Source organism: Choloepus didactylus, chromosome 3, assembly GCF_015220235.1.
Source record: "Choloepus didactylus isolate mChoDid1 chromosome 3, mChoDid1.pri, whole genome shotgun sequence".
NCBI classification, from domain to species: Eukaryota; Metazoa; Chordata; class Mammalia; order Pilosa; family Megalonychidae; genus Choloepus; species Choloepus didactylus.
This window is the reverse complement of record NC_051309.1, coordinates 74,203,591-74,347,769: the sequence shown is the minus strand read 5'-3', so window position 1 is coordinate 74,347,769 and position 144,179 is coordinate 74,203,591. Positions and strand designations below refer to the sequence as shown.

At 36.3% G+C, this 144,179-nt stretch overlaps 1 protein-coding gene and 2 pseudogenes across 3 annotated transcripts; all 3 read left to right on the top strand.

Moving 5' to 3' along the window:
* The first annotated feature begins 34,271 nt into the window (after positions 1-34,271).
* LOC119528655 lies at positions 34,272-35,065 on the top strand (annotated as a pseudogene).
* Positions 35,066-53,025: 17,960 nt separating this feature from the next.
* Positions 53,026-89,291, top strand: LOC119529490 (annotated as a pseudogene).
* A 17,335-nt stretch (positions 89,292-106,626) lies between these two features.
* Positions 106,627-141,978, top strand: LOC119529489 (sulfotransferase 1E1-like). Of its 3 annotated transcripts, none has more exons than XM_037829929.1 (8): positions 106,627-106,784; positions 110,894-111,055; positions 116,239-116,361; positions 119,919-120,016; positions 127,314-127,440; positions 129,769-129,863; positions 136,250-136,393; positions 141,059-141,978. In XM_037829929.1, the coding sequence occupies exons 2-8, from the start codon at positions 110,908-110,910 to the stop codon at positions 141,092-141,094; spliced, it is 771 nt and encodes a 256-aa protein (XP_037685857.1). In that variant the 5' UTR covers positions 106,627-106,784; positions 110,894-110,907; the 3' UTR covers positions 141,095-141,978. The 3 variants fall into 3 exon arrangements, with proteins under 3 accessions (XP_037685857.1, XP_037685856.1, XP_037685858.1); XM_037829928.1 differs by having other exon boundaries at positions 106,628-106,784; positions 136,250-136,430; XM_037829930.1 differs by lacking the exon at positions 116,239-116,361 and having other exon boundaries at positions 106,628-106,784; positions 136,250-136,430.
* The last annotated feature ends 2,201 nt before the right edge of the window (positions 141,979-144,179 follow it).

Here is a 144,179-nt window from a genome sequence, read left to right as displayed (position 1 = left end):
AAATTCCAAAGACATAGAGGTTACCCCCAGGAACCAGGGACAAAGACCAAATTCTTCATTATACTACAGGCCATGATGGCCTTCAGCCACAGTTCCCTTATCCATTCAGTCATTAATAGTCCATCATCACATCAAATGTCCAAAATGTCTCTCAGGGTGAGGACACTCAGGTTTGCAGACTTCTATTCTGAATGTATGGCTTCACTATTTTGTGCATCTGGTGTACAATGGTGCTAAGCGACAATATTATTCTCCTGCTATGAGCTCTCCAGGTGTTAATATAATTTTGGATTTCCCTTGTTGCATAGCTCGTTTATTAATTTCTTTACCTCAGGTATTACTTTTGCTCTCTGCACTGGTTTGAATCTATTATGTACCCCACAAAAGCCATACTATTCTTTTAGTCCAATCTTCTGGGGGCAGGCTTATTGTGGGCAGGAACTTTTGATTAGATTATTTCCATGGAGATGTGACCCTGCCCATTCAAGGTGGGTCTTAATTAGTTCACTGGAGTCCTTAAGAGAGCTGACACAAACCCAGATGCTTGGAGACACATAGACAGAAAATGCCCAGAGACATTTTGGAGATAGCCATTGAAACTAGAACCAGGAGAGAACCTAAGAGATAAAATCCAGAGTTTGCCCTGAAGAAACTAAGAGAGGAACCCCAGATGCTTAGAGAGAAATGCCCTGAGAAAAACAAGTAAGGATACACAGGTGCTGAGAGAGATTAGCTAAGGAAGAAGCCCAGAGACATTTTGGAGAAAACAATGGAAACCAGGAGCTAATCCTGGGAGAGGCCCAGCAGACTCTGACCATGTGCCTTCCCACGTGACACAGGAACCCCAGATGCCATCAGCCTTTCTTCAGTGAAGGTATCTTATTGCTGATGCCTTAGTTTGGACAGTTTTATTGCCTTAGAACTATAAATTTGTGAACTAATAAATCCCCATTTTAAAAGCCAATCCATTTCTGGTAGTTTGCATTCCGGCAGCTTTAGCAAACTGGAACACTCTCCATTTGTCATTTATTTTTAACCAAACTTTTCTGCCTTTGTAAGGGACTTTAGGTTCAGCCTCTGTACTGGTTCAGATTGCATGCTACAATACTGGTCTAGCAAGTGCCTACCCCTAAGTTCACCCTTTCATATAGGGTAGGGTTATACATGCACAGAACTAATAGACTCTCTACCACTAGGCAGTGCAGCAGCATTTAATGTCAACTCCAATTTTGCCAGATTTGGTGAGAGCACAATTCCCCCATCAGGCCCCTAATTGCCATTTCTTGCTTGGAAATCATCCCCACTTACAGCACTTGTAGTTGCATTCCTGGTCATGGGAACATAGCATCAAGTAGGAAAAAGAAAGGTTGAATTGATGTAGGGAAAGAAAAAACATGAGGTGATGTGAGAAAGAATTGCATGTCAGACCAGCATCCTCCTTCATTATTTCTTTTCCAGATCACACAGAAAAGAAGAAGAACCTCTCCAATGGAGGAGACCCTCCCTTGGCTTCCCTCATGTTGAATGTGAGCACACACTTTGGAGCTGTGATAGCCAGCCTTTTATACCTATATCTCCCCCCATTTTAGACAACCGATATTTCAATTGCCCATTCCAATTATCTAGCAAACCATTACACCGAGGATAAATGTGTGTTCCTTTCTCCAAAGGGTTATGACTTGGAAGTCCAGATTGGTGTTGTATCCTCTGTTCCAGTTCTTTCATGGTATATAGTACTCTGAACAGTTGCATCTACCATCTGGTCAGCAATGCAGAGTCTGGAATAACTGTCTATTCTTGTTAGGACCCATTTGTAGCCTCCCATGGATACCAGCATCTTTCTGACTTGCCAACTATGTGCAAGGCCTTCCCCACAAGGAAACTGCCCATAGCCATACATAGACTCTTTCTCTCTCTGGTTGACAGAAAAGCAGTTTTTATTTGGCATTTTGTGTCTCAAAGTGTACAAGAGGAATATGTCTAGATTTAGCCCATCTCTGTATTGCTGCAGCATCCCAGTGTCCATTCATTTCATGGACCCAGGTGGCCACTTCAAGCATGTCACTCACAAGTTCAAAGGACCTTCTGGTCCTGGAAAAGGGCTCTTCTTCATGTCCACTTTAATGCATCCCTTCAGTTCCAGAGCATCACAATAAAAGGCAAATTTTCCACTACCCTTCTGCCTGACCATTGGGTCACTGACAATGAATCAATAAAAACCCAAACATTAGGGCGCATAACATTCAATTCAGCCCTCCAAGCTGAATTGTTTTTACCTTCTTCTATCAGAGTCTTTCCGTCTGCCAGTCTTAAGAAGCTGCCTTCCAAACAGGATACAGTCCCTTTATCTAGGAACTGCCATCCATGTGCCAGTCAGCTCCCAGCTCCGTGGATGGTTGGTTCCAAAACTGGTCCTAGAGGAAAAGGGACTACCTGCTCAAGGATAAGGTGAGTGCTTCTTTGCATTCCCACAGTAGCATGCTCCTGTATAAACCATTTCAGTTTTACTATGGAACACATCTGGGCACTGTCTTCCTTATTAGAATATTTCTCTGGTATCACTTTATGGATATTTCAGGTTTCAGAATTATTTTATATCCTTCAGTCATAGGGATAGTTTCAATTAACCCTGAATAGCAAGCTAGTAATTATCTCTCAAATGGTGTATATCATGCTGTAGCATCTGGGCATTTTTTGGTCCCAATTCCCAGCAGTTGTCTCTGGGTGACACTCACAGACTTTTGCCACAAGCCCTATCTACACTCCACATAGCACTGTTGTACAGAAAATTTGCCCACACCATAACACCAGCTTCTATTTTACACTGTTTAAAATTAATGACTTGTGTGGGCTCAGGCAATCTTATTGGTTCCTGTTCCAACCCAGCTCTTGAAGGGCTTAGGTCAGCACACCCCTAAGACCAAAGATCACACCAGGCATAGAGTGAGACATGAGTTCTTTCCATCAGTGGCCAGCTGAGGAAAATGGAATTAGTGCTTCTCAAGGGTCGGGGGTGCAAAGACATTCCATAGGGTAAGAGAACAGAGTTTCAGCAGAGTCTCCTGACATAGGGGTCTGGAGGTTTGTTGTAGGGGAGTTTCAATGCTTTGTTTATGATACCATCTGTGCATATTTCTTCCTTGAGGAGGACTGATGACCTTAAATTTCTGTCCTGGTCACACAGGCTGCTATGTGCTGTGGGGCCTCATTCCCCATCTGGGAGGGGGAGCCTGAGCTGTGGGTCCCCACACTTCCCATTTAGCATGTCCAATTAATCATATTCCCCTAAGGGTGGATTTGTATGTCTTTTGTTTTACAGTGCAAGGTAGAGGAATGTTCCCCAGTCAGGCATAATATCCATCCTCATGGTACATTCAAGTAAGGGAGATACAACCACATCAGTAAAGTCTATCCAAACATTAATCCTTAATTGTGGATCCGTAATTACCTTAATCTCACCAATCTCTGCATTTCTCTATCTTCCCCATCTAATTGTAGACCCCTATTAGGACTTTATCAACAGGTTTTGGTTTTACAATAGTAGATAGGGGAAGTGTTTTTCAGTCAGTCATAATATTTACATAGTAAGGAATCTGGCCTCCAAATAGAGGTCTGGCCTTTTTCCTGGTTCATGGGGAGGTAATCTCTAATTCTGGGTCTTCTCCAGTGATAGGACTGTTATTTGTTATGGTGGGCCCAGGAATGCACCTGCTAGTTCATATGCTAATGAGATGACTACCAGCCATATGTGTAGGCATCTGGCCTAACTCTGGATAAAGTCAGAACTGCAATGGTGATTGAAGTTACTGCAAGCTTTGTAGTTGGTGTCAGAAGTTGTTGAAGTTATTGAGTTTATATACTGTTCAATCCCATAAAATATGCAGGTAAAGGAAACACAACCACTTCACATAAAGCCTGTTCAAACATACCAGTTTTCATAATTCCGGGTGTCTTAATTCCATATCCTCTCAGTAGAGCAATAGCCCCTATTAGGACTTAACCAGCAAACTTTATAAACACAATATATGGGGCTCACTTGTCCAGGAGTCCCATAAACTTCTCTTTTCCATCCCCTGACCACTTTTGGCCTCTGCTGTGCATACAGCCTAGGGTCACCAGCTAGGAGATGGGCCAAGTGACCCTGGTAACTCCTTCAATTTTTACCTTGAATAATAAGGCCTCCTACTGCCCCAGGTCGAGCTTCTCATGATCATCTTTGCCTTCTGACTTTTTAAAATTTTCCAAATTTGGTAAACAGAGTGAACTCTTTAATATTGGGTGAGCAGCAAGGGCTGCCATTAGTCTCCCCAACCTATGATAATGCTGAATTAAGACCTTCCTTTCAACCCCATCGATGTCCACTGTATTTATTCTATTTTTTTTACAAATATCTAAAGATTTCCACCTGTTGGGGTGAGCCCTTTGACTCGCCCCTAACTTTCCCCATTTTTCTTGTGAATTACTCTAATCTTTTTTGGTGTTGGTAGGACCCATCAGGGGACACAGAACCAATTTGATAAGCCTTCTTGGACTATTGTTCGATGTTTTTTAAAACTTAAATTTTTTAACTTTATTTTTTTAGAGCAATTGTAGGTTTATAGAGTTCCCATGTTACCCCCCCCCAATACACACAATTTTCTCTATTATTAACATTTTGCGTTAGTATGGTACATTTGTTAAAATTGAACCAATATTATTATAATTATATTGTTAACTAAAGTCCATAGTTTATATTAGGGTTCACTTTTTGAGTTCTATGGTTTTTTCTTTTAAATTTTTATTGTGGTAACATACATACAACATAAAATTTCCCATTTTAACCATTTTTGTGTATAAAATTCAGTGGTGTTAACTACATCGACAATATTGTGCTACCATCAACATCATCTTATTACCAAAACTTTTCTATCACCCCAAACTTTTTAAAATTTTGCAGCAGTGAAGTTGCAAAGGATGCCCATGCAAAAGAGGCCCCCTTAATTACAACATTTATTATGACCTGGGTAAGTTTGGGTGTTCAGTGGATGAATCCTGATCATCATGAAGCCAATCCAGCATGACTTGCATATGAAGCATATCAGCTGCTTCATCTGGGGCCTTCCACGTGGCATGTATAGGAAGAGCAGGACAATCTTTCTTCTCAGGGAAAGAAAAAACAAAACAAAACAAAACTTCTTAGAGAGTTTTAACAAGTCCACCAGGCTAGCTGATCCCTTGGGAATGACCTGTCATGAGCCTGCATCATATATAGCCATCTGTGATTGGTCAGTAGTGAGCTGTGAGTTCAGCATCAACCCAAACATGCCCTTCCACTCTGCAGCATTCAACCTCTAAGTTAGTCACTCTCACAATCTATTTTAATAGTGATTCTCCAGGAAACTGACGATATCAACCTACAAAACGAGACTATTCCTTCACACTAGACCCTGTAGTTTCAATAGATTCTTGGTTTTGCCCTTTCCCCACCTAACTACCTTCTTGGTGATTAGAAGTTGCAGAGGTATTATCTATTGTTCCAGAAAAAATTTTCTCTTTGTGATTGGCCTTCAGTCTAGTGGTTTGAGCTCTAATTGGCCAAAGTCTTAGCTTGGCCAAGCATCGGGACCTGCCCCAGCACTCTTTTTTACTTTCGTTTTAGCTATTACAAATAGGAATAATCAAGGGATTATATATTTTGCTTTTTTCTTGTTATTTTCATATCCTTATGGATCTAGTGAGCCAACTCTTTGGGAGACAGGTTTATTTCCATTTCTAAAATCCATTAGTAACTTTTAATTTAGTAACTGATTGCAACTCAGCTGCTATTCAATGCTATGTGTGACTCTGTGGCCATGCAGGAATCAAGGGTTCCTCATTCCTGGCCCTTTCATGCTTTATCTTCCCCAAACCACATGTTCTGGTGAGTCAGGGTCATTCCAGCAAATCCCTCCTTTTCTGACACCAGCCTTACTGACTACAAAAACTTTTGACACCAACTGCAAATGACTGCAGTAACTTTAATCACCAGCTACAATGCAATTCAATTCTGACTCTACCAAGAGTTAGGACAGACTCCTCTGCTGTTAAGCATAGTCCCAATATGGCCTGTCACCTTTCCCTGGAACCCATAAATACATACTGTGCTCAGGACCAGATGAGTTGGTGTGGTCAGATAAAACACCCCATTATCAGGGGATTGAACACACATTCCTTCCCCTATTGTCCCGAGAATATGTAAATACTCACTGGAAACAGTCTGATTCAGGTGGGCATGTTTTATGACATTCAGTTCATATCCCCAGGGAGGAAGGAGTGGGGTTCCCCTGCTATAGCACACAAACACAAGAGAGGGGTGCTGCACCTAGAACATCCCTCTGCATCGGCATCAGATTGAGACTCGCTGGCTATGGAGAACCAATGCCCACTAATGAATCTGACCTCATTCTGTTTCTTCTCTATGTAAGTAAATTATCTTTATATCAGAGCCTGTGAGAGTCATACTTTTGCTGATGTCCCTGACACCTGTATTGGAGTAGATTGACATCTCTTTGGGTGTGTCTCCTTCTGCCCAACCCCACAGATGAAAGGCAGTTCTCTCTAAGGCTGCCTTCACTCAGAAACCAGCTACGAGTTTGGGGACCCAGGCCACCTGCACTTTTGAGCAACTGGCTAAAAATTCAGGGTTCCCACCCCCTGGGTTCAATAACTTGCTGGAATGATGCCCAGAACTCAGTGAAAGCAATATACTTATGATTATAGTTTTATGATAGTGAAAAGGACACAAATATGGAGAAGCCACCAGAAGAGACACACAAGGTAAGACCTGGGAGAGTCTCTAAGGAAATCTGCTTCTGACTTGCCAATGCACTGTTTTAATAATTGATAAATGTTCCTTGTTTTAATCACAGATATGCTTTTTAACAATGATAGAAGGATATGATTCATTTAACAGATATTATTAGCTACCAGAAGTGTAGTTAGTTTACATATTGATTAATAAGCCATCCATTCCCAGAATGGAATACATTCCTTTATTAATAAATTTATATTATGCTTTATAATTTTTAATATTCTTGCAATCATTATTCCATATCTTTTCACAAGAACCATGTAATGTAGGGAAGTCAGGCATTATTTTCTCTTTTACAAATGAGGAAACCAAACCTTCTATGGGTAAAGTAAATTAAAGGTAATGGGAGGTTATGCATCAGTTCACAATTAAATGGCAACTAGGGTTTTCTAACATCAGAGCCTACATTTTCTAATACACCAAGCTACTCCTTATTTCACTTGAGGGTAATTACTGTGTAAAGCCATTTGGCTTTGGATACATGATGGAGGAGGTAAGTCTTAGGGAATGGAGGATGCCTAAGATGTATGAAGGATGGACTGACTTAAGTCCTAAAGGGGTGGTATAAGAGTTAATAAGAATAACTAGAGTAAAAAGTGCCACATAGTTGCTACTGACAAACTTCACTGTATTTCTGCAGAAGGTCTGCAGAGTACTTTCAGATATATAGCTTCCTAAATCCAGCATTATCCAATCACAGTATTTTGAGCCATTTCTTCTTTGAGTAACTACTAACAATATCAATAACAATAATGTTTCTTCTTTGATTAACTGAACTTTAATAGCCAGTCAGAATATTTGCAGTCATATGGAAGTACTGCAGTGCATAAAAGTAAATATTTGAGCAGTACAGGAGATTTTAGAAGGTTTTGGAAATGCAGTGAGGCTAACTAGTGAAATGAAGTGAAGGTCATTGAAGTAAAAGTTTGATTGGGGCATGTGAGTGGGCACCGATATGAACTGGGGTCACAACAAGTTTGGAGGTAGGGTGGAGAAGAAAGCCTCTAAACCCAGATCCCATTAGGGACCCTAATGCACAACAGAGAGCATCACGAGCCTGGGAAGAGGGCAGATTGTGGAATGACAGGGATTTCAGGGCAGGGAGGCCAGTTGAATAAAGTTAGTCGCAAAAAGTAATCTGAGAGTGGAAGTGGGAGTAGAATGCCAATACATTCCCTCTTCCTCCAACTACAGGTAGCAACAGAGAATCACCTTCCCTCATTTGAGAGGGTTAAATAGGAGTAAGTGGGCAATAGCTTTCTATAGGGAAATTCAGGTTCAAATTTGACTTTTCAAGGAAGTAAGGGAAATGAAAAGGTTTACTATCAATATAACTGAATTTTTATAGACACAGTGTGGAAAGGGACTCTAAAGGAGTGGTGGGACTGGAATGTTTCAGAGAAAGGATAGCACTGAAGACAGTGGAGAAGAGGAGTGTCCTAGTTTGCTAATGCTGCAGAATGCAAAACACCAGAGATGGATTGGCTTTTATAAAACGGGGATTTATTTCACTAAACAATTACAGTCTTAAGGCCACAAAGCATCCAAGGCAACACATCAGCAATCGGGTACCCTCACCGGAGGATAGCCAATGGCCTCCGGAAAACCTCTGTTAGCTAGGAAGGCAGCTGGCATCTGCTCCAAAGCTCCGGCCTCAAAACGGCTTTCTCCCAGGACGTTCCTCTCTAGCAAGCTTGCTCCTCTTCAAAACATCACTCCCAGCTGCACTCTCTTTCCTCTTTGAGTCAGCTCATTTATATAGCTCCACCGATCAAGGCCCACCCCGAATGGGTGGGGCCACACCTCCATGGGAACATCTCATCAAAATTATCTCCCACAACTGGGTGGGGCACACTCCAAGCAAATCCAACCAGCACCAAAACTTCTGCCCCACACAAGACCACAAAGATAATGGCATTTGGGGGACACAGTACACTCAAACCGGCACATTCCACCCCCTGGAACCCAAAATGACATTATCTTTCCAAATACAAAATACACTCATTTCATCACAATATCACAAAAACTTAAATCATTTCAGTAACAAAAGTTAAGTACAAGATCCCATCAAAATCAATTATAGGCATGGCCAGTCCTAAGGCATAATTTTCCTTTAGCTGTGTATCTGTGAACCTAGAACAAGTTATGTGCTTCCAATATACAAAGGAGAGACATTCATAGGATGAACATTTCCATTGCCATAAGGAGAAACAGTAAGGAAAACAGGGTTAACAGGAGCAAAACAGTTCCTAAAACCCGCAGGACAAACTCCATTAGATTTCAAAGTCTGAGAGTCACTAACAAAACAACGTTGCATCCTTGGGGCTTGAGAGAGTGGGAGCCTAACCCTTCCCAAGGGCCTTTTTGGCAGCTGTTTCTTCTCCAAATGCTTGGGTGAGTGCTCCAACATTTCCACACATTGGGGAGACCACCTTCTCGGCTCCACCCTCCTAAAACCTCGGGGCAGCTCCCGGATTCCCTTCCATCTCCGGGGCACACGCTCAACCCCTTCAGAACAGTGTGGTGGCAGCCAGGCTCTCCTCAATTCCCTGGAAATGTGCTCCACCCTCTTTGGGACCTGAGGTGGCAAAACTCTTCCAGAGCATCGAGGCGGAAGGCCCGCCCTCGACCTCCAGGGCAAACTCACCCTTTCCATGCATGTGGGCTGCTCCGCTCTCCCAGCCCGAGACCTCTTGACTCCAGACCTCAACCTCCATGGCTCTGTCTTTGAAGAAATTTTTCCTTCAGTTTGTTCCTTGTCTGTCTCCTCCAGTCCAGACCGGCAATGGCTCCGTCTATAAAGATCTCGCAAAAATTCTGTTGGCTTTGCATGAAGCATGCAGGGGTCAAAGCCATCAGACGATAGGAGTTTCCACAAATCCTTTCTGCTTAACTCCTTATCCAATCTTGGCTTGTCCTCAGGTTGGGCTGTAGCTTCTGGGATTCTACCCACTGGAAGCCCGTAATTTTCCAAGCCATCAACTTCTGGTTTCTTTGAACCCAAGAGTTCAGTTCTAAGTTTATCTCTCTCTGCTCGCATTTTACTATAAGCTGCAAGGAGAAGCCAGGATACATCCTCCACACGTAGTCTGGAGATCTCCTCAGCTAAGTATTCCAAGTTGTTGCTTCCAGATTCTTCCTTCCATCTGACACCAGGACTCAATTTTGCCAAATTCTCTGCCACTTTAAAACAAGGATCGCCTTTCTTCCAGTTTACAACACATTCATCATTTCGGCTCAAGTCCTCATCAGAAGTATCTTTAGAGTCCATATTTCCACAAACAGTCTCTTTAAAGCAGTTTTGGCCTTTTCTATCAAGCTCCTCACAATTCTTCCAGAGTCTTCCCCTTATCCATTTGAAAAGCCGTTCCAACATGTTTGGTATTTGCAAACACAGCAGCAAAAGCACCCCACTTCTCTGGTACCAAAATCTGTCCTAGTTTGCTAATGCTGCAGAATGCAAAACACCAGAGATGGATTGGCTTTTATAAAACGGGGATTTATTTCACTAAACAATTACAGTCTTAAGGCCACAAAGCGTCCAAGGCAACACATCAGCAATCGGGTACCCTCACCGGAGGATAGCCAATGGCCTCCGGAAAACCTCTGTTAGCTAGGAAGGCAGCTGGCATCTGCTCCAAAGCTCCGGCCTCAAAACGGCTTTCTCCCAGGACGTTCCTCTCTAGCAAGCTTGCTCCTCTTCAAAACATCACTCCCAGCTGCACTCTCTTTCCTCTTTGAGTCAGCTCATTTATATAGCTCCACCGATCAAGGCCCACCCTGAATGGGTGGGGCCACACCTCCATGGGAACATCTTATCAAAATTATCTCCCACAACTGGGTGGGGCACACTCCAAGCAAATCCAACCAGCACCAAAACTTCTGCCCCACACAAGACCACAAAGATAATGGCATTTGGGGGACACAATACATTCAAACCGGCACAAGGAGTTAGCATGCTGAAATTCCTTTTAATGTGGCTGATGATTAATAGTTACAAGAATGAAGGATGTAGTATAGGAGAAAAGATATCACAGAGACATTAGAAAAGTTATATAAATATTTAACAAACAGAAATCATTTCAGGATTTAATTTCTAAATGACTTATATAATCAGTGCAGTAGGAGTCCAGAGGACACAGGCTACAATGGATGAGGTAGCTGGGGTTTGAAGTGAGCATTAAAATTTGGATAAGATTTGTAAATGTTGAGACTTGAGAGGAGGGGCTTACAGATGAGGGGCGACCTAATGGCAAATGTGGGTAGGCACTACATTAAAACTCTAAAATAACTTCTTTGGGAGAAACAAACCTATAAATTAATAAATTTTACATTTGAAAGGGGCTATAGTTGTTTTGGAATATGAAAACTTGGAGCATTCACAGGAGAAAGTGTTAATCTGTTCATGAAAAGACTGGAAAAGGAATCATTAAGGATGAGTAGGAGGACTGTGTGAGCTGAGGAGATGAGGAAAGAGAGGAGGAGATTACATGTGCAGGTAACAAGATGTATTAATGGCAGTGGTTTGAGGTAACTGTGCCATAGTACTAATAAGGAGGGTGGTGAGTGATGTAGTTTGAAGGGAAGGCAGGAAGCAGCATTTTGGAAGGCCACTGACAATGATAAATATTGCCTGAACCCTGTGATCCCAGAAATTAGTATAGGTTAAGAAGTCCCTCACCTTCTGTTATGGACCAAGTTAGCCTTAACTTTTCCTTAGCTTGACTAAACCTTAGGCAGTCTCCAAGGTTCTAACGACTTTGACTCTAGACTCCAGGAGCCTCTTCACCTTGGTCCTTACAGAATCCAGGTAGAACATGTTCCATCTGGTTTCAGCATAAACTCAGGAGATAACTCCATGTAATTAACTCACCTTATTGCTTGACCTCCCCATCCAGAATTTCCCCACTAGCTCACCCCTGTCCTTTAAAACTCCTGCCCTCTGCTTCCTGGGAATTGAGCCTTATCTCTTTCTCCCCTATTGTGATAGCCTTCTGGTCTACCTCTCTTCCCTGTTGCATATAGCTTTGAACAAAGTCAACTTTGCCTATTTAACATTGTCTTGTGCAATGTTTCCTTTGACACAAGACAGTATAAAGAAAAATTTGTACTTGGTCATAAGAATGGTAAATTCTCCTTCCTTATGAGGAAGGCAGAAGACTGAAATGTTGGCAATCCCTCTCTTTGCACCCTCGGGTGAAATCTGCAATGTTCTTCACTTCTGACCAAATCAACACTTCCCACTCCCCAGCTCTTCCAGGATGTCATAACTTCTTATTGTTTCAGATCAGGATGGTCAAGGGTTGTTCCAGCTCAATTACCTCCAGGACCTTCCTGTTCCTCTGCCTTGAGGCTTTCTGAGAAGGATAATAGGTGTTAGTCCCTCAATAATTCACTCCAGTGAATTATTTCCAAGCACTCACAGGAGGACATAAGACGGGCATTCACTACAATGTACTCTTGCTCTTTTATTTATTTATTTTTCAAGAGCAGTTGTAGGTTTATGGAAAAATCATGCAGGAAATACAGACTTCCCGTATAACCTCCCCCTCACATACACATCCCTACTAATTGATGAACCAATATTAATACAATTATATTTAACTGAAGTCCATAGTTTACATTAGGGTTCATTGTTTGTGGTGAACAGTTCTGTTTTCTTGTGTATTGCAACATAAAATTTCCCATTTTAACCACTTTCAAATATACACTTCAGTGGTGTTAATAACACTGACAATGCTGTGCTACCATCACCATCATCTATTACCAAAACATAACTTTTCCATCACCTCAAGCAGAAATTCTATACCTGTTAAGCATTAACTCCACATTCCCCACCTCCACTCCTGCCCCTGGAAACCTACATTCTAATTTCTAACTCTAATTTATGCATATGCTAATTATTTCATATCAGCAAGATCATACAGTATTTGTACTTTTGTGTATCTGGCTTACTTCGCTCAACGTGATTCTTCCAGGTTCATCCATGTTGTAGCAAATGAAAGTATCAAAACTTCATTCCTTTTTACTGCTGAAGAATATTCCATTGTATGTGTATTACATTTTGTCTGTTCTTTCATCTGTTGATGGACACTTGGGTTGCTTCCACCTTTTGGCTTTTAAGAACAGTGCTGCTATGAACATTGGTATGAAAATATCTGTTTGACTCCCTGATTTCAATTCTTTGCGATATAAACCTAGAAGTGGGATTTCTGTGCCATATGGTAGTTCTACGTTTAACTTTTTGAGGAGCCACCAAACTGATTTCCATGGCAGCTGAGACAGTTTATATTCCACCAACAATGCACAAGGTTGTTATTTCTCATATCCTGAACAATTGTTATTTTGCAGTGTACTCTTTATTGTATTATCAATCCTCTAATACAGTTAAATTCTTCCAAAATAGTATGAACTGCATTCATTGAGTACCTAAAATGAACCAAGCACTCAAACACTGAGTTAACATTTTGTAAGGCTTTTTCATTATAAGGATATTCTCATGACAACTCAAGAAATTAAATATTATTATTTCAACTTAAGAGATGAAGAAACTTTGGCTTATGTAAACAATTTTTCTAGGCTAACACTTAAATGATTAAGCTGGAATTGGAACCAGGCTGTTTTATTTTAGAGCCTCCACTTTGAAGCACTGTGCTTTTTTTCTTTTCTTTTCTTTCTTTTTTTTTTTTTTTTTATTATTATATCCCAAAAGACTTTCTCTGCTCAAGACAAAGATGTGGGCAGTGAGGATAATCTGACAAATATCATTACCATATTCCTGTGTTTCACTATTTAAATTTAGGTAATCAAATAAATTCATGAAATATTGAGGCAAGTTGATAAGATTTTGAACGTTTAACTTAAAAATGATGCAAAAGGTTTGAGTAACAAACTTTCACTTATTGTAGAAACAGTTGTAGTTTTGGGTTTAGTTGTTATTTAAATATTTAAGAATTTTAAAAATTCAGTTAGAGAAAAGATGAAAAAATAATTCATTAAACCACCACCCAAATATAAAGTAATTTTGATAAAATGTATAGTTTCTAGTTCTGTGTGTTTATGTATGTCAGAGTTTGTGTATTAAACATTAAATGTTTTGGTAAACTGCTTTTTTTTTTTTCACTTGTCATAGTATCATCATTTTCTTATGTGTTGTTTTTGTAGATTTATATTCAACTAATTTTAAGTTTATCCCATACATCAAAACTCAAAGGTTAAGTTAAATAGAGACAGTTTTAGTTGGAATATTTCCCCTCCTAATGAAACATTTTCTTTTAATTCTCTGGGACTCTAATAAGGTTCTATGGACCAAAGACGTAAAAACCACAATTCTATAAAATCTTATTTAATGGCTCCAAAACACTCCATCCTGTGTATGTGTCACTACTAAGGTAAACACCCTTAAAGGGGCATTTACATTATTTTCAGAGATTTGGCTTTTTGTTTTCTTTTGTTTTCTGTTGTTATAAAAATTTCTGTGATATGCACTCATGTACATGAATTTTAATGTACCATAGTGAAATGGTTTCTGCATACATCTTTAGAAGAGGAATTGGAAATTGCTGAATTAAAAAATAAAATTTTTCTGTCACTTAAGTCATATTTCTAAACACCATCATGGAATATTGTTTTCAATTTATAAAAGCAGAATTAATGTTTAAAAGTGCCTATTCAGTCACAAATTCTATATTGATTTTTTAATCTGATTTTGTGTTTTTTCTATTTACTTCATGGGTCATAATTTGATGGCTAAAAATTTTTATTTTATTATTATTAAGTTGCATTTCTCTAGATATAATCAAGGTTAACTATTTTCTAAATATAGCTTGGCCATTTCTCCTTTTTTGAACTATTTGATATCCTCCGTCTTTTCTCTTGTAGAATGTATTTATAGTTTTGTATTTAAAAAAATTAGTGGTAAATATAATGCCGGTCAATTTTGTGCGCATGCTTTACAAATGTCATTTGCTTTTTAATTTTGTGGTAATTTTGATGTTGAGAAGTTTCATTATTTAGATATTCAAATAACTCTTTGTGTGTATTTATTATAGTGTTTTTATTTTTTGTATTTAATGTTTCTAAAACTTAAAAATTATTTATTATTTATAGTTTTTTCTGAATTTATTTGCTGAATTGAGATAATAAATGGAAGTAATATAATGGGGTTAAGAAAACTTTTTTGCAATAAAGTTATTTTTTCCAGAATCCAAGAAGAAAAAAATCTTAAGTCACCCAAACCTTCAGAGGGTGTGTCTTTTATTCTTCCACTCTGCTTTGATCCTAGCTTTCCTATTTTTTTCTTTCTAAAATTTTAATTTGTATTTATCTATAGAAAACACAACACATTTCTCATTCAGTTAGCCAATTAATCCAAAGAAAAAAGTGAAATCTTATAAGCATGTTAATAAAAGAAACTTTTGAGAAGACGTACAAAAATGATGTTTTCAGCAACTTTGAAAGAAGCTGTTATAAAACAAAGGTAAATGAAACATTTCAGAAATGACAACATCAGTTTACCTAACTTGCATTTCTTCATCCTGACTTAAAAATAAAACAGACAAACAAAACCTTGGATTACTCTCTTTCATCCAACTAGCTTTGCTATTTTTAAATTTCTGATTGTAGTAACTATTTCTTTTTCCTGGTTTCATTCTTTGCATTTAGCTCTGAGTTCTAATTTTTGAGACAAAACAAGTCAAAATACTCAACTCTATCTTTGTTTAAGGCAACATCAAAACTTTTCATTTGCCCCAAACTAGCTGCATCATCTCAGATAATAGTAAGATAGATTACTCAAGATGAAGGAAACCATCCACCATCTATAAGACAATGGCTATTATGTCTTAAAATGCCATTATCTCAATGGCTCTTAAAATGCCATTATTTCAGTGAGGGAAATTGCACAGTTTATCAGGGTCCTTTGAAACAATGAAATCTTTAAAGGCTAGAGTTTGTGCTTTATGATATAAAATTAGAAAAGTGTTGTGCTTTTGAAACTCAGAAGAGGGATAACCAGCAAATTACCATATCACAGTATTTAAATTTGATAAAAACATCAAATAATTTTGGGGCAATTTTTATCAAAATTATAATTCATGTAATAAAGTTTTAAAATTACATTATGATTGTACATATTTTTTTAAACTTATAAGAATCAATTAATTCTAAGTAAAAGATTTGCTCACCAGGGCTTATTTTAATGCCAGGTTCACATTTGGGGAAGGATAAATGTAGGATTTAATCTTTACCTATAATTCAGATACAAGGTCAATGATTCCATGCTTCCATTTCACTTCTTTTAAAAATCACAACAAAATAAAATAAAAACAAACATCATCACCTTTGTAGAGGTTTTTCTTTCTTGTACTTTTTTTAAATTGTAGGAGAAAAGTTGAGAACTTTTTCTATTTGCCTAGCAAGCAACTAAACATGTCCTACCATGTATTACATGTATTACAATCTAAATTTCATTTTGGTAGAGAAGGTATAAAAATCAGGACTCATTAAAAATGAAAAATCAGAAATGTTTGGTGTAGAGGCTGTTTTACATGAAACATTCAGACAACCCCTTGGGCCTTCAATGAATGTTGAGAGATAGTTTGCCATCGGGTCTCATGTTTTCTGTTCACCTATGAGCAGAGGCACTGACTGCCCTTGTTCCAGACTATCTTTGCAAGGATGTTTTTATAGCAAAGGTACTTGGAAGACAGAGATAGAGTCTCCCTCTGGAATAAAGGGCTAGTTTACTGTCTAGTAAAATAGAGATTATGCCTCCCTCTGGGACAAAGGGTCAGGAAAAGTTACTGCTCATTATGAAAGATTTGAGTTCAGGGTTCCTCCCCTGTAACGCAACGCACTACCTATGCAGATATCACTTGGCCCTTTTCACGTTGCGGTGGGAATTTGGCTTGGGGAACTAGCACAAATACTGATATTCTGTCTACTGCTATTGTAATAAAGTCTGTTGTGTCATGTCCAGGAATCTTAACATCTTCTGTCAGTATCTTGAAATTGTGGCAGGCTCTCTTGTTAGCTTGCATGTAGGGTAAAATTGCAGTCACTGCAAAGTTTTTGATTCTGAGTTACCAAAATATTTCAGAGTATTTCAGAGTCCATTCAACAGGAATGTTTTCAAGTGAACTAATATTGTAGTTGTCATTTTAGGCACTTGATTTTGAGAAAGAAGAAAGTAAGGAAGGGCAACCGCCAGATGTGGAGTCAAGTCTTTCTCTGATGAATGATTCTGGAAATAAATAAATAAGAGGAAAGCAATGAGGAAAAAGCAAAACAAAGATTCAAGGCATCATTTAAATGGAATGCCGAAGCTCTTTACACTGGCTAATATGAGTTTACCTTGGAGAATGATAGTTGTTACAGAAATAATTTACTACAAATGTTTCTGGAATATTATGGACATAACAGCACCATGCTGTGTCAAAGCATGAAGAACTAGAATCTGGTTCTTTTGGCTTCCACCATGGGAAACTGGGTATGTGCATGTGCCCTCACTCTGAGACCAAACACAAAAGAGGAAAAGAATGCCTCCAAAAGAAATTCAGAAAGCTATTTATAAGTGGGAGTTTGAGGATTTGCACACTATAAACCCCACATAAACATAGGAATTCTCTCAATTACCTTTACTAATAAATCAATCAGTAGTTTGAATAATCTGTAAGTCATTTAAATTTGATACATTTTAGCAAATATGTGTGATTTACAATTAAAGTAAACCAAGTATAGCATCTTCAAGATGCAAAGGCTATGGCTAGAATTGCATGTATCGGTAAAGGGGGTAACTAACATAAGCAAGTTTTACTGTAGATAACACACATCTAAATGTTATGCATAATTTGGTAATCATAGTACACATTTATTTGTTTACTAGTTCATTGTCTGAATTTTCCATTAGAATGGAAATTCCATATTGAGCAGGAACCTTTGATATCTTGATCTAAATGACCAGTATAGTGCTTGGAAATGTGTTCTGGATACATAGAAAAATGCTACTTCTCTCCTTCTCCAGAGATAGAATAATAGAGTCTCTGACATTCATTTTCTGAGTTCCGCTTCTGTTTGTACAATAATCCTTCACATTATAATTAACTTAGCCTAAGACTTGGGAGCCCTGGAATAATAGCTATACATACATATATATTTTTTTTTTTCTGTCTTTTGAGTTTATAACAAACATTGCTTAAGAAGTGCTTTCATTTGAAAAAAAAATTCAGCTTCTTCTAAAATCTATGAAAAACAACCATTAAAGCAGTATTTTACTTTGCATGGAAGGTGTTCTCATCTATTTAACTGTGAGAGTGATTAGTGTATGATGGTGTTTTCTCCTTAATTCCATGGAAACTGAATGAGAAGCAGTAATCCTTGAGAGACTTACATGCTTTGACACAAGGACTTGCTTTCCTTTTGGTCAGGATTATTCCTGCATAAAAGAAAAAAAAATTGTGTAGTAATCAGTGGTTTTCCAGCAATCTCAAGGAAGTTACTTGTATTGTTCTTTGCAACACTCAATTGATAAATCCAAAGTAGCATTTTGCAAACAAAAGATACACTCTGCAATGTTGCCGGTAAGGGGGAAAAGTTCTATGGTCAAATACTTTTGGCAGATATTGGTTAAATACTAGCAAAGTTCTCTTTTTTATTTTTTTAGCTGCAAGGGTTTTCGGAGCTTTTAATTCACTACTTTGTTTTACCAATTTCAAGGAGAAAGATTATTGAGTATAGTATTTCCCAAACATATCTGACAAAGGATGTGTTCTTTTTTGAGCTATCAATTACAGCTCCTTGAAAATTTTGGGTAATGCCAGTACAATTAGGAAGAGCCCTTGCTGTCATATCTCAGAATTTTGTGTACTTTATCACATGTTCTCACCTTCTGATGCTACAGATTTCTTTTTCTATACTGATATTCAGGTGCAGAATTTTCCACTGCTCACTTTGGAACAAGACAATGAATTCCAATTTAAATGTTATACCAGGCATACTTTGTTTTATTGTGTTTTGCTTTATTGTGCTTTGTAGATTTGCATTTTTTAGAAATTAAAGGTTTGTGGCAACCTTACGTAGAGTAATATTATAATAGCAATTGAATTTTATGAAAGTGGACCTGTACCTCATACCATATATTCAAATAATAACTGACAATGGATCAAATGCCTAAATTCAAGAACTAAAGCTATAAAGCTCTTAGAAAAAACAGGGAAATATATTCAGGACCTTGTATTAGGCAATGGATTTTTAGATGTTACACCGAAAATATGAGCAACTAAAGAAAAAAATAGATACATTTGTCCTTATCAAAATTCAAAAATTTTGTGCATCAGAGGATACCATCAAAAATTGAAAAGAAAATCAACAAAATGGGAAGAAATATTTGGATACCACATATCTGATAGGGCTCAACATCCAGAATATATAAAGAACCCTTACAACTCAAAAACAGAAAGACAACACAGTTAAAAAAATGGACCAAGGACTTGAACAGACATTACTCCAACGAAGATATACAAATGACCAATAAGTACATAAACAGGTAATCAACATCATTACCCATTAGTGAAATGTAAATCAAAACTAAAAGGCAAAATTCTGAGATGCTGTGCTCTTTGTATATAACCTGGTAGCTCCCTGGAACTTTAGGTATCTGTGTGACACCTGCACAGAGTTCTGCAGCTCTGAAAAATCAGCATTACTTCATTTAGCAACTGTTAAAGAAGTTGAAAAAAGATCAAATTTCAATTACAGAAATGAATGAAGCAGATCTGTTTAGGACTAAGGTAAATCAGAATACAGGGTAAAGGATGATACTGTCTGTGTTTTAAAAATCCAACTTCTATTTGAGACCAAAGGAAGACATGTTAATTTTGCCCAAAATTTAAACTTTCTGTAGCACACTATCTAATTTAACCTCTCTGTTCAGGGTATTTAAACAACCTATTTACATGGAACCTAAAATAGGAGTTAGGTCTTGTTACTCTACAGCATGCATGAAAAAAAAAAAAAAAATAGGTCAGGAATAGGGGGAAAAATACCCCTATATAAACTATGGACAATAGTTATGGCATTACTTTAATAAAATTTCATCAATTGTAATAAATATAACTATTGTTAAAAATATAATTACCAAAAAAAAAAAGTGTTATCATCATTTGTAACAAATTTTCCACACCAATGCAAGTGTTGGTGTATGGGGATCCTGTATTTTATGCATGATTGCTCTGTAAACCCACAACTTCTCTAATAAAACATTTTTTTATGGAAAAAAAAACAATACTACAAGACAATTCCAACTCATACCCATTAGAATGGCTATTATTGAATAAAAGAGAAATAAATATTGGTGAGGATGTAGAGAAATAGGAACTTGAGTACATTTTTGGTTGGAATCTAAATTGGTAAAGCCACTGTGGAAAACAGTTTGGCAATTTCTCAGAAAGTTAGTATAGAATTATCATGCGGCTCAGCAATCCCACTTCTACGTATACACCCAAAAGGATTGAAAGTAGGGACTTGGATAGAAATTTTTACACCAATGTTCATAGTAGCATGAACAATAGCTAAAAGCACAATAGCTAAAAGGTGGAAACAACCCAAATGTCCATTGGGAGATGAATGAATAAGCAAAATGTACTGTGTAGGTGTAAGTGTGTGTGTATATATATATACACACACAGCCTTGAAAAGGAATGACATTCTGACATGTTACTACATGCTTGATACTTGAAGACTTCATGTTGAGTGAAATAAGTCAGACACAAAGGCACAAAGGTCAGCCTGGTCAGGCTGGGATGACATGGCTCAAAGCCCTAATCCCCTAATTGCAGGGTTGATCTTTTTGTTGTGGCCAGTCCCTTTACCCCTCTGAGACTACTGGTGAGGCCAGTTCAACCCTGAGTCAACTGGTTAGTATATGAACTGCCAAAGATTGTTATGGGCCCACTATGGATAACAAAAGACAAAAGGAAGAACACAATTCCAAGGATGTAGAGGTTGTCTCCCAGAAATTGGGTTATTTCCCAGAAATTGCCAAGTTGTTTACACACGAATTGATTCTTATAATACTCTCTTTTACATACGCTGTGCTTAGGTCAACTAGTCAATTGCTAGTTCTCAAACTTACCTTTTCTTCCTCACCCCACTGGCTTTGCTCCACCCTTTCTCAAACTACTGAAATGGATTTATCATTAGATTAAAAAAAGTAACACATAATCAAAAAAGAATGAGCTCTGGAATAAAATAGACTTCATTTCAGCATCAATCTCAAATGTATTAGTAGACTTGGGCAAGAGAAAAAAGATGTTTTTAAAATAAAATAAAATGTAGTAGACATAATGAAAACATTTCTTCATTCTTTTGTCACTTATACAAATTCATTCGGTTTTGTTTAATTTTGAAAAGAGTAAAATCTTAACTATTAAAGTTCAGGATAAAAAAAATGTTGAACTGTTCTGCAAAATGAAATAAGAGTATCAGTTATAGAAGAAGCTGTATATATACTCATTGATTTTTCAATTCCATTGGCCAAACAAGGACATGAAGGCCTTGAAAATAGGAGTGGATATGAGTAACCAATTTTAAAAGACATATGACATTAAGATGAGGCCAAGGAGAAAGATGTCTTTAGTGAGACTCTTTTTTGGAGTTTAGCTGATGGACTTTAGTGACATTTATATAATAATTTTGTTTCAGTGTTTTTATTGTTGTTTCTGCATTTTAATCCTCCTTATGATTAAGAAATATCATCATCTTTTTGTCAGGAAACTCTGACATGCTCAATAGTTTTTTAAAGTGATATCTTCAGTAGTGGAGGAAGATATGGGTTTATGCTTAGAAGAAAAGAAAGCAGGGAATTCAAATTAAAAAAAAATTGATACATTTTCCAAAGGGGAAGCCAGGACTTCACTTCAGAATGAAGACTGATAAATGTTTAGAAACCATCAGCAATATTACAGAGGGTTCTCAATTTCCTATGATCACATAGGATGTAAGTTTAAGAGGTCTCACTAGTATATTCATGAAAAGAATAGTCTCTGAAAAATAGAAAGCTCTAGAACTGGTAGGTTAGACCTCTGTGTGTCATTGGGGAGTTAGACTTTATGAATTTCATTTACTTTACATGAAGAGTGGGGATGAGGATGTTGATACCGTAACTAAGAAATTAAAAATTAACAAATGATTATAATTACTGAATCATTATATAAATGTTTTTCCTTTCTTGTAGATTAGGCAGAAATTAATATCTGAAATTACTGAAACTCAACCAGTCTCAGCCCTGTGTATACTTGATTTGTAGTGGGAACAATTTCATCTCCCCTTGTTTGAATTCATAAAAACCCTGAATTATTTAGACCTGGGGAGACAGACTTTTTTGGGCCAATAGGCCATCTGATGTCCTCCTTCTCACATAGTAGTAAACTCTTTCTCTCTTTGAAATCCCGGTGTCTCAGGACTTAGTCATTTGAACACATCAGAGAGAGAGCCCACCGCTTTTGATAAGTATGAATACCTCCTACATTTGTTACGTAGGTAAAGGGAAATAAAGTCTGTGAAAATTTTCACAATATATCTGGACTGAAGGAAATACACAATAATATTTAATTAATTGTTACTTACTCTTCTTTCCCTTTTGAAGATTGTTACATCCTCTCACCAACAAAATACTCCCTGTTTGTTTCTGTTGGAAATAATTTATGCTCACTAAACTTTTATATTACATTGGACCTCTGTTAAGATATTATCGGATTATAATGTCAATGATAATACATTTTGTGTAGCATATCTCTTTGTACTCAGTTTCCTCCCTCCCTCCTTCCTTCCTTTTCTCTTTCTTTCCTTCCTTCTTTCTTTTGTTCCTTCTTTCTTTCACAGATTAGAAATTATTATTAACTCCTGTAATTCTCGTGATGTGTTGTATGTAATATGTAATTTAATATTTTGAACAGCTAGGAGAATAAATAAATTAAAATGCATGACTTACTGCACTTCTTGGGTTTAGACAATACCATGATTTTGTACCTCAGAGAGAGTAAACATCATTCAATGATTAGCAACCTGAAGTTTGGTAGGTGTGCTAGCCAATGAAGGAAAGCCAGGAAACAACGATGGGAAGAAGTGTTAAGAGTAATAGGAAGAAATGGGAAATAATACATATCAAAAAAATTTTCTAGACAGCTTCATATGATTATCATTTAACTGGTATGTTATAAAAAGCTGAACTGCACAGATGAACACAGCTGGTGACATCATAACTGAAATTTCAATTCAGCTCTGGGCAAAATTGAGACCAGGCATTATAATGTGTTAGGATGGTATATACACAGGTCTTATCTGAAACCAAACATAAATTATTTCAAATGTAAGTACTTCATTCTGGAACTTGGAAATAACAAAATACAGGTGATAAGTTTTGAAGTAAAAGTCTATGCTATAAATCTATTCCTTTAGAAAACATTTCTTATAGAGGTGCAAGACAGATAATTTTACTGAAATGCTTTGTTGACTGAAATGATAAATAAATTGCTAGCATGGATAATTAATTACATCTACTATTTGAAAATGCCTACCATGTGACACACAATTTACGCTCATTACTTGCTCCACAATGAGGCCTTCATAACCTTATCTTTCCTGGCTGTCATACCATACCTGTCCATCTTACCTACTTTTACCATTCTTTACTTCTTTTCTTTCTTTTTTATTTTTCTTTTTCTGACTTCTCCACTGATTTATAATTAGTATTATGTATTAGTATTTATACTATTTATATTATTTTCTGACTTCTCCACTGATTTACAATTAGTATTATGTGAGTCTTATGAAAAGAGTTAAAACATATTAGGAAATAGTGGTGGAAACAGCTTATGTCTTTGGAATATAATCATTCATAGATTTACAGTAGAAGAAAGTGATAAAAATAATGCATTGCAAAATTAAGATGTTACAGATAAACTGCTTGGAAAATAAATGTGACGGACTTTGTGGAAATTTTCTGAACTCATTGGCAATTATTTAAAGGTAATCTTAGGCCCAAGAATTTCTTTGCTAAGCGTATTTCAGCAACATGACATCAATAGTGTAAATTTTCTCTTTCAACCGAATAAAATGTGCACATGTGAAAAAGAAACAAGTACTATTTTAATCTGTAAAGATTATTGGCAGACCTACATTTGCTTGAGTATAGGTGGACGATAACTCCTTCACATGTGCTCTTTAAATTTGAATTCTCAAAATATTGCAGAATAAAAGATCAGACATTTATCTAATTAAATTTTATAGTCTAACCAAACTCTACTCCACTACTGATTTACTTATTGAAATACCATTTTTTTTTTACAGTTAAAAGGTCATTTGGCAAACTGTTACAGGACTTATTCTAAGGATTTGAGGCTAAGCAGAGTTCAGAGAGAAAAAAAAAAAAAAAAGCCGGGGCTGAGCGGTGAGCGGTGAGCGGTGTATAAAATCCCCCGCAGCCCGGCGAACGGGGCTCTGGGCCACACGCACTGCAGCACCTGCCCTATGCGGGTGTCCCTCCACTCAGCACCTGCCACCCCTGCGGGCACCGTGCGCTGGTTTTCTCTACCCTGTTTTCCCTCTCTGTGGCTCCCCTCACCCCAAACCCCAGATTTCCTTCCTGGTAAGTTGCCAACAACCTCCAGCTTTCAGGGCAAAGCCACTGAGGCCGCGGAGCCCGTCCCTGAAGGGTCTCTGCAGAATCCAAAGGAGTTTGATTTCTTTTTTGGTTTGGAGGCAATCACCTTTGAGGCTGAAAGCCCTGATGCTAGAGCAAATGCCACTCTTCTTTCTTCTGAATATTCTGCAGAGCCCTTGACTGAAGTACCAGACCAGACCAGCAGCATGTCCAAGGAAAGCTGCAAGGCTATCTTTGTGAAGGAAGAGAGCAAACGTTCTCTTAGCTGTGGCCGCCATCACTCTGCTACCTGCCGCTTTTAAAGAAGATTCTAAGCTTCAGAGAAAACCTACCACTGTAATATAATGGGTTGCATAATCGTAGGAAACCAGTGAAACATAAAATGGGTTCCCAGCCTAAGAGAAACATAGCATGGCATCAATTCTGGGTTAGGAGGAGGGAACTGAATACATAAACGTGGGGAGGAACATTTCTTAACCATTATACATTTCATGTCAGCTCAATAAATCTTCCTTTGAATTGAAATTAAAATTTTTAGAGCTGCTATAGATTTACAGAAAAATCATGCAGAAAGTACGGTTCTCATATGTCCACCCCCTGCCACACCCCCAAAGTTTTCTCTTGGTATTAATGAAGTTTTAATTTATTAAAATTAAAGTAAGTTAAATTTTAATTTATTAAAATTGATGAACCGATACTATTGTAATTATATTAGGGTTCAACCTGTTGTACGATTCTATAGTTTTTTTTTCTTTTGTTGTACCATACATGTACCATAAAATTTCCCATTTTATCTACTTCCAAGTATATATCTCAGTGGTAAAAATTACATTTATGATGTTATACTGCCATCTTTGTTATCCATTATCAAAATTTATCCATCACAGCAAAAGAAACTGTACCTTTTAAGCACTGACTCACATTTCTTCTCCACCCATAGCCCCTTGTAACCTGTAATCTACTTTCTATCTATGAATTTGCATATTCTAGTTATTTCATATAAGTGAAGTCATGCAAAATCTGTCCTTTTGTGTCAGGCTTATTTCATTCACCATGACGTCTTCAAGGTTCATGGTGCAGCATGTGGAGGCACTTCATTTCTTCTATGGCTGAATAATCCGTTATATATACCACATTTGCTTATCCATTCCTCTGTTGATGGATATTTGGGTTGCTGCCATCTTTTGAATATTGGTTTATAAGCCTATTTGAATCCCTGTTTTCAGTTCTTTTGGGTATATACCTAGAAGTGGGATTTCAGGATCATATGGTAGCTCTTTGTTTAACTCTTTGAGGAACCACCAAACTATTTTCCATAACAGCTATGCCATTTTAAATTCCCACTGACAATGTACAAGGAGGGATCCTATTTCTCTGCATCCTGGCCAGCACTTGTTATTTTCCATTTTTAAAAAAGATAATAGCTATTCTGTTGTGTGTGAGGTAGCACCTTATTCTGGTCTTGATTTGCATTTACCTAATGGCTAAAGATGTAGACCATCTTTATATGTGCTCATTATCCATTTGTTTTTTCTCAGAGAAATATCTATAAATGTGCTCATACCTTTTTTTTTTTTGGTCTTTTTGTTGCTGAGTTGTAGGAGTTCTTTATATATTCTGAATTAAAAAATCCCTTTTCAGATATATAGTTTCTAAATATTTTCTCCCATTCTGTAGGTTGTTTTTTGTTTCATTTTCTTTATAATGCCCTTTGATGCACAAAAATTTTTAATTTGGAAGTTCTGAATATTTTTTCTTTTGTTTCCATAATTTCAGAGAATAGTCTAAGAATCCATTGTCTAAGATGAGGTCCTGAAGAGATTTCCTATGTTTTCCTCTAAGAGTTTTAGCAGTTATATTTGGGTTGTTGATGAGTTAATATATTTGTATATGGTGTGAGGTAGGGCTACACTTTCATTCTTTTGCATGTGACTATCCAGTTTTCCCAGCACCATTTGTTGAAGAGATTGTTCTTTCCCCTGAGTGGAGTTGGCACCCTTGTCAAAAATCAATTTGCCATATATATGTGGGTTTATTCTATTGACTCTATTCCATTGGCCTATCCATCTGTTCTTATGCTAGGACCACAGTGTTTAATTACTGTCGCTTTGTAATAAATTTTGTAATCTGCAAAAACGAAAGACTTTGACTTTGTGTTTGACTCTCTAATATTTGGAAAAGAAATAGAGACACAGAACAATGATAAATGATAATAAATAATGCTATTATATTCCATTACATGAATATAGGCACAGATCAATTGTTTCAGAAAGTGAGAAAAAAAGAAACTTCCATTTCAAATCTGTATGTCTAAAAGTAATTTTTAAATTTAATATTCATAAATCTACAAGGTTTTAAAAATATGGTTGAAATTTCCAGGTAGCAACTATAGATCACATCTAATCAGTGGAAGGTTGACAACCACTGCAGCTATTCATGATTCTAGCCATCTCAATCAGGAATCAGTATTACCATGTTTGCACTTTTGGACTTAGTTCTTCCATCTTATGATGTATTTTTCTCCTGATCTCATCTTGCAGCCTGCATGGTTCAAATCTATTCTTTCCCTTTGCTAAACCCTCTAGACTTTTCTCCCTGATAAAACTGTTGATCCAAAATCTTCATTGATTCCTTGAGCCTTCATCCTCAAATTCCTCTCCTGAAACCACCTACCAGTAGAAGTATCTGGTATCCTAAGTAGCTAAAGGATGATGAAATGCTTAAATAAGTCAACTCTGCCTATTGGCCCAAACCTAAATAAGGGGATTGAGGATAGAAGGTAATTCATTATGTGAGAGCATATAGGAATTTAGTAAAAAGAGCACTGAAAGTAGGAGACAGCTACACATAGGGAAAAATGGGGAGGAGGGGAAATAGAGAATTATAAACTTTTGAGCATCTGGCTTACTCAGAACTCTTTACAGCTTTACAGTGTCAGATGCAGCCAACTGGTGTCCTGAGGGCTGAGTATTTTGTCTGGCCTGAAACATTCAAATGTTTGCAACATTCAACAATCAGGAGATTGCTTACGTAATTTAGTAATTCAGGTGTTTCTTGAAAAATTAGATAATCTGGTGTGCCGGTTTGAGTGTATTGTGTCCCCCAAATGCCATTATCTTTGTGGTCTTGTGTGGGGCAGAAGTTCTGGTGCTGGTTGGATTTGCTTGGAGTGTGCTCCACCCAGCTGTCAGTGATGATTTTGATGAGATGTTCCCATGGAGGCGTGGCCCCGCCCATTCAGGGTGGGCCTTGATCGGTGGAGCTATATAAATGACCTGACTCAAAGAGAGGAAATGGAGTGCAGCTGGGAGTGATGTTTTGAAGAGGAGCAAGCTTGCTAGAGAGGAACGTCCTGGGAGAAAGCCGTTTTGAGGCCAGAGCTTTGGAGCAGACGCCAGCTGCCTTCCCAGCTAGCAGAGGTTTTCCCGACGCCATTGGCCATCCTCCGGTGAAGGTACCCGATTGCTGAGGTGTTACCTTGGACGCTTTGTGGCCTTAAGACTTTAACTGTGTAGCGAAATAAACCCCCGTTTTATAAAAGCCTATCCATCTCTGGTGTTTTACATTCTGCAGCATTAGCAAACTAGAACAAGGAGCAAGCTTGCTGGAGAGGAACGTCCTGGGAGAAAGCCGTTTTGAAACTAGAGCAGATTTTGGTACCAGAGAAGTGGGGTGCTTTTGCTGCTGAGTTTGCAAATGCCAAACATGTTGGAATGGCTTTTCAGATGGATAAAAGGCCAAAACTGCTTTAAAGAGACTGTTTGTGGAAATACGGACTCTAAAGATACTTCTGACGAGGCCTTGAACAGAGATGATGAATGTATTGTTGTGAATTGGAAGAAAGGCAATCCTTGTTTTAAAGTGGCACAGAATTTGGCAAAATTGAGTCCTGGTGTCAGATGGAAGGAAGAATTTGAAAGCGACAACCTGGAATACTTAGCTGAGGAGATCTACAGACTATGTGTGGAGGACGTAACCTGGCTTCTCCTTGCAGCTTATAGTAAAATGCGAGTGGAAAGAGATAAACTTAGAACTGAACTCTTGGGTTCAAAGAAACCAGAAGCTGATGGCTTGGAAAATTACAAGCTTCCAGTGGGTGGAATCCCAGAAGCTACAGCCCAACGTGAGGATGGAACCAAACATGGAACCCAGACACTATTTCAGCACAAGCCAAGATTGGAAAAGGAGTTAAGCAGAAAGGATTTGTGGAAAGTCCTATTGTCTGATGGCTTTGACCCCTGCTTGCTTCATGCAAAGCCAACAGAATTTTTGCGAGATCTTTATAGACAGAGCCATTGCCGGTCTGGACTGGAGGAGACAGACAAGGAAAAAATTAAAGGAAAAATCTCTTCAAAGACAGAGCCATGGAGGTTGAGGTCTGGAGTCAGGAGGTCTAGGGCTGGAAGAGTGGAGCAGCCCACATGCAGGGAAAGGGTGAGTTTGCCCTGGAGGTTGAGGGAGGGCCTTCCGCCTCATTGCTCAGGAAATGTCCTGCCACCCAAGCCCCAAAGAGGGTGGAGCACATTCCCAGGGAATTGGGGAGAGCCTGGCTGCCACCACACTGTTCTGAAGGGGTTCAGCATGTGCCCCAGAGATGGAAGGGAATCCAGGAGCTGCCCCAATGTTTGAGGAGGGTGGGGCCGGGAAGGTGGTCTCCCCAATGTGTGGATATGTTGGAGCACTCACCCAAGCATTTGGAGAGGAAACAGCTGCCAAAAAGGCCCTTGGGAAGGGTTAGGCTCCCGCTCTCTCAAGCCCCAAGGATGCAACATTGTTCTGTAAATGACTCTCAGACTTTGAAATCTAATGGAGTTTGTCCTGCGGGTTTTAGGAACTGTTTTGCTCCTGTTAACCCTGTTTTCCTTACTGTTTTTCCTTATGGCAATGGGAATGTTTATCCTATGAATGTCTCTCCTTTGTCTGTTGGGAGCACATAACTTGTTCTAATTGCCTATAATTGATTTTGATGGGATTTTGTGCTTGACTTTTGTTACTGAAATGATTTAAGTTTTTGTGATATTGTGATGGAATGAATGTATTTTGTATTTGGAAAGATAGTGTTATTTTGGGGTCCAGGGGGTGGAATGTGCCGGTTTGAGTGTATTGTGTCCCCCAAATGCCATTATCTTTGTGGTCTTGTGTGGGGCAGAAGTTTTGGTGCTGGTTGGATTTGCTTGGAGTGTGCCCCACCCAGCTGTCAGTGATGATTTTGATGAGCTGTTCCCATGGAGGGGTGGCCCTGCCCATTCAGGGTGGGCCTTGATCAGTGGAGCTATATAAATGAGCTGACTCAAAGAGAGGAAATGGAGTGCAGCTGTGAGTGATGTTTTGAAGAGGAGCAAGCTTGTTAGAGAGGAACGTCCTGGGAGAAAGCCGTTTTGAGGCCGGAGCTTTGGAGCAGACGCCAGCTGCCTTCCCAGCTAGCAGAGGTTTTCCGGACACCATTGGCCATCCTCCGGTGAAGGTACCCGATTGCTGAGGTGTTACCTTGGACACTTTGTGGCCTTAAGACTGTAACTGTGTAGCGAAATAAACCCCCGTTTTATAAAAGCCTATCCATCTCTGGTGTTTTGCATTCTGCAGCATTAGCAAACTAGGATATCTGGCAATACTGGGCTTGCATACTGTTCTAGTTTGCTAATACTGCCAGAATGCAAAACACCAGAAATGGATTGGCTTTTATAAAAGGGGGTTTATTTGGTTACACAGTTACAGTCTTAAGGTCATAAAGTGTCCAAGGTAACACATCAGCCATCGGGTACCTTCACTGGAGGATGGCCAATGGTGTCCGGAAAACCTCTGTTGGCTGGGAAGGCATGTGGCTGGCGTCTGCTCCAAAGTTCTGGTTTCAAAATGGCTTTCTCCCAGGACATTCCTCTCTAGGCTGCAGTTCCTCAAAAATGTCACTCTTAGTTGCTCTTGGGGCATTTTTCCTCTCACTGCTTCTCCAGAGCAAAAGTCTGCTTTCAATGGCTGTCTTCAAACTGTCCTATCATCTGCAGCTCCTCTCTCAGTTTCTGTGCATTCTTCCAAGTGTCCCTCTTGGCTGTAGCTCCTCTTCAAAATGTCACTCACAGCTGCACTGAGTTCCCTCTGCCTGTCAGCTCATTTATATGGCTCCACTGATCAAGGCCCACCCTGAATGGGTGGGTCCATGCCTCCATGGAAATATCTCATCAGAGTTATCACTTCCAGTTGGGTGGGGCACATTTCCATGCAAAAAACCTAATCAAAACATTCCAACTTAATCCCCACTAATATGTCTGCCCCACAAGATTGCATCAAAGAATATGGCTTTTTCTGGGGGACATAATACATTCAAATCAGCACACATACCTACAAGGATGTATTTGGCAGTTGTTGAGTTGTGAGTTTTTGCTTTAAACAGGGTATGTGTTTTCCATTTAACATGCTTCTCACAATCCCTTTTAATTTTAATTTATACCTTACCTGCTTTGTACAATTTCTTTACCATTAACTGACCCTATAAATCTGTTTCCTCCATTCCCCATCCCCTTCTCAGCCTCTGGCAACCTTTATCCTAGTTTCTGACTATAAATTTTCTTATTCTAATTATTTCATATCAGTAAGATCATAAAATATTTGTCCTTTTGTGTCTTGCTTACTTTATCCAAAATGATATCTTCAAGGTTCATCCATGTTGTCACATGTATCAGAGATTCATTCTTTTTCATGGCCACATGATATCCATTGTATGTCTATATCAGATTTTGTTTATCTAACCATCTGTTGATGGACACTTGTGTTGCTTCCATCTTTTGGCAATTGTGAATAATGCTGTTATGAACATTGGTGTGCAAAGATCTGTTCAAGTCCCTGCTTTCAATTTTTTTGAGTATATCATATGACCTGGCAATCCCATTTCTGGGTATATACTCAAAAGAGTTGAAGGTCCCATAGCCATTTGGGACTTGCACAAAACCCAAACACTGAAGTATTGTTTATTCATCTATTCAACTGATATTTCTTAATTATCAGAGTATACAAACTATTGTACTAGATTATACAGATTGTACCAGGATACTTTAAGGTATAGATTTTCTCTCTAGAAGAGACTAGAATGTGGAAAGAGTGATAAATGAGCACAAAATTAACTGTTACAAAGATTAAAGATTGGTATCCTAAGAAAGGTTATCACTATATAGAGGAGAGAGACAGAATACATTTCTCATTAGAATGTCAAGAAAAGTGGATGGAGAGAGTAGAATCAGAACAGGAACTTGGTAGGTAGATATTTACTTGTGGAGTTATGTTAAGAAGGTTTTCTCATTTTTTCCCTATAAAACTGTCAGTTAGGCATGAGGTTAAAGTTATTAGGTTTTATTATATATATTCATATAAATATATATGTATGTTATTTTTATATGGTATTTGTATGGTCATAGAGACAGAGCACAGAGACTATATTGATATTACATGTTCTTGTGAAACGTAAATTCCTTCAGAATTTTTATTGGCAAAATCTTCAAGATTTTTAATAATGATATTGTGCCCTCTCCAATGTATTTAAAAATCATTACGTTGCTTTAATAATAGCTCAATAATAATGCTTATGAATGATTACAAAGTTCCAGGTAATTTACATACATCACATCCTTTAATCCTTACATATTATCTGCAAGAGAGTTATTATTACTATCTACAATTTACAGATGTGGACCTGAGGTGTAAGAGAGGGTAAACAATTTGCCTACAGTAAGATATTAAATGGCAGAGGCAGGTCTTTAATCCAGATAGGCAGCCTCAGAGATAATACTACTATGATAGATCGTGACTGTATTTGTAATAGCAATCTCCATTTAGGGGGACTCAAAAGGTTTACCAACCTTCAACTCTAAGTTAAGTAGCATTCCTTCAATTCTACACATCATTTCCAATGAATTTCAACTCCACGTCACTTCTGCAGCCTAATCTCAAGGCAGGTTGTCCTCAACTTTGACTCAATAAATACTAATTCTGCAGAATTGCTCCACTTCAGATAGGCTAAAATTTGGACATGTGTCTTCAAGCTTGATTTTTCTGAGCTATTAGCTCTCTTATGTAGCTATTTCTATAACTATATTTGTACTAGTTCCTCAACACCAATATTTCTCCTTACTTCTATTACTACTTCCTATTTCATGTAGGATCTGTGGTCCACTAGTTCAGCCTTTCCACTATTCTGAGCTGTCTATCTCCACTGTCCTTTTGAGCTCAAAGGCAAAATCCCAATTCTGAATCTGTAGTGTGTAATGTATTGTCCATTAATCACATGTGGCTATTTAAATAAAAAAATAATTAATTAAAATGAATTTATATTAAAAATGTCATCACACTGGCCACATTTCAACTTATTTAAGTTCCAAGAATGCATGAGGCTCTTAACTTCTCCAGCCCTGTGCACATACTAGTCCCTTTACCAAAAATATTCCCATTTTATATTCCTCTACTCCATTGTTGCTCTTCTGGCCTGGCCTTCACCTGCTTTGTCACCACTTCCTCTTCGGTGGCTGGTTAAGTGACTCTTCTCTGAGGTCTCATGGACATCCTTAAATTTCCGTGTGCATCATTGTATTTACTAGCATCATGTTATAATTGCCTGTTTTCATTTTTGTCTTCCCCTCTTAATTGTATGTTCTTTGGGGGCAAGGATAGACACCACTGCATGAGCATCTTGAGTATTACTTGAAATATGCTTGACCATAAGTTGATACTTTTTAACTGAATTGAAATTGAATTAGCTATTCATCCCTAAACCCATGGTCTTGACATAAATTCAAAGGAACAAATACTGACAAGCATTTAGGTAGCAAATTTAGTGGATTTTGATGTCCAGTGTCTAATGAATTTAGATGTGCAGTACCTGATACATTGATAATGGAAATGTCTGGGAAAATGAAATTAGTAATGAGCATCATTCAGCAAAGATACAACAATTCATATGATTAAGTCGTATATTTAATTGTAGAATTTATTGCAAGATTTCATTATGATTTTTGATGATTGAAAGGTTATCTTTCAGCAAAACTAAAAAATGTGTTCAACAGTTTTATAGTCCAGATACAGAGTCTATGCCTGCCTAATCAAAAAGAGGTGATTTATTTCAGTACATATTTTAATTTTCCCTTTTACTTTGTGTTTATTCATCCAAGCATATTATGTTGCACTTTAATGCCACCTAACGATCAACAATAATACTTTCTTCATGAAAAGAAATCAATAAATATTGAAATAGAATTTTTGTCCCAAATGTCTTCTCAAATCTGTAAGCTGGGGGAGGGATTATTAGTCGCATGTATGTGTGTGTGAGAGAGAAAGAGAGAGAAGGAGAGAAAGATGTTACTTTGCAGTGTCACTTAGTACATTCATTTCATTGTGCTTGGCTGCCACAACTCTTTCCCAGACACAAAATTTGAATATTTTCGTTTGGAATGTTCAGGCACAAAATTAGAATATTGTAATTTGGAATGAAGCTAGAGACCAAAGGCATGCAGTTTCTTAAAACTTGGAGCATGTGTTACATCAACACAGAAGGTTGTTTGCAGTTAAAAGGGATTTTTCTTCACTATCAATATTTCTTCTTCCCTGCCTTTTTAAAACTCTTTAGCTTTATCTCCCCCTAGTGGAACTAAGTAGAATATAATTTTCAACCCCATGAGAGATTAAAAACATCCAACAGGATTCTCTTCCTCAGCATCCCCAGTCCACACGTGATCCAGAAGCTCTGCGGGCTGCTGGGCCCATGCTTCGCAGAACACGTAGTGACACCGAAGATCAGCCCCAATGAACATGTCAGTGTTGACTCTACAAGAATATGAATTTGAAAAGCAGTTCAATGAGAATGAAGCCATTCAATGGATGAAGGAAAACTGGAAGAAATCGTTCCTGTTTTCTGCCCCATATGCCACCTTTATATTTGGTGGTTGGCACCTAATGAACAAATGCTCAAAATTTGAACTGAGGAAACTGTTAGTGCTCTGGTCTCTGACCCTTGTAGTCTTCAGTATGTTCGGTGCTCTTTGAATTGGTGCTTATATGTTCATTTTGATGACGAAAGGCCTGAAGCAGTCAGTTTGTGACCAGAGTTTTTACAACGGACCTGTCAGCAAATTCTGGGCTTACGCATTTGTGCTAAGCAAAGCACCTGAACTAGGAGACATGATATTCATTATTCTGAAGAAGCAGAACCTGATTTTCCTGCGCTGGTACCACCACATCACTGTGCTCCTGTACTCTGGGTACTCCTACAAAGACATGGTTGCCGGGGGTGGTTGGTTCATGACTATAAACTATATCGTGCACGCCGTGCCATGATGTACTCTTACTCTGACTTGCGGGCAGCCGGGTTCCGAGTCTCCTGGAAATTTGTCATCACCTTGTCTCAGATCACCCAGATGGTGATGGGCTGTGTAATTAACTACCTGGTCTTTTCCTGGATGCAGCAGGACCAGTGTCACTCTCATTTTCAGAATATCTTCTGGTCTTCACTCATGTACCTCAGCTACTTGGTGCTCTTCTGCCGTTTCTTCTTTGAGGCCTACGTCAGGAAAATGAGGAAAATGAGAAAGGCTCAATAGTGTTGGAACCAAGGAGGAAGCTGTAGCTCAGGGTCATCAAGAAAAATAATAGACAAATGAAAATGGCACAAGGAATCACATATGGTGCAGCTGAAACAAAACATAATGAGCAAACACAAAACCCAAGGCAGCTTAGGGATAAATAGGTTGACTTAATCCAGTAAGTTTATGATCCTTTTTGGTGAAGACTCACTGAGTTCACCTCTGTCTTAAAGGGCTGCTGCTGGAAGACCCTATTCTCTCTTCATCTGTCAACTCCAGGAGAAATGAGAACAAAAGTGAACCTAAGGTAGAGAAAGAGAAATAAAGGCAAACAAGGCTATTAAGATTGTATGAAAAAATGCATTTACTGAGTATTATAATTCTCTAAAGCTGAAAGAATTTAACTTAAAAAACTGTGAGAGCACACATACACAATCCTCTTTAATGTTTGCAGACACTCAACAGGAGCCAATAGAAAAGATAAAAATGAGAGAGACACAGGGTATGCATCTAGAAAAATTATGCTTTTGCAAACATTAAAGCCTTTTTTAAGAAAGGTTGGTAGATGCAGCCCCCATGAGAACAGATGTCTCTATCACCTCTTATGAAAATGGATGTAAACAACTGTATTTCAACTAAGAGAAACACTGGTATTTTTCCCCTCAGGGTACCACCTCAGGCTAGTGAGTTTGCCAAAACCAAAGGGGTACAATACTTTTCAAAGGTTCTTCCTGGGCAGATTGAAACACTGATAGTTAAACTGCAATTTCTACTCTTAAATGAGAAAGGAAGCTTTATCTTTTGTTCAGTTGTCCAGGCTTTGAACAGAAGAGTAAAGACAGAATAGAAGAGATAGAAACTCAACCAAATGATCTGCAAATGAATTCAGTACTGTCTGTAAAAATGTTCTGTTCCATAACCATTTCTGAGCTGGGAGAGGGGAATGACAGCAGGAAAACGATGTAAGCCGAAGATCAATTCAGTAGACAAACAATACGTATACCCCTCCCATCTGACGTCACGCATACTCGTAACTTTCCTAAACGAAACCACACGGTACAGTCCTTATTTTCTATATTTTTTGTGAATTTCAAAAAGAGATCTGCAGAGCTCTTTCTGATTTTGGGTGAACACTGTGTTTCTGCGTCATCTGCATTTGCTTCCCAAGCAATGTAGCAGTGTTTAAAGTGCCCTCTGCTGGTCAAGTGGAGCTACTTCAGCAAACACACTTCATTCCCAGTCTGGCTGAGAACACTTGACAGCAAAGGGCTCCTCACATGTAGACTTTACCCCTCAAGTTTTAAATGATATACAATAGGGATCATATTTTTTACCAAATCAGAAGACATCCTGTTTCAAGTCAGCTTCAAACATTTTTTAAAAAAGACTTTTGCTCTGGAACTCAGAAAATCAATTTATTAACAGCCATATTCTTTAAAAAAAAAAAAAGTCAGATTATCTGTAGTATTTCAGTCGTTTACAAGCCAAATAAATGTGTAAACGTTTCTAGTATTTTAAAGAAGCGATTATGTAAAATTTTTCAATGTGATATAATAGTACTCTAATCGGTCAAGTAGTTTAATTAGACAAACTAGATGAAAAGATTAGGGGCTCCCCACACTGCATAGATTATAGATACACAACCACACACGCACACAGATGTGGGATACACTGAACTTCAAAGCCCAAATGAATAGAAACACATTTTCTGGCTAGCAGAAAAAGAAACTGTTATCTTATTTGCTTTACTTGATAGTGTACAGTAAAAGGGATTTTTCAGATTATTTTTATATTATTTTAGCTTTAATTGTGGTGTCATTCATGAAAGAGAACTATTCTGCTTTTCTGTCGGAGATGACAAGAGGTTTTCAGCATCTATGTGTGGAATTCTAAAAGAATAAAGTTTTATTCCATTCTGTGTGAATGGTTTGGACAATGAACAGAGAATCCACGCAAACCAGGTCATGGCTAATAGACATGGGGGTTGTGGGAAGAAGATGAAGAGGAGGGAAGCAAAACTGTTGCATCTGTGCTAAATTATTGTGAACAGCTTATAATGTCTTGACATTGATTCATAGATGAAGAACATTGACAGAGGAATGTACTATTACTAGGGCAAAAACTGACATGAGCTGAAAAGATAGGTCCTGCTAAAAGAACCAACTAGTAGATTCTTGGGATGCAAGTAATGTTGTTTTTGAGCTTTGAGAATACACAATACTGTGCAATAAGACTTTTTTCCCTTATAACAGAAAATGAGTAGAGTAATTAAAATGAGGAAAAAGCAAAATAATAAAAAGTAAAAAAAAATCCAACAATTATTTTTTCTTTGAGTATTTGATAGATCTCTCTGGTAAAATCATCTTAAGATGATATTTACTTTCTGTGATGTGTGAAATTACTTAACTATCTTTCTTTACTGGCTATAATATTAGTTAATTGATTATTAAATTTCTTGATTGTAGCATTACAATATTCAATAATCATTAAAGAATTTAGTAAAACATAGTTTAAAAATATTTTTCTTATATTTATCATTAAGGTTATATTTTATCAGGACGCTTTCCATTTCATGCATTTTTAAAAAAGTTATTGGTAGAAATCATTTGTATGCATTTCTAATCCTTTTCATTGTATAAGTTCCTCATTCTCACTTCCAATTTTGTTTGAATGCATTGTCTTTTTTCCCCTTGGTTGTTTTGCCTGAATTTTATCAATTTTAATTTTTTATTTGAAAGGTTGAAATACCCTCTCTAAAAGTTCTTTCAATTATTTTCTGCTCTAGGCTTTATTATTGGGTATATGTTGAGTTTATTCTTGTGTATTATTATTTTTCTAAATTTTAGGTTGGATTGTTAGCTCCTCGTTTATATATTTGAATAGAGTTTTTATTTCAGAACACTTTTATATTTACAGAAAAATGGCAACAACAGTACAGAGAGTTTCCACGCGTCCCAGTTTGCTAAAGCTGCCATTATACAAAATACAGAAATGCATTGGCTTTTATAAAGGGGATTTTTATTAGGTTACAAATTTATAGTTTTAGGCCATAAAAGTGTCCTAACTAAGGCATTGACAAGAGAATACCTTCACTGAAGAAAGGTCAATGGCATCCGGAACACTTCTGGCAGCTGGGAAGGCATGTGGCTCACATCTGCTAGTCCTTTGCTCCTGGGTTTTGGTTTCAAAATGGCTTTCTCCAAAATGTCTTTGGACTACTGCCTCTCTTAGCTTCTCTCTCTCAGCTTCTGTTCATCCTTGCTTGTTCTCCCAGGGCATTTATCTCTAAGCATCTGGGGGTCCTCTCTTAGCTTCTCCAGGGCAAACTCTGGACTTCATCTCTTAGGTTGTTAGCATCTCCAAATGTCTTTCTGTCTGCATCTCCAAGCTTCTGGGTCTGTGTCGGCTCTTAGCTTCTCCGGGGGGCAAACTCTGGATTATGTATCTTAGCTTCTCTCCAAAATGTCTCTCAGCTTCTCTGAGTTCCTTCTCTCTGTGAGGTCTCTCAAAAGACTCCAGTAAACTCCAGTAAACAAGACCATTTCTGAATGGGCAGGTTCACACCTCCATGGAAATAATTTACTCAGAGTTCTCACCTACAGTTGGGTGGGTCACATCTCCGTGGAAACAATCTAATCAAGAGGTTCAACCCTCATCAAAAGACTAACAAGACTGTGTTAAAGAACATGCCTCAACAAGATTGCATTAAAGAACATGGCTTTTGTGGGAGACATAATTTTCAAACCGACACATCATATAATGGACAACCAGTTCCTTCTTCTATCAATATTTTATGTTAGTATGATACGCTTGTTATAATTAATGAATCACTATTTATATTTATTATTAACAAAAGTCCATGCTTTATTCAGGTTTCCTTAATTTTTATCTATTGTCCTTTTTTTATCCTTGAATCTCATCCAGGATTCCACATTACATTTGGCAGTCATGTCCTCCTTCTTGCTTGTTTTTTATGTCCTTGATAATTTTGAGGAGTACTGATCAGGTATTTTGTAGAAAGTCCCTCAATTGGTATTAGTCAGATGCTTTTCTCATGCTTAGACTGGGGTTATGTGGTTTGGGGAGGAAAACCACAAGGGCAAAGTGCATATCAAGGGCACATATTATCAAAATGATTTATCACTGTTGATAATAATTTTGATCACCTGATTGAGGTAGTTTTGTCAGGTTTCTCCACTGTAAAGTTATTCTCTTTCTCCCCTTTCTATACTGTTCCTTTTGGAGGGAAGTCACTGTTCCAGTTTGCTAATGCTGCCAGAATGCAAAATACCAGAAATGGATCAGTTTTTATAAAAGGGGGTTTATTTGGTTACACAGTTACAGTCTTAAGGCCATAAAGTGTCCAAGGTAAGGCATCAACAATCGGGTACCTTCCCTGGAGGATGGCCTATGGTGTCCGGAAAACATCTGTTAGCTGGGAGGGCACGTGGCTGGCATCTGCCCCAATGTTCTGGTTTCAAAATGGCTTTCTCCCAAGACATTCCTCTCTAGGCTACAGTTCCTCAAAAATGTCACTCTTAGTTGCACTTGGAGTATTTGTCCTCTCTTAGCTTCTCTGGAGAGAGATTCTACTTTCAATGGCTGTCTTCAAATGTCTCTCATCTGCAGCTCCTGTGCTTTCTTTGAAGTGTCCCTCTTGGCTGTAGCAGCTTGCTCCTTCTGTCTGATCTTATGTAGTGCTATAGTAATTTAATTCAGACCCACCCTGAATGGGCGGACCAACACCTCCATGGAAATTATCCAATCAGAATCATCACCCACAGTTGGGTGGGGCACATCTCCATGGAAACACTCAAAGAATTACAATCTAATTAACACTGATAGGTCTGCCCACAAAAGATGACATCAAAGATAATGGAGTTTTGGGAGACATAATACATTCAAATCAGCACAGTCACTATGTGTAGTGCACACTTAAAGAGTGAAGATTTATGCTCCACTATCTTGAGTGAGAAGTATAGACATAAACTATTTGGAATTCTTCTGCTCCTCTTCTATTTCTTCCCTTCATTTATTTATTAAATCATTTATTTATATGAGCATAGCAACATGTATTTGTCATTTAGCTGATAATCCTATACTACTTTACTTATTTTATTGCACCAAACTGATCTAGCTTTGGCCATTGGAAGCTCTTTCAGTTGACTCCTATGTCCTTTTGACACATCCCTATTATTGTGGGTTTTTTGTTTTTAAGCACTTCCTTACTTTCTGGCACTGAGATTGCTCTAGGCATGTCTTGGATACTTTCTGCCTCAGAACTAGAATCAGTCATTTCTCCAAAGGTTAGCTCCTTACTTTTAGCCTTTTCTTTTTTGGTAAATGAACTTATGACTAAAATATTCTCTTTGAGTATTATTTTTAACCGAAGCCTGCAATTTTGTATAGATAGAATTGTTTTTTAAATTCCTTGTGTTTTTAAATTTTCATTATAATTTCTTCTTGTCCCATGAGTTATTTAGAAAAGAATGTGTTCTTGTGTGTATGTATTTAAATTCCAAACTTTAAGCATTTATTTGAATTTTCTTTCTTTTATGTATTTCTCATGTAATTTCCTTGTGGCTAGAAAACGTGGTCAGAATGACACTGATTCTTAGAAATTTGCTAAAATTTACTTTATGACTTAATACTCATCTTACATCCATAAATGTTCCATGAGTATTAAGAGAATTTATATTCTGTAATAACTGATAAAAAAGAAAGCTTCTTAATTGGGTTACCAAAATTGTCCATATACTTAATAGTTTTTTCTACCTGGTCTGTTACATTTTGTGAGAATGAATAAATGCAGAATAACAACATTTTGCTTCAATTTTAAGGAGAGAATTCATAAAATGATATGAAACATCTGTGTTAAGTCATCTTTGATCTAGACATAGTAAATAATTGCAGATCAACAAGAAAAGAAGAGTTAGACAAAAATTATAGATACTCAAAACATTTTGATCTCACTAGTCAAATAAAAAAACAGATTTTACAGCAATCCATTGAAATAGAATTTAATAGCTTTGAGTCTCTGGAGGCTAAAACTTTGAAAAATCTTATCTATATTACTGCTATAAAGATTGAATTTTACTGAAGGTAGATTGAAAATAAATAGAAATTTTTTAAAAATGATTGTCATAGACAACCAACATTTTTAAGCAGTTGAAGAAAAAGGGTTTGAGATTTTTTCCAAACTACAAATACTAGATTCAAAATTACTTCAAATACTTACATTATCAAAACTTTTTCTCCCCAAGTTATGTGTTGATATTTAGGTGAAAACAAATAAAGTAATATAGCTGCTGAGTGTGTACAGGTTAAATAGTGATTAGTAAAATTTAAAAATGAATTATGGGAGCTTCCAGAAGATGGTGGTTAGGAGGGACAGGGCAAAAAAAATCACTGTGAAAAATACTAGATAAAAGCCAGAAAATGACCCAGAACACCAGTTCCAGCAATGCACCAACTGGACAAGGTCTGCTAAATCCATAGGGATTGTGCACTTGGTGAAACTGGGAGTCTGCATTCTGAAACAAGTGAGTGAGTCTGCTGGATAACCAGCAGTCATGCCGCAGTCAGGAAACCGGGGATTGGCGTTTGGAGTTGGACTAGTTTTAAAAACCCAAAAGCAGTTGTGGATGTGGCAGCGAGAACTGCAAAAGGAAGTGGAGCAGGAACTGCATCCCCACAGCCTGTGGGCTAGCCTTAATATCTGGCATGGACAATAGCCTTTCGTGCACCTGCTGCTAATTGTCTCGGAGGTAGGAAGACAGAGGTTAGTGAAAAGGGGAAAATAACCATGCCCCATACAGCCATCTTCCCAGCAGGCTGGGAATGCTCCTGCCCGGTGCCAGCATCGCAGCACAGAACTATGCTGAACAACCCAGTGCAACAGGAAGTATTTCCAGCAACATGAGCACATGCCACAGTATCTGGCAAAGACTACAGCCTTTCACATACACATAGCTAATTGTCCTGGAGCTAGGAAGGCTGAGGCATAAGAAAAGGGGGAAATTAACATGCCCCATACAGCCATCCTTTTAGCAGGCTGGGAACACCCCTACGTGGCCCTGTGGCCCAGAACTTCCCTTTGGGGATGGCATGCACTTGTGATGTAGCACAGTCTTCCCTCAGCAGATGCCCTGGGAAGGCAAGGCTTGGAAGAGGGACCCACTCAGAAGTCCAGGGACCATACACCAAAACCAAGGACTTGTGGGTCAACAGTAGAGACAAACTGTAGTGACACTGAACTGAAGGATTAAACTTTTGCAACAGCTTTGAGTCTCCAGGAACACATGGGAGGTTTGATTATTAAAGCTGCCGTCCCTCCCTAACCACTCAGACACATGCCCCACATTCAGAGCAGGCAATACCAACTAAAGATGCAAACTTGGTACACCAATTGTGCACCCACAAAATTCATAGCCCCACTCACCACAAAGACAAAGTTGGGGAGAACTGGCTTGAGAGGACTAGGTGGCTCACAGATGCCCATGCTGGTTACTTAGAGATACTGCATGCCACCAAGTGGTAGATCTGACAAATTAGAGATAAGTGTTTAAATAAGTCTTCATGTCCTAAAAGAACCCTATCAAAAAAATGCAAAGAGGCCCAAAACAACAGAAACTTTTAAAGCATTTGAAGAAACCAGATGATATGGATAACCCAAACTGAAACACCCAAATCAAAAGATCAGAGGAGATGCAGTACTTGGAGAAATTAATCAAAGAACTAAAGACAAACAATGGGAATACAGCACAGGATATAAAGGACATGAAGTAGACTGTAGAAGAGCATTAAGAAGAAATTGCAAGAGCAGATAAAAAGATGATCTTATGGAAATAAAAGGAACTGTTGACCAAATTAAAAAGATTCTGGATACTCACAGTACAAGACTAGAGGAAGCTGAACAGTGAATCAGTGAAATCGAAGAAGACAGAATGGAAAATGAAAGAACAACAGAAAGAATGAGAAAAATTAAAAAAAAAATGGACTTCAGGGATATGATAGATAAAATAAAATATCCAAATATGAGTCATTGGTGTTCTGGAAGGGGAAGAGAAGGGTAAAGGTCTAGGAAGAGTATTCAAAGAAATTGTTGAAGAAAACTTCCCAAACCTTCTAAACAACATAAATACACAAATCATAAATGCCCAGTGAACTCCAAATAGAATAAATCCAAATAAACCCACTCTGAGACATATTCTGATCAGATTGTCAAATACTGAAGAGAAGGAGAAAGAAAGTTGTGAAAGCAGCAAGAGAAAAGCAATTCATCACTTACAAAGGAAACAGGATAAGGCTAAATAGTGAGTACTCAGTGGCCACTGTGGAGGTGAGAAAGCAGTGGCATGACACATTTCAAAGTCTGAAAGAGAAAAATTTCCAACCAAGAATTCTTAATCCAGCAAACATGCCCTTCAAATTTGAGGGAGAGCTTAAATTTGTCACAGAGAAACAAATGCTGAGAGAATTGGCTAACAAGAGACCTGCCCTACTTCAGGTACTAAAGGAAGCCCTACCAACAGAGGAACAAAGAAGGGAAAGAGAGAGATGGGGAAAGGTTCAGTACTAAAGAGATTCAGTATGGGTACATTAAAGGACATTAAGAGAGAGAGGAGAAAAATTTACCTGACAAACATAAACCAAAGGATTGGATGGCTGACTCAAGAAATGCACTCACAGTAATAATGTTGAATGTAAATGGATTAAAATCCCCAATTAAAAGATATAGTTTGGCAGAATTGATCAAAAAATATGAACAATCAATACGTTGCATGCAAGAGACTCATCATAGACACAGGGACACAAAGAAAATGAAAGTGAAAGGATGGGAAAAAAAACATTTCATGCAAGCTACAGCCAAAAGAAAGCAGGAGTAGCAATATTAATCTCAGATAAAATAGACTTTAAATGCAAGGATGTTATGAGAGACAAAGAAGGTCACTACATACTAATAAAAGGGGCAATTCAAGAAGAATAAATAACAATCAAATGTTTATGCACCCAATCAAGGAGCCGCAAAATACATGAGACAAACATTGGCAAAACTAAGGGAAGCAGTAGATGTTTCCACAATAATTGTGGGAGACTTCAACACATCACTCTCTCTTATAGATAGATCAACCAGACAAAAGACCAATAAGGAAATTGAAAACCTAAACAATCTGATAAATAAACTGGATTTAACAGACATATTTAGAACATTACATCCATAATCACCAGGATACACATTCTTCTCTAGTGCTCACAGAACTTTCTCCAGAATAGAACATATGCTGGGACATAAAAAATGCCTCAATAAATTTAAAAAAATTGAAATTATTTAAACCACATTCTCTGACCACAATGGAATACAGTTAGAAGTCAATAGCCATCAGAGACTTAGAAAATTCACAAATATCTGGAGGTTAAACAACACACTCCTAAACAATCAGTGGGTTAAAGAAGAAATAGCAAGAGAAATTGCTAAATATAGAGAGATGAATGAAAATGAGAACACAACATATCAAAGCCTATGGGATGCAGCAAAAGCAGTACTTAGGGGGAAATTTATAGTGCTAAATGCATACATCAAAAAGGAAGAAAGAGGGAGGAGCTAAGATGGCAACATAGAGAAGAATGGAAGCAAGTTAGCCCCCTGAACAACTGACAAACAATGGGAACAACTAGTAAATAACCTGGAATAACTGTGGGGAGACAAACATGATTGTCCACTCATCATATGCCGACCTGAATTGGGAGGAATGCCCAAGATTGCAGCATAAAATCTGTAAGTAAAAACTGTAGACCCAAGCCAAGAGCCACTCCATCACAGAAGCCTCACAGAGCTAGAGAGCAGCACTCTCTAAACAAGTGAATATACCTCAGCCCAGCTCCACCTGGGGAGTTAACTGCTCAGTACAGACTGTGAATCCCCAACAAGCAGACAGAGGCTTTTGGTGATGACTGACCTTAGAGAATCAGGGGATGTATGTTTCTCAGGATGGGGAGCCCAAAGGATCAGGTGTTATCTCTGGCTGGCAGGTGAATCTGGGGGCCATAGACCAACCCTGAAGTGGGCTTTCTGTCCCTTTCTCTCTCTCTCTCAACCTAGGTCACTCAATGGAGAAAACCTCAACCATTTTTGGCTGGCAGTGCTCTACAGGAGAGAAAGCCTCAGCCATTTTAAACTCACAGCACTCTGACCCAGACAAGGGTGGAGATAGCAGAGTCAGAGAAACAATCTATTTATATGCAAATGACCTCTCTCTAGGAGGCATATCTTCCCAAAAGGAAAGAGGTGGGGCACAGCTCTACTACTCACCTTCCATTCATAACAAGACCCCAGAACTTAGGGGAAAATAGTCCCTGGCCACACCTCTTTCACCAGCCTGGAGTGACAGGCTGACAGGCACCACCTGTTAGGCAGAAAAGTGCAGGGTGTGTCAATCCTCTAAGACATACAATCAGGGAAACCAGATGCTGAATATTTCCTCCTTCTGGGACCTGAGCTGGTTCTCATCTGGGAAAACCTGATTGGGATGACCAAGGAGGTCAGATGCCTAGACAACAGAAAACTACAATCTACACTAAGAAAAACAAAGTTATGGCCCAGTCAAAGGAACAAACTTACACTTCAACTGAGATACAGGAATTTAAACAACTAATGCTAAATCAATTCAACAAGTTTAGAGAAGACATGGCAAAAGAGATAAAGGCTATAAAGAAAACACAGGGCATACATAACGTGGAAATTGAAAGTTCAAAAAAACAATTTGCAGAATCTATGGAAATGAAAGGCAAAACACAAAAGATGAAAGCCACAATGGAAACATATAATAGCAGATTTCAAGAGGTAGAAGAAAATACTCAGGAACTGGAAAACAAGACACCTGAAAGCCTACACACAAAAGAACAGATGAAGAAAAGAATGGAAATATATGAGCAATGTCTCTGGGAACTTAAGGACAAAATGAAATGCAGGAATGTATGTGTCATTGGTGTCCCAGAAGGAGAGAAGGGAAAAGGGGCAGAAGTAATAACAGAGGAAATAATCAATGAAAATTTTCCATCTCTTATGAAAACATAAAATTACAGATCCAAGGAGTGCAGCATACCCCAAACAGAACAGATCTGAATAGGCCTACACCAAGGCACTTAATAATCAGATTATCAAACATCAAATACAAAAAGAATCCTGAAAGCAGCAAGAGAAAAGCGATTCATCACATACAAAGGAAGCTTGATAAGACTATGTGCAGTTTTCTTAGCAGGAACCATGAAGGCAAGAAGGAAGTGGTGTGATATATTTAAGATACTGAAAGAGAAAAACCATCAACCAAGAATCCTCTATCCAGCAAAACTGTGCTTCAAATATGAGGGAGAGTTCAAAATATTCTTTGACAAACAGATGAGAGAGTTTGTGAACAAGATACCTGCCCTACAGGAAATACTAAAGGGAGCACTACAGAGTGATAGGAAAAGACAGGAGTGAGAGGTTTGGAACACAATTTTGGGTGATGATGGTAGCACAACAAAGTAAGTACACTGAACAAAGGTAACTATGAATCTGGTTGAAAGAGGAAGGTTAGGATTATGTGGAACACCAGAAAAAAAGAGGAAAGATAAAGACATACTATATAACTCAGTGAAACATAGAGTGTTCAACAAATTTGATAAAATGTACAAGTATGTTTTTCACGAGGGAGAACAAATGAATGTCAACCTTGCAAGGTGTTAAAAATAGGGAGGTGGAGAAGAAACTAAGATGGCAACTAGGAGATACAGGGCAAAAAACACCTCCATGAAAAATATTAGACAAAATCCAGAAAGTGACCCAGAAAACCAGTTCCAGCAATGCACCAGCTGGACAAGTTCTGCTAAATCCACAGGGACTGTGCAATTGGTGAAACCAGGAGTCTGCCTTCTGAAATGAGTGAGAAAACCTGCTGAGTGTCCAGCAGCCACACTGTGGTGTGGGGAAACCAGGGATTGGCATTTGGAGGCAGACTAGTTCTTTTTAAAAAACCCAAAAGTGGCTGCAGATATGACAGCAAGAACCGCACAGTGAAGCATGGCAGGAACGGGCTGTGTGAATGCCTCAATATCTGGCATGGAAGATAGCCTTTCGCACACCCACTGCTAATTGTCTCAGAGTGAGGAAGGCAGAGGTTAGCCCAAAGGGGAAAATAACCATGCCCCTTGCAGCCATCTTCCTGGCAGGCTGGGAACGCTCCTGCGTGGTGCTGGAGCCACAGCCCAGAGCCATGCCAAAAAACCCAGTGTGACAGGAAGTGTTTCCAGCAACATGCACACACACCAAAATATTGGGCTTGGATAATAGCCTTTCATGCACCCACAGCTAATTGTCCCAGAGCTGGGAAGGCAGAGCTGTGCAAAAAGGGGGAAAATAACACTCCCCATTCAGCCATCCTTACAGCAGGCTGGGAATGCCCCTCCATGGCCCGGCAGCCCAGAACTTCCCTTGAGGGATGGTGTGCACTCAGAACATAGCACAGCCCTCCCTCAGCAGAGGGCTTGAAGGGTACGTCTTGGAAGAGGGACCCACTTGGAAATCCCAGGGACCATATGCCAATACCGAGGACTCATGGGTCAGTGGCAGAGACAATCTGTGGCAAGACTGAAATGAAGGTTTAGACTCTTACAACAGCCTTAAATCTCCAGAAACACCTGGGAGGTTTGATTATTAAAGCTGCCCTCCCTTCCTAACCACTCAGACACATGCCCCACATTCTGGGAGACAGCACCGACAACACACCCAAACTTGGTGTACCAATTGGACCCCACAAGAATCAGACCCCCACAAACCACAAAGACAAAGTTGGGGAGAACTGACTTGAGGGGAATAGGTGACTTGCAGATGCCATCTGCTGGTTAGAGAAAGTGTACGCCACTAATCTGTAGATCTAACAAATTAGAGATGTCTGTGAATAGTCCTATATATCATAAAAGAACCCTATCAAATAAAGCAAATGCCAAGAGTCCAAAAACAGCAGAAAATTTTAAAGCATATGAAAAAACCAGACAATATGGATAACCCAAACCCAAACACCCAAATCAAAAGATCAGAGAAAACACAGTACTTGGAGCAATTAATCAAAGAACTAAAGAAAAACAATGAAAGCATGGCACAGGATATAAAGGACATGAAGAAGACCCTAGAAGAGCATAAAGGGAAATTGCAATAGTAAATTAAAAAACAGATGATCTTATGGAAATAAAAGAAACTGTTGACCAAATTAAAAAGATTCTGGATACTCACAGCACAAGACTAGAGGAAGCTGAACAACGAGTCAGCAACTTCAAGACCACAGAATGGAAAATGAAAGAACAAAAGAAAGAATGGGGAAAAAATTGAAAAAATCAAAACAGACCTCAGGGATATGATAGATAAAGTAAAACATCCAAATATAAGACTCATTGGTGTTCCAGAAGGGGAAGAGAAGGATAAAGGTCTAGAAAGTGTATTGAAAGAAATTGTTGGGGAAAACTTCCCAAATCTTCTACACAATATAAATACACAAAGCATAAATGCCGAGTGAACATCAAATAAAATAAATCCAAATAAACCCACTCCAAGACATTTTCTGATCAGACTGGCAAATGCTGAAGAGAAGGAGCAAGTTCTGAAAGCAGCAAGAGAAAAGCAATTCACCACATACAAAGGAAACAGGATAAGACCAAGTAGAGACTACTCAGCAGCCACCATGGAGGCGAGAAGGCAGTGGCATAACATATTCAAAATTCTGATAGAGAAAAATTTACAATCAAGAATACTTTACCCAGCAAAGCTCCCCTTCAAATTTGAGGGAGAGCTTAAATTTTTCACAGACAAGCAAACACTAAAAGATTTTGCTAATAAAAGACCTGCCCTACTTCAGATATTATAGGGAGCCCTACTGACAGGCAAACAAAGAAGGGACAGAGAGATATAGAGAAAGTTTTAGTACTAAAGAGATTCAATGTTGGTTCATTAAAGGACAATAAGAAAGTGAGGGGAAAAAATATATCTGACAAACATAAACCAAAGGATAGGATTGCTGATTCAAGAAATGCCTTCACAGTAATAATGTTGCATGTAAATGGATTAAACTCCACAATTAAAAGATATAGATTGGCAGAATTGATGAAAAAATATGAACAATCAATATGTTGCATGCAAGAGACTCATTGTAGACACAGGGACACAAAGAATTGAAAGTGAAAGGATGGAGAAAATATTTCATGCAAGCCACAGCCAAAAGAAAGCAGGAGTAGCAATATTAATCTCAGATAAAATACACTTTAAATGCAAGGATGTTATGAGTGACAAATAAGGCCACTACATACTAATAAAAGGGGCAATTCAACAAGAAGAAATAACAATCATAAATCTTTCTGCACCCAATCACAGTGCCACAAAATACATGAGACAAACATTGGCAAAACTAAAGGAAGCAGTAGATGTTTCCACAATAATTGTGGAAGACTTCAACACATCACTCTCTCTTATAGATAGATCAACCAGGCAGAAGACCAATAAGGAAAGTGAAAACCTAAACAATCTGATAAATGAATTTGATTTAACAGACATATATAGAACATCACATTCCAAATCACCAGGATATACATTCTCTTCTAGTGATCATGGAACTTTCTCCAGAATAGACCATATACTGGAACATAAAACAAGCCTCAATAAATTAAAAAAAATTGAAATTATTCAAAGCATGTTCTCTGACCACAATGGAATACAGTTAGAAGTCAATAACCATCAGAGACTTAGAAAATTTACAAACAACTGGAGGTTAAAAATGAGGGGGAGATGAAAACATTCCTGGATAATCAAAAGCTGAGGGACTTCATCACCAGTAGATCAGTCCTATAAGAAATGTTAAAGGGAACTGTGCAGGTTGAAAGGAAGGGACACTAAACAATTGACTGAAACCACATAAAGAAATAAAGATTTCCAGTAAAGATTACATGGTAAATATAAATACCAATACTACTGTATTTTTGATTTGTAACTCCACTACTTACTTCCTACAGGATCTAAAATACATAAAGTGTAATGATAAATCAGTGGTTTTGGACTCAGAGTAAAATGTGTAATTTTGACAAGAACTACATAAAGGTGGGGGAATGGAGGAGTACAGGAACATAGTTTATATGTCCTGTTGAAGTTAAGTTGGTATCAAAGAAAACAAGATTGTTATAGATTTAAGATGTTGAATTTAAGCCCCATGGTAAACACACACAAAAAAATCAGAGAATATGGTCATAGAGATGAAGAGTATGGGTTATGAGAAGTGGGGGAAGGAGCAATGGGAAGTTAATAAGAAATGAGTGTAAGGTTTCTGTTTGGGGTGAAGGGAAATTTCTAGTAATGGATGGTGGAAAGGTGATGGCATTGCAACATTGTGAATGTGATTAATTCCACTAAATGGAATGCTTGGGAGGGGTTGGAATGGGAAGATTTATGCTGTATATATGTTTCCACAATTGAAAAAAAAAAAAGACAGTCTAAATAGATAATGGCAATTAAATGCCACAGATGATCCTGGATGAGATCTAAGAATAGAGGAGAAAAGGTTCAAAAAGACACAATTGGGACATAAGAAAAAAATGAAATACAGAATGCAAGCTTTGTATCAATGTTAAATTTCCAGAACTTCTTAACTACACTTAATGTGATTACATAAATGAATATTCTGGTTCATAGGAAATGTATATGTGAATTATATTATTTGTTCCAGGATGTGTGCAACTTGCTCTCATATGTTCAGAAGATAGAGCAATAGATGATGGATAAGATAGGGAGGGAGGGAGGGAAAGAAATGGTAAAGTGACAAAATATTAAAGTTGGTAGATCTGGGTATCAGTGGAGGGGTTTGGAGTATGCTGGAGTTCTGTGTATGGGGTTTGTATTATTTTTGCAACTGTCCTGTAAATATGAATTTATTTCAAAATAAAAAGTGAAAAAAAAGAGAATTCATGGAGAGATCGGTCAGGAAAAAGCAGGCTTAAATCTAAGGTCAAGATGCTTCATCCCCCATAAGTGGAAAATGACTCCCAGGGGTATAAATCTCCCTGGCAATGCAGGACATGACTCCTGAGGATGAGCCTCGACCTGGCATCGTGGGATTGAGAAAGTCTTCTTTACCAAAAAAGGGGAAGCAAAATGAAACAAAATAGAGTTTCAGTGGCTGACAGATTTCAGATGGAGTCAAGGTCACTCTAGAGGGCATTCTTATGCACTATAAACATATCCCTTTTTTAGTTTTTAGTGTATTGGAATAGCTAGAAGGAGATGCCTGAAACTGTCAAACTGCAACCCAGTAGCCTTGATTCTTGAAGATGATTGCACAACTGTGTAGCTTACGTGGTGTGACTGTGTAGCTGTGAAAACCTTGTGGCTCACATTCCCTTTATCCAATGTGTATGGACAGATGAGTAGAAAAATGGGGACAAAAACTAAATGAAAAATGGAGTGAGATGGGGGGATGGAATGTTTCACGTGTTCTTTTTCACTTTTATTTTTATTCTTATTTTCATTCTTTTTGGATTCAGGAAAGTGTTCAAAAATTGAATGGGGTGATGAACGCACAACTATATCATGGTATTGTGAACAGTTGATGGTGCACCATGGATGACTGCATGGTATGTGAATATATCTCAAGAAAACCAAATTTTTTTAAAAAAAGAGATGAAAAAATAGGGTGGTATTAGGGAAAAATAAAATCAATGTAAACTAGAGACTATAATTAACAGAATCATTGTATTATGCTTCCTTTAATGTAACAAGGGCAATATAATAAGGTAAATGCAGATAAAAGGGAGGTATAGGGGAGGGTTGTGAGACTCTTGGCATTGGTGGTGTTGTCTGACTCTTTATTCTACTTTGATCTAAGGTCATCTTTCCTTTCGCTGCTTCCTAGCTGTCATGTTTTTTTTTTTCTCTTTCTTTTTTCTTTTTCATTTGCCTGTCTACCTTCTTTGACTCTTCCTCCTGCTTTGTGAAAGAAATGTACATGTCCTTATATAGATAGTAGTGAGGGTGGTGACACATATATATGTGACTATACAGGGAACCACTGATTGTTTACTTAGGATGGAATGTATGGTGTGTGAACAAAACCATCTTAAAAAAAATGGGTTGATGATGAAATCTTGAGGGCAATATACTGAGTGAAATAAGCCAGACACATAAGGACAAATATTGCAGGGTTTCACTGATAGGAACTACTTATAGTATGTAAACTCATAGACATGAAATATAAGTTACCAAGATATAGAACTAGGCTAAAGAATGGGGAGCAGTTACTTAGTATGAGCAGAATCTTCAACTAAGATGAATTTAAATGTGTGGAAATGAACAGAGGTGATGGTAGCATGTTGTGAAAATAACTAACAGTGCTGAATGGTGCATGAATGTGGTGGAAAGAGGCAGCTCAGAGTCATGTATGTCACCAGAAGGAAAGTGGGACGTTAAAAGATGAGAATGTATAAAACAGTAAACCTTGTGGTGGGCAATGTCCTAGATTAACTGTACAAATATTAGAAATCTCTTTCATGAACCAGAACAAATGTATGGCACTACAACTAGAAGTTAATAATAGAGGGGCATATAGGGAAAAAATAAATATATACCAATTGCAAACTATATACTACAGTTAGTAGTATTTCAGCATTCTTTCCTAAACAGTAACAAATGTACTATACCAGTACTATGAGTCAACAATGAAGGGGGTTGGTTAGGGATATGGGGGTATTTGAGTTTCCTTTTTTTTTTTCTTTGTCTGTATTTCTTTTCTGAAGTAATGAAAATGTTCTAAAAATTGAACAAAAATTAATTGTGGTGATGGATGTACAGCTGTATGATGGTACCGGGGGCAACTGATTGTACATTTTGGATCTTTGTATAATTGTATGGTATGTGAACAATCTCAATTAAAAAAAAAAAAGAAGAATGAGCTAAAATCAAAGAACTAATGGAGCAACTGAAGGAACTAGAAAATGAACAGCAAACTAATCCTAAACCAAGTAGAAAAAAAGAAATAAAAAGGATTAAAGCAGAAATAAATGACATAGAGAACAACAACAACAAAAACAATAGAGAGAATAAATAACACTAAAAGTTGATTCTTTGAGAAGATCAACAAGATTGACAAGCCCTTAGCTAGACTGAAAAATCAAAAAGAGATAAGACCCAAATAAACAAAATAATGAATGAGAAAGGAGACATTACTGTGGATCCCAAAGAAATTAAAAAATATAAGAAGATACTATGAACAACTGTATGCCAACAAACTGGATAATGTAAAGGAAATGGACAATTTCCTGGAAACATGAACAATGTAGACTGACCAGAGAAGAAACAGAAGACCTCAACCAACCAATCACAAGCAAAGAGATCCAATCAGTCCTCAAAAAACTTCCTATAAATAAATGTCCAGGACCAGATGGCTTCTCAGAGGAATTCTACCAAAGTTTCCAAAAAGAACTGACACCAGTCTTACTTAAACTCTTTCAAAACATTGAAGAAAATGGAACATTACCTAACACATTTTATGAAGCTAACATCAATCTCATACCAAAACCAGGCAAAGATGCTACAAAAAAGGAAAACTACTGGCCAATCTCATACCAAAACCAGGCAAAGATGCTACAAAAAAGGAAAACTACTGGCCAATCTCCCTAATGAATATAGATGCAAAACTTCTCAACAAAATACTTGCAAATTGAAGCCAAAGACACATTAAAAAAATCATACACCATGACTAAGTGGGGTTCATTCCAGGCATGCAAGGATGGTTCAACATAAGAAAATCAATCAATGTATTATAATACATTAACAAATCAAAAGGGAAAAATCAAATGATAATTTCAATAGATGCTAAAAAGCATTTGACAAAATCCAACATCTGTTTTTGATAAAAGCACTTCAAAAAGTAGGAATTGAAGGAAACTTTCTCAATATAATAAAGAGCATATATGAAAAACCCATAGCCAGCATAGTACTCAATGATGAGAGACTGAAAGCCTTCCCTCTAAGATCAGGAATGAGACAAGGATGCCCACTGTCACCACATTGTGCTAGAAGTGCTAGCCAGGGCAATCTGGCTAGACAAACAAATAAAAGCCATCCAAATCGGAAAGGAAGAAGTAAAACTGGCATTGTTTGCATATGATATGATCTTATATCTGGAAAACCCTGAGAAATCAACAATGCAGCTACTAGAGCTAATAAATTTAGCAAAGTAGCAGGATATAAGATTAATGCACATAAGTCAGTAATAATTCTATAGGCTATAAATGAATGAAGTGAAGAGACACTCAAGAAAAAGATACCATTTTCAATAACAACTAAAGAAATCAAGTATCTAGGAATAAACTTAACCAAAGACATAAAAGACCTATACAAAGAAAACTACATAACTCTACTGAAAGAAGTATTACATATTACACTAACATGAACATTGAAAAATGTAAAATAAATGGTTTATAATGTAGAATGTAGGGGACCTAGCTAGAGAGCAATTAGTGAAGGGGGAATGATAACCTAATAACAGATAAGTTATCGTGGGTAAATTTAACCTTCTGAGAATGCCTAGGAATGACTATGGTTTGTTAATTTCTGGTGGGTATGGTAGGAACAAGTTCACAGAAATGTTGCTATCTTAGGTTATCTGTCTTTCTTATTCCTTTGATGGGTTATAGTCTGTACATTTTCTTTGGGTAGAGTAGGAACATGTTGGAAGTAAAGTAGTTATTTTAGGTTAGTTAGTCTTTTTCTTATTCCCTTTTTTGGTTTGTTTGAAATTTTTTTTATTGTATGTTTTAAAAAATTTTTTTTTGATATAGTTAATAGTTAATTAAAAAAAAACAATGAAAAAATATGCAGAGCCCTCCTGAGGAGCTGTGGGAGAATGTAGGGGTGTTGGGCTTCCCCACCTTGATGGTTGCTGATGTGCTCGCAGACATTGGGGACTGGTGGTTTGATGTGCCGACCCCTCTATCACGGGATTTGCCCTTGGGAAGACTGTTACTGCAAAGGAGAGGCTAGGCCTGCTTATAATTGTGTCTAAGAGTCTCCTCCTGAGTGCTTCTTTATTGCTTAGATGTGGCCCTTTCTCTCTAGCTAAGCCAACTTGGCAGGTGAAATCACTGCCCTTCCCCCTGCATGGGGTCTGACACCCAGGGGTGTAAATCTCCCTGGCAATGTGGAATATGACCCCTGGGGAGGAATCTAGATCTGGCATCATGGAATGAAGAACATCTTCTTGACCAAAAGGGGGTATGTGAAATGAAATAAGTTTCAGTGGCTGAGAGATTCCAAAAGGGGCCAAGAGGTCACTCTGGTGGGCAGTCTTATGCACAATATAGATAACACTTTTTGGGTTTTAATGAATTGTAATAGCTAGCAGTAAATACCTGAAACTTTCAAATTACAACCTAGAACTGTTGAGTCTTGAAGACGATTGTATAACAATGTAGCTTATGAGGGGTGGCAATGTGATTGGGAAAGCCATGTGGATCCCCTTTGTCCATCCCTTTTTGGATGGATAATAGAAAAATGGGGGCAAAACAAACAAACAAACAAAAACTAAAGACGAATGGGGGGTACAATTTGGCATTCTGTTTCTACTCTTGTTTTTTTGATTCTTGCTTTCACTTTTTCTGGTACAAGGAAAATGTTAAAAAATAGATTGGGGTGAAGGAGAGTCTAAAGTTGTATGTAATGGTGCCTAAGAGTCTCCCCCTGAGTACCTCTTTGTTGCTCAGATGTGGCCCTCTCTCTCTCTAACTGAGCCATCTCGACAGGTGAACTCGCTGCCCTCCCCCCTACATGGGACCCGACTCCCAGGGGTGTAAATCTCCCTGGCAATGCAGAGTATGACTCCGGGGGATGAATGTGGACCTGGCATCGTGGGACTGAGAGTATCTTCTTGACCAAAAGGGGGATGCAAAATGAGACGAAATAGTTTCAGTGGCTGAGAGATTCCAAATAGAGTCGAGAGGTCACTCTGGTGGACATTCTTATGCAGTATATAGATAACACCTCTTAGGCTTTAATGTATTGGAATAGCTAGAAGTAAATACCTGAAACTACCAAACTCCAACCCAGCAGTCTGGACTCCTGAAGACAATTATATAATAATGTAGATTACAAGGGGTGACAGTGTGATTGTGAAGACCTTGTGGGTCACACCCCCTTTATCTAGTGTATGGATGAGTAGAAAAATGGGAATTAAAAACTAAAGGACAAATGGGGTGGGATGGGGGAATGATTTGGGTGTTCTTTTTTCACTTTTATTTTTTATTCTTGTTCTGGTTCTTTCTGATGTAAGGAAAATGTTCAGAGATAGATTGTGGTGATGAACGCAGAACTATGTTATCATACTGTGGACAGTGGATTGTGTATCATGGATGATTGTATGGTGTGTGAATGTATTTCAATAAAACTGAATTTAATTAAAAAAAATAAAAAAATAAAAAAATTAAAAAAATAGATTGGGGTGATGAATGAACTATATGATAGTAATGTGATCAATGGATTATACAGTTTGGATGATTGTATGGTCTGTGAATAAATATTAATAAAAATTAAAAAATGAATTATTATAACTTTTGATTTCACATTTATTTTTGTATTCTAGAACTTATTTCTATTATGATGATATTTAGTCTCAAGTTTAATTTTCATGAAATAGTAACTTTAACAATTAGCCGTTTGGCCTTCAGGAGAAAATGTGTACCAGCAATGATTACTAATGCATTTAGATTTATTTCAAATATTCATTTTGTACATCCAGTTTGCCTGATTTTCTTGTTTTCATTTGATCTTTCTTGTTCTCTTTGGGCTGATTATTTTCCTTTCCAGTGTAGAAGAATTTATGTACGTATTTTGTTAGATTTATTCTAGATACATTATAAATGGCATCTCTTTTTATATTTTCTTTTTAAAATTGCTTACTTTTGGTATATCACAATACAACTGCATTTTATATTGAAGTTAAATTAAAATTAAATTTTCTAGTAATGTAATAATTTCTTTGTAATTTTTTTGGATTTCCTATATAGGCAATACTATGGAAAAGAAAATCTTTTCACTAGGAATATACCTTTGTCAAGCCTCCTACTAATCTTTCAAGTTCCTGTCCTTGTCCCAGTCTTCCTTTTTTTGGAATCCTCAACTGTTTACTACAGTTTCACTGAAATCTTTCATGATTCTGATATGAGATTTTATTTTTTCTCTTTTATTTTAAAGAATAACATTTTTATTTGCCTCACATTTCTTCTGATGAAAGCAACACTACATTTTTTTCTGTATTCTTCCATAATACCTAAAATCAGAGTAAATTCTGCATCAATAGTGATGGTGAGCTGTATGCCACAAAGATGATATCTGCAAATCTAGTCATTTACCTTCCCAGCTTAAATCTTTCACAGGAAACCCATTGTATGTAGCATTAATTTTCAAACTGCTCTCTGATGACAAACACAGCAGTAGGAAGCAGGGAAATGGACAGGACTCTACCCACTACAGCAGTCTGAAATTCTCCCTCTTTTCCATGCACAACTACTGGCCATGCTCACCAGTTCTGTTGTTAGTTGTTTTGTGTGTTGATGTTTCCTCTTAAAGTATCAATTAAACCCAATGTGCTGTGACTATAAAAAGAGGGGTTGAAAACCACTGATGAAAGATAAAGCCTAAACTCCTTATGATAGCTTCTGAGTCCTAAGGTGAAATAGTCCTGCTTCCTACAGCCCCTCATCAGGACCAGTACAAATAGGAGAAGAATTGGAGCACTGCACAAAAACCCTTTCCAAGAGTGTCTCACCAGGTTTGTGCCAGGCACAGGTCCAGGTCTGCTGGAGGAAGGGGTGCTATTTCTTCACATTATCTTTTTGCCAAACTGTGTGTGTGCCATTCAGTTGGAGGAGGTACTTTTTTACTTCTCACAAAGCACTGAATAGCTAATTTGCAGCCCAGTTTCTATTACACATTCCATCCCAGAATTACTGAGATGCTTGCTGCTTCTGCATACACCCACAACGCTTCATGCCTCCATACTTTGCTTACACTGCAAGCTCACCCTACTATTCCCTTTTGTCCTTTTATTACCTGTTGTTAATGTCCAACTTTAGACTCACATGAGAAGTAATCTCTTCTCTGCCCCACTGTTTGTACATTAATAGCCTTAATGTTTTATTGCCCACAATAGTTCACATGCATTCTTAAAGACTTGATCAAGTTCCCGCTTTATTCTTCCAGCAGTTTAGGTATGTCAGTAAGACAAAGGGACTTATTTTTGAAAGGCATAATCTTGTGTTCCGGTATGTATCAAAGATAGGCAGTAAGCCCTCAAATTTTCATCTTGTTTTAAGAGTAGTCATATATGGACTTATGATTCATTAATTTATTGAAATGATCTCCATTACCAATTGATTTTTCCAATCTGGTATTATTCATATAAAGGTCATAGCTGAACACGTTAACTATTAGCTAGCTTTCAAAATTGCTTTAACTTCTGCTTTATAAATTTTGACCTTTCCAATTAAACTTTCTTAGCTTGATATTTCTTTATTTTCTGGAATGTCCAAAATGACCTCAACCATTACTACATTGGGAAAAGTTTCTGACAAGTCAAGTTTTATGTGACTCACAAATTCTTCTGCTATGTTGAATTTTCAAAACAAATGATCCTTTAGATTAGAAAACGGCACACATGCTGGGGAGACACTTTTGAGTAAGAAATGTTTTTCTTAAAATCATAATAGGATTTGGACATCTATACTTGCCCTTTTAGCTTTGTGTTTGCTTCTGACTTAGTGGTTTCTCTGGCCTTAGATTTGGGAACAAGAAGATAGGAAGCCCTGGAATTTTAATCAGTCTTTACTTAGGGCATCACTTGCCAACCAGGCAAGAGCAAAAAAACCAGCATGAATTCCAGGTGATGGACAATGGTTTTCTTCATAGAAAGGAATATAAAAGAAGGACTAAATGTTCTTTTCCAAACGTTAAAAACCATCACTCTTTCCAATGATCCCAGAAATTTTTAGTTTTTAGGGAAAATCCAACCGTGGCATTTTTTTCTTACCTCATTTTCTCATCATTTATACCTCCTAAACTTCTATGTAAAATAGACATTCTATTGAATATATGTCAGGTTAACTTGCTTTAACAGCATTTAGAATTTTATAAAAACTGTTCTATGCATTGGTGATACATCATGTTTGGAAGGAGACAGAGAAAAATATCTCTGGGTTTATGAAGCTTGCATTCTGGTTGTAGGAGATAGAAAATAAAAAAATAATAAGGTCTAAAGTATATTAGACGATTATGAGTGCAAAGGAGCTAGCTATCATGGAGGAGATACAGTTGCAGTTTTAAACTTGCTCATGAATGACCAGCAGACGCCAGCCACGTGCCTTCCTAGCTGACAGAGTTGTTCTGGATGCCATCGGCCTTTCTTCAGTGAAGGTATCCTCTTAATGATGGCCTAGTTTGGAAACTTTTATGGCCTTAGAACTGTAAAGTTATAACCTAATAAATCCCCATTATAAATGCCAATCCATTTCTGGCATTTTGCATAATGGCAGCTTTATCAAATTGGAACAGAACTCATTCAGGCCAGAGGTTTTAACAAAAGAGCAAAGGTCCCTTGAGAAAATCTGCTGGAATTAATATTGATTAATTAGTCACATTGGCTAATTCTTGAATATAAAAATTTCTAAATTATAAGTATTCTAAAAGGCATGAGTCTTGAGCTTGCAGATTTTAAACTTGAAGTTGTAGTAGGACATTTGCAATTGACATCTTCCATCAGATATTTGCTTCTTTCTCCTGGGGAAAGAATAGGAAGGATTAAAACCTAAAGAGCAAAGAAAAGGCTTGTAAATGAAACTGACATTTAAAACAGAAACAACAATAAAATAATATTATAGCGATTCCCAGAATAAAGTCCAGAAGATAACTCCAAGCACATATTACTCTGCTATTGAGTAAGAGCAAATTAAAGACAATGTAAGGTTATATAAGAATGGCTTAAGGGGTGAACGAGTAGGTGTGGTGAACCAGACAAGAATTTTCCACATATATTTGGTTGGCTTGGAAGCAGCAAACAGTGCATAAAAATACATTTTTAAAATATTTTACAGAAGCAGAAGGCAACAGAAAATAAGCTCTTGTTTGCTTTAAGTCAACCATCTGGAAGTCTTCAAAATCAATTACAATGGAGATAAACAAAATATTTTTTGTGTTTACGATTTTATGTATAGTGAAAGAATATTCCCTTTATGTTCTTTGGTTTTTCTATTTCCTTTAGAAAAAGTTCTAAAGGTGATTGTGACTAAAAACTAAATATTAGAAATACCATAGACACATCTTATGGAATGGGAGGACTTGAAATTCTTTTCTTCTTCCTCCCCCCTCTTAGAGCTGTAACATTGAACACTTACAACGGCAAGAATCTGTGGAAGTCTGTGGTATCCTTGTCTTCAAGGGCATGGATGAAGCATGGGACAAAGTAGAAAATTTCCAGGCAAGACCCAGTGACATTGTGATTGCTACTTACCCCAAGTCTGGTGAGTTACTTCAGGAAATCTGAAGAAAGTCAGGTTGTGGCTTTCAAAATTGTAAGGCTTGGAGGATTTTATATTCGGGGTTTGCTTATCAATCCATATCACCTGAAAGAGTAGTAATCAGTAAATATGAAACTATTACCTTCTTCATGGGACTCTAAGAGGACTGACTTAGAAAATGTTCATAAAATCTACCATGGAGTTTTATTTGAGCTCCCTGAGGGTACGGGGTTCAGAAGAGTTATATAATGGTTAGCAGAACATCTACATCACAGTATGTCAAATTGTTAATTTTCATTTTCATTCATAAAATTATCTGGAAAATATCATTTATGAATTACCAAAGGATGGCCACTATATATCTATCTGCCAGGTAAAGCATGACTCTAGGCTGAGTATGGATGAATAGACATAAGCAGACATTTTTAATAGATGGCTAGTATCTAAATGATTTATTTCTATTGGAGTTATTCCCATTTGACTTTAATTAATTTAAAGTATTCTTATTATCCATCATCATTGTTATCCATGGACTTTTAATGAGGTTTAACCACTAAAAGTGTATTTCTAAGTGTCAGTATAATTTTGGTATAACGTATAATAACATAAGGTAACATATACTGTCCATTGCAATGCACATCTTCCCTACATAATTTTGTATCTTCCTTTTTACAAGAGCAGATTTTATGCAATTTAGAAATTCAACTGATACTTTAATGCCTTTAAACCTCTATATTTTTACCAATTATCTTTTGCATTTTTATTGCTTGCTGATTTATTTTTTTATTCCTCTGATATTTTGACAGACCTATTAAGGAATATATCTGAAATAGAATTACTGACACAAAATTGATGGTTTAATAGCTCTTGTTTTTGTGTTGTAAAATAGCATTGTCAGAAAGATTATAAATGAATTTACAATATCACCAGGAATGGTAATGTTTCCTATTTCCCTATAATTCTGACAATATTGATTTTTATCATTTTATATTTTACACAGATATGAGATTATTTTAGAGTTGTTTGAATTGGTATTTATACACTTTGTATATGATTAGCTATAGTCTGCCACTTTATGCCTTTTAAATTTAGCATAATTATATCATCTAAAAATTATTTTGAATTTGAAGTTTTAGCAGACATATTTGACATAATTCATTCAATGATATTAATTTTCTTACACCAGACTGATATAAAATAACTTTAAAAGTTATAAGGGATACAGTGAATGAGTGGAAAAATGAAAATGTGAGAAGTGAGATGACGTTTAACCAAGTTCAAAGTCCATTATATTTTTTTCAAGGTTCAATCTACATTATATCATTGTCCCCAGCTACTTAGAGCACTTCTGGCTCATCTTCATATTCCTCTTACGTGCTTATGTAATTCCAGTGGGATGACACTATATCCTCCAAGCTTTTCAAAGGCCTCTTATTTTGACACACCTTGAAATATATCACCATTGATTCTGAATTCCAAATAGAAAGTTACACAATAAATAATAGCAAATGTTAATTAAATGTCTGCAAAAGTAATATAATCATATTTACTGAGGCTATCAGTGTCTTTAACTGCTAATACTAAATTTATTATTTATAAATATGTCATAAGATTTAAAAACAATTTGTGGATCAGTGTTTCTCATTTTTCAAGAATTCTTCAGTATACATAAAAATTGATCATAAATTATGGCCAATGGCAACTTAGAAATTGCAACCAATGATATAAAGAGATTACTCATAGCAAATATAATTCAAGAACTAAATTATAAAAATTACTTTAATTTTTTAAATTATATTAAAATGAATATGGTATCTTTTATTATATTTGATATGGTAAAGCTAGTGTCTCCAAAAGTAAAAGAGCCTGAGAAGAATCAAAAATCTTAAAATAGTGTTGACTAGTCCCAACAGTACAAACTGGTGGCCAAAAGACACTTTCTACAGTTTTTGAAAAGCAAAATTAGTACCTTGTACTCTAGGAAATTTGACAACTTAGCAAATTTTATGACTATTTTTTACTATTTATTCTGTGTACTTGATTTAGTATATTATTCCTATATACTATATAGTTGTTCAATAACCCATGTGCCACAAGGACAAAACTTCCAGTTTACCTTTTAATGTTTAAGCCCCACTGAAAAAAACCAAAGAAAATCTGAGACTGATGTTGTTCCTCTCAATATAATTAGTTGCATTAATTCATACAACAAAGGTGGGTATTCAAAGTGTTCATTGGGTTTAGCAAAGATCTAAGTTCCCTTAGAAGTCAGGAGGGAATGGAGTCCAAAGCCCATGACACAGGACTGGCCTTCGAAAGGAGATGGAATACTTCCTCCATTTAACAGAAAGGAACAATGGGATTTGTGCAGATGAAAAGGAAGTTTGTAATTTTGTAGGTAGGATAATGGAGTTCCCCAATTTATGGCTTCTGTTTTGTATTGTTTTGTTTTGTTTTTCCTGTCAATATAATTCTGAAAACTTTTTCACTGCTTGAGGAAGCAGTTAGCAGTTTGGAATGAGTGATGAAGGTACACTGGCAGCAAGATACCAAAATGAAATTTTATCAATGAAAACCAAACTATTCATCCAATAATTAATTTGATGAATATTTAAATACTTGCTAAGTTCAGGGAACTATGGTAGGCATTGTGGGTTATAAATATATGTTGTACAATCATTGGACTCCAGCAGTTTGATAGTGCAGTAAATTATACACTTATAGAAATGTCTTGTGGAATGAATAAATGTTATAAAACAAGCAAATCAAAATATTAGAAAAAATATTGAGAAATCTTTAAATTTCTTCTTCCCAAAGTCAATTGCTCTAGAAAGATACAACTTGGATTCAAATCTCACTTGCTATCTGTGTAACCAGGAGCAATTTGTTTAAACTCACTAAACCTCAATTTCCTCATCTGGAAAATGAGAGTAATAATAATCCCTATCTCAGAATCATAGTGAATATTTTGAGGAAAGTACATTGAACAGTATCTGATGCTTAATAAGGGTTCAATAAAAGAAGATGGTGGTGATGATGGTGATGATGATGATGACGACGATTTCAATTGCTCTAAGGTCCTACCATAACATCTCCTTATGGGTTAGTAACTTAATCTACAATATGTAAATATCATAGCGGGCTGGCTTTTTATACATTTCTCTTGTTTAAACTCTCCCCACATTTGTTTTCACCTTAAGAGATGAACTAACATGTCCAATTAAGTTTGGACAAAGATGCAATAAAGTTATCAGATTATTTTATGCTCTACTTGATGCTTTTGGATTGAGATATCCCTAGATGGGAGTTTTAGTAATTAATTCTTTCAGTAAATTTGATTTTGTTATCATAAATCTAAAATAAGGGGCTCTTCCTCTTGAAACTTATCCATCTGACTGCAACTTCATGACCCCTGGGTTTGGTGTCTGCACACAAACCTTGGAGCCCAGAGGAACATGTGTGAATAGAGACCATTCTTCTCTGGAGTTATCTTCAATCCTGGGCTGCAGAAAACTCTCCCCACATCCCATATCCCATACTTAGATGAAACTGCATCTGCCGATTACCTTTCCTTTAAAGAGTATGGTGGTTGCTTCCCTAAATAAACCATAATTAATTCTCCAGGAACTAAGAGGTTAAGATCTTTATTAACCAGGTGAACATTTGGAAAGTTGGCTTAGCATAGGCAAAATATATGAGACTTTGATACATTGTCACATAGAAGTCACTAGCAACTCTCTCATATGAAAGTCAATCCTAAATCCTCTAAAGAGATTAGAGGTTCCAGCTGGTAGTATGCAATTTAATTCAATTTACATTCAACAGTTTTGAGTACTTATGTTCCAGTCTCTACAGTAGGAACTGAGCATACAAAATCTCTAATATGTCCTTTTCTCTCAAGATACATATAAGCTATGAAAGAAAAAAATATTCTTAACTAACAAATCACACACACTACTAACAGCAGCAGGTATCTTATACCATTTACAAAGTGTGTTTTTTTCACTTAACTATACATTATCAACTCAATTATTTCTCAAAACAAAGTGGTAGATGCCAGTATTATTTTATAGGTGAATAAACGGGAGCAGAGATGGGTAAAAGCATTTGCCAGGCAGCAAATCCATGAATGAACCCAAGCTTTTTGATTCATATTCAAAGTCTGTATTCTGTACATCATTCCCCTGCTGAAAATAATTGCTCAAAATTTATACTCTATCTTATTGTGGTCTCATTTATATATATGGTCTTTGTTTCTCCTTGTACATTCTATTGCTCTTTTCTCCAGTGGAGAACCAACAATCTCTGACCGTAATTAAATTTCTTTTCAAATTTTTAGATTTGTAAAATTTATTAGTGCTAAAGTGGCATGTAAGTAGAGTTCTGTACTTCAGTTTCCTCTTCTATGTGAGAGGGACTGCCTCAATGGTTCGTTATAAGGATTAAATGAGATAACATATGTAAAATTCTTGGAATAGTGCCAGGAAAATAGTAAAGGATCACAAGTTATCAGTAATGATTATCATGGTCATTATGATTATTTTCAGTTAGTGCATGATAGTGTATATGACCTGACATGAGTGAAAATATAGACCTTTGTTCTTTCAAGTGAAATGATTAAAGTCATCCAACACATGTATTAAATAAGTCCTACATAGTTTGAAAGGAAACAACACAGTGTTTCCTTTGGAGCCAAATACTGTATGCATTGGAATCACTGGGAAGTCGTTAAAATGTAGTTTGCAGGGCCCCATTCCCAGGGTTTCTGATTCACTAAGATGTGGGTTAACTAGCAAATTCCCAGGTGATGCTGATGCTGTTGGTTTGGAACCACACTTTGAGAATCACTGTTGTAGAGAAAAAGATTATGGGATATGGCTCATGAAAGCTGCAGGCAGGGCAAGATAGCTGAAATTCCCCTGAGACACATGGGTCTTGAAGACCTGCAAAGCAGAAGCCTGCAGAAGCTTGGGCATGGTATCTGGGTGGTTTAAGAGCCCCTGGCATGCAGAGAGCTGGGGATGGCTAAGAGCATAGACAGATCTCCAAAATCTGGAATGTTGCTATTATTCACATCCTCATTCCTGCTGCAAAGACATTCTTGATCCTGCCATCAAAATATCTGAAGTCATGCCTTTTCATAATATTCAGATTTCTGTTGAAATTTCACTTCCTCAAAGATTGCCCTACCTAAAATAGTCCTTAAACAACCACCCACACACTTCTCCTGCACACCTTTAGTTTTCTTATCACTTACCACTATTTAAAATTTTATTATTAATGCTTATCTCTCTTGTTATGTGGAAAGCTCCATGAAGGCAAAGGCTTTTTCTTGCTGCCTGTTTTATCACCACAGTCTTAAATGGATTGGTACAGAGTAGGTGCTCCATATATTACATGTATAGTTGCGTGAATTATACCAATATGAACTTAAAGACAGGTGTTGCAGATAAGCCACAGGAAGGGACTAAGTCCAAGAATTAGAAATCCGTCGTACATTTAAGCAACTTCTCCCTGTGCGTTGGCTTTTTGCTTTTATCGCTGTACATAAACATTTTCTGCTTTTCAATCCACGCTGTGAATGGAAAGTGGGATTCCACGACGCCCAAGTTTATGCCTTCCATTCTGGATCACGTATCAGAATACCTTTAAGTCAATTCAGAATTCCCAAACAGAGGAAGTGTAATGATTCCTTTTATGGTCAAGTGTTCAAGTGACCAAATGACCAATCACCTATGTTTAAGGTGAGTGGTGAGGTGTGAAATCAAGAGAAGCACATAGTACAAATATGGCATTTAGGATCCAAACCTAAGGGGTGAGGTGGCTGTGAAAGCGTTATTGTGAGTTCAGCAGACACTCCCATAAGTGGTTATTATAGAGATTATATAATATGGGGTATTATGGGGTATTATGATGATTAGAGATAGCATAAGTACAATTGTCAATTCTATGCCTGTTATGTAATTGAAACTAGATATGGAGGTTTAAACTTTTTGCATTTATTATCACAGAGATACTTAATTTTATTGTCAAGTTTGTTTATGATCTCTCTTTTTCATGTTTCCTTGTAGATCATTTTTTTTCACCTCTGATACATAACTATATTTCATTTGCTTTTAAAGTAGATTGATTTGGAAGATACATATTTTATATTGAAATTAAATGTTATATTTAAGTTTTTATGAAGAAATAACATATAAAGAGATGCCAAGTTATCAAAGTAAAAGTAGCATTTATTTCTTACTAATATGAGTTACATAACTGTCTTTTCCTTTCTCATAAAGGAAAATGTTTTAACTCATTGAATTATACAATTAAAATTGGCAAATTTTACTCTATGCAAATTATACCTCAGTGAAACTGGCTTAAACAAACAAAACCAACAAAGAAAAGAGAATTTTTAAAATTCAGTAAAATAAAAGAATGATCCTTGGTTCTGTGGATCACTGGCCTGCCTCCCTCATCTCCTAGGGATGTTGGACATGTTCTTTACCATTTCTGTGTCTCTGTTCCTGATATGGAGAATGGGGATGCTAATTCTGTGGACCTCTTAGTGTTGTTATGAGGATTAGAACAATACATGACACATGGTAAAGACTTAATACATGTTACATGTTAATACAAGTGATTTTTTATTAAAATTAAAAAAAAAACTATTAGTGAGTTTTTCTAGTAACTACCAATTAAAGACTGAATCTGATTTTTTATTTATTTTATTTTTTCAGGAACAACATGGGTTAGTGAAATGATAGACCAAATTGTTAACAATGGAGATGAAGAAAAATGTAAACAGGATTCTATTTATAACTGAGTTGTGTTTATGGAATTGATTATGCCTGGATTTGCAGATGGTAAATTTTACTTATGTTCCTCCTTCACACAATTGTGTGATATGTAATTTGACTTAATATATGATGTAAGACTTTCCCAAATAACTTTAATTTTGGCTTATTGTCAAAAAAGGAGACATTATTGTAATGCTCTGGATGGATAGATATTTGATCTCTATGATGTATGATACTTGATTAAATCCCTCTACTTAGTTTATCTATTTATATGATTTTTGGAATGAGTTAGACAAGTGGTTTTCAGATTTAGTATTCATCAGAATCACTTAGACGGCTTGTTACAACACAGATTTTAGAACCTATCTTCAGAGTATCTGATTCAGTAAGTTTGGAGAGGGGTCCAAAAATGTGCTTTTCTAAAATCTGCAGATAATATTGATACTGGTAGAACAGGGATATCACACTTTGAGAATCATTTAGTGACCATTATGTGGGAAGAATCTATTAGAAACCATCTGTATCTCATGACCTTTTAACAATCACTGAATATCCTTTCAGGTTTGGAGGCTTTGAATAAAATGCCATCTCCAAGACTGGTAAAGACTCATCTTCCTATTCAACTACTTCCGGTGTCATTCTGGGACAAAAAGTGTAAGGTAACCATTTTGATATACGTAACTATATATGCATGGGCATATGCTTCTCAGAGTAAAAACCTAACCACCTGTATTTTCTCACACCATATTTTCTCTTCAAGCTATGCCCATGGGCTTCTGTCACTATTGCTCTAATGAAAGTCTTTTGAAAAAGGCTGTGTCTTTCTCCCTTCTCGTCAAACTTCTTTATTCTCCCCCACCAACTGGTGCCAGACTAATTTCAAATGCAGATCCAGTCATTCAACTTCTTGTTTAAATACCTTAAAATTCCCGAGTGTCCCCATTCCTGAAGTACAAGTACGAACCACTTTATTTTTTTCATCTTTTCTCACTGGACCCTCCAGCTGTATCTTTCATTTTATCAAGCCAAGTTATGTGAAGAACCCTTTATGCCTTGGTCTGATTTTTCTCATGGCTCCTTTGTTCATATGCTTCACTGCCTGGGATGCCATTTCCCCTCATTCTACATCTGGTTAGTGAAAGCATTGGATTCTGATACTTGGCTCAGACCTCATCTCCTGAGTGATTCCCAATACACCAGGTAGAACTCACTTACCTTCTATAGAACTTTGTTCTTAAAATCTATAACACTGTATTTTATTTGTTTACATGTCTGAATATCTCTTCTGAAAGGAGTGTGGACACCAGGTAAAGGTTTTAATTGCAAAGTGTATTTCTCGCAGAGGATATCCACATGTTTGACCACTTGCTATTTGGTGATCCCATGTATATTACCAGCTGACCATTTATGCAACTTTAAGTGTGTTGACTGTCACCTTTTTTTTTTTTTTAAATCAGTGTCAAAACTTCAATTGAGCTGGAAGAGTCTCTTTCCTTGGTCTTCCAATCTGATCCTTGAGTAGATTGACTTCTGGAGTCAGTTACCCATCCCGGGCTCAGTAGCTAGAGCTCTGTAGCTGAATAGAATTCCAGCACCACCATTTACTAAGGGTTGAGTTAACTTTCTCGATACCAAGCCTGATGTTATACTTTTGTACAAGTAGCTTTCCCCTTTCTCTGATGTCCTCAGAACTCTCCACTCCGAATTTTCATTCTGGTTAGGGATCTTCCAGCTCCCTAAACTTGTGCCCATATTTATAGCAGGGTTTATTATATGATTCTTTTATGTTCATTGCCATTTTTTAATTTCACTATAGAAAAAGCATTTCCATGAAGATGCTGTAATGTGCTTACTCAAACAGCAATTAACTTTCTAGCTAGTTAGCATTAGAAGCAGTTTAGCATACCCCTGCCTCTGGGTGTCACAGAGTACACAGTTCTAAATTCTCCTCCCAAGTCCTTTACATATACATACATACATACATACACACATATATATATATGCACACACTTTATCAAGAAAGGAAGGTTGAAATTACGGAAAATGCATATGTGTCATCAAGTAGGAAGATGAAAGTTCTCCTGAAAAACCTAATTAGTCTGTTTTCTAAACATATTCATGAAATTTTTGTACTTAGCAAAGTGTGAGTAAATCTTTTTTCTTAATAAAAAAAGCTTTGCTGCTTTGTACTATAAGGGCACTTTTGAGAGGACAATATTGTGTTCCTTTTTATTTTATTATTTCTTTTGCATTTCATTCTCTCATTCCTCTTTCTGAAATACTTATTAAATGGTTTAAAAAACATCTAGATATATACTCAGTTTATCTTAACTATTTTACATTTTATGTCTTCTTAACTTTTATATTGCATTCTACATGCAAAAAACTCCCTACTACCTCTCCCATCTAGTAGATTTGATACTTTATTTTAATCTATTTATTTTTAATTTCAACAATCATGTGATTAATTTCTAAAAATAATGATTTCTTCTTTTTCAAGGCAATCTGTTATAAAACAAATGTGATATCCTGTTGAATAACCATGAAAGTACCAATTAATATTCTTTTAAAGTTTTCTTCAGTTTTCTGCATAAATCAATTTCTTCAGATATTAACACAACTCTTTGATAGTTTTGTTGCCTCTTTGTCATGCTTTTGTTTGTCTGTTTATATTAGTGCATGATGCACCAATAGCTAGTATAAAAGGATTGGATTCTAATGATAATTACATACTTTTATTGCTAAATGAAAGTCTACGAAGCTTATTTAAAAATTTAGGTTCTCTACCATTTAGCTAATGTTACCACTATTTAGCTAAATATAATTTTCCTTTTTTCTTTATAAAATATAAGATTTTCCACAAACTTCATAATTACTTTCATGTCCATATTTCAAATCTCATGTTATTTTAGTGCTTTGTCCCTGTTCTTTTTTATTCTAATTGATTTTCTCATATACTCTGCACCCCCCCTTAAACAAAACAATACAAAGACAATGAAACAGAACTCATAGCATTTTCTTCCTCCTCATTGCGACCTAGCAATCAAAAATTACAAGTGTATTGCATTGGATTTCCAAGAATTTTCATTCATCATTTTGAAAAACAGTCTCTCATGAGTTGCAGATTCTTTAATTAGGACTGAAAATATAATAACGCACCCTCAAGTGTTTTTCTATGCTTGCAGACAATCTATGTGGCTCGGAATGCGAAGGATGTAGATGTTTCATACTATCATTTCTACCAAATGGCACAGAGGTTCCCTAATCCTGGCACCTGGGAAGAATTTCTAGACAAATTTATGACTGGGAAGGGTAAGCTCAAATATCATGTTGATTTTAGAGTTCTGTGAAAGATACTTACTGAGATTCTATTGTGACTTATGAATTAAAAAGTATATCCTATCAGTGCAGTTCATTCCTAAAGCTCTAATACAAGAATGAGAAGACATTTTAGGAGATGTGAAAATCTTAAACATGAGCTTAGAATTAGGAAAGCACAAAGCATGTGGAAAATTAAGAACATATGAATTGGATGGAGCCAAGTTTTTTTGGTGAATTGGAAATAAAGTTAAAAGATGGATTAAAATATACTACAGAAATAATTAAATATCAATCTAAGAAGATATTTATAAAAAACTATTTATTGTGAAAATATTAAATCATACTAAAAAGTAGAAACTACAACATACCTCTATTACCCCTTACCCGCATTCAATACCAGCATTTTTCTAAACAAATTCTTTTATCTATTTCAATTCTAATCTTCATCTCCAATATGATTTTTATTGGAATATTTTAAAGCAAATCTCAGCTATCAAGTCGTAATTCCCTCTAAACATTATCTTATGAATCTTTAAAGCAATATTTTTAATATAACCACAATGTCATTTTTATACCCAATAAAATAAACAATACTTTTCTAATACTTAATATCAAGTAATATTCACATGTTCTTGATTGTCTTAAAAATGCCTTTTGTCCAAATCAAGATCCAAATGAGGTCTGTTTTAGGCATCTTTAGTCTATAGATAATAGCAGCCACCTACTTTTGCTGCTATTGTTGAAATATGGAAAATTTTAATTTAGTTATCCTATGCATTTTATTACATAGAATGCAAATTTTTCTTTTAAAAATATTGTCAGGTATCTTTCATTTCCAATATGACTGAGATACTTATTTTATATATTTAAATCTTCTTAAAATTTGAATGTACTATTTAGCTATAGTGTCGCACAGAAATGGAAATACATGAATAGTTTCTACCTGGGACACATATAAATCATACAAACTTTTATTTCAAAACAAATACTTTGAAGATGAAACCAGACCAACATATTTTTACAAAGATATGGATGGAAATATTTCAATGCACTTTTTTATTGTGAACTTTAACATGTATACTTAAGAGTGATAACTTTCGAAGTATGATTTAACAAGTAGTTAGCAAATTTCAAAGAATATCATCGGTCACATTATGGCAGGAAATATTTTAAGTAAAAATAAAAATTGAAGCAAAAATAACATTTCAACTTAGCTTTCTATTGCCTCTAAAATCACGTCACTTCTACAGGTCACTATTTCTGACAAGAGAGCTATTATTGTTCCCCTCCCATATCTGTTGGGCATATAATAGAACATAGAAAGTAATAGATAGAATTCTTACATTTAAAAATATTTTCTTAAAATGAAGTATAATAATTGAAATCCTATCATATCTCTAATCGTTTATATTGCCTTAAAGCTGCTTTATATGACAGACCTAGTTGTAGCATAATATCTTTGACATTCATATCTACATGAATGGATATGGATATTTCACAGTCCACTCAAATAAATCTCACAGAATATGCCAAGCCTTCCAATAAGAACAACAAAAAATCTACAATGCTAATCTGTTTTTAAGAAAAAATATGTTCAATATCTATTATTACTGCATTTGAAAGTGGATTCACTTTTTAAAACACATGTAACAATCCATAGTACTTCATAATAATACTTGAAAATACTTCATATATGGCTAAGTCTCTACAAGACTAATTTTTCCCCAATTAAAAAAAATTAATTAGATGCAATGGTTTCACAGAAAAATCCATGCACAAAATAGTTTCCAACAGCCCCCTCCCCACACACGCAATTTTCCCTATTATTTACATTGTGCTTTAGTGGGGTAACTTTGTTACAATTGATGAAACAATATTATTATAATTATACTGTTAGCCATAGACCATAGTTTCCATTAGGGTTCTCTATTTTGTTCAGTCCTATATATTCTATTAACAAATACACAAATGAAAATTATTCCTTTGAACTGCATTCAAATCTATGATTCAGTGGGGTTAATTACATTCACAATATTTTGCTATAATGAATCTACATATTACCAAAACTTTTCCATCACCCCACACAGACACACAGTTTAAGCATTAACTCCACATTCCCCACCTCATTCATGGCTCCCAGTAGCCTGTATTCTAATTTATTATTCCATGAATTTGTCTATTATAATTAATTAATATCAGTGGGATTATATAATGTTCTGGTTTGCTAATGTTGCCATTATGCAAAATACCAGAAATGGATAGGCTTTTATAAAAGGGATTATTAAGTTACAAATTTACAGTTCTGTGGCTATGAAAGTGCCCAAACTAAGGCATCAACAAAAGGATACCTTCACTGAAGAAAGGCTGATGGCGTCCAGAGCACCCACGTCAGCTGGGAAGGCATGTGGCTGGCGTCTGCTGTTCCTGGGTTGTGTTTCAGCTTCTCTTTCAGCTCCTGTGCATCCTTAACTTAGCATCTCCAAATGTCCTTTTGTCTGCAACTCCAAGCGTCTCTGAGCACCTCTGTCAGCTCCCAAGTGTTGTTCCAAAAGCCTCTCTTGGCTGCTCTTGGAGCATTTTGTCCTCTTTTAGCCTCTCCAGAGCAAACTCTGGGCTAGCATCTCAAAGCATCAGCAAGTGCCTGGGTCTGAGATGGCTCTTTTAAAGGACTCTAGTAAACTAATCAAGACTCATGCTGAATAGCTGGGGTCACACCTCCATGGAAATAATCTAAAGTATCACCTACAGTTGGGTGAGTCATGTCTCCATGGAAACAACCTAATCCAAAATATCCCACAAGATTGGATTAAAACATGGCTTTTGTGGGGAAATAATATATCCAAACCTGCACGAACATCATTTGTCCTTTTGTCCTTTGTCCTTATTTAACTCAACATGCTGTCATCAAAGTTCATCCATTTTGTTGCATGCATCAGAACCTCATTCCTTTTCATGGCTGCATAATATTCTGGTATACGTATGTATATACCACATTTTGCTTATCCATTCATCTGTTAATGGGCACTTGGGCTGTTGCCATCTGTTGACAGTTGTGAATAAAGCCACTATGAACATCAGTGTGCAAATAATCTGTTCAAGACCCTACTTTCAATTCTTTTGGGTATATACCTAGAAGTGGGATTTGCCACATCGTATGATAATTCAATGCTTAATTTTCTGAGGAACTGAAACAGTTTTCCACAGCAGCTGCACCACATTACATTCCCACCAACAATAAATTGATTTTCTTATTTCTCCACATCCTCTCCAACACTATATTTTCTATTTTTTTTTAATAGTAGCCATTCTCATGGATGTGAAATGGTATCTCATGGATTTGATTTGCCTTTCCCTAATGGCTAATGATGTTGAGCATGTTTTCATGTGCTTACTGGCTATTTGTAAATCTTCTTTGGAGAAATGTTTATTCAAGTCTTTTTCCCATGTTTAATAGTGTTGTCTTATTGTTGTTTAACTGTAGGATTTCTGTATATATTCTGGATTTTAAATCCTTATCAGATATGTGCTTTCTTCCATTCTGTAGGTTGCCAATTTATTTTCATGATGAAGTCTTTTGGTGTCTCCAATTTTAAAATTTGGATGAAATCCCACTTATCCTTTTTTTTTTTTCTTTTGGTTGCCCCTGCTTCTGGTGTGATGTCTAGAAAACCATTGTCTAATGAAAGATCTTGAAGATACTTCTCTGTGTTCCTGGAGTTTTATAGTTTTGGTTCTTATATTTAGGCCATTGATCCATTTTGAGTTGATTTTGTAAACGGTGTGAGGTAGAGATCCACTTTCATTCTTTTGCATATAATTATCCAGTTTTCCCAGCACCATTTGTTGAAGAGCCTATTTTTTCCCTATTAAATGGACTTGGCACCATTGTCGAAAATCAATTGGCTATAATGTGAGGGTTTATTTCTGAATTCTCAGTTTGATTCCATTATTCTATATGTCTATCCTTGTGCCAATGCCATGCTGTTTTCAAGACTATAGCTTTGCAATAAGTTTTAAAAAAGGATGTAGAGTTCTCCATCTTCGTAGTTTTTTCAAGATGGTTTTGGTTATTCAGGGCCACTGAAAATTCCATATAATTTTTTTTTTGTTAGAGAAGTTGTGGGTTTACAGAACAATCATACATAATTGTTATGAACACCTTGAATTTTTGTGGTACATTTGTTATAATTGATGAAAGCAACTGAGGTTTACAATTGATGTATTATGTAGTGCAGTTTCATGAATTTTTTTTTAAATTTATTTTATTACCATATATACAGCCTAATATTTCTCCTCTTAAACACATTCTTATATATATTTTGGTGCTGTTAATTATGTTCAAAATGTTGTGCTACCATCACCACCATCCATTACTAAAATATTTCCATCTTTCCAATGGGAACTCTGTACATTTTAGGCCTTAATTCCTTATTCTTTTTCCCCACTCTGTTCCCTGGTCTTCCATATAAATTTGATAACTGGATTTTCCATTTATGCAAAGATGGCTGTTGGGATTTTGATTGGGATTGTGCTGAATTTATAAATTGATTTTTGTAGAATTGACTCCTAACAATATTTAGTCTCCCAATCCATGAACACAGTATGTCCTTCCTTTTATTTAGGTTTTCTTTGTTTTGCAGTTTTCTGTGGACAGTTCCTTTACATATTTGGTTAAATTTATTCCTAGATATTTGATTTTTTTGATTGTTATTGTAAATGGATTTTTTCTTGATTTCCTCTTCAGATTTTTCATTACTTGTTTTAGAAACACTACTTATTTTTGCATGCTGAACTTATACCCCACCACTTTGCTAAATTTGTTTATATAAATTTTTATAGAAATGTTGGATTTATATATGGTAATAGAATACATTTTTTTTAATCCATGAAACTGCACTACACACCAATACATCAATTGTAATCTCAAATGTCTTCATCAATTCTAACTAATGTACCATATCAATGCAAGGTGTTAATAATAGGGGGGCATATGGAAACCATGCATTTTATGTATGATTGTTCTGTAAATCAGGATTTTCTCTATTTGGGTCATGTTATCTGCAAATAGGGAAATCTTTGCTTCTTCTTTTCCAATATGCATGCTTTTTACTTCTTTTTCTTGCCTAATTGTACTGGCTAGAACTTCCACTACAATGTTGAATAACAATGGTGACAGTGGACATCCTTGTCTTATTCCTGATCTTAGAGGGAAAGCTTTCTGTCTCTCACCACTGAGCCTGATGTTAGTTGTGGGTCTTTCATATATGTCCTTTATCATGTTGAGGATGTCTTCTTCTATTCCTAGTTCTCTGAGTGTTTTTGACAAGAAGGAATGCTGATTTTGTCAAATGCCTTTTCTACCTCAATTGAGATGATCATGAGTTGTTTTTCTTCACCCTGTTAACGTAGAATATTACAGTAATTGATTTTCCAATGTTCCAGCCATTACATAGCTGGAAAAAAACCCACTTGATCATGGTGTATAAGCCTTTTAATTTGGTTTGTTAGTATTTTGTTGAAGATTTTTGCATCTATATTCAGATGGATATTGATTTGCAATTTTTCTTTACTTGTGGTGTCTTTATCTGGCTTTGGCATCTAGGATGATGTTGTTCTCACAGAATGATTTAGGAATTGTTCCCACCTCTTCAAATTTTGGAAGAGTTTGAGAAGGATGGTGTTAATTCTTCCTGGAATAGTTGGTAAAATTCACCATTGAAGTGGTGTGGTCCTGGGCTTTCCTTTGTTGGTAGGTTTGATTACTGATTCTATCTCTTTACTAATTATTGTTCTGTTGAAATCTTCTATTTCTTTTGAGTAGCATAGTTAGAGTGTGTGTTTCTATAAATTTATCCATTTCATTAGGTTAATAATGTTGGGGTATGCTTGTTCATAGTATCCTCTCGTAATCCTTTTTATTTCTGTAGGATTGGTATTAATGCCCCTCATTTCACTTATTTAGTTATTTGCATCCTCTGACCTTTTTTTTCCCTTGTCAATCCAGCTAAAGGTTTGTTGATTTGATTGATCTTTTCAAAGAACTAACTTTTGTTGATTCTCTGTATTGTTTTTAATTGTATATTTCATTTATCATTTCCTTTATCAACACTCTAATTTTTCTTATTTCCTTTCTTCTGCTCCCTTTGGGTTTAGTTTGCTCTTCTTTTTCCAAACTGTCCAGTTGTGAGGTTACCACGTAACTTGAGATCTTTTTTCTTTCTTAATATAAGAATTTAAAGCTAAAAATTTCCCTCAGCACTGCCATAGCTACATCCCATAAATTTTCATGGTTGTGTTTTCATTTTAATTTGTCTGAATATATTTCTAAATTTCCCTTGTGATTTCTTCTTTAACCCATTTTTTTTTGTTTGTTTGTTTAAGAGTATATTCTTTATTTCCACATATATGTGAATTTTACAGCTCTCCCTGTAATAGTGATTTCTGGCTTCCTTACCTTGTGGTTGGAAAAGATACATTGTATGATTTCAATATTTTTGTGATATTGAGACTTGTTTTATGACCTAACATATGGTCTATTCTGGAGAATGATCTATGTTCACTAGAGAAGAATGTGTATTCTGCTGCTGTTGGGTGAAGTGTTCTATATATGTCTTTTAGTCCCAGTTTGTTTTTTGAGTTCACTAATTCTTCTTCCAGCTCTAATTTGCTGTGAACCCCTCTAGAGAATTTTTAGTTTCAGTTGTGGCCTTCAATTCCAGTATTTCTGTTTGCTTCCTTTTTTCAATTTTTATTTCTTTATTGTGATTCTAATATTATTTTTTAATTGTTTTCATAATATATTTTCATATTTTCTTTGTGTTTTTCTTTTTCTCCTTGAGCACATTGAGGGTCATTTTTTAGAAGTTTTTACCTGGTATGTCCAAAGTCTGATCTTCTTTGTTGATGATTACTGGAATTTTATCTTATTCCTTTTGATGAGTCACCATTTCCTATTTGTTAGTCTCATATATTTTGTTTCACACTGTACATTTTAATCTTTTAAAGTGATGATGTTTTAGTTTGCTAAATTTGCCACAATGCAACATATCAGAGATGGGTTGACTTTTGCAATGGGGATTTTTTAACCTATGACTTATAGTTCTGAGGTCCTGAAAATGTCCAAATCAAGGCATCATCAGTACAATACCTGGACTCTTAAGTCAGGCCTCTGGTGATCCTCAGCTCCTCATAGAAGGGCTCATGGTGGATGCCTGGTCACTCCTTTCTCTCCTGGGTATTGTTGCTTTCAGCTTCTGGCTTCTCTGTCTGTGGCTTTTTTCTCTCTGAGCCTCTGCATCTTTTCTTTCTGAATTCTGTGTTTCTCTGAATTTCATCTTCTATAAAGGACTCTAGGAAGAGGATTAAGACCCAAGTGGGACATGCCTCAATCACCTAATCAAAAGTTCCACCCACAGTAGGTCTACACCCATAGGAATGGATTAGCTTTAAAAACATGATCTTTTTCTGGAGTCCATAAAACCTCCAAACCATCACATCAACTTTCAGATTTAGTCCCTGAGTTATTGGTTCCTTAAGTTTGTATCCTGTTAATAATATGATAGAGATTTCCTTGAGTACCAGAAGTTAGCAAAAACAATCAAAGCAATGCAAAGAACACATTCAAAGCTTTATAAATTTTCTCTGCATGTGCTGGTACTCTACTTCAAAGTTTACCTCTCCTATCAAGAAGATCAGCTTAAAGTCAACATGATTTTCAGGTCCTCTCATTTTTTCTGAATCTTTCCCTGAGCTTTGGCTTCCTCATGGCCAAAATAGTAAGTTTATAGGAATTTGAATATCTTCTCTACTTCCTATAAAACAGACTCTCTCCCCCTCCTGGTGTTCCATTGTATGTCTTAAAGTAGGTAATCCTTTGTCCCACACTGCTTTGACTTAATTGTTTCATTTTTAAATTCAATTTTATTGAGATATATTCACATAACAAACACTAATCCAAGGTGAACAATCAGTTGTTCACAGTACCATCATATAGTTGTGCATTCATCACCACAATCAATTTTTGAACATTTTCATTACTCCAGAACAAAAACTAAAAATAGGAATAAAAATTAAAGTAAAAAACATCCCATTCCCCTGACCCCCTTATTATTCATTTAATTTTTGGCCCTGTTATTCTACTCATCTGTCCATAGACTGGATAAAGGGAGTGTGAGCCACAAGATTTTCACAATCACACATTCACACTGTGTAAGCTATATAGTTATACAATCCTTAAGAATCAAGGCTCCTGGGTTGCAGTTCAGTTTCAGGTATTTCCTTCTAGCTATTCTGATACACCAAAAACTAAAAAGGGATATCTATATAATGCATAAGAATAACATCCAGAATGACCTCTTGATTCCATTTGAAATCTCTCAAATGACTCTCAGCCACTGAAACTTTATTTTTTTTCATTTTGCTTCCCTCTTTTGGTCAAGAAGATTTTCTCAATCCCATGATGCTGAGTCCAGACTCATCCCTGTGAGTCATCCCCGTGTTGCAAGGGAGATCTACACCCCTGGGATTCACATCCCATGTAAGGGGGAGGGCAGTGAGTTTACCTGCAGAGTGGGTTTAGAGAGACAGGCCACATCTGAGCAACAAAAGAGGTTCTCTGGGAGTGACAGGCACAATTATAAGTAGGTTTATCGTTACCTTTGCAGTAACAATCTTCATAAGGGCAAACCCCAAGATTGAGGGCTCAGCCTTCTAAATTAGTAGTCCCCAATGCGCATGAGAATAAGTAATTCCCCAGGTGGGGAAGTTTAATATTTCCATATTTTTCCCCAGTCCCTCGAGGGGGCTTTGCAAATGCATTTTTATTCACTTCCCAAAGTACTTTGGGATGCATTGGGGCTTCACATTAACCTGTACAAACCAACCAGATCTCAAGGTTCCATGTAAATTATGGTGTTTGAATAAACTGATCATACAAGTTAAATTCCATAGTGTGCTACAGAAAATATTGATTTTGCACTGACTATATATCTTTTCCTTTGTCATACAGAGTTGAAGTTTTAAAACACCATCAATATCATCCTTTACCCTTTAGCCTTATTTATGTTAGTCCTAATGAAGTTCATTTTGTTCATTTGTCTAGTTGAAATCTGATTTCTTTTTTACCTTCTTTAATATTTGCTTTATGGACTAATGCTGACATTCATAGCTGCCAAACTCTGGCTCTGAGTCTCAGGTGACACAAAAATACCCGAAGTTCCAGGGACTGACCAGGTTATATACAAAAGTGCTCAGCATCTCAGAATTTAGAAATAACCATTACAATTTAGGAATAGATGCAACTGCTGCAAGTGCTTACAATCTATGAACCCGTAGCATAAGCCTTCCCCTGATAACCCTATGCTCTCAGATTCAATTCTCAGTTTGCACATTTTAGTTAGCCCATATTAGTGAGGTGTTATAATGTTTGTCTTTTCATTTCTGGTTTATTTTCACTCAGCATACCTCACAACTTCATTCCTTCCTGTAGCCACTCAATAGTCTATTGTATGTATACACCACAGTTTGCCATCTGCTCACCTCCACCCATTGCAAATTGTGACTACTGCCACTGTTAACACCAGTGTGCAAATGTCTATTCATGGCCCTGTTTTCAGTTCTTCCAAGTATACACCCAATAAAAGTATTTCAGGACCATATGGCAATGCCATACTTAGCTTACTGTGGAACCACCACACTGTCCACCAGATGGGCTGCACTATTCTACTTCCCCACCAACAGTGTTTAGGTACATCCCTCTCTTGACATTTTCTCCAGCACTTGTATCCCTCTCTTTATTTTATCAGCAGTTTTATTCACACACTATACATTCCCACCTAAGTAAACAATCAGTGGTTCCCAGTATAATCACATAGTTATGCATTCACCATCACAATCTATCTGAGGACATTTCCGTTTCTTCCACAAAGAAAGAGGAAGAGGAGAATAAAAAAGAAAAGAGAAAAAAAGAAAAAGAAAAAATAGAAAAAGAAAAAATAAAAGACAAAATAAAAAGAAAATAAAATACAATGAAAAGGTCAGACAACATCACCACCTCCATCATCTCTTCCTCATATCCCCCTCGTATAGAAATTTGACTTTGGTATATTGCCTTTTTTGCAATTAATGGAAGCATATTACAATGTTACTGTTAACTATAGACTCTAGTTTGCATTGATTGTATTTTTCCCCAATACCATCCCATTTTCAACACTTCGCGAAGTTGACATTCATTTGTTCTCCCTCATGTAAAAACATTCTTATATTTCTATGTTTAATCACTATCATTGGCAACTCTGGGTTTCACAAAGTTATACAGTCACACTCTTTATCTTCTACCTTTCCTTCTGGGGTCATACATGACCCTAACCTTCCTCTTTCAACCATACTCAAAGTCATTGTTGTTTAGTGTACTTACAGTATTGTGCTACCATCACACAGTATTGTGCTATCCATTTCTGGATCTATGCAATCAATCCTATTGAACATTTCATACTCCTTCAGCATCAAATGCCCGATCTCTACCCTCTTTCTATCTCCTGATAACCTGTGTTCTCAGTGTTAACTCTCAAAGTTTGCTCATTAATTTTAGTTCATATGAATAAGACCATCCATATTTGTACTTTTATTTCTGACTACTTTCACTCAACATAATTTCCTCAAGATTCATCCATGCTGTTATATGCTCTATGACTTTACTCTGTCTTAAAGCTGTGTAATATTCCATTGTACGTATATACCACAGTATGTTTATCTTCTCGTCCATTGATGGACATTTGGGCTGTTTCAACCTCTTGGCAATCCTGAAAATGCCACTATAAACATCAGTTTACAAATGTCTGCTCATGTCCTGGCTTTCAGTTCCTCTGAGCATATACCTAGTAATGGGATTGCTCTAACATATGGCAGTTCTATATCTTGTTTCCTGAGAAATAGCCACACTGCCTTCCAGGGTTTTTCACCATTCTACATTCCCATCAACAGTGAATAAGTGAGTCTCTCTCTATATATCCTCCCAGCACTTGTAACTTTCTGCCTTTTTTTTTTTTTTTTTTTTTTTTTTTTTGGGTAATGACCATTCTAGTAGGCATGAAAAGATATCTCATTGTGGTTTTGATTTGCATTTCCCTGATAGCCAGTGAAGTTGAGCATCTTTTCATATGTTTTTGATCCATTTATATTTCCTCTTCAGAAAAGTGTTTGTGTCTTTTGCCCATTTTTAAATTGGGTTATTTGTCTTTTTGTTGTTGAGTCACAGGATTTCTTTATATATTCTGGATAGTAAACCCTTATCTGAGTGTGGTTTCCACATGTTGTCTCCCCTTGCATAGGCTGCCTTTTTGCCAAAGATCTTTGAAGCATAGAGGTATTCGATTTTAAGGAGGTCCCATTTATTTATTTTTTTCTTTCATTGCTTGAGTTTTAGATGTAAGGTCTAAGAAACTACTGCCTATCACTAGATCTTGAAGATGCTTTCTTACATTTTCTTCTGGGAGCTTCATGGTACTGGCTTTTATAGTTAGGTCTTTAATCCATTTTGAGTTAATTTTTGTATAGGGTGTGAGATAGGAGTCCTCTTTCTCTCTTATGGATATGGAAATACAGTTCTTCCACCAGTGTTTGTTGAAGAGACTATTGTCCCAGCTGGGTGGACTGGCAGCCTTGTCAAAAAGCAATTGACCATAGATCTAAGACTGTATTTCTGAGCTCTTCTTTTGATTCCATTGATCACTATGCTCACCTTTATGCATGGTTACTTCTTCAGCATAACATTTATTTTTTAAAAAATTAAAATGCATTTTTCTTGCATCTAGGGGAGTAGAATTATAAGAACTGATAAGAATACTTTACTTCAACATTAAGTTGAAGTGCTTTAACAGAACCTAAAAATTTAATTGTGTTTTACAGAACTTAAAAATTCATTTCTCATCACTCTGCTATATAACCAAGACTGCTTATTTTAATAATGATAAATAATGTTGGAATATTTTCAAAATCATAATTATAATTAAAGATTGTATCAGCATAATCAAGTTAATAGCAACACTTTGAAATTAGTTCTACTTCCAAATTACACTTTAAAACTTTTAAAATAAACTATCCAGCATCAGCTTAAGAATTATTTTTTTTTGCAAAAAAGTTCTAAACTCCAACTTTTTCATAAAAAAGTTTGGTTAGTAGGACTTTGGGTATCTGACCAAGAAAGATAGGAGAAAAGAAAGAAACATAGGAAGGAAAGAAGAGATACTAAACAACAGTAATTTCTGTGACCTAGTAAATATCCAATCAAATGTTCTGACCAAGAATTAAAGTAACACTTTATTTCTCTTTCGGACAGTTGTTAGAGGAGAAAAAAAAAAACAACAGGATTTTTGAGAAGTTATGGTGAAAAAATTGCTTTAAAAATTATGTATTGTTAAAGCCACTATTTGTGAGGAAATTTCCCAAATGTAATTAAGAGATAAACCATGATATAAACTTTCTTCTTTGTCAGGGTAAGGCACTTTTCAGATTCTGGCAGAACAGTTCCTAATTTAATTTGCCTACAAGTTATATGAAATGCATAGGATGTCTATGTACTATTGCTCCAGAAACACCAATGGGACTTAAGTTTGTGAATTTTCAAAAATAAGGTATTAGTATTCTGTGATGGAGGTCTGCCAAGGAGAGGAGGAGCATTAAGGCACCAGAAGTAAAAAATGAAACATGTATCTAAGAACCATTCCGAATCTAGTAGCCATCAGGCCTCTCTAAAATCCAAGTAAACTGCCTTCCTGGGCATAAATTGTGTTTTTTTAATAATAAGCTTTAGATATTTATATATATATTGTTCACATACCATACTATTCAAAGATCCAAAGTGTACAATCAATTGCCCATGGTACCATCATATAGCTGTGCATCCAACAACAAAATTAATTTTTTTCAAAATTTTTAGAATATTTTCATTACTCCAGGAAAGAAACAAAGACAAAAAAAGGAAACTCAAATCCTCCCATACCCCTAACCATGCCCCCCTTCCATTATTGAGTCATAGTTTTGGTATAGTACATTTGTTACTGTTGATGAAAGAATGTTAAAATGCTACTAACTGTAGCACATAATTTGCAATAGGTATATATTTTTTTCCTGTATGCCTTTCTATTATTAACTTCTAGTTATAATGTCATACATTTGTTCTAGTTCATGAGAGAGATTTCTAATATTTGTATAGTTAATCACGGACATTGCCCACCACAAGATTCACTGTTTTATACATTCCAAACTTTTAACCTCCAACTTTCCTACTGATGACATACATGACTCTGAGATTACCCTTTCCACCACATTCACACACCTTTCAGCACTGTTAGTTATTCTTACAACATGCTGCCATCACCCCTGTCCAATTCCAAATGTTTGAGTTTACCCTAGTTGAACATTCTGCTCATAATAAGCCACCACTCCCCATTCTTTAGCCTCATTCTATATCCCAGTAACTTATATTTCAAATCTGTGAGTTTACATATTATAATTAGTTCATATTGTGAGACCCTGCAATATTTGCCTTTATGTGTCTGTCTTATTTCACTCAATATAGTGCCCTCAGTGTTTCTTCATCAACCCATTTCTTTTAAGATGGTTTTGTTCAAACACCATACATTCTGTCCTAAGTAAACAATTATTGGTTCCCAGTATAGTCATGTATTCATGTATTCAGTACCATCACCAGTATCTGTATAAGGACATCTCCATTTCTTTCACAAAGGAGGAGGAAGAGTCAAAGAAGGCAGAGAAACAAAAGAAAAAGAAAAGAGAAAGAGAGAGGGAAACAAACAAAAAAAAACCAAAATGACAACTAGAAAGCAACAAAAGGAAAGATAGCATTAACCTAAAGTAGAAAGAGTCAGACAACATCACCAATGCCAGGAGTCCCATACGCTTCCCCTATTCCCCACCCCCATATGCATTTAGCTTTGGTATATTGCATTTCTTATATCAAAGAAAGCATAATCCCAGTCTTTATCTTTTGTCTTGTGTTCTAGTGTCCCACATGGTCCCAACCTTCCTCTTTCACCCATACTCACAGTCATCTTTGTTCAGTGTACTTACACTGCAGTGCTACTATTGTTTTCCAAACCTCTCACTCCTGTCTTTTCCTTTCTGTTTGCAGTGCTTCCTTTAGTGTTTTCTGTAGAGCAGGTATCTTGTTCACAAAGTCTGTCATTGACTGTTTGTCAGAGAATATTTTAAGCTCTCCCTCATATTTGAAGGATAGTTTTGCCAGATATAGGATTCTTGGTTGTTGGTTTTTCTCTTTCAGTATCTTAAATACATTACCCCACTTCCTTCATGCCTCCATGGTTTCTATTGATAAATCCTCACATAGTCTTATTAAGCTTCCTTTGTATGTGATAGATCACTTTTCTCTTTTTACTTTAGGGATTCTCTCTGTCTTTGATGTTTGATAACCTGATTAAGTGTCTTGGTGTAGACCTATTCAGATCTATTCTGTTTGGGGTATGCTGTGCTTCTTGGATCCGTAATTTTATGTCTTTCATAAGAGATGGGAAATTTTCATTGATTATTTCCTCTAATATTGTTTCTGACCCTTTTCCCTTCTCTTCTCCTTCTGGGACAGCAATGACACATACATTCTTGCTTTACATTTTGTCCTTGAGTTTCCGGAGATGTTGCTCATATTTTTCCATTCTTTTCTCTATCTGTTCTTTTGTGTGTAGGCTTTCAGCTGTCTTGTTCTCCAGTTCCCGAGTGTTTTCTTCTCCCTCTTGAGATCTGCTATCGTATGTTTCCATTGTGTCTTTCATCTCTTGTGTTGTGCCTTTCATTTTCAGAGATTCTGCCAGTTGATTTTTCAAATTTTCAATTTCTACCTTATGTACACCCAGTGTTTTCATTATACAGTTCATCTCTTTTGCCATATTTCCCTAAACTTTTAGAATTGATTTAGTATTAGTTGTTTAAATTCCTGTGTTTCAGTTGAAATGTAAGTTTGTTCCTTTGACTGGGCCATAACTTTGTTTTTCTTAGTATAGATTGTAGTTTTCTGTTGTCTAGGCATGGTTTCCTTGTTTACCCCAATCAGGTTTTCCAAGAATGGGCTCAGGTCCCAGAAGATAAATTGTTTTTAAATTCATGAATAAGTCTTATATAAATGTGTTCCCCTTTTACTGGGACTGCTGGCTACCCTAACCATGCCAAGAGGCTAAGTACAGATAACTGCTGTTAGATCTGCTGTGGCATATAATCTGTGTACATGACCATTAATTCCCACTTTTGTTCTGGTTGAGGTTCTATAATGCTTAATTAAACACAATAAAACTGGTTTGACCATAAGGAAAGATTTGAAACATCTTTCCATCATTGTCTTTAAACAATCCAAGGTGTCGTCCTTTTGGAGGAACAGCAGGCAATTCAGAACATGCTTCTATGTTCAGCAAGGAACAGAGCTAGTAGATGCCTATGGTATCAAAGGATGGGGTCTGCCAGGTCACCACCAGCAGGGCCAGAGCTGATTGAGAGCTTTGGTTGCCAAGTCACAATCCACAGGCTTGAGCATGACCATGGAGTGGCTGGTGACAGGGCAGAGACCATCTAACACCTTTGGCCTGGATACAGCATGTGCCGATGATGCCCACTACTATTTTACCATGTCACTGATGTGCTGAAGAAACCCTGTCATTGTTCTGAAGATGCCCTGAATTCTGAATTTTGTTGGATTGCTTCTTTGTGATCTAATAAGCTTATTTCCATTTATCTTGTAGACTGAGACTGGAAGTTAGATCTAAGGGCTAAATTAGACTCCTGTGTTATTTTTTTTCCCCAAGAATACTTCATAGGTAATTCCATATATATCAAGCCACATCATGTCAGAAGTTGCATATTATCTGGTTTTCTCTCATTTAGCAATACGAATATTGATCAGTGGGTTCAGGGAGTGACACCAATTTATTTGACCTAATGGTGTTATTATCTTCTGAAAACTCTTTGAATCAGTTGAGAAAAATTATCTCATTCTTTCATTCCAATTGCATTTATTATGGATATTTTCCTGTAGAGACAAACTTTCCCTCATTCTCTAGGTATTTAGAGACTGAAATCCAGTTCCTATAGGAAAGACAAGATACATACAAGGGACCAAAACTTTTCTTTTGGAAATGTCCACAGTAATTTGGTAGATACGGAGAACAAAGTCTGGGAAAAAAAATAAGAACCATTTGTCTTTAGCTGTGCATTAAAAAACATCAATATTTTAAATCAAAGGCAAATTATTCTAAATTTTTGTGCTCTTATGCTGTTTATAATTAAGAATATGAAATTGAAGATAATGAGATCTTGAACAGCAATTGAGAAAGACAAAAGGAAAGTATATGGGTGGTATCGAGATATGTTTGAGCAATGAGATTGATATTTTCTGCGCTATCTGTATAAAATAAAACTAAGAAGTCTTCTCACCCCTTCTTTTGTTAACCTTCTTCTTCTTTATGCAGATGTGACTTCACATATTTCTTCATCTCCACTTACCTATACGTATATCCTTTTTCCTTAAACTATCCCCAATTGTCTTTCTTTTCCATCTTATAACATGCCCTATGCTTAGAATCTTTTCTTCAGTCTTCCAACCTCAGTCTTTTCCAGTAATTGCCCACAGACATACATCTACAAAAGTAATAAAATCTCCTTACTCTTGCCAAAAAAAGGCCATGCACAATAAGCCTTAATTATTTCTTAAACCTTATTTCCTATTTATTATTTTGTGTTCTATTACACTGTGCTCACTGTTTGTTGTACAAAAATGTCCTCTTTTTTTTTTTATCCCTCTGGTAGTTTATACTTGGGTTTTTTCCTTTATTACCTTTGCACTTTTCTTGACCTACCTACTTTCTATCCATCTTTCAAGGCCCATCTTAAGCCTATTTTTTCATAAAAGCATTTGTATATTTTATTCCTATGACTCTCAGAACTTCTTTTTTATTCCTTTTCCTTGTTTTATATTCCATCTAGTAGCAAAAATATTTATACAATTCTCCTACATATTCATTTATTCATTCATTCATCAATTATAAGGTAAATCACAGTGCTAGGGAAAGTGAACTTATAAAAAATGAATATATCATGGAGTATTTATCAAAAATGGAGTTGTTTATAAAATATTATTTCAGTATCCTTATCAAAACTCAGTCAAGCTAGAAAGCATTATATAAGTGCTTTGTTTTTCCTTTTAGTGTGTTTTGGTTCCTGGCATGACCATGTGAAAGGTTGGTGGGAAAAGAAGAATGATCACAGCATGTTGTATCTGTTCTATGAGGATATCCAAGAGGTGAGGGCAGTCCTTAAAATAAGAGAGAAAAAGTCAGGGATCTGCAGAGGACTTTTCATAATAATGTTAGAAACTGAATTCAATTCACACTACTTTGTGCAACAGTGGCATCTGAAGCTAGCAGCTAATAGGCCATTATCTGGAGAAGTAGCAGCTCCTTAATGTAAGGAGACTACGAAAAGTTTGAAATAATTAAATACACAATAAGGGAGAAAAAGGATTTTAGAAGTAAACTTTCAATGCACATTGAAAGTTTAGCTAGATGTTTAAGGAATTTAAATTTCTACAGGCACAGGCCAATGGACAAAGTCTTCCAGTGGAAATGGAAACTTGTTGCTTTACTTTCCTTCATCATATGTTCATAAGATTCTTTAACCAATAGGCTTCTTCCCTAGAACAGCCAGAATATCTTTTCTTATTTTTCATGAGTTAATGGAATTTGGTATATATGGAATTTATACTCTGAAATTTCTTCGGTGGATGATAAGGAATGAAATAGTAGGAATGAAAAACGGCTGATTCCATATTCTATTTGCTGAGCTGTCCAATAATCATTCTTGTAAAAATGATTTACTAAAAGGCACAATGCAGCTCTTAGTTTACTGACTCCCTGATTAGTCAGGCATTTATCTCCTTTTCTATAGGATCCAAAGCGGGAATTGTTAAAACTGATGAAGTTCCTAGAAAAGGACCTTTCAAAAGAAGTTATAGATAAAATTCTCCACAACACTTCATTCAAGGTGATGAAGAATAATCCACACGCAAATTATACAACATTAGACTCCTCTGCCATGGATCATAAAATTTCCCCATTTATGAGAAAGGGTGAGTCCTAATATGTAGCATTCAGACTAGACAGAAAATGGAAGAACTAAGACTTGTTTAATATAATACAAATTATTGACAGAAGAATAAATGAGGAAATGATTTCAATACTAATTTGTATTTACCTGTCCATACCATGTTATTCCTACATCTAGTCATGTTCATTAAATTTTTTTTAAAGTGTGGAATTCATTCTTAGGCATAATTGAAGGTGGACTTGTGATCTGGCTCTCAGAATGAAGTAGGCAGGTAAGGCATAGCTAAGAAATAAGTAAATAATTTCAATGTCTTTGTAATTTTTCTAACAGGAATCTCAGGAGATTGGAAGAATCACTTCACTGTGGCTCAAAATGAGAGATTTGATGTGTACTATCAGGAAAACATGGCAGGATCTACACTGAAATTCCGAACAGAGATTTGAAAAACTATATTTTTATACCTTCTTAATAGGTTTATGTTTTTGCCTACCATAAAATTTATCTTTTTTGACTACATTTGGAAAGATTTTATGATACCTTTAAAATATTTGTTCCAAATATGTTACACTCATTCAGGATTGAAAAAATTTAAACTCATGATTTAGAATATTCTCCTTAGATCCTTAGTATTTAAAATATAATCCAAGGACCAGCAGTATTGATGTCATCTAAGATCTTGTTAGCAATGCGTACTACTAGGCTCCACTCCATATCTGCTGAATTAGATAGAATCTGCATTTTAATAAGATCTCCAGTGATTCACATGCACATTAAAGTTTAAGAAGACAGAAAATGCTTTGAGATAGATTAGTTGGCTCACAGTCTCATGATCAAAGCATTAATAATCCTTCTTTTCATTTTCTGACTGCTAGATTGGAATGGCTTTGTATAACAAGCTTAAAATAAAGCAATCTGTGCTAAATTATAATTATTATAAATCTTTTTAATATTTGAAATAAGATGCCTTATCTACTAAAAACAGTATATGCCTTGCTCTTTTATTTTTCATCAACTCTAAATCTGTTACAGTTTATTGATCCATCAAATTGACTAATTTTTACCAAATCTCATTACCATCTCCTCTTAATATTGGAATATAATAATATTTGTAATTTACTTGCATTCTTATAGAGCCCTTACTTTTCACAAGTGAACCAGATTAATAAGTTCATAAATCCCATTATTATAATGAACTAGACAAATAAGTTTCAGAAGAACTGTACCTGTTCATTCATTTCATCAGATACCTAGTTATGACCTGCTATCCCAAATTCAAACACATTTTTTATACAATGAAGGGGATTTATATCTTTCTTTCTGATAATGAAAAACTCATGCCCTATATCAAGGTAGAAGTATCAAAGTTTTAGGCTGTCTGCCCTTTGTTCAATTATTTGATTATTGGTTCAAAGCACATTACATCCCTATTATACAGCATTTCTTTCCTATGCAGTGTTCTCATTAAAAGGAGAAAGCCTAGTCTCTGACAGTGACAGTCGGGTCATGCTGGTCACTCTCTGTGGGAAAGAGGCACAAAAAGAAGTAAGGGGCTAACAGACATCAGATCCTAATTCTACGGAGTCAGCTCCTCCTTTAAAGAAAGCAATGAACCTGAAATGAAGCTTGGGAGTGACAAGCCTAATAAGATATTATTGGCAGTAGAAGGCACCAGATAAAGAAAACCTTACTTTTAGCCAGTTTTTTTTGTGTGGCAATTTAGACTCCAGAGACAGAAACTGCAAGCTTCAGCTGGACAAAAACCCTACTGGTCCTGTCAGTAGAGAGGAAAAAGGAGTGACTGAGTGACTGCTCAGGTCTCTTATCCTATTCTCTTCCTTCTTGTTGCCCTGACCTTATCCCAAGTCTTAATCATTTTTTCTCTAGATGCTATTACAATGGCCTGTTGTTTCACCTTCTTATATCTTGGCTCCCACAACTAAAATTAAGTTTCTACATGAATACCTGGGTTATCATTTTTCTGATTGTACAACATCATTTAATCTCTTTGTACTTCCATTTTACCCTCAGTGAAACTGAATATTAGTGCCATGATAAGCTTTTTATATCTGTATTTGATAGTATCCTCCAAAAGTAAGCATGAGATTTCTGCAGTAAAGATCAGTTATTACTACTTACAGTAATAACTTTACCAGTTTTTCTCTTTCCTGGTTCTTCCTCTCTTTGAAGCAATATGATGAAACCCATATGGACAGCCTGCATTTGCAAAGGTAGTTTTTGTACTACAGGAAAGGAACTCTGAAAATATGAATTTGGGAGTTTATATACCTATACATGTTACCCCCTGCTTCTCCTGAGAGGGGGAGAGAAATTTATTTCCTTCATGTAAACAAATTATCTTTAGGTAGAAAAGGAGAGTAAATAAATGTAAATAAGTATCTCCAGATGGAAGATAAGCCAAGTGTCTCCAGTTTAACAAAGCCTCAGAATTTTCTATAGTTTCAGATTTTATTCCACTTCTAAATGTAAACACAGATCTCTGAAAAAGCAAATCTTAGTTTTCACTATGTATTCAGTCACCTTTTATCTTCAAAGTCTTATTTGTTAATTTGTTATTTGAGTCCCAGGGCTTCGTGCTTAGGTAGTCCTAAACATATCAAATCTTAAAAATATTTTCTCTATAGTCCTACAGTACAGCCATCTTTTTACCCATGGTCTTTTCTTTGAATATTTTTATTCTTTCTTCTCTATAAGTGGTTATCAATTGCTCAAGAAGTACACACAAAGACACAGACACTCACATCATCACTATGTAAAAATTCAAACAATTAGATAAATCAAAATAACTCTTTGGTGTCACCCAATTTCACACCCTTCTTCAGAGGTAAGCATGTTATGAATCTGATGTATATTCTTCCAGATCAATTTGTAGTCACTGCATGTATATGTATAATAAGAAATACAAAATTTTGTTTTGTATATTTTACATTAAGGAGATGACACTCTGAATTGGTTTTCCCTTTGCTTCTCAGTTACTCAAAGATGTCATAGAGATAACTTCATAAAAATAAATACACATCATTATTTTTAACTACTAAATGGTTATATGGCAGTATATTTGGATTTCTAAATTTAATTGAACTGTTGATTTATCCTTGTAAAACATAGAGCTCAGTATGAACCATTCTATTTAAAATCTTCAGTAGTTCACCATGACTGACAAGTTACTGATGTGTAAACAAGGACTTTGCAAGCTGCATCTAAGCCACATTTCCAATGTCATCTCCATTTTACCACTCTCTTTCTGCTTTAAACAAAAGAATGCCTTTAGGTACTTCTTTCAGGTATCTTTGTACCTGATCTTCTCCCTAAGTAGAATATATTTCTCCCCTTCTTTCTCCTTTTTTAGGAATCTAAGAGTTGACACCTTTTTTCACTACCCAGGCTAAGCTAACTTTTGCTGTAATGGCCTGTGAGGCTGGGAGGGAAACAGGAATAATGGTAGGACAAAGGGAACTGAACCATCTGTGATGTTCAGCTCCCTGAAGAGCATGCAAAAATCAAAGCATGATGTCCAGTGGAGTATGACAAAGTTGATGTTGATTAAAGGTCCTACCCTTATCCATGGGAGGAAAGGATCCTAGGCAGTTTCTAATATTAGTGATATTCACAATGCAGTGGGTAGGAGAGGGGTGGCTGTATGTTGGTGTTCTAGGTCTCATCTTTTTTTGGAATAGGTTATTTTACGGTAATTAGAGTGAATAGGGAAAGCATTATGTCCTCAAGGAGACAGAATTGGGGCACACATCAAGATCTCTTCCAATCAGTCCTAATTTCTGCACAGAATTCCAGTCTTAGTAAAGAGACTATGGAATAAGTTGTTTCAGTTAGCACACACTTTCAAAGTTAATGGGAAAGACTGCAGCACAGTAAATCAGGAAAAGACTTTTCTGAGGAATAGTCTTAAGATGAGAGCACTAATTTAGGACTAATTTAAGATTGCAGTCTTCTCTACCAACCTTCAATAAGTTTAGTTCAAGCATCGATAGGACTGAGCTTGATCAACAATGGGGAGAGTGAAGACATTTACTTTTCCTCTCTGTACTTCCTTTGACTTTGCTCTTATTTTCAATATGACACTTTTTAGTGGTGTTATGGTGTTGGTTCCTTGAAGGTATGGGCTACTTCTTAGTAAACTGTGTCCAGTGACTGGCATAGGTTTGTAATTTGAATTACATCAATCAATGAGATATAGGTTCATTAATTCTCACATAATTGACTGCTTTTAAACTTTCTTATCATCTTTAGTGTCTATTTTGCTCCAAGCCAGAAATTAAAAAATGAAATAGAGGCCTAATTAATCTAGCTGCAGATATTGACATTTGTCACTAGATGGCAGCACCATCCAATTTCCTTCTCTGCCAGCATAGTCTGAAGGCTCAGAACGTTCTGAGGTTGATTAGGTGGCACAAAGTTTTCAACAGTAAATCATTCTACTTCTTTACTTAGAAATGTACCATATGGATAAAAATTTTTTGAGGAATTAAGATATACACTTTTTACCCTCAAGGAGCTGATATTATATAACTAATAAGAGACCTTTAAATTATTTTTTGAATTGGCATAGCATCATTTTGTTCAAACTCTTCTCAGTTAGTAAGGATTAAACAAGAGCCTAAATAGCCAAAGTTTTTACTTGAATAAATACCAAAAGACTTATATTTCTTTATTCCTACACCTTCTTGCTCTACAATGTATCTGAGGTTGTTTGAACACATACAAGATTGCAAAAGAGTAAAAACAAGTGAATGATTATTTCTAGGAAGCAGAAAGGATGTTTACTTTCATTTCATGCAATATTGTAATACTTTTAATTTGTATTGTAACCAAGAAGTTAGGATTAAGTGATGATTATGGTTACTGAATCATTATATAGATATTCCTTTTTCCTTTCTGGTATGTTAGAGTAGTCAGAGGGAAATAACTGAAATATTTGAACTGTAATCTAGCTGTCTTGATCTCTGATATTGATTGCATAGCCTTTATCTTGTGCCCCTACAATTGAAAAAACCTTGTGACTGACCTTTACTTGTACGTGTTTTATCTGGTATTTTAACTTTAGAAACTTATGATCACTCAAGACAGACACTAATGTTTCTGAATAAACGACCTTGGGTCAGCCCAGAACTAATCCACCCCAATTCCAAAGTTATCTTGATAACCAAAACTGGATCTAACCAAAATGGGCCCACCTGACATGTGCAGAAGCGTAGGCTTTAACCCATAAATGAACTATACCGCATTATAATACTAAAAATCATGTCCATCATCATATTAAGGCCGCCTTTTTCTTACATATGTTCTGTGACTAAGCATGTAATCAATCTGTTCATGCTCAATAATTAGATCCCCTCTAATTACATTATCTGGAGCCATTGTGCTCATTATCCTAAAACAGAATTACTGCAGTTTGTGGAGACAAATTTTTGGGCTGATAGGCCACCTACTCTCCTGCTTCATGCTTAGCAATAAACTCTTTCTCTCTTTGAATCCTGATGTCTCAGCAATTGGTCTTTTGAGCACATCAGGCAAAGAATCCACCGCTTTTGTCTGGTATCAGTATGTTTTTTTGAACATTGTCAAAATACATTGTACAATGCATGTTTTTTGTAATTAAAATGTAAATGTGGGGAAATGCATAAGAGATTTGGGTGCCAACCTGTTACATTGGTTGAGATGGGTCAAATCTGTTAGGGAAAAACTGAAGAGAAGGGCAGGAAGAGTATTTGCTGGTGATCACTCAGTAACGGCCATCATCCCACTTCCTGAAGGTGAAAGGCTCATGCTGACCTGCAACTGTCAGTGCAAGAGTTTTCTATTAATTATGGAACCCCCTGTTAGAAGATATAATGAAAGGAAAGAATCACCTACAAAAGCAACCATAATAAAAAGAACAACAATAACAACAAGGATAAAATACTCCTCCTCATGTTGCAAGTATCATGTAAGACACAATAAAATGTCATAAAAACCTATAGAAGGATGCAAACTAAGGCATGAGCAAGTGAAAGATATTCAATATTTTTATACAGCAAGATTCAAACTCATATAGATAACAATGCTTCCTAAATGAGTTAAGAAAACAAAAACCATAAAAATACAGGGTTTGCTTTTTATTTTAATTAGGCATGCTGATTCAAAGGCTGTATAGAAAAGTCAACAAGAATGCCCATGCCCCAGCTCCTGAGACATGTCCCCTCTTCCAGCTGTCACTAGGCTCCAGTAGCAGCCTTCCTTCCTCCTGCTCCTTCAGGCCAGCAGTGGTGATGGCTTTCTGCTGAAACTAGTTCTGGGGTACCTCAGTTTTGTTTATCAGTTTCCCTGACCCTGTCTGCATTCCTGCCAATAGTTTCTTCATCAAATTATCTTCTGCCAAATTCTCTTATAGGAACTGTATTGCTTCTGGATGCCTGACTACAATCCAGGTTTTTTTTTTTTTAAACTTGGCCTAAGGAAGACCTTTCTATCTAGGACTCAAAAGCAGAGAGAGATAAATTTGACTACATAAGTAAAATAATTCTGCACTGAAAAAAGAATCATAAAGTCAAAACATAAGTGACAAATGGAATTGTAATGTAATATGCACAGAGGGATAATCCTAAAATAAAAAATGAGAACTAGGCAAATGGGGAACAAGGGTGGGAGAGACACTTTGCAGTATATCCTTTTATAATTTTAAAAAAAGAAAAAACATTATCTATTCAAATGATTAAATTACAAAAACAAAATACAAAAAAACAGAATAAATGAGATAATATGAACATAAAATGGTGATTGGCACACAATGAGTCCAATGAACGTTATTTGATTAGAGCTAGGGCTTTTGTCAGTCATATAGTACACATGTTCTATTTGGTGACATCAGTGTTTACACCAATTTTTATCTGCAAATATGAATGGTATGACATTGCTATAGAGACTGAAGGAAAATATTTTTGAGGTCCCAAATTAATATATATATTATATAATATGTAATATATAGATACATAGTCCATGTAAGGAGAGATTGCTGAAACCAGCAAAACTGAAATCTTTTGCTATTTTAGTAATTAAATCACACGACATAAAATCAAGATAGACCCGTCACTAAATTATCCAAACTTGATTTATTCTCTTTCCAGCATATACTCAGCACATACATAACTCTTGATTCAAAAATCACAAATTGCAAATCCATTTATTATCTTTCTTTCATATTTAATCTTATTGTGATACAATTTGGTAATTTTCCCTTCTAAAAATGGTCAATAAATAATTGAATAAGTATATGTCATGGACATACAGCTTCTGAAACTGAACATATTTCTCCCGTTAGGGGCACTCTTGGATCCCAAGATCAAGGATAGAGCTTTCAGAAAAGAAACTAGAAACCAAAGTGGAAAACTCTCAGGAATTTATCTGTTTTGCACATCTGACCTTTGCTTCTACTCGATTCACAAAGCAAGTGGAAGTGGGCTTTTTAGGTTTCTTGCTTGCCTTATATGTTCAAGAGACCAACTCAAAATGATTTAGAATTTCTAGTTCAGTTTTCCAATTCATAATCTGATTAGCCCAGCTGAGGTAGAATATTTACTTCCTCCTTGATCATCTGTGACTAAAGGGAAAGGGTCACTTTTACAAACTTAAGCATTGAGGTCCCAACCTTATAGAATTCAGAGCATCATTTCAAGCTAGAAACATACTCTGAAAGAGGCTCATTACCACCAGATATTGTGATAATGTTTTTGAATGTGTCATTTCATATAATCTTCCAGAAACCCTATGAAATAATTACTATATGAACCCCATTTAGAGATGAAGCTCACAGAGGTTAAATAAATTGCTCAAGGTCACAGTGATTAAGTGACAAACTATCCTAGTGCAGAGTCAGAGCTCTAGACCACTATCCCATGCTCCTCTATGGAAATTTGGCTCAGTGGAAGTTATTCTATAAGGGAGCAAATATTTCCTTCTAAATCCATAGCTCTCTAATGATGTAGCTTAATCCAGGGGTAAGATTTTAAATATCTAGAGGAACAGATGAAATCCCTCCTTTCAAATAACTCTCCATAAATACTGTTTATCATAACCAGGCTTTTGATAAGTATTGGACAACAGAGAATTTAAAGCCGTTATCTCTGGTAAGTTAAACCTAATTTGTTCTTTCCTGCTTGAGGAGGGTTCAGAAGCAAACATTGGACAGAGGAAGCAGTATGTTCTAACAAACAACCACAGAGAAAGAGCAAGGGGCTTTTCCTGTCCCCTCAGCCCCTGCACTCCCTGATTTGCTCAGCCAGTGTTCATTTCACACATATTAAAAGAATACATGAAGTTGTTTTGCAGTTTACAGAGCAAGCTCACAAGTAGTTTAGTATTTGGCCCATCTCACAAAGTGACAGGAAATCAGTGTTGCTATACTTTATAGGAAGAGATTAAGTCAGGTAGTTAAAATAATCATCCAGGACTGCTTGCCTTACAATAAGCAGGCTAGGCAGTCTCACTCTTAAGCCTGGACTCATTTCACTACCTTAGGTTGTTTGGTATTCTACGGAGAGCACTGAATTTCAAGAGGAACAGATGACTAATATTTGATTCCTCATCTCAGTGTCTTCACAATTTGGTGAACATTACAATATTACAATCTAGACAGAACATTCTCCATATCACTACCAGAGTATATGTTCTTCTGAAACTTTAAACTAACCTTGTTACTCCATAGTTGAATCCAATTGCCCTCATATACCAATCATAAACTTTTATAATATTGTTCCTTATTCTTGGTTGCATATGCCCTGTGCTCTTGATAAAGAAACTTTTTTTGTCCATAGAACTGTTTTGTGTCTTAAATCCGTACAAAGGCACATGATTCCTAGATCACATTATAATCCCTTATGATTGTTTCAAAAATGCAGTTTTCTTCCCTTATATTAACATTTATCACCAGTGTCAAGACATATGTTAATATGGTCATTATTTATTCTTCAGCAGTACTGTAGGGATTCACAAGGCAGGAATCTGTCCATCTGGTCTACTATCGGTCCCCCTAGCCACTTGGAACACATTTAGTAACAGATAGACACTGAATAAATATTTCTTTTACTGATTGAGAGGATATATAAATAAATACAGTGTAGTGTGGATATACTTAATAAGATATCTATAAAATATATGTTGAGTTTTGAAAGGGAGAAATTACTTCCTATTAGAATTCAGAGTAGGAATGTATCCAGCAGTGAAACAACAGGAAGCCCCTGAGGCAATGAACCCCAGAACTCAGAAGAAAAAATTTTAGTCTATTTTATCTGTAGTGAAGGGGAACATTATCTTTGTTTTCCCTTCCAAAGGTTGGACGGTTGTAATGTAATACAGTAAAAAACTTCAGTTGTGTGAATGGGTGTAGATGACAACTATAGAAGCGAGTAAAGGTTAACTAGCCTTTTCTGACCTCGGGAAAATAAAACACGGAACATTTTTTCACAAGGAATCTGCGTCAAGGCATATTATGACCAGAACTGCCTGAATAGTTTCCAATTACTTGTGGGGCTGGCTCCTGGAAACGGACAGTTGGAAGCTCATTAGTGGTTCTATTTCACTTTGACCTCCCTAATAATAATGGCAATTATAAAATTGGAATGAGACTTAATTTTCTGGTGAATGATTCAGTACCATTGGCTTGATTTTTAGCTTCTTTAATCTAGTGTTAGAAAAGGGAATATCAGAGACATTGTCAATGTGTGGAGTTTTAATGTCTTTAGCTTTCTACTAGGCATAGTCAAATAAGACCTTGGGGGATATAATTGGTAGAGTCATGTTGATTCTTATCTTGCTGTGTTCTTAGAACGATTTATTTTCAAGACTCAAATCCTTTGCTCAAAGCTTAGGTTCAGCGAATGAACATCTTACCCACAAAAGGAAATATTTTCAAGCTTAATATTGCTTTGTCTGGGACTCTTTATAAAAGATCACATTCCGAGTCGCCTTAAAAATTCATATTCCCCATCACCCTTGGAGTAGGTTAATGATTTAGCAAATAACAATACAGAAGGCCTAGCTGAATTTGAATCTCACATAAATAGCAAATAACTTTGAAAATAGAAATATGCCCCATGCAATATCAGGGAAACTCTTATACTAGACAATATGTTGTCTATGAGAAATTCAAATTTAATTTGTTATTCTGTATTTTATCTGACAATACTATCTTAGACCCCTTCTCTTTTTTATCTCCACAAAGCAGACAATTGATTACTATGCAGTGAGGACAGGCATTAATTTCAATAGTCCAAATTTGCTTGGTCTGTTGAGAAGAGCTAGATAATGCAGGTCATAGAGCAGACAGAAAGCCAGGGCTGCCACTAATGCATATGACTCCTTCATGCAAAGTAAGAAAAGACACCCCTGACTCAGGACACTTTACTTCTATTAACTAGAAAATTGCTGTAATACATTGGTTTCATTTTTAGAACAAGACACTTTACTGCATGCCAGAATTAATATAGTAAATTTTATAGTAAATATATAAATCTGTGATGTGTGTGATAGGAATAGTGTCCCATCAGATTCTTGTTTTTGATCTTGGCAGCAGTAAAGTAACACTTTAGGATCAGAAAATACTAGATTAGGAGGTATCCTAGAAGGTAATCTAGTTTAATGCTCTGCCTAAGGGAGTATGGCATCTGATCTCCAAAGATAGCACCATGGTGAGTCATACCTCTGTGTAGTCAGTCATGTTTGCCTGTGATTCATTTTTTAAAAAAATATAATAAATAGAGCAATGTTAATATCAATCTTGTGCTGCTCTAAGCCATACAAATGGAAAGAAGGAATCCAATCTCCATCACCAAAAGTTAAAGCTGAATTATTTGTGGCTCATAAAACACTTTCATATGCAGTCATTTTAACCTCACCATAGAAATATGAGTTAGACAAGGCATTATAGACATTATAGGGTTTTCTTATTTCCCAAATAAGGAAACTGCATCACAGAATAGTTCAATGATTTGTTCAAGAACTACAGGGCTACTATGTGATGAGAACAAGTGCTATCACCCAGACCTCTGACATACATTCACATGCTCCTAGTGGGATAATATTCAATCCAGTACAAGCACGTAGCATAGTTCCAGGGGCATAGTAAGCCCTCATGAAATATTAGCTATTATTATCATTATTTAGCTATGACTTAGCAGTTTTACAAATCAGGGAGGAAACTTTTTTTCTTATGACCAAGAACCTGCTGTGTACCTTAGGTCTCTCTTTTTTATTCTCATACCTGAATCTGCATCTCAGCATCTTATTTCCTTTCATACAGGAACTCAGAGTTGCTTTTTCTTTTTCTTTTTCCTGTCTGTCTGGGAACTAGTCCTGTGCCTAAACTTCAGGATTGTAACAACCCCTACAATCTGCTTAGCCATGTCTGACCTTTCTGTCTGCCCACTGTCACTCTGCTGCTTGACTCAGAGTACCTAAAATTCCTTCTTGCTTCAATTCCTGATTCCTCACACTCATCTGCCTATGACCAACTATTATGTTCCTTCAATTCCATTGTCCTGCCATTTTCTGCCTATCTTCTGTGGGATTGATTTTGTAATTTTGTTGATAAGGAAATCTAATGCTTTCATTTTAAAGATGAAGAATATACATTCTAGAAAGGGTTTATCATTAGTCAAACTCCTCACCATTCTCTCCTTACAACAAAGCTTCTTCTTGTATATGGATTCCAATATCATATGTTTATCTTTCCACCTGCTAACCAAGTCTTCTAGGACATAACTTCATATGGTGAATATGAATATAATGGATAATTATGTATGAACTATGTGGTACTTAGTAAGTATGTGGTACATAGTAATTATAGTAAGTATTCTGTAAATACTAAATACTTCCTCCTCATCCTCCTTCTCCTCATCCTTCTTCTCCTTCTCTTTCTCCTTCTTCTTCACCTTCTTCTCATCCTCCTTCTCTTTCTCCTTTTTCTTCTTCTTCTTCTTCATGTTCTTTTTGTCACAGGTGCATGAATAAAGAAGGAGCCCAGGTAATAAGCCCAGGCTAAATTGTTACCAGGAGCGACACTGTCTTACTGTCAATTTTTGTTTTAATAAAGGTTGGAATGAGGAAGTTCAGAAGGGGGTAAATGAGAAAAAATGACTCTACATATTGGTACCATCTTTCAGGATCAGACCCATTGAAGAAGAAGGGAATAAAAAATGTAACAGAGAAAAATATGGTTTTATATTCTTCCCACCAGCTGATACTTTCTTGAGTTCAAGAGACAAAATCCCCACAAAATAAATAAATCCACACACATGCACAATATAGGATCATAATGTGAGGATTTTCAAAAGCATTTATAAAGCTATCAGTGTCAATTTTTTTAAAAATATAGAAAAACTACGCCACTTAAGTGATGACCTATATGGTAAGAGAATATTAAATATAGTCTATTTTTCATGTACTTTATTACTTTCAAATGTTCAGTGTTGTTAAAATGATTGGATAGGGCTAATTTGGAGTTAAAGTATAATTTATAAGCAATCAACTATTATTTTGAACTTTAAAGCTAACTCTAACAATTGCACAGCAGAAATATATCTGATGTGAATGACAATGAGAAGATAAACTACTTTCTAATTTTAAATTGTCAAAATTTGAATTCAAGAAGATATTTTTACAAAGATGGATGATGAACAAAAGTTCCAAGCTTTGCAAATCACTTAAAAATATCTGATATTCAAAGTATCTGATATTTTAAAGTACCCATGTGCTCAAATAAACACCAGTACAAAGTTAATGGTTATGTCTCTCTTTTCTTATAAGACTCAGGAACTTTCATGAGTGATAGAAGAGTATACAGTTAGTTTTTTTTTTTTTTTATTTTTTTCATTATTGAGATTATTTTTAAAAAATGAAGCAAGGCTGGTACATTAAAACATAGTCAGACTTCTAGCTTCAGCTCTGACATACAAAGAGCTAAGAAGTCATTTCTCCCATCCTCACAACAAGAAAAGGCTGAACAAACTGAAAATCAATGATTCTTCTTAGTTACATCAAAGAATTGAGGTCATAGGGCAAACTGCTACCCCCCAAACAGGAGAGACAGTTGAATACAAAAAAATCACAGTTTACTACCAGAGTCAATAATTGGTAGGGGAATTTAAATGGCAAATGACAAATTATTGGAGAATGAATGTGAACTCACTGGGGAGTTAAAAACTCCTGTTGTCCCAGTCTTAGGTGGGCTCATTAGGAAGGAAGATTTGAGAAAAATTCCCTCATGCTTTGGGCAAGGAGAGATGTGTGAGGTTTTGCAGATTTTGTATTTCAAGAAGCTGTCTCATTTCATCTAAGTTACCAAATTTTTGAGTATAGAGTTTTATAATATTCTTTCATTATCATTCAGTGTCCATGGGATCAGTAATGATGGCTCCTCCTTCATTTTTGGTAATTTGTGTCTTCTTTCTGCTTGGTTAGCCTGGTTAAAGGTTTGTCAATTTGGTTGACCTTTCCAAAGAACCAGCTTTTGGTTTTGTTGATTTTCTCTATTGTCTTTCTGTTTTGAATTTCATTGACTTATGCTCTAAGTTTGATTATATCATTTCTTCTGCTTGCTTTAGAATTATCTACTCTTCTTTGTCTAGTTTCCTAAGATAGAAGATTAGATTATTGATTTTAGATCTTTCTTCTTTTCTAATATATATATTTAATGCTATAAATTTCCCTCTAGGCACTGTTTTCAGTGCTCCCTGCCGTATCATTTACATTAACACCAAAAATGAAATACTTAGGTATAAATCTAGCAAAATATGTACAATATCTACAAGAGGAAAATTACAAACCTCTGTTGAAAGAAATCAAAGAATAAATAAATAGAGAGATAATCCATTTTCATGGATAGGAAGACTTCGTGTTGGTAAGATGTCAGTTCTTCCTAATCTGTTCTATAGAGTCAATGCAATCCCAATCAAAATAAGCAAGTTAACTTGTGGTTATTGATAAATTGATTCTAAAGTGTACTTTGGAAAGCAAGAGACTCAGAATAGCCAATATAATACTGAAGAAGTACAAAGTCAGAGGATTGACACTGTCTAATGTCAAGACTTACTGTAAAGCTGTGATAATCAAAACACTGTGGTGTGTGCACAAGAATAGAAAAACAGTTCAGTGGAATAAAATAAAGATTCAAGGAAGAAACCCACACAAATATAGTTAACTGTTCTTTGGCAAAGGAACAAAGGCAATTCAACGGAGAAAGGATGGTCTTTTCACAAATGGTCTTAGATCAACTATATATCCACATGCAAAAAAGTAAATATAGATACAGAGCTTATACTTGTCACAAAAATTAACTCAAAATGGATCATAAACCTAAATGTAGAGCAAAAAACTATAACACTTCTAAGGATTAAAATAAGGGAAAAGCTAGATGACCTTGGGTTTGATGATGAGTTCTTAGATACAACACCATAAAAGCACGATCCATGAAAGAAAATAAAAAATTGATGTTAGACTTCATTAAGATTAAACACTTCTACTCTGCAATAGACACTGTTTAGAGAATGAAAAGACAAGCCACAGTGTAGGAGAAAATATTGGCAAAATACATATCTGATAAAGGACTTGTATCCAAAATATACAAAGAACTCTTAAAATTCAACAATAAGAAAACAAACAACCCAATTAAAAACGGGTAAAAGATCTTAACAGACACCTCATCAAACATGACATACAGTTGGCAAACAATATATGAGAAATATGTTTCACATCATAGGTCATTAGGAAACTGCAAATTAAAACAAAAATGAGATATCACCTACAAACATATTACAAAGGCCAAAATGAAACAAAAAAACTGACCATATCAAATGCTGCCGAGGATGTAGAGCAACAGGAACACTAGGACTCATTCATTGCTGGTGGGATTGAAAAATGGAATGGCCAGTTTGGAAGAGAGTTTGGCAATTTCTCACAAAGCTAAACACAGTCTTACCACAGTTCCCAGCAACCATGCTACTAGTTATCTCCCAGATGACTTAAAACTATGTTCAATGGTACATGAATGTTTATTGCAGCTTTATTCATAATTGCCAAAAGTTGTCCTTCAATTTGTGAATGGATAAATAAACCATGAAATTTAGTTTCCTCATGTAGATCTTGTACATATTTTGCTAGATTTATATCATTGATCTATGCAATGAGCAATGTAATATTATTCAGCAATAAAAAGAAATGACCTATCAAGTCACAAAAAGACTTAAAAGACAAGGGGGAACCTTAAAAACATATTGTTAAGTGAAAGAAGCCAGTCTCAAAGGGTTATATACTGTATTATCATAACTATATGACATTTTAGAAAAGGCAAAACTACAGAGCCATTGGCTGCTGGAGCTTTAAGGGTAAAGGATAGCAGGAATGAATAGGTGGATCACAGCATTGTTTTAGAAAAAAGAAAACTATATGACACCTTAATGGTGGATACATGTTATTATGCATTTGTCAAATCACATAGAACTGCACAACACAAATAGTGAAAGTTCTGTAACTATGAATCTTAGCTAATAATAATGTGTTGATATTGGTTCTTCATTTGTAACAAATGTACCACACTAATGCAAGATATTAAAGGGGAAACTGTGTGTGCATGAGTGTGTGTGGGGGGGACATATGGAAACTCTTTGTACTAACTGCTCAGTGTTTCTCTAAACTGATGTTTCTCTAAACTCTTGTAAAAATTAGTCTTTTAAATATGCTTAATCACACTGTCATTTATTATTCCCTTATCAATAGTGAAATCTTGTCATTTGTAGTACAGACACTAAGATCCCAGAACTAGAGTCAAAGGAAGCAAGTGTATGATGCATAAAAAAAGAAGATGCTCACTGAAAATGTTTTAATTGTTTTGGGGTATGATTGCAGTCTAACAGCTGATCTGTTCAATTCTGAAAAGTTAAGATCAAGGTTTAAAAGACCAGGTGCTTATCTGGGATTTTTTTTTTTTTTTTTTTTTTTTGGTCTGGATTAAGTAGGGGGGGGGGAGGTTAAACCTTTGACTCAAACATTTTGTTTTTTCCCTGTGGACCAATAGCTCATCAGGAAGGATGACGTGGGGGTAGCTGTTTTATCTACTGTTTGATGTTTATCAGCAAAGTGAATCCTCATTATTTGGAAGATTTTCCAAGGCTAACTATGTTTTGAACTTCTGTACTTGCCAGAATCACATAATTTAGAAACATTAATAACATTCCTCTTGAAATTGCTTGTATGTGAAAGATAGCAAGACTGCACAACGATTAAACCCACTCACATTAGCTTGTGCGCATCTTTTTGGTTGAAAGATTCTTTTTGCTGAATAATAAATGAAGTCTCACAAATCCCTATCATGAAAAATAATAATAATAGGTTTTTAAAATAATGACACTATGCCACAGGGTTAAAAATTATGGTCCATATTAAGTTTGTACATTTAATAAAAGATGTTTTAAACACACATTTTATTTTAACTCAAGTGAATTGACAGACTGCATAAAATCAAATAATATCCAAACCTAAATTTGAGCCCCTGGTTATTCCTGCTTTATTTTGATTTTCTATCATGAAAAGCTCCACATCTCAGAAACTACTTAACTCTTCCTTGTACTTTGGGTATGGCTGGATATTGTTGCCTTCTATAAGTAACAACAATTATTCTCCTAACTTCGTATCTTTCTTGTCAAATCAGCTGCTTTCCTTCAGTAAATATATATTCAACGCCTAGCCTACCAGATGCCCAGCAGTGTACTAATCACGGAGAAATATCCTGTCTTCAAGCCACAGTCTAGAACAAATAAACTTATAATTATAGCATAGTGTATTAACTGTTTGATGGGAGCACTGAGAAAGACACCTAACATGATCTTGCAAGAATCAGGGACAGCTTCTCAAAGGAAGTTCTATCTAATTAAAATTCAGAGACAAGTGAGAACTAGTAACCTGACTATGCTGGGTTGGAGGTATTGTTGGGGATAGAGGGGTGCAAGCCAAAGGGAATTTTCTCAGCTGAAAACAGAGCATGTGCCTACACATGAAGAAGAAAGAAGTGGAGGGTTTATGGGTTCCACAAAACTTTGGCTTTTATTTTTCTCATTCCCTTGTTTAAATACCAACAGTGTCTGAAAATTTACATTACGCCATTAAGCACATAAATAGGAGCAGAAAGAAGTGAAACAACCCAAAGATGAGTGATGTTCGTATTCTTTCTTTAGCTGTTCTCAGCTTTTTGCTTTTCAAGGCTGTGAAAGAATTAAAAGGCAAATATTTTAGATAGAAATTGTTCCCAATTGACTTGTCAGGACATAACCAAGTCCTACAAAGTCTTCTTTGGCAGTTCTCAGTAAAATGAGTTACATCTCTAGATCTGGGGTCCTTGCCACACCCTTTCACTTCCTTCTTTCCTCTCACTCCTCTAGCAAGTTTATTATTTTGGAGGCCAACCCCGTCTATGCCATAATTCATCAGCAAGTGAGTTATGGATCCTCCTTTACCAATCTCTTTCGAGTTTTGCTCCAGGCCCCTTCTCCCTCCCCTTTCTCTTCACTTCTTCACCCTTCTTCTCCCTAACCCCCTGATGACTTTGGCAAATTTAGGAATTTGACTATGAGCCAAAGAATGAAAAATAATAGCAGAGGCTTTCCGTATCTCTGTATGAATAAGCATGACTCTGTGTGACTAGCTGAATTTGCATGTTTCAATTCGTATCTGTTACTCCATTGCATCATAGCCTTCATAGAGCCCAGTCCCACAAACTAATCTCCACCTCCTTTTATGGCATTCAGAATAAAAACACAACGAAAACATTACAAATGCATAAGTCGTTCTTATCTTTTTCAGTAGCCTAAGACCTGTGTGGAGATTTGAAGAGAACTAAACTTGATCATTCTGATTCTTTCACAAGATCATCTGGCCAGGTTGTATTTTTATTATTATTGGTATTACTCTTTAGATTTTAAATATAGAAAATATAGAATGTGAATTATATATCATAAAGCTGATAAAATATAGAGAAAATAAATTCTTTAATAATATTTTTGGTTAATAATGTAATGAAATTAAACCTTTTTAAAAATCATTTATATATCACTAAGAAGAATATATTACATTTTATAGCACTTTACTGTTTGTTGCTTTAACATGAAACTACAGTATTATAGCTACCTTGTAAGTCCTATACACTTGACATGTTCTCCATTTTCCTGATGAGGGCATAAAACAAGATGAGTAGGAATAGGTAGAGATGAGACTGCTTTCTAGTCTGGTGTTCGCTCCTGTAAAACATAGCAGAAGCCATGTCTTAGTATTAGGAGCTTTGCCAATTTTATTGTGATCTTTAAGCAATCGAGTCCAGATAAATACAAGGGAAGTCCAAAGTTCTTGGCAAATCTTTGACAGGTAGGTAACCAACAGGGCATTGCCTTTTAATTTTGTTTTACCATAATATAAGAATCCATAGTAGAAGCTAGAAAGCCCAGAGAGACTTGATCTAACAATTAAATTTAGCAGCTATTTCTGAGCATCGACTTTGGGAAAAACACAGTGCTGGGGTTTGGGATAGAACAATGTACAAAAAGATAGACTCTGCTCTCAGACACTTTACCCAACACAGGCTCTTCATTAGCATCATGAAAGTCGTCATGATTTTTCCACTGACATGCTTTCAAAGCAAGCTTGTGAATAAGAGTTCTGTTTGCACATACTGGAAATGTTAATAAAAAGAATGCACAAGGAAAAGGGGTGGTTTATGTAAATTCAGGGCATGAGTGCAGAAGAATGCAGACTATAAGTGATAGTGGTAGAAATATGGGTAACAGAAAATAATTAGGAAATTTATATTATATTAAATCATAACAAATTGATATTTTGTGAATCATATATATGAATATCAGCAAAATTCATACAATTCAAGGTAATGTATAGATGCATATATATATACACACACACATACATATGGGCAAAAAGAGAATTTTATCTGGATAATAATTGTCAAAAATTGTACTAGTTGAAGCAAAGACAAAGAATTAGCTATTATTTATAGAATGGTTCAGGGAGGATATGTGCAGTTAAACTGCCAATTCATTTTTTTCTTCAACATTTATAGATATGTTAACACTTAGATCTTTACTCAGAATCATTCCATGTTTCTGTGAATTCCTTTTTATAAAGGGAAAAATAATTAAATTGATTTTATATTACTTTCTACTACATACTTGCAGGACAGATTTATCTATAGGCTTAAGATCATATTTTTTTCCCCAGTGAATATCTGTCCTTGTACATCTGGCTTGGTATAAGAAAAATTATCTCTTAGATTCACAACTTCATTGAAATCTACATAAATCAGAGTTTGTAACTCATGCCGTGTATTTAAAAAAAGGACAAATATATTATCTCATTTTTTTCTGAGACATATATATTTTTACATAAAATACATTTATATACTCTAGAATTATACTACACATACCATCTTGAAGCACACTTTATTCAATTAACAATGTGTTGTTTCTTTGGCAATGAATACTCCTTCTCAGTATCATGGTACATAACAGAAGCATCACAACATCTTCCCTATTTTTCCATGTTTTTGCTGTTTATAATGTTTTGGTATAATAAGGAATCCTGTGATGAATATCACTAACACATATATTTGCACAGCTCTGATTATTTTTCAAAGAGAGCTTCCTAGAAGTGGAGCTTCTGGATCTAAGAACACTCTTAAACCTTTTTCATTTTATTAATTTTTTCTTATTAAGGGAATTATACATTTACAAAACAATCATGCAGAAAACACAGAGTGCCCATATACCTTCCCTGCCCCCCCCATTAATAGCACTTTGCATTAGTGTGGTAACTTTGTTACAATTGATGAAAAAATTTTATAATTGTAGTATTAACTATAGCCCATAGTTTACATTAGAGGTCCCTGTGTTGTACAGTCCTAATGTTGTTGTTTTTAAATTTTTATTCTAGTAACATATGTACAAACCAAAATTTCCTCTTTGAGACGCATTCAAATATATAATTTGGTGGTGTTAATTACATTGACAAAGTTGGGCTGCCATCACCAACATCTATTAGCAAAGCTTTTCTATAATACCAAACAGAAATTCCGTACCAATTAAACATTAGCAGCCTAAATCTATAACAATCATATTTGATATCATACCAATTTACCTTCAATACATACACATACACTGTTCTATGCCTTTCTGTTCCCCACCATTTTGTTGTATTTGTTACAAATTATATGTTTGTACATTGTATTTCCCATATCACAGATTAATCACTACTTTTTGTGCATTTGCATTTTAGTACCTGTAAGAAGCAAGATGTGAAATTACATACCAAAACTTATGTTACAATAACATAGGCCTTTATAATTACCCAAATGATTACCTCTACTAGAAGTCTTTATTTCTTTAGGGCACTTCAATCCTCTGCCCAGTATACTTTCCATCCAGTCTAAAGAACTCCCATTAGTGTTACTTGTAGGACAGGTCTCTTATGGTGACAAACTCCCTCAGCTTTTGTTTATTTTGGAATGTCTTAGTCTCTCCTTCATTTTTGAAAGACAGTATGGCTAGATATAAAAGTCTTTATCGGCAATTATTTTCTTTTAGCATTTTAAATATTTCATCCCACTGCCTTCTTGCCCCATGGTTTCTGATGAGAAATCAGCACTTAATTTTATTGGGATTCCCTTGTTCATAACACGTTGCTTTTCTCTTGCAGTTTTCAGAACTCTCTCCTTGTCCTTGGCATTCCAATAGTTTAGTCAAACTATATGTTTGGGTGTGGTTGTCTTTAAGTTCATCCTGTTGAGTTTGTTGGTCTTTTTGACTGTGTATATTTACATCTTTAGTTATATTTTGAATATTTTCTACCATTATTTCTTTAAATGTTCCTTCTTTTCTTTTCTTTCTTTCTATTCCTTCTTAGATTCCCATGATGCACATATCAATAAGCTTGATGGTGTCCCACAGATCTCTTAGGCTCTGTTCACTTTTTTCATTCTTTTTTCTTTTGGTTCCTCAGTCTGAAGAATCATTTCCATTTTCTTGTTTTCAGGCTCACTAATTCTGTCTGTTTGCATTCATCTAGTGATATGACAAAGATTTTCTTTAGTGCCAGAAGCTAACAAAAACAAACAAACCAAAGCAAAAAAAACCTTCCAGTCTTTGCAAATTGGTTCTGTATTGGCTAGTGCTCTCTTTTATAGTTTAGCCTCTACAGAGAAGATCAACTAGAGATGAAAGTGAAGTATAGTGTCCTCTGTTTTTTCTGAGCCCTGGACTTGTGCAGACTCCTGGCCTTAGGAATTCCATTCTTTGCAGAAATTTTGATGCCTTCTCTATTCCCTATGAAATAGTTTCCTCCCCTTCCCTGGTGCTTTGTTGTATGTCTTAAAGTAGGTAATCCTTTGCCCCTGGGCAATTTTACTTTATTGTTTCTTAAACTGCTTTAGCTATCTGCAAGCTGCTTCTGCCTGCAGGCAAATTCTGGAAAGATAAGCCAGTGACAAGTTTCCTGATTCAGTCTTTCTGGCTGCCACCCAATTGATTGGCACCTAAATACTGGTGTCCCATTATGTGCATAAGGATTACTCTGCTCCCTCTGGACCAAGGTCAGGGTCACATAATGGGAGTACAGCCTGGCTTTACACCACACTGGGGAAGGGGTGGAGAAGGGGCTAACAAGGGCACTGTGAGAACTTTTTTGATTTGGCTTTTACACAGTTAGTGCAATCCTTTAACTCTTTTCTTGACTTCGGATAAGATAGATTTTCCAGTTTTTGCTCGTAGTTGAAAGATTCTAAGTGGGAAAATGCACCCTAGAGCACTTTATGTAGCCCTCTTGGTCAACCAGAACACTCTGATTTTCCAAATACCAAGTGCCTTTACCCACTATGCTCAGTAACTGGAAGTGTTAGATACCTAGGAAGACCTTAATACACATAATTAGTATTGATGTTAAAATGTTTTACAGTACATGCAACATGGTAAACTTACCTTTTTTCTTTCAGTGCTCCAATCTGTGATGGATTCTTCCAGTTATGACTATTCTGAAAACTTTAGTATAGTCCATGGCATGATAATGTATAAAGAATTTGCCAAATATTGGGATGATGTGGAAGCATTCCAGGCCAGACCAGATGATCTTGTCATTGCCACCTATCCCAGATCGGGTAAGTCTCCTGGATATATTGGGGTTGTTCTTTTTTCATCTAGAAATGATAAACCTGTCTTGAATAATAAATATAAGCATTTCATTTCTTACACACGCCAACTAATTCCACATATTAAATAAGGTCAGATGTAGTAGTTTTGATATATACATAGAAAAGCATCATATTATGGGTCTATTCTGTGACCACAATCTGTACCTATATCCAGAACAGTACCTTGACAAATTGATATTGTGGGCCACAATAGAAACTATGTAATATTGATAGATGAATACAGAACCATAACTAAAATGTAAAACAACATTCAAACTGCAAACTTTATTTACCTTATGTCATTAATGTCATCTTTTTTTTAATTTTGAAATAAATTCAAAGTTACATGAATAGTTGCAAAAACAATACTAGCCCCATACACAGAATTCCATCATACCCTGACCCCCCTCCCCCAATAGCTCAATCCACCAACTTTAACATGCTCTCACATCACTATTTCTTTCCCTCCCTATCTATCATCCATCATCTATTGCTCTGTCTTCTGAACATATGAGAGTTAGCTGCACACATCCTTGAACATACACTATAATTCACGTATGTACTTCCCATGAACAAGAACATTCTTTTATGTAATTCCATTAAGTGCAGCTAAGAAGTATAAGAGATTCAACAATGATACAATGCTTACATTCTATATTTCCTTTTCCTTGTCTCAACTGTGTCCCTTCGAGCCACCTGTCCTCCACCCTCTAATCCCATCCAAGTTCATCCTTAGCATTCAATTGTCGTCTAGTTAGACTGTCTTTTTATTTTTTTCTTTTTTCAATTGTGGAAACATATATACAGCCTAAATCTTCCCATTCCACCCCCTCCCTAGCCTTCCATTAGTGGGATTAATCACATTTAGAATGATGTTATGCTTTTTCCCACCATCCATTACTAGAAATTTCCCTTCACCTCAAACAGCAACCGTACAAAATTCCTTTCTTAACTCCCCATTGCCCCTTCCCCCATTTCTCTTAACCCAAACTCTACTTTTCATCTCTATGGTTATATTCTCTGATAATTTCTTTGTGTTTACTATGGGGCTTAAAATTAACCTCTTAAATCCATATCAATCTTGTTTTTCTTTGATACCACCTTCACTTCAATAGGGCACATAAACTATGTTCCTATACTCCTTCATTCCCCCACCTTTATATAGTTGTCTAAAATTACATATTTTACATTGAATTCAAAACCACTGATTTGTCCTTAGAGTTTGTGTATTTTTTATCATGTAGGAAGTAAATAGTGGAGTTATAGTTCAAAAATTATTGACTTCTATTTGTATTCCATTGTGTTTGGAGAATGTTCTTTGAGTATATTCAATTTTTTTTTTTTTAATTTCTTGAGGCTTGTTTTATGTCCCAGCTTATGGTCCTTTCTGAACAAAGATCTGTGATCACTAGAGAAAAATGAGTGTCCTGGTGATTTGGGATGTAAGGTACTATATATGTCTGTTAAAATTCTCTATATCTCTTTCTCCTTTCTTTGTCTTTCTGTTGGTAGGGCTTCCTTTAGAATCTGAAGTAGGGCAGGTCTTTTATTGGCAAAGTCTCTCAGCATTTGTTTGTCTGTGAAAAATTTAAGCTCTCCCTCAAATTTGAAGGAGAGTTTTGCTGGATAAAGTATTCTTGGCTGGAAATTTTTCTCTCTCAGAATTTTAAATATGTCATGCCACTGCCTTCTCGCCTCCATAGTGGCTGCTGAGTAGTCACTACTTAGTCTTATGTTGTTCCCTTTGTATGTGGTGAATTGCTTTTCTCTTGCTGCTTTCACAACTTGCTCCTTCTCTTCAGTATTTGACAGTCTGAACAGAATATGTCTTGGGGTGGGTTTATTTGGATTTATTCTATTTGGAGTTCGCTGGGCATTTATGCTTTGTGTGTTTATATTGTGTAGAAGGTTTGGGAAGTTTTCCCCAACAATTTCTTTGAATACTCTTTCTAGACCTTTGCCCTTCTCTTCCCCTTCTGGGACACCAATGAGTCTTAAGTTTGGATGTTTTATTTTATCTATCGTATCCCTGAGATCCATTTTGATTTTTTTGATTTTTTTCTCCATTCTTTCTTTTGTTCTTTCATTTTCTGTTCTGTGGATTTCTAGGACACTGAGATGTTGTTCAGCTTCCTCTAGTCTTGTATTGTGAATATCCAGAGTCTTTTTAATTTGGCCAACAGTTTCTTTTATTTCCATAAGATCTTCTATATTTTTTATTTACTCTTGCAATGTCTTCTTTATGCTCTTCTAGGGTCTCCTTTATGGCACTTATAACCTGGGCCATGTCCTCTTGATGTCCTTTAAATCCTTTGCCATGTTTTTGTTCTTCGATTGTAGTTCTTTGATTAATTGTGTGAGGTATAATGTTTCTTCTGAAATCTTGATTTGTGTGTTTGGAGCTGGATTCTCCATATTGTCTGTTTTTATCATATGCATTAAGATTTTCTGTTGTTTTTGGCCTCTTGGCATTTGTTTTGCTTGATAGGTTTCTTTCAAGTTGTATCAAAAAAAAAGGATATCGATCTAATTTTTCAGAGACTGTTTGGTGACGTACACTTTCTTTAACTAACCAGTAGATGGCATCTGTGAGTCACCTATATCCCTCAAGTCAGTTCTCAACCTTTTTTCCATGGAGTGTGGGGAAATGATTCTTGTGGGTTCAGTTGGAGAACTCCGTTTGGGTGTGTTTCTGGAGCCGTCCGCCCTGAATGTGGGGCGTGTGTACAGGTGGCCAGGGAGGAAGGGCAGTTCTACTGTTCAAATCTCCCAGGTTCCAGGAGATTCAAGGCTGCCGCAAGAGTCTAAGCCTTCATTTCAGTTCAGCCCCAGGCCCTCTCTCTCTTGCTGTCCCACAAACCACTGGACTTGGCATAGCGCCCCTTGGTTCTCTGAGCAGTTCCCCCCTCCCAGCCGCGATCCTCCCTCAGCCGAGGGAATGCTGTGCTATGTCATCAGTGTGTGCCGTCCCTCAAGGGAAGCCCTGGGCCGCTGGGCTGGGCCGTGGGGCTCTCAGCTCATTTCAGAATGCAGAATGTCTGAGGCTGTCTTTACTGCAGTGCCTTGTGGGCTGAGAACAGCTGAAGTTTTCTCCACAGAGAGAGAGTGAGGGACAGAAAAACTCCCAGGTTCACCCATCAGCCAGAGATAGCACCCGATTCTCTGGGCTCCCTATCCTGAGACAGACATGTCCCCCGTTTCTCCCAAGCTCAGTTGTCACCAAAAGCCTCTGTCTGCATGTTGAGGATTCGCTGTCTGTATTGAGCAGTTAATATTAAAACCTCACTTGGAGCTGGGCTGAGAGAGTGCACGGCGCAGCTTCTGTGAGGGAGGGACTCTCGGCTCTAGGTTCTCGGCTCTCAGCACAGGTCCGCAGTATTACTTACAGATTTTATGCTGTGATCTCGAGCATTCCTCCCAATTCATGTCAGTGGATGTTGAGTGTACAGTCACGTTTGTCTCCCTGCTGTTATTCCAGGTTATTCACTGGTTTTTTGTTCATTTATGAATTGTTCTGGGGGAGACTAAGTCTTCCACTTCTTTCTATGCAGCCATCTTCCCAGAATCCTCTAATGTCATCTTTGCATATACAAAATATAAATAGTTTTCACCAATTATTTTAAAAAACTCTTTTAGCTAATCTGCTCCTCTTTAAATCTAGCCACAAAACTCCATTGTTAAGGAACACCTTTTTTTTTCCCCTATGATTATTTCAGCTTTCAATCATAATTCTGGAGTCATACAATCACAAACATTTAAAAATTAGAAAGGTCCAATCCAGACTTCTCTATTTGCTTCCATTGAGCATTTAAAAATAAATATATCAAACACTAAACAATTTTCTTTGGCTGACTCTAAAACTCAAATATTCCACTTCTCTTTCCTGTTTGTACCAATTACAGCACTATACCAGTAATCTCAACAGGAAAGCTGGAGTCATTCCAGATTCAATTCCTCTTGATTTTTCATCTCTGAAATCCAGTGAATCAAAATATTTTGCCCATTCAGTCTTGTAGATACCTCTTACAGTCAGCCTCTTAAAGGGTCTTGGCTTCCCTTTCATTGGTCCCTTGCTCCTTTGCCATATTTATTCTCCACTAGAAGAATTCTTCAAAAACTCAGCTCTGATCATCTTGCTCTCTTGGTTAACCTATGTCAATTCTTTTCCATAACTTTTAAAATTCATTAGCATGAACCACAAGGCTTGATATCTGTTTGCCTCTGTGGCTTCATTCCCACACATCTCTTAAGGCAGACTCTTTGTTTGAGGCTTTATATGATTTATTTCCAATTATTTTTCTCACCACTATACAATTCTTAAGTATCCTGGCTTTGAGAAAGAAAGAAAGAAAGGAAGGAAGGAAGGAAGAAAGCAAGAAGAGAAGAAAAGAAAAGAAAGGAAGAATTCTTCTACCTGGTGGCACCCTTCCTATCTCATGTAACTGGTGAATTTATGACAGTAATTTGTTAAGGTTCACCTCAGTTATCAGGCTGCCTTGGAGGCATTTTCTTGCCAAAGAGTCAGAGCAGCAGGAGCAGTAGCAATAGAATGAGTTATATGTTCCTCTTTCATAGTCCTTGAAATCCCTGTGTCCACCTATATTATAACATCTGAAGAAAAAAGAAGTGTTGAAATCATTGAATATTGTATAGAACTCTTCAAAGGCCCTTTTATCCCCTTATGACAGAAGATATTGAATTATTTTTTATTTCCTCTGAACCAGGATGCAACCAGAGCTGTAACAGTCTCTCAGTAAAGTTTGAGTTGAAAGCATGCTTCAGTGCATCATCTGTTTATTCAAGTCTCCTTATCTTTAAATGTAAAAATTGAAGTCCAAAATTGCCAATAGGCTTAAAATAAGTCATAACTCACCATGGAAAAATTTGTATTCCTCCCCAAACTGTGTATTAATGCAATATTTATACTTATATATTGAGACTGTTTTTTAAGTCCTATAAGAGTAAATATTAGAGAAAATGTTTATTGAGTTTTGTGACTTTTCCAACACTTTCAAATAACATTGTGTCTTTACCTACAAATAACATTCCATTTGTACCTTATTGCTTTATCTATCTATAATCCCAGCACTCCCTTAGTAATCTTGCATGGTTGGTGGGAGAGTCATGTTAGGTCTGCTTCATTTTTACAGGCACAACCTGGGTTAGTGAAATTATAGACATGATCTATAAAGAGGGTGATGTGGAGAAGTGCAAAGATGCTATTTTTAATCGAATACCTTACCTGGAAAGCAGATCAGAAGGCCCAATGAATGGTAATGTTCAAGTTGACTTTTTAAAACATTTATCAGCAAATTTGTAGGTTTACGGAAGAACCATGAAGAAAATATGGAGTTCCCTTTCTACCACCACCACACACACAAACACAGGCAATTTTCTCTATTATTAACACTTCACATTAGTATGATAAATTTGTTACAATTGAAATAATATTACTAAAATTATACTATGAATTATAGTCTATAGTTTATGTTAAGGTTCACTTTCTTGTACAGTCTTATGTTGGTTTGTTTTTAAATTTTTATTGTAGTAACATACACAAACTAAGCTTTCCCCTTTTAGAAAGCTTCAATATATACTTCAGTGGTGTTGATTACATTCATTATGTTTTGCAATCATCCACCATCAATTGCCAAAATTTTTCCATCACTTTAAACAGATGCTCTGTACAAATTAAGCATAACTTCTTATTCCCTACCCCCACTCAGACACCAGCAACCTGTATTCTAGTTTCTGACTTTATGAATTTGCTTAGTCTAGTAATTTTCTTATCAGTGATATCTTACAACATTTGTCTTTTTGTGTCTGGCTTATGTCATTAAACAAGATGTCTCCAATGTTCATCCATGTTGTCACATGTATCAGTACTTCATTCCTTTTTATGGCTGAATAATATTTCATTGTATGTATATTCCACATTTTGTTTATCCATTTGTCTGCTGAAGGACGCTTGGCTAGCTTCCATCTTCTGACAACTGAGCATAGTATTGTTATGAAGATTGTGTGTATGTATGTTTTTGAGTCCCTGCTTTATATTCTTTGGGTTATATACCTAAAAGTGGCATTGCCAGGTCATACGGCAATTCAATGCTTAATTTTGAGGAACCACCAAACTGTTTTCCAAAGGGGATGCACCATTTTACATTCCTACCAATAATGAAGGAGTATCCCTCTTCCTCCAAATCCTCTTAATGCTTGTTATTTTCTGTTTTCTTTTGTTTCTTAAATGTTAGCCCTTCTGTTGGGTGTGAAATTTTATCTCATTGTGGTTTTGAGTTGCATTTTCCTAATGGCTAGTGATGTCGACCATCTTTTCATATACTTTTTGGCCATTTGCATATCTTCTTTGGACAAATGTCTATTCAAGTCTTTTTGCCCATTTTTAAATTAGGTTGTTTGTTTTTTTGTTGATTTTCTAGGATTTCTTTATAAATTTTGGACATTAAACCCTTATCAGATATGTGGTTTCCAAAATTTTCTCCCATTTTGTGGATTATCTTCTTTAATATTTTAAAGTGTTAACTCGGGTATTTTGTCCCTCAGCTATACATTCCTTAAGATTGTATCCATCTATTGATATGACAGAGATTTCCTTGAATGCTAAGAAGTAACAAAAAGAAACAAATCAATGTAAAAAACACTATTCACAGTCTTTGCAAGTTGGCTCTGCATTGGCTGGTGTTCACCTTAAGAGTTTAGCTCTCCTGTCAAGAAGATCATCCCAAGGCACAGGTGAAGTTCATAGTCATTTCTATCTTCTCTGAGCCTGCATCTTGTCATGGGCTGTGCTCACTCTTAGGAATTACCCTAAAAATTAGGAATTCCAATATTCCCTTTACTCCCTGTGAAATAGACTTACCCCACTTCCTGGATACTCTCTTGTATTTCTTAAATCAGGTGATCTTTTGCTCCAGGGCTCTTTGATTTAATTGTTTCTTAAATTACTTTAGCTGTGTGCAAGCTGCTTCTGCTTGTAGGGAAAGTTCTGGGAGGGTGAGACAGAGACATGCTTCCTGTTTCAGTCTTTCTGGCTACCACCAAAAAAATTGGAACTACTATACCCCAGCATGCACATAGGGATTACTCTTCTCCCCTGGAATGCAGCAGGCTCCTTGTTGGGTTGGAAGAGTCGTCAACAAGGGCACCAGGAGCTTCTGTGACCATTTTTAAAGCAGTGTTTTCTTGATTTAGCTCTTTCCCAGTTACTGCAAACTTAAACTGTTCTGGAGTTTTCAGAAAGAATTCTTTGCCAGTTTTGCTGGTTGTTCAAAGATTTTGTGGGGATATGGCACCCTGGAGCATTGCGTGCTGTCATATTTGCCAGTCAGATATTCTCAAGTTGATTTCAAAAGCTATATGCATGCATTTTAAGGGATGGTATTCTAGCTTGCTAATGCTGCCAGAATGCAAAACACCAGAAATGGATTGGCTTTTATAAAAGGGGGTCTATTTGGTTACACAGTTACAGTCTTAAGGCCATAAAGTGTCCAAAGTAACACATCAACAATTGAGTACCTTCACTGAAGGATGGCCAATGGTGTCTGGAAAACCTGTGTTAGCTGGGAAGGCACATGGCTGGTGTCTGCTCTGAAGTTCTGGTTTCAAAATGGCTTTCTCCCAGGATGTTCCTCTCTAGGCTTCAGCTCCTCAAAAATGTCACTGTCAGTTGCTCTTGGGGCATTTGGCTTCTCTTAGCTTCTCTGGAGCAAGAGTCTGCTTTCAAAGGCTGTCTCCAAAATGTCTGTGCAAGCTGAAGCTCCTCTCTCAGTTCCTGTGCACTCTTCAAAGTGTCCCTCTTGGCGTAGCAAACTAGCTCCTTCTGTCTGAGCTTATATGGTACTCCAGTAATTTAATTCAGACCCACCCTGAATGGGTGGGTCAACACCTCCATGGAAATTATCCAACTAAAGGTCTTGTCCACAGTTGATTGAATCACATCTCCAAGGAAACACCCAAAGGATTCCAAAATCTGATCAACACTAATATGTCTGCCACACAAGATTACATCAAAGATAGTGGCGTTTAGGGGGACATAATACATTCAAACTGGCACAGGTGGATATAGAGAATGTAACAAATAAATTTTCAGAAAGGATGGCAATTAGAATTATGTCTTCTACATAGAAAAGCATGCAAATTTAAATTTAAATTTTGACAGGGTTTATACTGTAACACATGTTTGTAGTAGCTTGAATAAGGGCAGTTCCTTTATATCATCAGTGAAGCCAAGTGATGTGTGCATATTTATCTTTCTATAAGCTAAACCTAGTAATCCTTTAGGCACTGGGAAAATAGCCATAAATTTTTATGAATAGATGAAAAAATATTTATCACAGGTTATTTTTGAATTGTGAAACTTTGGAAATAACCTATAAGTTAATTAATTAAAAATCATTAAATGTGGTACAATAACATTATGAAATCTTTAAAAATGTAGGATGTTTTATGTGTTGTGGCATGGTAGTTTGCGTATAATATGTTGAAGAAAAAACATATATAAAAAATACCATCTGTATTATGGTGCCTGTATTTGTGAGTCTGGGTATAAACATATATATGAAAGATTGTTTAATAAAATTTTAATGTCAATAAGGTTTTTTCCAGTGGGGAAATGTTAATTAATATCATTTTTTTCCTATAATTTCCTGTATCTATACTTTTTTCATATTAAGTATCCATTGTTATTATAAACACAATGTAAAAGTCACTTCCTTTTTAAAAATAAGTATATAAATTCATTTAAATTATAAAAACATATGAATTACATATTTATAGTTTTGATGTTGTCTGACACTTATTTTTATTTAATCAGGAGTAAAACAATTAAAAGAGATGTCATCCCCTAGAATACTGAAGACTCATCTGTCCTCTGAACATCTTCCTATCTCATTTTGGGAAAAGAACTGCAAGGTAACTAGAGTCAAGCATTCCTAGAACTTCATTCAACTAAAAGAAATTTTAAAATGGTTGAGTCATGTATCACTCTAACTGCTTCTTATATATATTTGTTTAGGTATTCTTTCCTTAAATCTGTAAGCATTTAAAAAATGTGGATTATCATCACTATTGCCAGAGAAACTAGATTGCATTTCCAAATGCAGTCACCACTTATCGGAGGTGATTCTAAAGAAATCAGTCAATCTTTCTAAGACTCAGTTTCCTCATCTGTAAAGAATGGATAATAATAACATTTTCTTCATAATATCATTGTTATAAGGATTAAATGAAATAATGCTTGACATAATGCCTACAATATTGTAACAACCCAATCAATGGTAGCTACTTTTGCATTTGTTATCATTACTGACTGTATTGAATACCCTCTTTTTTGCAAAATATTGTGTTTGATGTTGTGATGCATGCAAAGGAACTAGGCAAGGATAAACCAGATAAGGATTTTAACTTAAGTAGCTTATACTACAGTAGAGAAGATAAGATATGGATATACATAACTATAATAATTTTTGTTCATGTATAAAATAATTATTTATTGAATGCATATCATATACCAGGGCTATAACAATTAACAATTCACATGTAATCCTTGTCTGTATGGACACATAAACCATGGAGGAAAGGACAAGTAAGCAGACAGTGAAGAAGTCATCACAGGTCAAGTAATAGCAGAGCTCTACAAGAAAAGGAGAGGGGGCAGGGAAGTCATTTAGAAGCAAGTAACATCTAGGCTGATACTTGAAGGATGCATAGGCATTAGTCTATCCAACACTAGAGGCACCACCAGGATGGAGATGAAACTAGTTAAGTTTGGCTGGAATGTTAACTATATATACTGATAGCATGAGTGAAGGGAGATAGCTAAAGATTCATTAAAAGAGACATTGGAAGTCAAGTTAAGTTTGGACTCTATTTTGATGCTAATGAGGTTTGTAGACATGTTAAACCAATAAACAACATAATTTTTGCTTTTTGTTGTTGTTGTTGTACCCAAGAGTTTTCTTCTTGCATTAGGTCACACTGTGACATATATTAAATATATGAGATCTTAAAGTACTACATACAGTCATCACTAACACAAAAAGGAGATTTATTATGAAACATCTTGTTCTGGTTTGCTGATGCTGCTGGGATACAAAACACCACAAATGGATCTGCTTTTATGAAGGGGCTTTATTTGGTAAGAAAGTTACAGTGTTAAGGCCATAAAATGTCCAAGGTAGGTCATCAACTATTGGATACCTTCACTGGAGGATGGCCAATGGTGTCTAGAAAACCTCTGTTAGCTGGAAAGGCATGTGGCTGGTGTCTGCTCCAAAGTTCTGTTTTCAAAATGGCTTTCTCCCAGGACATTCCTCTCTAGGCTGCAGTTCCTCAAAAATGTCACTCTCAGTTGCTCTTGGGGTGTTTGTCCTCTCTTAGCTTCTCTGGAGAAAGAGTCAGCTTTCAATGGCCATCTTCAAACTGTCTCTCATCTGCAGCTACTCTCTCAGCTTCTGTGCATTCTGCAAAGTGACCCCCTTGGCTGTAGCAAGCTGGCTCCTTCTGTCTGAGCTTATATAGTGCTTCAGTAATTTAATTCAGACCCACCCTGAGTGGGCAGGGCAACACCTCCATGGAAATTATCCAACGAAAGGTCTTGTCCACAGTTGATTGAATTACATCTCCATGGAAACACCCAAAGGATTCCAAAATCTAATCAACACTAATATGTCTGCCCACACAGGATTGCATCAAAGATAATGGCATTTAGGGGGACATAATACATTCAAACTGGCACACATCTCATTTTGCACTCTAGTACTACGTGGCATATTTGATATTTTCTAAATATCCATGGACCCAAATTGCAAAGATTCTAGCTTTTATTTTACCATAAGTAATTCTAGGTAGGCTATAAACATTCTGCAAAAAGTATTCTATACATAAGGACTCTCTCACTGGTAAATGCCACTTATGTATCTGCCAGGAGGTATGCCATTGTCTTTTTATCAAGAATATGACCAGGTCACTTTTTCCTTTAGAAGATTGATTGTGGGCTTGATCTTAACCCTTTCCTTCTCAAATGAAAATGGATAGTATATATTTATTTGTCTTTTAATGGTCTGTCTTTTAAAAATTGCATATCATCTGAAAGGTCATCAAAGGGTAGGAGATAGTTGGATGGATTCATGTTTGGAATATTGCCGAGATGATTCCCTGAAAGACAAGAAGACAGATGGATTGAGGATACTGGTAAAAGTGTGTTTTGAAGGGTAGACAAGAATGAGATAAAGAAAAGGTGACAACAAAAAGAGCAAGCTAATAGATAAGGGAAAGAATCTAGACTAATGGATTTGAGGCCTTGGTATAGTGTAGAAGAGGTGTATTGGGAGTAACTGAGGGGAAGGAGGGAGAAGCAACTCTCTTGGAAGAAAGCGCCATGCTCCAGGATAAGGCTTTTGGAAATGAAACTTTAGAATGATGGTACATTTCAGGAACTAGATAGAAAATTGTTGGCTGAAGTGAAATAGAGGTAATGATCAATGAGTATAAGAAACTGGAGAATCAGATGGATCATACATGCAGATACTGAAAACAAATAAAATGATGGCAAGATTTGTAAGGAAGAGTAATACTGTGGCAGGTATTCAAGTCCTATTAAAGCACAAGTGTGACAACTGGGCTGGGAATGGCACATTGAGAGAGATGTGGGAGTAGTTGAGTATCACAGGAACAGGTGTCTTTCCAGTGTAAGATACTTAAATGGATTATGATCCCAAATGAATTGTGGGCAAACTAGCAACTTTGACTTGAGAGAGCTGCAGGGAAAGTAGAACTTCAAGAAAGAGCTAGATTTCCCTTAAAGGTAGGAACAGAAAGAGTATGCACAGTGAAAAGTGTGGAGCATTTAATAGGATCCGTCAAAAGAGAGGTAAGATAAACCAATTAGAGCTTAGGGGAAAGAGAGATGATCACTATTTTTTCCCTTTAGGAGAATTTTAAACAGCCTGAGGAAGAACCTGGAGCCTGGCTTTAAAATGTAAATAGTATTTTTAGATGCAGAGAACATAGGGGAAAGAGAATAGTATGAAGATGGGCACAATGTAAAAATATTGATGCAAATTCATTGATACAGTGGCAAAGAGTGCCATTAAGCTAATATATGAAAAGCATTTAGAAGAGTTGGTATAAATAATAAGGGAGAAGTTCAATGTCTAATGATAGCTTTGCTAAGAAAAGAAAGTTCTTTTCTTTAGAGAAGTTGTGGGTTTACAGGAAAATCATACATAAAATACAGGATTCCCATATTGTGTTTTAGTATAAACAACTTGCATTGGTGTGGTACATTTGTTACAATTGATGAAAGCACATTTTTATAGTTGTATTATTACCTACAGTCTCTGGTACGATTTAGGGTTCACTGTCTATGTTGTGCAGTTCCATGATTTTTTTTTTAGTTTTCATTTTAGTACAATACATACAACCTAACATTTCTCCTTTTAACCATATTCAGATAGATATTTTAGTGCTATTAATTATGTTAACATTGTTGGGCTACCATCACACCACACATTACCGAAACATACCCATCCTTCCAAATAGGACCTCTGTCCATTTTAAGCCTTAACTTCCTAATCCTTGGCCCCAGCCCATCCCCCAGTAATCTATAGTCTAGATTCTGAGTCTATGAGTTTGCTTATTCTAATTGTTTCAAATCAGTGAGATCATAAAATATTTGCCCTTTTTTATCTGACTTATTTCACTCAACATGATGTCTTAAGGTTTGTCCATGTTTTTGCATGCATCAGAACTTCATTCCTTTTTATGCCTGAATAATATTCCATTGCATGTATACATCACGTATTGTTATCCATTCATCAGTTGATGGATACTTCGGTGGCTCCCACCTTTTGGCAATTGTGATTAATGCCACTATGAACATTGATGTGCAAATATCTGTTCAAGTCCCTGTTTTCAATTCTTTGGGGTATGTACCTAGAAGTGGGATTGCTGGGTCATATGGTAATTCTATAATTAATTTTTGGAAGAACTGCCAAACTCTTTTCCACAGTGGCTGCACCATTTTGCATTTCCACCAACAATGAATGATTGTTCCTATTTCTCCATGTCCTTTCCAACACTTGTAATTTACTTCTTTTTTTTTAATAGTGGCTATTCTTGTGAGTCTGAAATGGTACGTAATTGTGATTTTGATTTGCATTTCTCTTATGGCTAATGATGTTGAGCATCTTTTCATATGCTCTTTGGCCATTTGTATATCTTCTTTGGATAAATGTCTATTCAACTCTTCTGCCCATTTTTAAATTGGGCTGTTTGTGTTTTTGTTGTTGAATTGAAGGATTTCTTGACATATTCTGGATATTAAACCTTTATTGGATATGTGGTTTCCAGTATTTTCTCCCATTGTGAGAATTGTTATTTTACTTTCATGATAAAGTCCTTTAGGTTTGTTTTAATGTTGATGATGTCCCATTTGTCTATTTTTTCTTTTGTTTCTTGTGCTTTGGGTTTAAAGTCTAAGGAACCATTGCCTAAACTAGGTCCTGAAGATCTGAAGATGCTTCCATATGCTTTCTTCTGAATTTAATAGTTCTGGCTCTCATATTTATGCCTTTGATCTATTTTGAGTTAATTTTTGTATATGGTGTGAGATAGGCATTCTCTTTCATTGTGTGCAAATGGAGATCCAATTTTCCTAGCTCCATTTATCAAAGAGAGTATTCTTTATCGATTGACTAATCTTTGCCCCCTTGTCAAAAATTAGTTGTCCACAAATATGAGGGTTGATTTCTGAGCTATTAATTCAATTCCATTGGTCTATATGTCTGACCTTGTGACAAGACCATGCTGTTTTAATTGTTGTGGCTTTGTAATGGGTTTTATGATTGGGAGGTGTGTGTCCTCCAACTTTTTTCTTCTTTTTCAAGATGTCTTTGGCTATTTGGGGCCCCTTACCCTTCCATATAAATTTGATGATTGGCTTTTTCATTTCTGTAAAGAAGGTTGCTGGGATTTTTATTGGGATAGTGTTGAATTTGTGCATTGCTTTGGGTAGAATTGACATCTTAATGATATTCTTTCAATCCATGAACACAGAATGTCTTTCCAATTATTTAGGTCTTCTTTGATTTCTTTCAGCAATGATTTGTATTTTCTGTGTACAGATCCTTTACATCCTTGGTTAGATTTATTACTAGAAAGTTGAATATTTTAGTTGTTATTGTGAATGGATTTTTTCCCTTGATTTCTTCTAGTGGTTGTTCATTGATTGTGTGTAATCTATTGCTTTTTTGGTGTTGATTTTGTACCCTAACACTTTGCTGAATTAATTTATTAGCTCTAGGAGCTTTTTCTTGGATTTTTCAGGATTGTCTTGTCCTGAGTCCTGTGCTAGCTAGTTGCATAGGAGTTCCCTTGTTTACAGGAGTTTGAATGCTTCCTCTACTTCCCAGGTGACAGACCTCCTTACATTCCCAATTGTTTCTTACTCTTCTTTAGTTTTCTCAAGTTGCTTTTGCCTGAAGGGCAAATTCTTGGAGAGGGGTATGCTGGGGAGGAGTTTCCCAAGTCAGTCTTTCCCAGCCAGAACCAGGCCCAGAACCCTCAATGGGGACACAGACCAGCTCCAAACTGTCCTGAAGAGACGGTAAGAGACAGCTAAGAACACTGTCAGGAGCTTCTTTCATGGCTCCCAAAACTTTCTTGACCTGCCCAGCAAAGTCAGCCCTTCAGCTGTCCCCCAAAATTCTAAGGAAGGATAGCATCTTTAAGTCTCCTCTGTTGCCTTTGTCCAGGTTGGATGGAATAATGGCCACCCTCAGAGTTGAGCTCCTAGTGATCTGAAGTCACTAATCAAAAGCCATGTTCAGCAGTTGGCCTGTGCCCATACTGGATCTTGGAGAAGTAGATTTTTATGTCCCTTTCTTGCACCCACCATCTTTGCCAGGGACCAGACCCTAATGTGGCCTCAGAGATAGTGGGGATGGGTGCCGGCACCTGCTGCTTAAAGTGATCTATATACTGATATTTGCCGTAATTTACCAGCCTCTTCCTCCTGCTTTTCCTTGAATGGCTACACAGTGTTCTACCAGATTCTGGAATTTTTATTTAGATAGTTCCTGTTTGTATGATAGTTGTTCTGGTGGGAGGGACTGTACTCTGGATCTTCCTACTCTGTCATTTTCCCACAATATCCAGAAATTGTCTTTTGGCCAGAAGTTTCATTTTTATTCTGTAATAGTTGGAGAGTTTTACAGTAGACTCTTAAAAATGTGAGTCTTACTTTTTATGAGTAAACCAGAAGATTTCTTTAAAACTTTTTGAAAAAGGAGAAACTTGAGTAAGGCAAGGTAACCAGCCTAATCAGATCCAATGAACAGTGCAAGGTCTGGAGTGGCCCTCCCAGAAGGTATTTCTTAGGTGCTGGAGGCAGAGGAGGAAGATCACAATTGCAGAGGAGTTAACTTTTGAAGATCTTTTTCTGGAGCATTGTATAGCAGACCTAGAGGAGAAGGTAGCAATTTAATCCAACTAACTCATTTAGTGGAGAGAAAACATGTCCAAAATGATCAGTGTTTTGCAAAGATTACAGAACTTCTTAGTCCATGAACTAGCAAATAAACCATAGAATTCTTCCCAATTTCTAGTTAATTGTGTTTCCACTGTATATATAAAATGGAAACTTGACAACGTGAGAGTAGAGATTATATTTTCACTGAAGCAAATGTACATTTAAATAAACCCACAGAAACATGTCTTTTCTGCACTATCACAAATGAGGAAACAATGGGCTTTTTAAAAATTTTTTTTGAAGTACACATTATGGTGATGTAGAATAAAGACCAGAGGACTTCTTGTTTACTGAATGATTTACCATATCATGCACTGTCATTGATTTACTCTCTACAGCCTCAGTTTAGTTTCTTTATTTATAGATTGAGGATGATTATAATTTAATTGGTCCAATCTATATCAAAGGGATTTGGGAGACTCATATGGGCTATTATATGTGAAAATTGCATAAAAATACAAAGTGATAACTAACATCAGACAACATTTCAAACCCAGCTGTCACTTCAGGATATTGGATGAGTTTTATTCTTTAGATTCTAAATATTTTATACATTTTCTACAATGAATATATATCAAATTTATAGCTGAAAACACAAATGCTTTCCTTTTAAAGCTTGATGAGATTATTTTTGAAAAAAAAAATGAGGTCATTTAATATATAATTTTGTCCTATTAGATGATCTATGTTTGCCGGAATGCCAAGGATGTGGCTGTTTCTTATTATTACTTCTTTCTGATGGTATCTATTCATCCAAATCCTGGAAGTTTTCCAGAGTTTGTAGAGAAATTCATGGATGGGCAAGGTAAGAACAGCTTCCTTTTCCTGTACTCTTTTAAAGTAAGTGATACAAGACAAATGACATCTTAGACCACAAATTTCTGTTATCTGTTATCATCCCTGATCTTTAGTCAGAGCATAGAAAATTTAGAAGCCCTTGAAGATTACAGCAAAAATGGGGTTTCCATACACTGCCCTCCTCCCTACATGGGACATGACTGACTCCCAGGGGTGGAAATCTCCCAGGCAATGTAGGACATGACTCCTGGGGATGAGCCTGGACCTGGTATTGTGGGATTGAGAAAGCCTCATTGACCAAAAGGGGAAAAGAAATGAAATAAAATAAAGTTTCAGTGGCTGAGAGCTTTCAAATGGAGTCAAGAGGGCATTCTGGTGGTGATTCTTATGCAATATATAGAGATCCCTTTTTAGTTTTTAGTGTATTGGAATAGCTAGAAGGAAATACCCGAAACTGTTGAACTGCAACCCAGTATCCTTGATTCTTGAAGACAATTATATAACTATGTAGGTTATATGGTGTGACTGTGTGATTGTCAAAACCTTGTGGTTCATACTCCTTATATCCAGTGTATGGACAGATGAGTAGAAAAATGGGAACAAAAATTAAATGAATAATAGGGGGCATGGTGGGGATGGGATTTTTATGGTGTTCTTTAGTTGTATTTTTATTTATTTATTGATTGATTTTTTGAGAAATGTTCAAAATTGATTTTGGTGATGAATGCACAATTATATGATGATACTCTGAACAACTGATTGTACATTGTGGATGATTGTAGGGTATGTGAATATATCTCAATAAAACTGAATTGAAGAAAAAAATAGAGTTCCCAGATATAGATAGAAATTTGCAGAATCTGGACTTTAGTCCAGCTACAAATAAATATATAGAAGTGTATTTATGGATTGGAAGCAGACTTTTTCTTCTCTAAGACTGAGACTAAGTGACCAATTCTGTCTTCTGTCTCTTTTTATTAAGAAAATATTTCACACTGTGGTATTACAACTCCATTGAGCAAAGAAGAAGGCAATAGAAGGGAAAGAATGTCTAATTGTTTCCAAGTATGATTCCAGATGATTTAGCTGTATTATTCTGGTTAACAAAACAGAGTCAGTATGTGGTTCATGGAGTTTAAGCAAGTTGCCCACGGCTGTACAGCTGGTAATACTGGCTACAATCCACAAGGGAACCTGAATGTCTAGGAAGCCCTTGCTCTTTCTACCCAGAATGGAGTCTGAATGTTTCAGCCAGATTTCTTGGACCAGTTCAAGGTTTTCTTAAGCAGAAATTCTGGGAAATTTTGCCATTGCATTGCAATCCAGTCTAAAGCAACTGAGTGTTTAGATTTGAGGAAGAAAAGATGCAGGAGAGTCTAGTGGTCACTAAAGAAGGTCAATCTAATGCTGATGTAATAATAGTAAAGAAAAATTGTATTAATGCCATTTTTGTATACAGAGAAGATAATATTGACCCAATAAAAGCAGTATTTGTGTGCTCTGTGCTTGTTATTACATTTGGGGGTAATTTGTGTGGAAGTACCATGAATAAAAAGTATTTACCAAGGTAAATGACCCACTTTTTAGGGCAAATGGAGATAATCTTGCGCCTCTGTAAAAGGATTGAATAAGGTTATTATATTTATTGTTATATAACTTTTTCTGTAAAGAAAAATTGTCTAGTAAAACCAAAGAACAGAAGAGGTATATAATGGCTCAATGCAAAGCAGAATACTTTGACTCAAACATCATTATTTTATTTACCAGCTTTTTATAGGATAAGAGAAGATAAGGGAAGAAAGGAGACAGCAATTGGTCAGATAATATCATCTCCAAAATCTTATCATTTTCCACAGAATCACATTGAGTCCCTTTACTATCTAAACTGCCAGTGTGTAATAAATACTCATATAGTAACTAGCTCCAGTTGATAGAGCTAATTTGCAAACTGTGCACTTGAGACCTGGATTGACTCTTCTGACTATAAACCTTGGATAGTTCCATTACTTCCATACCTTTTGCTAACAACATGATACACATACATAACCAGTTTCAAAATGTCTCATAAACTCTGAATCAAATAGGTGGGAGAGGAAGTTTCCTCCATCTCATAAGTAACCTTATAATGAAATTCAAGTGTATGTTTCTGTACATGAATTATTCAACATACTTTATTGCTATAGAGATATTTGCTTAAGGTGTTAGGTTGAACTACTAGTTGTCATCCAATGATCATTATTTATTTTTATTTGTTTCTATTCTTGTTTGAGAACCAATTTTCAAGCTGTATAGAGATGATACTATGTCCTTACATTGCTTGTCTCTTTGACTTTAGTTCCTTATGGCTCCTGGTATCAACACACACGTTCTTGGTGGGAAAAGAGAAAGAACCCTCATGTGCTAATTCTTTTCTATGAAGACCTGAAAGAGGTGAGAACCTGGAAACACATAGGCAACTCAATTTCTAAAATGTTGATATTTGACAACACATTGCATAAAAAAAAATCTGCCCTTAAGTAAAAGATGGTGTCCACCTCCAAAAGTTTTAAAGGGAGAGATCAAAATAATCCTCATACCTCTGCACAGATTTGAAGCTAGTAAATAAAAATCTTATGTGAATGAATACATTTTAATCACAGATTTCAAAAAAGTTCCAAAAATAAAATTTGACAGTAACTTTAGTTCATAAACAAAACAAAACGACCACCACACACATGCGTGCGCGCACGCACACACACACACAAACACACACATGAAGTATTCACAATGGACATGAAGAATCAACTGGTCTCTATAGATGTTGAAATTATCAGATTGGACTGTACAATACTTATGGTTAATATGTTTAAATAAATAGTAGGGGAAATTAAAATCTATACAAAGAAACAAGAAGCTATTAAAATTGACAGGGATGATTTGAAAAAAACAAATACAATTTCTAAAAATTACAAAAAAGAAAGTTAGAAAATCAAGGGATGGATTAAACAACAGATAAAATATAGCTAACTAACAAATTAATGAAGTGCAAGATGGAGGCAAGTGAATTCCATAGAATGCAGCATAGTGAGATAAATAGGATACTAGAAAATGAGAGTAATGGATATATAGGATAGAGTGATAAGGTTCTATATACATTAAATCAAACTTACAGAAGGGGAGAGTAGAGAGGGTGCTGGAATAGCAATAAGTAAAAGGGGTGATAGTCTCAGATTTTCCTCATAATCTAACTTTTCCTAACTTCATTAGTAATCTGAGTAATTTAACATAAAGATCACTGTGAGATACATTTTCACACCACCAGATTGGCAACAATTAAACGGTCTGGCAATCAGAAATATTTGTCAGTATGTGGATCAGTGGAAAGTATCACATGGCTGATAGGAGTGTAAAAAAATGCAATCATTATGGAACAGTTTGTCATTATCTAGTAAGGGCAAACATGCACATAATTGTCACCCAGAGATTCCACTGTTAGAGAAACTCTGGCTTGTGCCCATTAGGTTACAGGTACAACAATGCTCATATCAGCACTTTCCACAACTGTAAAAATTGGAAGCAATCCAAATATAATTATATCCAAGAATAAATGCATAATGGATGGCATAGTCGTATTGCAATATTGCAACAGAAAGGAAGAAACTTTGAACATGACACACCAATATGGGTGAACTTTGGAAATATAATGTTGATTAGAAAAAAAACAAAAAGACAAAATACATATACATACATTTCAAAATTGGTAAAACCAAGCTATGTACTATCTAGGGACACATACACAAGTTCAAAACATATAAAGTAAAGCAAAACAATGATTACTCCAATTGTGGGATAGCAGTGTTATGTTTGTGGGGTTGGGTGGGGAATGGGAGTGAAATGTGAAAAGTATACAAACAGAAACTAGAAAATGAGAGAATTAAAAAACTGTGAATATTCTATTCCATAGTTGGGCAGTAGATAATGGGTGTTAGATTCATTTTTATTCTTTAAGCAACATATTTATACATCTTTCATAATTTTTAAAAAGATAACAAATCATCTTTTTATTAAGAGAATAAATAAGAGAAATTTATTTTTTTTCCCCATCTTTTATTACCACCAAGAAAGCAACTGATCTGCATGTCATTTTTTTTTTTTTTTCATCATTAATCAGCAGCAGTTTAATCCTTTTGGGTGGTTGGCCTTTTTTTTTTTTTAATTGAGATTGTTCACATTCCATACAATTCTCCAAAGATCCAAAGTGAACAATCAATTGTCCATGGTACCATCATACAGCTGTGCATCCATCACCACAATTACCTTCTTTTTTTTAAAGTTTTAGAACATTTTCATTACTTCAGAAAAGAAATAAAGACAAAAAAAGGGAAACTCAAATCCTCCCATACCCCTAACCACCCCGCCTCCATTATTGACTCAGAGTATTGGTATAGTACATTTGCTACTGTTGATGAAAGAATGTTAAAATAGTACTAACTGTAGTATACAGTTTGCAATAAGTATACATTTCTCCCTATTTGCCCCTTTATTATTAACTTCTATTTTTAGTATCATACATTTGTTCTAGTTCATGAAAGAAATTTCTAATATTTGTACAGTTAATCATGGATATTGCCCACCATTGGATTCACTGTTTTACACATTCCCATCTTTTAAACTTCAACTTTCCTTCTGGTGACATACATGACACTGAGCTTCCCCTTTCCACCATATTCACACACCATTCAGCACTGCTAGTTATTCTCACAATAATGTGCTACCATCACCTCTGTACATTTTCAAATACTTAAGTTCAACCTAGTTGAACATTCTGCTCTTAATAAGGAACTACTCCCCATTCTTTAACCTCATTCTATATTCTGTTAACTTGTATTTCATGTCTATAAGTTTGCATGTTATAATTAGTTCATAGCAGTGAGACCCTGCAATATTTGTCCTTATGTGTCTGACTTATTTCACTGAATATAGTGTCCTCAAGGTTTCTTCATCAACCCATTTTTTTTAAGATGGTTTTGTTCACACCCCATATATTCCATCCTAAGTAAACAATCAATGTTTCCCTGTATAGTCACATATTTATGTCTTTACCACCCTCACTACTATCTATATAAGGACATCCCCATTTCTTCCACAAAGAAGGAGGAAGAATCAGAGAAGGTAGAGAAACAAAAGGAAAAGAAAAAGGAAAGAGAAAAAAAACATGACAGCTAGGAAGCAACAAAAGGAAAGACAACAGTTAACTAAAGTAGAATAAAGAGTCAGACAGCGTTACCAATGCCAAGTGTCCCATATGTCCCCCTCCCTTATGTCCCACTCTTACATGCATTTAGCTTTGGTATATTGCCTTTGTTACATTAAACGAAGCATAATGCAATATGTCTGTTAATTATAGTCTCTAGTTTGCATTGATTGTATTTTTCCCTCAATACCACCCTATTTTTTAATACCTTGCAAGGCTGACATTCATTTGTTCTCCCTCGTGTAAAAACACATTTGTACCTTTTATCACAATTGTTGAACCCTGTAGGTTTCACTGAGTTATGCAGTCCCAGTCTTTATCTTTCCTCTTTCCTTCTGGTGTCCCACATGCTCCTAACCTTCCTCTTTCAACCATACTCACAGTCATCTTTGTTCAGTGTACTTATATTGTTGTGCTACCATCACCCAAAATTGTGTTCCAAACCTCTCACTCCTGTCTTTTCCTTTCTGTCTGTAGTGTTCCCTTTAGTAGTTCCTGTAGTGCAGGTATCTTGTTCACAAACAGTTCTCTCATTGTCTTTTTGTCAGAGAATATTTTAAACTTTCCCTCATATTTGAAGAACAGTTTTCTTGGATATAGGATTCTTGGTTGTTGGTTTTTCTCTTTCAGTATCTTAAATATATCACACCATTTCCTTCTTGCCTCCATGGTTTCTGCTGAGAAATCTGCACATAGTCTTATCAAGCTTCCTTTGTATGTGATGGATCGCTTTTCTCTTGCTGCTTTTGGCATTCTCTCTTTATCTTTGACGTTTGATAATCTTATTATTAAGTGTCTTGGTGTAGGCCTATTCAGATCTATTCTGTTTGGGGTACACTGCACTTCTTTGATCCGTAATTTTATGTCTTTCATAAGAGATGGGAAATTTTCATTGATTATTTCCTCTATTATTGCTTCTGGCCCTTTTCCCTTCTCTTCTCCTTCTGGGACACCCATGACACATACATTCATGCATTTTGTGTTGTCATTCAAGTCCCTGAGATGTTGCTCATATTTTTCCATTCTTTTCCCTGTCTGTTCTTTTGTTTGTAGGATTTCATGTGTCTTGTTCTCCAGTTGTTGAGTGTTTTCTTCTGCCTCTTGAGATCTGCTGTTGTATGTCTGCATTGTGTCTTTCATCTCTTGTGTTGTGCCTTTTATTGTCAAAGATTTTGCCAGGTGTTTTTCGAACTTTCAATTTCTACTTTATATTCACCAGTGTTTTCATTATACACTTCAACTCTTTTGCCATATCTTCCCTAAACTTTTTGAATTGATTTAGCATTAGTTGTTTCAATTCCTGTATCTCAGTTGAAGTGTAAGTTTGTTCTTTGACTGGGCCATAACTTCATTTTTCTTACTGTAGGTTGTAGTTTTCTGTTGTCTAGACATCTGATTTCCTTGGTTCCCCCAATCAGGTATTCCCAGACCAAAATGGGCTCAGATCTCAGAAGAGAGCAATATTCAGTATCAGATCTCCCTGAGGGTGTATCTTAGGAGATTGACACACCCTGTGAGGCCTCAAGCTGCTGTGCTTTCCCTAATCTGCCCAGCAGGAAGTGCCCGTCAGCCTGTAACTACTGACTGGTGTAAGAAGGTGCGGTCTCCTTAGTCCTTAGTTTCTGTTTTGGCTGTGGAAACAGAAACTAAGGCTCTGGGGTCTGGTTCTGAATGTGAAGCTCTGGGGTCTGGTTCTGAATGTGAGGCCTGTAATAGTGCTGGGCACCACCTCCTTCCTCTTAGGGAAGCTATACCCCCTAGGGGTTTTCATTTGCATTTAAATAGGTTCTTTGTCTCCCTGACTCTGCTATCTCCACCCTTGTCTTGGTCAGAGTGCTGTGAACTGAAAATGGCTGTGGCTTTCTCCACTAAACTGCCCAGGTTGAGAGAGAGAAAAAATTACAGAAAGCCCCCCTTCAGGGCCAGTTCATGGTCCCCCCAGCTTCACCTGCCAGGCAGTGATAGCACCCGGTCCTCTGGGCTCTTTAAGGTCAGTTGTCACTGAAAGCCTCTGTCTACTTGTTGGGGATTTGTAGCTTGTATTGAGCAGTCCACGTTTGTTAATAAAAACCCCAGTTGGAGCTAGACTGAGGTATATTCGCTTGTTCAGAGAGTGCTGCTCTCTATCACAGCAAGGTTTTGCAGTTTGGGCTGTTAGGGGAGGGGGTTCCCTGCTCAAGTCCACAGTCTTTACTTAACAGATTTTATTCTGCTATCTCAGGTGTTCCTCCCAATCCAGGTTGGTGTATGATGTGTGGACAGACATGGCTGTCCCCCAGCAGTTATTCCATATTATTTTTAGTTGTTCCTGGTTGCTTATTAGTTGTTACAGGGGGACTAACTAACTTCCACTCCTCTCTATGCTGCCATCTTCTTTCTGATCTGCATGTCTTGATCACGTGTTTGAATAGTTATTAAAAACCAACAGGGTTGAAATCATCCAGAATTGTTTTGATGAGGACACATTTAAAATGAAATTGTGTCTAATACTTAAAAAATTGAATTAGCTCTCTGTAGAATTCAACACTAGAATAAATTTGAATATGAGAAACAGTCATGATGTGTACCTCTTCATGTTATATAATACTGTGTTCTGTTACTAGATAGCAAAGACACTTAGTAAGTTTAAAATGCACACAAATAAAATTTGTTGGTTAATCCACCCCACCTCCCACCAAAATTGTACAGTTTATTTCTCTTATATCTTTATTTGGTCAATAATGGCCATATTTAGGTCTCTACATCCAAATCAATAAAGAGCTGAAAAATGAATATTTTTGTTTCTACAATGAATCAAAAAGAAAGAAAATAAGACATGTTAAGAATGTATGCAAAGATCCAATCTTGTGAGGAAGATAGACAAGAAAAATAAAAATTACAAGACTACACATATGCTAAAATAGACTTATATGGGAATTTATGGGATCAGAAAAATGGTCACCTAACTTAAATTGGGACAGCAAAAGAAATCATCCCCAAGAAGATGATACTTCAGCTAAAGTTTGCAAGGCAGGTATAACATTTTATGCAAAGAAGTTGGGAACAGCAAGGTAAGTAGAGGGAACTGCCTGCTCAGATAAACATGACAGTTGGTACTGCAAAAAGTTGCATTGGATGGTTTGGCAGGATAATATGGCAGTGACATGGAGAGTTTTCCAACTCATGGAGAGTTTTCCAACAAATTAGGAGAAAAAGAAGAAAGCCATGTGCATGTTCTTATTCCCCAAATTTGAACTTTCATAGGGGACCTTAGTCTTTGAGAATTTATCCTCATATTCATGGATAACATTTGTTGAGCACATTCTGTGTATCAAAGTCTAAAACAATAAGCACCTTACAAACATTACCTCATTTAATGCTTCTAACAACCTTAATGTATCTTTTATATACATTTTATGGATGAGAAAAATGATACTTAGGTTAAAAAAATCACTTTCCCAAGAAGTGGCATTCCTTTGTTCTCTATTGTTTTTCTCATTGGAAGTCTAATTTCAATATCAGTGATAAAGGGAAAGAGTAACTATTTTTAAAATCAATCCAATTAGCAATTTACTCAATTTTAACTTTTTTTCTCTCTCTCTAGGATATCAGAAAAGAGGTGAAAAAAATGATGCAGTTCCTGGGAAGGAAGCCATCAGAGGAGCTTGTGGATAAGATTGTACATCATACTTCATTCCAAGAGATGAAGAACAATCCAGCTTCGAATTACACAGCAATACCAGAAAAGGTCATTAACCAAAAAGTGTCTCCTTTCATCAGAAAGGGTGAGGAAGTCATGTGGTTTGCCTCCATTACTACCAGAAGCTACAGGTTGAAATGGTTATAAACAATAACCTGTTGAGGTCTTCTCATGGTCTATTTATGAGGTTTATACAGCTTATGTTTTCTTCAGTGCTGGTGCCTTCTTGGGTACCCTCTTTAACAAGTTACCAGTACCTAGAGGCATAAATACTTGATTACTACTACTCAATTGCTATTATATTTTTTATTATTCAGTATATGTAGAATATGATATTAAGAATGACCAGCAGCTTCCTCAGCACCAGCACGAATACCACAGTCTACTAGTTACCATTTACTAAGCCTAACTATGTGCCTTGGTGCTGTGTCAGGTATACTACATAGATATGTCTCTTTAAATTCTAGCCAGAAACTCAGGAGAAAGTCTCTATTATTACCTCATTTTGAGATGCAGAAACAAACAGAACAATTAGTCAGCTTTTCCTTGAGCAATTGACAGAAACTTTTTAAGAATAAGTAGCAAAGCAGGTGTTCTAGTTTGCTAATAGTGTTGGAATGCAAAACGTCAGAAATGGATTGGCTTTTATAAAAGGGGGTTTATTTGGTTACACAGCTACAGTCTTAAGGCCATAAAGTGTCCAAGGTAACACATCAGCAATCGGGTACCTTCACTGGAGGATGGCCAATGGTGTCCAGAAAACCTCTGTTAGCTGGGAAGGCATGTGGCTGGTGTCTGCTCCAAAGTTTTGACTTCAAAATGGCTTTCTCCCAGGATGCTCCTCTTTAGGCTGTAGTTCCTCAAAAATGTCACTCTTAGTTGCACTTGGGGTATTTGTCCTCTCTTAGCTTCTCCGGAGCAAGAGTCTGCTTCAACATCCATCTTCAAACTGTCTCTCATCTGCAGTTCCTGTGCTTTCTTCAAAGTGTCCCTCTTGGCTGTAGCAGCTTGCTCCTTCTGTCTGATTTTATATACTGCACCAGTAATTTAATTCATACCCACCCTGAATGGGTGGGCAAACACCTCCATGGAAATTATCCTATCAGAGTCATCACCCACAGTTGGGTGGGGCACATCTCCAGGGAAGTACTCAAAGAATTACAATCTAATTAACACTGATAGGTCTGCCCACACAAGATTACATCAAAGATAATGGCATTTGGGGGACATAATACATTCAAACTGGCACATTCCACCCCTTGGACCCCAAAATGACATTATCTTTCCATACACAAAATACATTCATCCCACAATATCACCGACACTTAAATCATTTCAGTAACAATAGCTAAGTACAAGATTCCATCAAAATCAGTTATAGGTGTGGTCAGTCCTAAGGCATAATTTTCCTCTGGCTGTGGATCTGTGAACTTAGAACAAGTTATGTACTTCCAATATACAAAGGAGGGACAGTCATAGGGTAAACATACCCATTGCGTAAAGAGAAACTGAAAGGAAAACAGGGTTAACAGGACCAAAACAGTTCCTAAAACCCACAGGACAAACTCCATTAGATTTCAAAGTCTGAGAGTCATTAACAGAATGATGTTGAATCCTTGGGGCTTGAGAGAGCAGAAGTCTAACCTTTCCTAAGGGCCTTTTCGGCAGCCCTTTCCTCTCCAAATGCTGGGGTGAGTTCTCCAACATATCCACACACTGGGGAGACCACCTTCTCAGCCCCACCCTCCTCAAACATCAGGGAAGTACCCAGATTCCCTTCCATCTCCAGGGCACATGCTCAACCCCTTCAGAACAGTGGGATGGCAGCCAGGCTCTCCCCAATTCCCTGGGAATGTGCTCCACCCTTTTTGGGACCTGGGGTAGCAAAACTCTTCTAGAGCATCAAGGAGGAATGCCCCCCCTCAACTTCCAGGGTAAACTCACCCTTTCCATGCATGCGGGACACTCTGCTCTCCCAGCCCAAGGCCTCTTGACTACAGACCTCAACCTCCATGGCTCTGACTTTGAAGAAATTTTTCCCTCAATTTGTTCCTTGTCTGTCTTCTCCAGTCCAGACTGGCAATGGCTCTGTCTATAAAGATCTCACAAAAATTCTGTTGGCTTTGCATGAAGCACACAGGGGTCAAAGCTGTCAGACAATAGGACTTTCCACAAATCCTTTCTGCTTAACTTCTTTTCCAGTCTTGATTTGTACTGAAATGGCAGCTGGGTTCCATGTTTGGTTACATCCTCATGTTGGGCTGTAGCTTCTGGGATTCCATCCACTGGAAGCCTGTAATTTTCCAAGCCATCAGCTTCTGGTTTCTTTGAACCCAAGAGTTCAGTCCTCAGTTTCTCTCTCTCCACTCGCATTTTACTATAAGCTGAAAGGAGAAGCCAGGGTACATCCTCCACACATAGGCTGGTGATCTCCTCAGCTAAGTATTCCAGGTTGTTGCTTTCAAATTCTTACTTCCATCTGGCACCAGGACTCAGTTTTGCCAAATTCTCTGCCGCTTTAAAACAAGGATTGCCTTTCTTCCAGTTCACAATAACACATTCATCATTTCTGCTCAAGGCCTCATCAGAAGTATCTTTAGAGTCCCTATTTCCACAAACAGTCTCTTCAAAGCAGTTTAGGCCTTTTCTATGAAGCTTCTCACAATTCTTCCAGAATCTTCCCCTTATCCATTTAAAAAGCCATTCCAACATGTTTGGTATTTTTAAACTCAGCAGCACCCCACTTTTCTGGTACCAAAATCTGTTCCAGTTTGCTAATACTGCCGGAATGCAAAACACCAGAAATGGATTGGCTTTTATAAAAGGGGGTTTATTTGGTTACACAGTTACAGTCTTAAGGCCATAAAGTGTCCAAGGTAACACATCAGCAATCAGGTACCTTCACTGGAGGATGGCCAATGGTGTCCGGAAAACCCCTGTTAGCTGGGAAGGCACATGGCTGGTGTCTGCTCTGAAGTTCTGGTTTCACAATGGCTTTCTCCCAGGATGCTCCTCTTTAGGCTGTAGTTCCTCAAAAATGTCACTTTTAGTTGCACTTGGGTTATTTGTCCTCTCTTAGCTTCTCCAGAGCAAGAGTCTGCTTTCAATGGCCTTCCTCAAACTGTCTCTCATCTGCATCCTGTGCTTTCTTCAAAGTCTCCATCTTGGCTGTAGCAGCTTGCTCCTTCTGTCTGATCTTATATAGTGCTCCAGTAATTTAATTCAGACCCACCCTGAGTGGGTGGGCCAACACCTCCATGGAAATTATCCAATCAGAGTCATCACCCACAGTTGGGTGGGGCACATCTCCACAGAAACACTAAAAGAATTACAATCTAATTAACACTGATAGGTCTGCCCACACAAGATTACATCAAAGATAATGGCGTTTGGTGACATAATACATTCAGACTGGCACAGCAGGAATTAAAATACAGTGCTGTTTAACCAAAATATCAAAATATAGTTAGGTGAAATTCTATTTGGGAAGATGTGTGGCCTGATGAGAAGGAGCCAGTTTATGAACTCAAAAGCATGTTGGATATGCAGAATATTGGGACATCTTCTTACACTAATATGTGAGGAAGCAGAAACAGAATGGAGAAAATCTTGCTCTTTGAACCAAATTTTCAGTGGAAGAGTCAGGGAATTTTTAAAACAATATAAATTATGACCCGCCTCTAGGTGAAATCCCGGAGCTAATTCTCAAATTATCTGTGTTGTAGTTACCTACTACTCAGATTATCTCAGTCTCCTTTTCCAAAATATCCACATATATTTCTAAGGTAAAAACCTGGACTTAAAATAATTATCATGCTTGCAGAAGGCTGCTTATTACTGTTCATTCAGACCCTGCCCAACCCTCAGGGTACATATTTTCTATCTTCTGCTTTTTGGGTTATTTCACCTTGAAAGCTGAGAACTTTCAGAGATTTGGGGTAGGGGAACCACCTTCCAATCTAAAAAGGAGGGTTACTTCCTTCTGTCAGCCTAGTGTTTGGTGTGTTGGAAAGGGAAAGGGAATGGTTTGTTCAACTCTTATAATAACCAAGGATGGAAATGCTGAGGACCTTCCCTAAGCGGCAGCGGCAGCAGACACGGAGAGGAAACAATGAATGTGAGGGGAACGTGAATGTGAATCAAGAATTAGATATTGGAGTTGAAGGGAAAAGGGACAACTTCCAAGTTTATTCTCTGGATAGCTGGTGTTGCTATTAACCAAGTTATGGAAAATGACAAAGAGAAAACACAATTTGGTGGGGAAGAAAATGACTTTATTTTTAAACTAGTTGAATTTGGGAGGCTTCTATGGCACCTCGGGTGCGATGTCATATAAAGAGTTGGATATGGATGCATAAAGCTAGATTTGAGTATTATCAGCAAATAAGACCTTGGGAGTGGGTGAAACATGGATCACAGCCTGGTAGCCCCAACATTTGAGGGGGAGATTAGAGAAGAATTAAGTGAAGGAGTGTAAGAGACAAGAGTTAAAAAATGAAATTTGCTGTACTTTTTAAAAAATAATGAAGGCAAATGCATCTGTACAAGTTCAAATACATCTAGTATTTATTATATACATTTTATTTCTATAATAGAAAATAAAAATAAAATTTGATTATCAGTTATCAACAGTAATAAATATTAGAAAACCTCATGACTCTGGCTTGAGAACATAATTAATGTTTATTTGTTTTTAATCCTCTTTTGTTACAGGTATTACAGGAGACTGGAAGAATTACTTTACAGTAGCCCTGAATGAGAGATTTGATATGCATTATGAGCAGCAAATGAAGGGTTGTACGCTGAAGCTCCGAACTGAAATCTAAGAAGGGTTCTTTTCCTAATATTTCTGAGATAAAATTTCCAAAAAAAAAAAAGAGAGAGAAGAAAATTGAAAAGTTATTTTCAATTGTTTTTTAGAATAAGATCTGTAGTTAAATTTCCTCCATGATTTTTTTCACTTTCTGCAAAATGGCTTAATTTGGAATTTATCTTTCCTTAAGTGGTAGTCTGAAGTTGGCCCTTCTTTTTGAATTATGAAGCCAGGTCTGAAAGGAAACCTATAACTAATTGTGGGGGAAAAAAAGTATTCATGGAGTACTCTAAGTTCTTTGGTCCAAATCCTGAAATACTTTAAAAGGTCAATATTAATGTAGTAAAGAAAGCATGCTGGCAATTTCAAGTCCATCAGTCACTTAAGAGTTGGATTAAGCTACTATGTTTTAGGGTAATTTGTAATACTGAAAAATATAACTGATCCAATGTGGAAACAAGCTGTTTACAGAGACTAGGTTTCTTTCTCCACAAAATACAAACCAATTGCAAAGAGAGAAATGGTGACATTAAGATGGACAAGCCTAGCATATTCCAAATTGGCCAGGTAGCCAAGGATAACATATTTGTTACATGTCTTTTTCCAGTCCAACAGAAATTAAGCTCAATGAAGGCATGGGATTTGTTTTATTCGCTGATATAAACCAGGTACACAGAACAGACTTATACATAGTGGGTTCTCATAAATATGTTCAAGAGTTTCAAAAAGAAATTGCTTATGCTCACTCTTTTACTAATTAAAATGTGCTATTCTCATTTATGTCAACTATTGAAACCATTAAACATTAATTTTAACTGAATTATCCAGTACTTTTGTTCAAATCTGTGAATCTTAAGTCCAAAGTTGCCTGTAAAAAGGGGCAGATTTATTATACGTAGTTTAGAACAACTATTCAGAGTTAAAACATTACATTTAAACTTGTCTCTAACTTAGCAATTATTTTAAGAAGGGTCTGTGAAAAGCGATTGTATTTGTTAATGTTACTGAAGTAAAAAGCAATCCCAAATCTCTGATTAACTGCAACAGTACAATCATGTTACTTTTAGGCTGCCACATGGTTTCAGGCTTTAGACAGGGTATGATTCTGATACATGTATTTTTCATTGAGACCCAGCCTGAAGGAACAATCCCTTTGGAGGACATGCTCATTTTCAAGGCAGAGGAAAGAACAAAAGACTAAGTGTAAAGTGTGATTTCTCTTAAAGCATCATTGGACTATTCTCACTTCTGCTTACATTTTATTGGCCAAAGCAATGAGATAATGGTTAAGCTCAAAGTCATTGGGACAGTGTCTTAATTTCCTAGATGCTAAAACAAATATTATACATATCCCCCACAAAATTCATGTGGCTTAAACATGAAATTTTTGGCTCACAATTTGAGGCTAGAAGTCCAAATTCAATGCATCAGCAAGGTGAGGGTTTCTCCCAGCATACTGTGGCTGGGGCTAGCTAGTAGCTATCCTTGATCCCTGGCTTTTCTGTCAGATGGAGATGTCCTCTCCTTTCTCTTCTGGGTTCCCTTGACTTCCAGCTTCTGGCTTCTCCTCGTGGCTTCACTCTCCATGTCCAATTTCCTTGGCTTATAAGGATGTCAGCCATATTGGATTAAGGCTCATCCTCATTCAGTTTGGGCAACAAAAAGCCTACCCTTAAGTCCTTTATACTTAAAAAAAAAGATTCTGTACAGCTTAATCATCAACTTCACGCAACTTAACAGACCTCATCTTTTGCCATCCTCACATGTAAGATGAATTAATTTTGGTCAACTGAAAGAACATTCAGAAACTTCCATTAACCAGTTGCTGCAGAAACAAAATCTGGACCTCCAGCTTCTCAACACAGGTATCTCGTAAGTGATTTATCAACCGTGTCCTTAAAGTGACCATATTTTAAATACTACTAAATTCAACAATTAAAAAATTTGGACAATAAGGAATGGGAAATAAGGATTTTTTTTTGTCATAAAAGGAAAATATTTGAGAATTCTTAGGTCCAGATTTCCTATCATACAGACACAGGGTTAAATTCATATTTAAAGTTGTGTTGAAGTATTCTGCTTTATTAATTTTCAGGATTATAGAGTAAAAAAAAATAATTTTAAAGCCTTTTAGTCTTCACATTCTCAGTATTTCTATTTAGTTTAAAGGAATATTCTTGCATGGTCCACTGCCAGGCTGAGTTTTAAGAAAATCTGCATGTGGGAATATAAGAACCAGATTTAGGCAAGTATACAGTTTTTTAAAGTCCGCTTTTGTGAAATTCTTCAATTTCCAAAAACAATGTGTTGTATAAATGCGAGGTAAATGCATTTGCCATTGATCAGTACTTTGTTCTCCTTTTCTAAAATGTGTTGACTCTATGGTATATTTTTCACTACCGTGTGTGTACAATCATTTTTATAATTAAATCTGAGAACCACTACAGTGATGTGTTCTTCAAATTTCTGGAAATTCATTATTTCTTAAAGGATTTTGAAATGAGATTTGAGCTATCCTCTTTTATTCATGTGCACCTTTTATTGTCACTATAATTAATAACCACTTCTTGATCTCTTATACATCTCTTTTGATTTTGGTTTGTTACCAAAGCCATATTCTAAGAGACCCACATCAGTATAAAAAGTCCTGCTAAATCAAGGGCCATATCATGTTTTCATTTGCTTATTTTAGTATGTTAATGTTTAAATATGATATTTTAATAACAAATATAAAAGGCTTAATATGGGTTTTAAAATCCAAATATTTTGTACTAAACAATTCTAGTAACTCAGATTACTATATTTTAGGTTAATGCATGCGGCCAGTCAATATAAGTTTTTCAATGAGCAAATGTTTCACAATTACCATAAAGTAAAATGTCTAAATATTTTCCTCAGAAAATCAACCATTTATATATTTGAAATTTATCACCCTGTATTCTGAAATTACATTTTCATTTTTAATGGAATATAAATTTTTCAGCTATCAGTTTGTTTAAAGCTATATTGGACTTTAAAATT

Coding starts and splice junctions, on each gene's coding strand:
- LOC119529489 (XM_037829928.1), top strand. CDS start 110,908: ATGGATTCTTCCAGTTATGACTATTCTGAAAACTTTAGTATAGTCCAT. Junction 120,017..127,313: donor TTTGGGAAAAGAACTGCAAG/GTAACTAGAGTC, acceptor TTGTCCTATTAG/ATGATCTATGTTTGCCGGAA. Junction 127,441..129,768: donor GAAATTCATGGATGGGCAAG/GTAAGAACAGCT, acceptor CTTTGACTTTAG/TTCCTTATGGCTCCTGGTAT.